The sequence below is a fragment of the Scyliorhinus torazame genome, chromosome 21, assembly GCF_047496885.1.
Source record: "Scyliorhinus torazame isolate Kashiwa2021f chromosome 21, sScyTor2.1, whole genome shotgun sequence".
NCBI classification, from domain to species: Eukaryota; Metazoa; Chordata; class Chondrichthyes; order Carcharhiniformes; family Scyliorhinidae; genus Scyliorhinus; species Scyliorhinus torazame.
Genome location: NC_092727.1, coordinates 69,664,861 through 69,809,039, shown reverse-complemented (window position 1 = coordinate 69,809,039; position 144,179 = coordinate 69,664,861). Strand labels below are relative to the sequence as shown.

General features: G+C 47.9%; 1 protein-coding gene across 2 annotated transcripts; it reads left to right on the top strand.

The window, feature by feature from the left end:
* Positions 1–50,973: 50,973 nt before the first annotated feature.
* c1ql1l2 (complement component 1, q subcomponent-like 1-like 2) lies at positions 50,974–134,987 on the top strand. 2 transcript variants are annotated; one of them, XM_072486926.1, is made up of 3 exons: positions 50,974–51,715; positions 57,634–57,842; positions 134,155–134,987. In XM_072486926.1, the coding sequence occupies exons 1-2, from the start codon at positions 51,131–51,133 to the stop codon at positions 57,811–57,813; spliced, it is 765 nt and encodes a 254-aa protein (XP_072343027.1). In that variant the 5' UTR covers positions 50,974–51,130; the 3' UTR covers positions 57,814–57,842; positions 134,155–134,987. The 2 variants fall into 2 exon arrangements, with proteins under 2 accessions (XP_072343027.1, XP_072343026.1); XM_072486925.1 differs by lacking the exon at positions 134,155–134,987 and having other exon boundaries at positions 57,634–73,890.
* Positions 134,988–144,179: the final 9,192 nt, after the last annotated feature.

Here is a 144,179-nt window from a genome sequence, read left to right as displayed (position 1 = left end):
CAGTCGCCCGTGCTTCAACAGCCACGAGTGGTCTATGTTTGCCAAGACATACCATTTCAAACTTCCAGCCCACACTATCCACAGTCCAATGGGAAGGTTGAAAAAGGGGTGCACATTGTAAAACAGCTCATCTGCAAGGCCGCGGATTCTGCTGCCTGGCATTTACCTCGCGCTGCTTGGTACAGGGTGACCCCACTGTCCACTGGCATGTCGCCGGCTCAACTCCTGATGAACAGGGACCTGCGGACGACACTTCCAGCCATACACTTGCCCAACCTGCATCACCTCCCGGTGCTGCAGAAGGTGCAGCAGCTCTGAAACCAGCAAAAGCAGGGCTATGATGCTCATGCCACCGATTTGCCTGTGTTATCCCCGGCAGACACTGTCAGGGTCAAGATACCGGATGGTGGCTGGTCTGCTCCAGCTGTCGTTGTTCGACAGGCTGCGCACCGCTCGTATGTTATACATATGGCTGATGGTTCTGATGTGCGACAAAACAGATGGGCACTGCGCAAAGTTGCCTGCCCGCAACCGCTTTCTTCTCCGTTTCTGTCCATTGTTTTACCACCTCCTGATACCTCGAACCACGAGGCCACCAGTCAGGCATCCATCCCGCCTGTCAAGGCGCCGTCGTCCCCACCACCACCTCTCCGACGGTCGACCAGGATCAGACGCAAGCCCCAGAGACTGGACTTATGAACATTTGTTTTGTTTGCTATGTTCTGTTTTCCCACATTAGACAGCTGTCTTCACATGTAAATACGTTCACATATGCCACCGCTTGTAAATATGTTAATATATGCCACCACATGTAATGACGTTCCCATGTGCCAACAAAACATTTTTTAAAAGGGGAAGAGTGTCATGATATGCAGACATGCAGATAATGATATACAGACAGGCACAGACAGGCAGCTAATGTACATAGAGAACAGGACATGACCAATGAGCAGGCAGGATACTCAGGGGTGGTATCCCACTATAAAAGGCATGAGGCACTCACACTCCACCTCTTTCCACTGATGAACATCTACAGAGTGAGTCAGGGTGTATGTACAGTATCACACCTCCTGCATGTGGCTAAGAGCTAGTCTGGTTCAGTCAGACAGAGTAACCACACTTAGGTTAGCAGAGAGTCGAACTCATAGAGAACTGTGCTAACTGTGCTACTGGTTCAATAAATCAGATTGAACTAACTTCAAGGTCTGGCGTATCTTTTGGTTAAAGCTGCATCCAGTTGCAGCCTGTGTTACCCAGAGTACATAACACATCACTGACATGACCACAAAGCAGTTAATATGGTATTGCCGAAAATGAACTGGAGCTCTCTTTAACAATTATATTGAAGTTTGGGTCCACTTCATCTGCTTAGGCTGTGGCTGAGTTGGGAGTTCAATTGTCACTTCTCCAAGGGAAGCTGTGTGAGTGATTATGTTTTTAAAGTGGCTTATATACTCTTTTGGCTCCTATTGTTTTGTGGTTTTCCAGGAACATTTTTAAAGTGGCTAAATCCGTTAACTTTTATTAACATTTTACATTCATTTTTTGGAGACTTTTCTTATAATTTGCCAGCTGGAGACTGATTCTAAATTGTCCCAATTTTCAAATTGTTGGTCTAAAAAACAATTTCCTAACTTTTTCTGAGGCTTTTTGACTATCCTGCTTTCAACAGCCAGTCTGAGCAAAGCTGCCCCTTTCCGCTATCCCAGGAGTGACTTACTGTCAATTCCTGGATTTTGACTGGATATCTGAACTCCCAAATTCAAGAAGAAAAAGGCAATAAAATGCAAAATGTTGTGTATGGTTGGGGGGGTCAGCCAGCTGATTCATGATGCAGAGCAACGCCAACAGCGTGGGATCAATTCCCGGACCAGCTGAGGTTATTCATGAAGGCCTCACCTTCTCAACCTCGCCCCTTGCTGGAGGTATAGTGACCCTCAGGTTAAATCACCACCGGTCAGCTCTCTCTCTCTTAAAGGGGAAAGCAGCCTCTGGTCTTCGGGGACGATGGCGACTTTCATTTCAGTTCATGAAGTTAAAAATGTGTTAGATTGTCTTTCACACCAGCAGGGAGACTCTCAGAGCAAATTCTATCAGGAGAGAATCACTCAGTAAGTCCTCACCTAAGGACTTTGTGTTTGCTTCACTGAAAATCACGAATGGGATTCCCGATCGGCAGGATCCTCCACTTCGTCGGCAGCGCACCCATGCCCGTGGGTTTTACAGCGACTTGAGCTGGCCACAAGGGGAAACCCCATTGGCTGGCTGCCGGAACGGAGAATCCTGCTTACGGAGGCGCTGCATCGAAAAGCGGGGCTGGCAGGACGGAGAATCCCACCCCACAACTTTCAGGAAATTACTTTAAGTAAATCATAGGTGCCCACAGGAATCAATGTTAAAGCCAGTGTTAGATTGTTAGGTCACCTGTCTCTCGCTGCCCTTTCCCACTCTGTGTCTGTCTCTCTGTCTACAGTGATTGGCCCCCTTCTTGACAGTCTGCCAGACTAAGCTCCTGTCCCATGGGTAGCCGCAGAAGGAGCCGGGACAAATGGTATGCTGAATGAGCTGGGACGGCCACACATGAAGCTAGGAGGGTCACACAAGGAGCTGGTGGGGCCATGGAATAGGCAGAGGGAGGGGAGGGGAGCAGGGAAGAAGCTGGGACCACTCCCTTCCATATGGGAAGCATGGAAGCACAGTGGTTAGTACAGTTGCTTCACAGCTCCAGGGTCCCAGGTTCAATTCCCTTCTTGGAATTGTCTGTGCGAAGCCTGCACGTTCTCCTTGTGTCTGCGTGGGTTTTCTCCGGGTGCTCCGGTTTCCTCCCACGGCCCAAAGAGGCTCAGGTTAGGTGGATTGGCCATGCTAAATTGCCCTTAGTGATCAAAAAAAGGGATTAAGTGGGGTTACTGGGGCTAGGGGTAAGGTGGAGGTGTGGGCTTAAGTAGGGTCTTTCCAAGAGCCGGTGCAGACTCGATGGGCCAAATGGCTTCCTTCTGCTCTGTAAATTCCATGATTCTATGATCATGCCCCGGGTTACTCAACGTTCATTACCCAGTCAGCAGCCTGCAGTTTCCCTGACCCGGCCTGGCCTGCTCTTGGATCTTGGGCCTTGCTCTCTCCTCACAGCCTGGGCTGTGACAGCAAAGTGCAGATGACATAAATTCAAAAATGATGATGTAAATCAATGGAAAGGTCCGAGAGAGTAAACAATGTTAAAGTGAAACATCTTAAAGTGAGGACTGTCTGCACAAGAATTTGACATTAGTTGGCAGTTAAAGTCCTCACGTCTTCATTTAAAGGGCCATGCCCCAAACCTACATCTAAATAAATAGATTGCATGTTTTCAACAATCTGAACACTAATATCTTGGTCCAAGTGGAAAGAAGGTGAGATATCTGCCTGGACTGTACGCAGAACAATACTTTTCACTGTACCTTGGTACACGTGACAATAAATCTAAAACTAAAACTAAAATCTATTAAGAAATCACAGAATCATACAGTACAGAAGAGGCATTTCAGCTCATCAAGCCTGCATCAATCAAAAACTGCTCGAAATCTACACTAATCCCACCACCCAACACTTGACCCATAACATTGAATGTTCAAGTGCTCATCCAAGTTTACGATAGTGACATTTAAGGGGCATCTTGACAAAATACATGAATAAGATGGGAATAGAGGGATGCGGACCCAGGAAGTGTAGAAGATTTTAGTTTAGATGGGCAGCATGGTCGGCACAGGCTTGGAGGGCAGAAGGGCCTGTTCCTGTGCTGTACATTTCTTTGCTCTTTGTAAGTACTTTTTAAAGATTGTGAGGTTTCCTGCCTCACCTACCATCACAAGCAATACATTCCAGATATCACCAAAAATAAGGGACCCAGCACTGATCCCTGTGGTAGCCCACTGGACACCGGCCTCCGGTCACACAAACAGCCTCCTCCTACCACCTGTCCCCTATCACGAAGCCAATTTTAGATCAGACTTGCCACATTACCCTAGAATCCATGTTCTTTTACTTTTTTTATCAGTGTCACATGACCTTGTTGAAGACTTTGCTGAAATCTATACAAACTGTATCAACTGCCCTACCCTCCTCTCTGCATCTGGTCATCTCAAAAAATTCAATCAAGTTTGTTAGGCATGACCTCCCTCAGACAAAGCCTTGCTTTGACTGACCCTGATCACACCTTGATTAATTCTCTCCTTCAGAATTTTCTCCAAAAGGTTCCCTACCACTGATCTGAGACTTACTGGCCCATAATTTCCTGGTTTATCTCTACCATCCTTCTTGAAAAGTGGAAATACATTAGCTGTCCTCTGGTCCTCTGAAACCTCCCCTGGGGCCAGAAAGGAAGTTAAAATTTGAGTCATAGCCCCTGTAATTTCATAGAACACAGAACATAGAAAAATACAGCACAGAACAGGCCCTTCGGCCCACGATGTTGTGCCGAACCGTTGTCCTAGATTAATCATAGATTATCATAGAATTTACAGTGCAGAAGTAGGCCATTCGGCCCATCGAGTCTGCACCGGCTCTTGGAAAGAGCACCCTACCCAAGGTCAACACCGCCACCCTATCCCCATAACCCAGAAACCCCACCCAACACTAAGGGCAATTTTGGACTCTAAGGGCAATTTATCATGGCCAATCCACCTAACCTGCACATCTTTGGACTGTGGGAGGAAACCGGAGCACACGGAGGAAACCCACGCACATATAGAATTAGAATTTACAGTGCAGAAGGAGGCCATTCGGCCCATCAAGTCTGCACCGGCTCTTGGAAAGAGCACCCTACCCAAGGTCCACACCTCCACCCTATCCCCATAACCCAGTGACCCCACCCTACACTAAGGGCAATTTTGGACACTATGGGCAATTTAGCATGGCCAATCCACCTAACCCGCACATCTTTGGACTGTGGGAGGAAACTACACGGGGAGGATGTGCAGACTCCGCACAGACAGTGACCCAAGCCGGAATCAAACCTGGGACCCTGGAGCTGTGAAGCAATTGTGCTATCCACAATTCTATGATCTATGATGAATGCTACCGTGCTGTCCTTAAGAACAAATTAATCTACACTATATCATTCTACCGTAATCCATGTACCTATCCAATAGCTGCTTGAAGGTCTCTAATGCTTCCGACTCAACTACTTCCACAGGCAGTGCATTCCATGCCCCCACTACTCTCTGGGTAAAGAACCTACCTCTGACATCCCCCCTATATCTTCCACCATTCACCTTAAATGTATGTCCCCTTGTAATGGTTTGTTCCACCCGGGGGAAAAGTCTATGACTGTCTACACTATCTATTCCCCTGATCATCTTATAAACCTCTATCAAGTCGCCCCTCATCCTTCTCTGTTCTAATGAGAAAAGGCCTAGCACCCTCAACCTTTCCTCATAAGACCTACTCTCCATTCCAGGCAACATCCTGGTAAATCTCCTTTGCACCTTTTCCAGAGCTTCCACATCCTTCCTAAAATGAGGCGCCCAGAACTGTACACAGTACTCCAAATGTGGCCGTACCAAGGTTTTGCACAGCTGCATCATCACCTCACGGCTTTTTAATTCAATCCCTCTGTTAATGAACACTAGCACACCATAGGCCTTCTTCACAGCTCTATCCACTTGAGTGGCAACTTTCAAAGATGTATGAACATAGACCCCAAGATCTCTCTGCTCCTCCACATTGCCAAGAACCCTACCGTTAACCCTGTATTCCGCATTCATATTTGTCCTTCCAAAATGGACAACCTCACACTTTTCAGGGTTAAACTCCATCTGCCACTTCTCAGCCCAGCTCTGCATCCTATCTATGTCTCTTTGCAGCCGACAACAGCCCTCCTCACTATCCACAACTCCACCAATCTTCGTATCGTCTGCAAATTTACTGACCCACCCTTCAACTCCCTCATCCAAGACATTAATGAAAATCACAGAAAGCAGAGGACCCAGAACTGATCCCTGAGGTACGCCACTGGTAACTGGGATCCAGGTTGAATATTTGCCACCCACCGCCACTCTCTGACTTCTATCGGTTAGCCAGTTCGTTATCCAACTGGCCAAATTTCCCACTATCCCATGCCTCCTTACTTTCTGCAGAAGCCTACCATGGGGAACCTTATCAAATGCCTTACTAAAATCCATGTACACTACATCCACTGCTTTACCTTCATCCACATGCTTGGTCACCTCCTCAAAGAATTCAATAAGACTTGTAAGGCATGACCTACCCCTCACAAATCCGTGCTGACTATCCCTAATCAAGCAGTGTCTTTCCAGATGCTCAGAAATCCTATCCCTCAGTACCCTTTCCATTACTTTGCCTACCACCAAAGTAAGACTAACTGGCCTGTAATTCCCACGGTTATCCCTATTCCCTTTTTTGAACAGGGGCACGACATTCGCCACTCGCCAATCCCCTGGTACCACCCCTGTTGACAGTGAGGACGAAAATATCATTGCCAACGGCTCTGCAATTTCATCTCCTGCTTCCCATAGAATCCTTGGATATATCCCGTCAGGCCCAGGGGACTTGTCTATCGTCAAGTTTTTAAAATGCCCAACACGTCTTCCTTCCTAACAAGTATTTCCTCGAGCTTACCAGTCTGTTTCACACTGTGCTCTCCAACAATCTGGCCCCTCTGATTTGTAAATACTGAAGAAAAGTACTCGTTCAAGACCTCTCCGATCTCTTCAGACTCAATACACAATCTCCCGCTACTGTCCTTGATCGGACCTACCCTCGCTCTAGTCATTCTCATATTTCTCACATATGTGTAAAAGGCCTTGGGGTTTTCCTTGATCTTAGCTGCCAAAGATTTTTCATGCCCTCTCTTAGCTCTCCTAATCCCTTTCTTCAGTTCCCTCCTGGCTATCTTGTATCCCTCCAGCACCCTGTCTGAACCTTGTTTCCTCAGCCTTACATAAGTCTCCGTCTTCCTCTTAACAAGACATTCAACCTCTCTTGTCAACCATGGTTCCCTCACTCGACCATCTCTTCCCTGCCTGACAGGGACATACATATCAAGGACACGTGGTGCCTGTTCCTTGAACAAGTTCCACATTTCACTTGTGTCCTTCCCTGACAGCCTATATTCCCAACCTATGCACTTCAATTCTTGTCTGACAACATCGTATTTACCCTTCCCCCAATTGTAAACCTTGCCCTGTTGCACGCACCTACCACTCTCTATTACGAAAGTGAAAGTCACAGAATTGTGGTCACTATCTCCAAAATGCACCCCCACGGACAAATCTATCAGTTTCCCTGGTTCATTACCAAGTACCAAATCCAATATGGCCTCCCCTCTGGTCGGACAATCTACATACAGTGTTAGAAAAGCTTCCTGGACACACTGCACAAACACCACCCCATCCAAACTATTTGATCTAAAGAGTTTCCACTCAATGTTTGGGAAGTTGAAGTCACCCATGACTACTACCCAGTGACTTTTGCACCTTTCCAAAATCTGTTTCCCAATCTGTTCCTCCACATCTCTGCTACTATTGAGGGGCCTATAGACAACTCTCAATAAGGTGACTGCTCCTTTCCAATTTCTGACTTCAACCCATACTACCTCTGTAGGCAGATACTCCTCGAACTGCCTTTCTGCAGCTGTTATTCTATCTCTAATTAACAATGCCACCCCCCCACCTCTTTTACCACCCTCCCTAATCTTACTGAAACATTTATAACCAGGGACCTCCAACAACCATTTCTGCCCCTCTTCTATCCAAGTTTCCGTGATGGCCACCACATCGTAGTCCCAAGTACCGATCCATGCCTTAAGTTCACCCACCTTATTCCTGATGCTTCTTGCGTTGAAGTATACACACTTCAACCCATCTCCGTGCCTGCAAGTACTCTCCTTTGTCAGTGTTCCCTTCCCCACTGCCTCACTACACGCTTTGGCGTCCTGAATATCGGCTACCTTAGTTGCTGGACTACAAATCCGGTTCCCATTCCCCTGTCAAATTAGTTTAAACCCTCCCGAAGAGTACTAGAAAACCTCCCTCCCAGGATATTGGTGCCCCTCTGGTTCAGATGCAACACGCCCTACTTGTACAGGTCCCACCTTCCCCAGAATGCGCTCCAATTATCCAAATACCTGAAGCCCTCCCTCCTGCACCATTCCTGCAGCCACGTGTTCAACTGCACTCTCTCCCTATTCCTAGCCTCGCTGTCACGTGGCACCGGTAACAAACCAGAGATGACAACTCTGTCTGTCCTGGCTTTTAACTTCCAGCCTAGCTCCCTAAACTCGTTTATTACCGCCACAGCCCTTTTCCTACCTATGTCGTTGGTACCAATGTGCACCACAACTTCTGGCTGCTCCCCCTCCCTCTTGAGGATCCTGAAGACACGATCCGAGACATCCCTGGCCCTGGCACCCGGGAGGCAACATACCTTCCGGGAGTCTCGCTCGCGACCACAGAATCTCCTATCTATTCCCCTAACCATTGAATCTCCTATTACTATTTCTTTTCTATTCTCCCCCCTTCCCTTCTGAGCCCCAGAGGCAGACTCAGTGCCAGAGAGCTGGCTGCTCGGGCCTTCAGCCGGTAGGTCATCACCCCCAACAGCATCAAAAATGGTATACTTGTTTTGAAGGGGAATTGCAAAGAGGGATCCCTGCACTGTCTGCCTGTTTGTTTTCTTTCCCCTGACTGTAACCCAGCTACTCTTGTCCTGTACCTTGGGTGTGGTTACCTCCCTGTAACTCTTCTCTATAACCCCCTCTGTCTCCCGGATGATCCGAAGTTCATCCAGCTCCAGCTCCAGTTCCCTAACACGGTCTCTGAGGAGCTGGAGTTGGGTGCACTTCCTGCAGGTATAGTCAACGGTACACCAGTGGTAGCCCTCACCACCCACATCCTACAGGAGGAGCATGCAACTGGCCTAGCCTCCATCCCCTCTTACCTTACAGAATATAGCTGCCCTGTGGACCAACTGGACATCTGCCCTCCAACTCTGCTCCCAGTCAGCTGCACTCTCTGTAAACCCCTGGCTCCCTTCTCACTCTTTGCGGAAATGTTGGAAATGAAATGAAAGGAGCACCTTACTCCCTCCTCACCTAACTCCCTCAGTCACCAAACTCTCACTATAGCACTCAAATGCACCAAATTCAGCACTCCCTCAGTCACCAAACTCTCACTATAGCACTCAAATGCACCAAATTCAGCACTCCGTCAGTCACCAAACTCTCACTATAGCACTCAAATGCACCAAATTCAGCACTCCCTCAGTCACCAAACTCTCACTATAGCACTCAAATGCACCAAATTCAGCACTCCGTCAGTCACCAAACTCTCACTTTCGCACTCAAATGCACCAAATTCAGCACTCAGTGCAAACAAAGTCTGCACTGTAGGTGGATCACTTTTATACTGTGAATCTCGCCTCTGAAAACTGGCCTAATCCAATTAACTAATTAACAAGCTCCAGCTGCAAGTACCTACAAGTAGAACCTTTGCTTAAAGCTAATTGAAAATTCGCCTTCTTCTAAACTTCCTACCCTTGTCGGTACTTCCTCCCTTGTTTCCCACAACAGCCTGGGATATAATTCATCTGGACCTGGGGATGCTCTGCACCATCCCTTGTAAGACCTACGGCATGTTGACATGAAAAGCTCTCTTGAATACATTTCAAGAAATCTGCTCCCTCTAAACCCTTTGCAAAGTAACTACCCCAATTAATGTTGGGGAAGTTGAAATGTCCTAATACTCTATTATTGTTTTTACACACCTCATTGAATTGTCTACATATCTGCTCCTCTATTGCCCATTGACTGTTTGGGGTCTATAATACACTCCCAGCAGTGTGACTTCCCCCTTTTTATACATAAGCTCTACTCACATTACCTCATTAGAAGACCATTCCAAGACATCACCCCTCCTTAATTAATAGTGCAACCCATCCCTCCCCTGTCCTGCCTGAAGATGCTATACCCCAGAATGTTGAGCTGCTAGTCCTGCCCCTCCCTCACCCACACCTCTGTGATGGCAAAAACATCACAACTCCACGTGCCAACAAACACTCTTAACTCATCTGTCTTACTTATGATAATCCTGGCATTAAAGTGGAGGCCATCCAGCCTTGCCTTACTCCCATAAAACCCAACATACTGAGTCCCTATTGCATTAACACTCTGTGCCCCTTCCCCCTGCCGAACTAGTTTAAATCCCTCCCAACAGCACTAGAAAACTGACCCACAAGGATGTTGATCCCATTCTGGTTCAGGTGCAGACTGTCCCACCTGTACACATCCCATCTTCCCCAGAAAAAAATCCCAATGATCCAGAATTCTAAACCTCTCCCTTCTGCACCAACCCTTGAGCCATGCATTCGTCTGCGCTATTCTTCTATTTCTGTACTCGTGTCACAATCTGTGGATATTGTAAGGAACATAAAGGTTTGTATAATTTTACTACTCTAGTCACTAGATGGTGCTGTAGAGCTACCATATAAATATCACATGCCTCCTTGACTTCTGGGAGAGAGTGGAAGGCAGCCAGACTGAGTAGATGTGAGATAGTTTAGCTAATAGCATAGTTTAGTACTGTTGACGTGTAGTGTATTCTTTACTTAACTAATTCCTTAGCAAATGAACAATACAAAGAATACAACATGGTACCAGGTGTAGGGTACATATACAAGATCCAAGTGGTGGATGGTCCTGCACTGCTTGTGTTTTAAATCAGGGTGCTCTGCATTCATATCTTGTAAAAACGTCGGAGGGTTTGATATTCAGGAGAAATCGTTGTGCATTGCTGAAGATGAAGCAACCTCTAATGCTGATTCAACCTCCAATTAAGCCTCAACAATTGTTCGCAAACAGCAGGTTTCCAGGACATTTGATTAAATTGAGCACTACATTATCTGACACTCAATTGATTGATACAAGTACCGATCAGAAGAAAGAGAATTCTGACTACATGAAAGTGGGATTGAGAAGATCAACGAAAACAAGAAAGAAACCTGATTGCCTCAATCTATGAACTGTAAAACACTGATTTAACTCATGTGTAACTTTAATGATGTTCATTATTGTACATTGCCCATACACTGTCTGTATGTAAATTTGAGTGTAAAATTCAAATTTTTCAAAGGAAGGGGATGTCACAATATGTGGATATTGTAAGGAACATAAAGGGTTAATGGGAAGGGGGGGGGGGGGGGTGAGCGGGAGAGCATTAGTTATTGGACACCCTATAGTTAGAGGTAGAAATAGGCGGTTCTGTGGCAACGATAGAGGCTCATGGTTGGTGTGTTGCCTCCCGAGTTCCAAGGTCCGTGACGTCTCTGATCGTGTTTTCATGATCCTTAAGGGGGAGGGGGAGCAGCCACATGGTTCACATCGGTACCAACGACATAGGTAGGAAAAGGGACGGGGATGTAAAACAGGAATTCAGGGAGCTAGGGTGGAAGCTGAGAGCCAGGACAGATCGTATTGTCATCTCTGGTTTGCTGCCAGTGCCACGTCCTAGCAAGGTGAGAAACAGGGAGAGAATGAAGTTAAACACGTGGCTACAGGGATGGTGTAGGAGGAAAGGTTTCAGTTACTTGGATATTGGAGCACATTCTGGGGAAGGTGGGACCTGTACAAACAGGACAGGTTACACCTGAACCAGAGGGGCACCAATATCCTGGGAGGGAAACTAATTTGGCAGGGGGAGGGGAAACTGATTTATAGTCCAGGAGATAGTGTTGCTGGAGTTCAGGAAGTTGAGGGTAGTGCAGTACTGAGGAAGGTACCAAGGTCACAAGAGTGGACCTGCAGGCATGAAGGTGGTTTGAAGTGTGTCTACTTCAATGCGAGGAGCATCAGGAATAAGGTTGGTGAGCTTGAAGCATGGATTGGTACCTGGGACTACGATGTTGTGGCCATTACGGAGATGTGGATAGAACATGGGCAGGAATGGTTGTTGGAGGTGCCGGGGTTTAGATGTTTCAGTAAGATTAGGGAAGGTGGTAAAAGAGGTGGAGGAGTAGCATTGTTAATCAAGGATAGTATAATGGCTGCAGAAAGGCAGTTTGAGGAGGATCTGTCTACTGAGGTAGTGTGGGCTGAAGTTAGAAATAGGAAAGGAGCGGTCACTTTGTTAGGAGTTTTTGCTAGGCCTGCAAACAGTAACAGAGATGTGGAGAAAAAGGTTGCAATGCAGATTTTGGATATGTGCGGTAGTCACAGGGTAGTCACAGGGTAGTTGCCATGGTTGACTTTAGCTTTCCAAATATTGATTGGAACCACTATAATTCAAATAGTTTGGATGGGGCTGTTTTTATCCAGTGTGTGCAGGAGGGTTTCCTCACACAATATGTGGATAGACCGACAAGAGGTGGGGCCACATTGGATTTGGAACTGGGTAATGAACCGGGTCAAGTGTTAGATTTGGTTGTGGGAGAGCACTTTGGAGATAGTGACCACAATTCAGTGACTTTTACTATAGCAATGGAAAGGGATAGGAACATATGGCAGGGCAAGGTTTACAACTGGGGGAAGGGTAATTACGATGCGATTAGGCAAGAATTGGGGAGCATAAGATGGAAACAGGAACTGTTAGGGATAGGCACAACTGAGATGTGGAGCTTGTTCAAGGAGCAAATACCGTGTCCTTGATATGTATGTCCCTGTAAGGCGAGGAGGAAATGGTCGAGTGAGGGAACCATGGTTTACAAAAGAGGTTGAATGTCTTGTCAAGAGGAAGATGGGGGCTTATGTAAGGATGAGAAAACAAGGTTCAGTTAGGGCACTTGAGGGATACAAGATAGCTAGGAAGGAGCTCAAGAAAGGGCTTAGGAGAGTTAGGAGGGGGCATGAGAAGTCCTTGACGGGTAGGATCAAGGAAAACCCCAAGACTTTTTACACTTATGTGAGGAATAAAAGAATGACCAAGGTGAAGTTAGGGCCGGTCAAGTGGGAACGTGTGCATGGAGTCTGAAGATATAGGAGAAGTCCTAAATGAATACTTTTCTTCAGTGTTCACAAAGGAGAGGGGAAATGTTGTTGAGGAGGATAGTGCGATACAGGCTGGTAGGCTGGAGGAGGTAGATATCCGGAAGGAAGATGTGTTAGACATTTTGAGACACCTGAGGATCGATAGCTCCCCTGGGCCTGATGGGATATATCCTATGATTCTTTGGGAGGTGAGGGATGAGATTGCAGAGCCTTTGGCTTTGATATTTATGTCCTCACTGTCTACAGGAATAGTGCCTGAAGACTGGAGAGAGGCGAATGTTGTCCCCTTGTTCAAGAAAGGGAATAGGTATAACCCTGGGAATTATAGGCCGGTTAGCCTCACTTCAGTCATAGGTAAATTATTGGAAAGGGTCCTGAGGGATAGGATTTATGATCATTTGGAAAGATACAGCTTAATCCAGGATTGTCAGCACGGATTTGTGAGGGGTAAGTCTTGCCTCACAAGTTTGATTGTATTCTTTGAGGAGGTAACTAAGTACATAGATGAAGGTAGAGCAGTTGATGTCGTATACATAGATTTTAGTAAGGCGTTTGATAAGGCGCCCCATGGTCGGCTCATGCAGAGAGTAAGGAGGCATGGCAGCGAGGGAAATTTAGCCGATTGGATCAGTAACTGGCTATCACATAGAAGACAGAGGGTGGTGGTAGATGGTAAATTTTCATCCTGGAGCCCAGTCACCAGCGATGTACCACAGGGATCAGTGCTAGGTCCTCTGCTATTTGTGATTTTTATCAATGACATGGATGATGGAGTTGAAGGTTGGGTTAGTAAATTTGCTGATGACACCAAGATTGGTGGAGTAGTGGATAAGTTGGAGGGCTGCAAAGAGACATTGATAGGATGCAGAGCTGGGCTGAAAAGTGGCAGATGGAGGTTAACCCTGATAAGTGTGAGGTGATTAATTTTGGTAGGACAAATTTGAATGTGGATTACAGGGTTAACGGCAGGGTTCTGAAGAATGTGGAAGAGCAGAGAGATCTCGGAGTTCATGTCCATAGATCTCTGAAAGTTGCGACCCAAGTGGATAGAGCCGTGAAGAAAGCCTATAGTGTGTTAGCATTTATTAACAGGGGGATTGAGTTTAAGAGCTGTGAGGTTATGCTCCAACTGTACAAGACCTTGGTTAGACCACATTTGGAGTATTGTGTGCAGTTCTGGTCACCTCATCATAGGAAGGATGTGGAAGCAATGGAAAGTGTGCAAAGGAGATTTACCAGGATGCTGCCTGGATTGGAGGGTAGCTCTTATGAGGGAAGGTTGAGGGAGCTAGGGCTTTTCTCATTGGAGCGAAGGAGGATGAGAGGTGACTTAATTGAGGTGTATAAGATGATGGGAGGGATAAATAGAGTGGACGTTCAGCGACTTTTTCCTCGGGTGGATGTAGCTGTTACAAGGGGGCATAACTATAAGGTTCATGGTGGAAGATATAGGAGGAATGTCAGAGGTAGGTTCTTTACTCAGAGAGTGGTTGGGGCGTGGAACGCACTCCCAGCTATGGTAGTGGAGTCGGACACTCTAGGAATTTTCAAGCGGTTATTGGATAGGCACATGGAGTGCACTAGAACGATTGGAATTAGGTTGATTTAATCTTAGTTTCAGACTTGATTGGCACAACATCGTGGGCCAAAGGGCCTGTACTGTGCTGTACAGTTCTATGTTCTATGAGTACATCCTCAATCGGGACCAAGGATTCATGTTGCATTACATTCACCCCCTACCATCTGGCCTGGGCTTTCAAAAGATACTCCCTTTAATTTAACTTTACCCTCCTTCTCTTAGTCTCTGATCTTTTACTTACTTCTGATGCTTCTTAGTTAACCTCTTAATAATCTTCCAGCATTTGGGGCCTTGGTCTGCAATTGCCCCTTCTGACTCGTCGACATAGTTAGGAAAACAAGACAACTGAAAAGAAAACAAAGAGAAAAAACTCCCTCCCCCGCTTCACCTAATTCCCACACTTACCCAACTACCAACTCCACTGGTTGCACTGAGGCCCTCTGATTTAAACTCTATCTCAGCTGTTTCAGCTGAATGACGATTGAAAAGAACCTGATGGTGGAACTAAAGTATTTTATTGGGGTGAACCGAGAATACTACTTCATGAGACATCATGCCAGTAAAGCCATAGGGGGTGGGATTAAATATATAAACACCTTAGAAGAAAAATGTGCCTTACCCAAGGGCAAATATATATTTGGTATCATCTGAATGGTAAAAGAAAGGAGTCAACAGGGTTAAGGTCATCAAGATGCATTTATATACTGCCTTTCATAACCTCAGGATATCCTAAAGCATTTTATAACCAATGTAACACTATTTTTTGAGCTGTAATAGTGGCAAAAGTTTCATTTTCATTTTTCATAATATAGAAAATCCAGGAACCAATTTGTGCACAGCAAGCCTTACGTCCTGACCCGCCCCAGAACCTGTCCGCCATCTACAAGGCATTGGTTGGTAAGTAACTGCTAATTTAAATTACTTTTTCTAAGTTGCTTTCAGAATAAAGGTAAAAAGGAGAAACTAAAAAATAGTTGGAGGTTTTTTAAAAATTCAAAACTAATTAAATAAAATAGAGATGCAGGGCCAGATGATGTGCTGCACCTGGATGATGTGGCAACTGGTAGACCCCATTGTGGTTCCCAGTGACCACATCCGTAGCAAGTGTTGGTTTCTCGAAGAACTCCGGCTCAGAGTTGATGAGCTGGAGCCAGAACTTCGGACGCTGTGGCAAATCAGGGAGGTGGAAAGTTACCTGGATACCATGTTTCAGGAGGCAGCCAAATGCCTGAGATTAATTACCTTGATTTCAGCCAGTGGTCAGGGCCAGGAGGATGTGAGTAAGGCAGTTAGAGGTATCCAGGATTGCAGGGGTTTTAACCCTTGTCCTTGTCCAACAAGTTTGAGATTTTTGCTCCCTGTGGGGATGATAGAGGGGACTGTAGGGAGGAGCAAACTGACCATAGAAGCATGGTTCAGGGAACCATACAAGTGGGGGGAGAGAAGAGAAATGTAGTCATAATCGGGGAGAGTATAGTTAGAGGTATAGACACTATTCTCTGTGTCCGGAATCGAGAGTCTCAAAGACTGTAGTGCCTGCCTGGTGCTCGGGTTCAGGATATCTCACCTGGGCTGCAGAGGAATTTGGAGGGTAAAGATCTAATAGTCGTGATCCAGTTAGGCACCAGCAACATAGGTAGAACAAGGATAGAGATTCTGCTGAGGAATATTTTTTTAATTCATTTACAGGATGTAGACGTTGCTGGTTAGACCAGCATTTATTGCCCATCACCAGTTGCCCTTCAGAAGGTGGTAGTGAGTTCCTTCTTGAACGGCTGCAGTCCCTGAGTGTAGGTACACCCAATGTGCTGTTAGGAAGGGAGTTCCAGGATTTTTACCCAGCAACAGTGAAGGAATGGTGATATATTTCCAAGTCAGAGTGGTGAGTGACTTGGAGGAGAACCCATGTATCTGCTGCTCTTGTCCTTCTAGATGGTAGTGGTCATGGGTTTGGAAGGTCCTACCGAAGGAACCTTGGCGAGTTACTGTAGTTCATCTCATAGATGGTACACACTGCTGCCACTGTTCTTTGGTGGTGAAGGGATTGAATGCTTGTGGAAGGGGTAATAATCAAGCGGGCTGCTTTGTCCTGGATATGAACAGCTCAGTGCAAAATTAAAAACCAGAACCAAAAAGGGAATAATTTCTGGGTTACTACCTGAGCCATGAGCTAATTGGCACAGGGTAAGTAAGATTAAAGAGGTAAATGTGTGGCTTCGAGGTTGCTGTGGGAGAAATGGGTTTGAATTCCTGGGACAATGGCACCAGTACTGGGGAAGGAAGGAGTTGTTTCGATGGGATGGTCTTCACCTGGGAGTCCTGGCAAATAACATAATTAGGGCTGTAGATAGGGCTTTAAACTAAATAGTGGGGGGGAGAGTTCAGTTGTATGGAAAATTAGAAAATCAAAGTTAAAGGAGAAGGTGGAATGCAGGTTAATGATGAGGTGAAGTGTTACCAGAAAATAAAAGGAAGAGACAGAATGTGTGAAAGAATGCACCAAGGAATCAGACAAAAATGAGGAAATTTGAGCATCGAAGAAACTAAAAGGCTTTGTGTGTGAATGCATAAGGCATTCAGAGCTAAGTTAATGAGTTAAAAGCTCAAATAAGAGAGACAAATAAACAGAGACAAAAGGATATGATATGGTGGTGATTATTGAGACATGGTTACAAGGAGACCAGGTCTGGGAATTCAATATCCAAGGATATTCAGTATTTTGGAAGGATGAATGGAATGGAAAAGGAGGTGCTATAGCTTTGCTGGAAAAGGAAGGGATCAGTGTCATAGTGAGAAATGATATACGCACCGGAGACCAAGATGTAGAATTAGTCTGGGTAGAAATAAGAAATAACAAAGGAAAGAAGTCACTGCTGGGAGTAATCTAGAGATAACATAGCAGTTGTTCTGCATAAAGTATGACAATAATTATGGGTCATTTTAATATGCATATAGATTGGATTAATAAAATTGACAAGGGTAACATCGAGGGAGAGTTCAATGAATGTGTCAGAGATTGTTTCTTGGAGCAATATGTTGTGGAACCAACCAGGAATTAGGTTATCCCGGATTTGGTATTGCGAAACGAGGAGAGGTTAAATAATGACTTCATAATTAAGGATACTCTAGGGAAGAGTGAACATAGCATGATAGAATTTCAAATTCAGTTTGAGGTCAAGAAATTGCACACTGGCATTCTGGAGTTTAACAAAGGTGATTATGTCAGCATGAGGACAGATTTGGTCCTGGTGGACTGGGCAGGAAGACTAAAAGGTCGGACAGTTGATGAGCAGCGGCAGTTACTTAAGGAGATAATCAATTTCTCAAGGCTTAAATATATTCCAGAGAGGAAGAAAGGTTATAAGAGGGGGAAAAAACATCCAAGGAAGTTAAAGAAAACATAAAGACAAAAACTTAAACGCACAATATCGCAAAGGCCAGTGGCAGGCTGGAAGATTTGGATTTTAAAGATTAACGAAGGGTTACAAAAAGAACAATAAAAAGAGCAATGGTAAATTATGAAAGAAAACTAGGAAAAAGGATAGCAAAACAGTCTACGAGTATATAGAAGGGAAGAGCGTAGCTCAAGTAAATATTGGTCCCTTGGCGGATGAGACCGGGGAGTTAATAGTGGTGAATGCAGAAATGGCGGAGTTGCCAAATCAAATTTTTCCTCAGTTTTCATGGTGGAGGACACTAGTACCATCCCAATAGTAACAGGTAATAGGCAGGAAGGAACTTAGAACAATCATCATCAATGGGGAAGAAGTACTCTACAAACTATTGGGAATGAAGGTGGACATGTCCCCAGGGCCTCGTGGCCTACATCCTAGGGTCTTAAAGGAAATGGTAGTAGAGATAATAGATCCATTGGTCATAATATTCCAAAGCTCCTGGATGAGGAATATTTTCAGTGGATTGGAAAAATGTGAATGTAACGTCCTTATTCAAAGGGGGAGGGAGGCAGAAAATAGGAAATTACAGGCCAGTTAGTGTAACATCGATCATTGGTAAATTGGTAGACTCCATTAATAAGGAGGTAATAACATGCCATTTAGAAAGTAAAAACATAATCCATCAGAGTCAGCGTGGTTTATGAAGGGTAAACCATGTTTGGTTAATTTGCTGGAGTTCTTCAAAGATGTAACAAGTCAAGGAGATAATGGGGATCCTGTAGATGTAGTGTATTTAGACTCCCAGAAGGCATTTGATAAGGTGCTGCATAAAAGGTTATTACACAAGGTAAAATCACGTGGGATTAGGGGCACTTTATTAGCTTGGATGGAAGACTGGTTAATCGACAAATGGCAAAAAAGTCAGGATAAATGGGTCTTTTTCTGGTTAGCAAGATGTAACTAGTGGGGTTCCACAGGGTTCGATCCTCAGGCTCAAACGATTTGCAATATATATCAATGACTTGAATACAGGGATAAAATATACTATAGCCAGATCTGCAGGTGACACTAAAACAGGTGGGATAGTAATGAGGAAATAAGAAATTTATAAATAGGTTAGGTGAATAGGCCAAAATTTGGTAGATGGAGTTTAACGTGGATAAGTTTAAGGTTATCCATTTTGGTCAGAAAATGGAAAGTCAACTTATTATTTAAATGGAAAGAAACTTCAGAGAGCTTCAGTACAGAGGAATCTGGGTGTCCTCATGCATCACTCACAGAAAACTAGTATGCAGTTACACCAGGTAATAAGGTAGGCAAATCAAATTTTGGCCTTTATGGATAAAAGAATTTTGGCCATTATAACGAAAGAAATAGCGTATGAAAATAAGGAAGTGTTACTGCAACTGTACAAGGAATTGGTGAGACCTCACCTGGAGTATTGTGTACAGTTTTGATCCCCTTACCTGAGGAGGAATTAGAGGCAGTTCAGAGGAGGTTCACTAGATTGATTCCAGAGACGATGAGTTTGTCTTATGAAGCAAGATTGAGAAGATTAGGCCTATACTCACTCGAGTTTAGAAGAATGAAAGGAGAACTAATGAGGTAGAAAGATGATAAAAGGTATTGACAAAGTAGATATAGAGCGGATGCTTCCTCTTGTGCGACGATCTAGAACAAGAGGTCATAACTTTAGGATAATGATTAGCAGATTTAAAACAAGATGAGAAGAAATTACTTCTCTCAAAGAGTCGGGCATCTGTGGAATTCACTACCCCAGAGTGGGGTGGATGCCGGGATATTGAGCAAATTTAAGGTGGAGGTGGACAGATTTTTAAATTTTCAATGGGTTGTGTCATCTGAATGTCCCTTTAAGAAAGGTTTAGTCTCTTATCACATGGTTTAAGTGATGTCATCTTTGTGCATGGAGTTGGGTTGTGGCTGTGACGTGAGTGGGGATTTCAGTTTCAGTTTAACTGTTTTGGACCACAGAAGGAGAAAGAAGTGTTTTTTCCCTGTCTTTCTATGTTTTAATTTTAAAAGCTGCTACAGTAAAAAAAACATTTGGTTGTGGCTGACTGCCTTGGTAACTGTAAAGATACAGTTTGCTTTCCAGAAGGTGTTTGAATCTACTGGTTGAGACTGTATCAGAATTTCAGGAAAAGGACCAATCCTAGTCAAGTGAGAATGCAGAGTGCTGGGCCACTCCCTTGAAAAGGGATTTGGTTTATTGGATTTTGCTATTGAATTGGAACAGTTAAGGTGGAATTCATGAAGTGTTATATACACAGATCATTGTAGCTGTGTGGTGTATTTATGTTTGTAATTGACAAAAAATTGTTGCTGTGTTTATAGATATATATGTGTTAACTACATTCTTAGACTAAACCTTGTTTTGATTAAATTGTCTAGGAAGTCTGATGAATCACACCTGCAGCGAAGGCTTTTGTGCTCATCCTAGCCAAATTCAACATAAATGTTGTAGGACAGGTGAACTTCATAATACACTTTGGTGTTTCCAAGCCCTGGCATATAATAGTTGAATGGTTATGAAGAATAGGCAGGAAAGTGGAGTTGAGGCCGAGGGAGGTCAGCCGTAATTGTATTGAATGGCGGAGCGGGCTTGAAGGGCTGAATTGTCTAATCCTGCTTCTGGTTCTTCCGGGGCATTGAGTATAAGAATTGGCAAGTCATGTTGCAGCTGTATAGAACCTTAGTTAGGCCACACTTGGAGTATAGTGTTCAATTCTGGTCGCCACACTACCAGAAGGATGTGGAGGCTTTAGAGAGGGTGCAGAAGAGATTTACCAGGGTGTTGCCTGGTATGGAGGGCATTAGCTATGAGGAGCGGTTGAATAAACTCGGTTTGTTCTCACTGGAACAACGGAGGTTGAGGGGCGACCTGATAGAGGTCTACAAAATTATGAGGGGCATAGACAGAGTGGATAGACAGAGGCTTTTCCCCAGAGTAGAGGGGTCAATTACTGGGGGGCATAGGTTTAATGTGCGAGGGGCAAGGTTTAGAGGAGATGTACGAGGCAAGTTTTTTACACAGAGGGTAGTAGGTACCTGGAACTCGCTGCCGGAGGAGGTGGTGGAAGCAGGAACGATAGTGACATTTAAGGGGCATCTTGACAAATACATGAATAGGATGGGAATAGGGGGATACGGACCCAGGAAGTGTAGAAGATTTTAATTTAGTCGGGCAGCATGGTCGGCATAGGATTGGAGGGCCGAAGGGCCTGTTCCTGTGCTGTACTTTTCTTTGTTCTTTGTTCTTGGTTCTTATGTAAGGCACAATTCAAGAGTGATGGAATACTCTCCATTTGCCTCTTAAATAAATTAAGAACCCATGGTGTAAGGGTAAGATCCTGGCATGGATAGAGGATTGGCTGACTGGCAGAAGGCAGAGAGTGGAGATAAAGGGGTCTTTTTCAGGATGGCAGCAGGTGACTAGTGGTGTGCCTCAGGGGTCGGTGCTGTCATATATACATCTATGTATACAATGGAGTGCAGACAGGCAGTGACTGACACACAGAATGACCAGTAAGCACACAGAACAGAGCAGCCAATCACCAGACAGGACACGGCCACTATAAAGTCAGAGGGCACAAGTTTTCCCGCTCTCATGGGACCCAGCTTCTGAGACAGTCAGAGTTAGTGAGCTGGCCAATGCAAACACCATGTGGTAGCTAGTAAGTCTGGTTAGGCTAGTATCAGGCCTCCAGTCAAGTCAGCATAGTGTCAACCCACAGTTGAACATGTATAATAGTTTAGATGTTAAATAAAATCGTGTTGCATCTTATTAAGTGTTGGAGGTCTGTCTCTCGCTGCACTGCATCAAGTGCAGTCCACATCGACCCCGCTTACCCAACACATCAGGTGCTGGGTCCACAACTTTTCATAGTATAAGTTAATGATCTGGAAGAAGGAACTAAAGGCACTGTTGCTAAATTTGCAGATGATTCAAAGATCTGTAGAGGGACAGGTTGTATTGAGGAAGCAGGGGAGCTGCAGAAGGTTTTGGACAGGCAAGGAGAGTGGGCAATGAAGCGGGAGATAGAATACAATGTGGAAAAATATGAGGTTGTGCACTTTGGAAAGAGGAATGGAGGCATAGACTATTTTCTAAATGGGGAAATGTTTAGGAAATCAGAAGCACAAAGAGACTTTGGAGTCCTTGTTCACAATTCTCTTAAGGTTAACGTATAGGTTCAGTCGGCAGTGAGGGAGGCAAATGCAATGTTAGCATTATTATGGGCCAGGGTTTAGAGAACACCAAAGTATATCATGGAGTTCACCTGACCCACAACTTTTAATAGATTTTGGTTCTAGGGAGCACAAGGGCCCACTTTATAGGTGTGATGCAACAGAGAACTAAAAGTATTTTTAAACAAAAACAATGTTTATTCTATGAATCCAGTCAACATTTTATCAACACGCAGTAAACATCTTACCAACTACCAACACTGATAATCCCCCAAAAGATACAGTACTCTATAGATAACCTTTAATAACTTTCCAAAAAACATCCATGGGCGAAATTCTCCCCCAACGGCGGGATGCCCGCCGACTGGCGCCAAAGCCGGCGCCAATCAGACGGGCATCGCGCCGGCCCAAAGGTGCGGAAGGCTCCGCATCTTTGGCGGCCTAGCCCCAACATTGAGGGGCTAGGCCGACGCCGGAGGGATTTCCGCCCCGCCAGCTGGCGGAAATGGCGTTTGTTGCCCCGCCAGCTGGCGCGGAAATGCGGCGCATGCGCGGGAGCGTCAGCGGCCGCTGTCAGTTTCCCAGCGCATGCGCGGGAGCGTCAGCGGCCGCTGTCAGTTTCCCGCGCATGCGCAGTGGGGAGAGTCTCTTCCGCCTCCGCCATGGTGGAGGCCGTGGCGGAGGCGGAAGGGAAAGAGTGCCCCCACGGCACAGGCCCGCCCGCGGATCGGTGGGCCCCAATCGTGGGCCAGGCCACCGTGGGGGCACCCCCCGGGGTCAGATCGCCCCGTGCCCCCCCCCCAGGACCCCGGGGCCCGCCCACGCCGCCTGGTCCCGCCGGTAAATACCAGGTTTGATTTACGTCGGCGGGACAGGCAATTCCTGGGTGGGACTTCGGCCCATCCGGGCCGGAGAATCCAGCGGGGGGTCCCGCCAACCGGCGCGGCCGGATTCCCGCCCCCGCCCAATCTCCGGGAGCGGAGACTTCGGCGGGGGCGGGGGCGGGATTCACGGCGGCCAACGGCCATTCTCCGACCCGGCGGGGGGTCGGAGAATGACGCCCCATAAGTCAAAAAGCCCTTTCAACAAAGACAGAAACAGGTATTACTTTGAAATCACCAAGTAATCTGGAGATATTCTTTAGGTTGCAGAGAGAGAGATCAATATACATCTGCTTGGTTTGAATGCAGCTCTCCAACTGAAAGCAAAACTAAACACAGAGCCAAAACAGTTTTAAGCACAAAAAAGTAAAAAGCAGAGCCCAGCTCCACGCACACACTGACATCACTGCAGCCATTTGATAAAGCACACTTTTCTTAAAGGGACATTCACATGACAGCATTCATGTCAAGAGGGCTAGAATACAAGACCAGTGATAGTAGCCTTGTGGATAGCACAATTGCTTCACAGCTCCAGGGTCCCAGGTTCGATTCCGGCTTGGGTCACTGTCTGTGTGGAGTCTGCACATCCTCCCCGTGTGTGCGTGGGTTTCCTCCGGGTGCTCCGGTTTCCTCCCACAGTCCAAAGATGTGCAAGTTAGGTGGATTGGCCATGATAAATTGCCCTTAGTGTCCAAAATTGCCCTTAGTGTTGGGTGGGGTTACTGGGTTGTGGGGATGGGGTGGCGGTGTTGACCTTGGGTAGGGTGCTCTTTCCAAGAGCTGGTGCGGACTCGATGGGCCGAATGGCCTCCTTCTGCACTGTAAATTCTATGATAATCTATGATATATGTCTGAGGCTGTATAAGGCTCAGGTCAGACCCCATTTAGAGTATTGTGAGCAGGTTTGGACCCCGTATCTAAGGAAGGATGTGCTGGCCTTGGAAAGGGTCCAGAGGAGGTTCACAAGAATGATCCCTGGAATGAAGAGTTTGTTGTATGAGGATTGGTTGAGAACTCTGGGTCTGTACTCATTGGAGTTTAGAAGTTTTTGAAACTTACAGGATACTGCGAGGCCTGGATGTGGAGAGGATGTTTCCACTTGTCGGAAAAACTATAACCAGAGGACACAATCTCAGTCTAAAGGGACGATCCTTTAAAACAGAGATGAGGGGGAATTTCTTCAGCCAGAGGGTGATGAACCTGTGGAATACTTTGCCGCAGAAGGCTGTGGAGGCCAAATCACTGAGTGGCATTAAGACAGAGATAGTTGATTAATAAGGGGATCAGGGGTTATGGGGAGGAGGCAGGAGAATGGGGATGGGAAAAATATCAGCCATGATTGAATAGCGGAGCAGACTCGATGGGCCAAGTGGCCTAATTCTGTTCCTATGTCTTATTGTCTTATGGTCTTATGGATGACTGCAGCTCCAACAACACTCAAGAAACTTGACAACTTCCAGGACAAAGCAGCCTGCTTGGTTAGCATCCCTTCCATAAACATCCAATCCCTCCACAACCGACACACAGTGGCAGCCGTGTGTACCATTGCCAAAATGCACTACAACTCATCAAGATGCCTTAGGCAGCACCTTCCAGACCCATGGCCACCACCATCTAGAAGGACAAGAGCAGCAGATACCTGGGAACATCACCACCAGGAGGTTTCTCTCCAAGTCACTCACCATCCTGATTTGGAAATATATCGCCGTTCCTTCACTGTCGCTGGGTCAAAATCTTGGCACTCTCACTCTAACAGCACTGTGGGCGACCCCGCACCTCGGGGACTGCAGCAGTTCAAGAAGGCAGCTCACCACCACCTTCTGAAGGGCAACTAGGGATGGGTAATATACTGGTCTAGCCAGTGACACCCACAACTCGTCAATGAATTAACACTTTTTATTCAATTTGATAATAACAAGATTGACTAACTTTTAGTGCTGTTGGTTGAGAGTGAATTTTGGTCAGAATATCGGAACAACTCCCTTGTTCGTCTTTGTAATGGCACCAATGAATGTTTTACATTCACCTGCAACATTTAACATCTGACCCAAAAGTCAACACCTCCGACACTGCAGCACTCGCTTAATACTGCACCAGTATGGCGTTAATTTGTACTTTATATGCTTCAGCATTCACATCTGCCCAGCCTGGTGCCAAAAGAACCCTGATACTATTCGAGTCCCTCCTTTTATCTGTACTGGCCATTTTGTCCGAATACAAATCTTCATCTCTGCCGCCAAGGAACATTCACAACAAGCTTTCCTTGTACATTAGACCTCGCAGAAATTAAACAAGTTGCCAGAGATGTCAATTATTTCAAGTCATGTTAACAAGATGTTAACAAACTATTAAAAAGCCTGGAAGTACAGTGCGCTTGGAATCTTTCTTTATTCCATAGGTTAAATTTCAGCTTCCCTCAGCCGCAGCTCACATTTCTCATTGAAGGACCAGTCCAGCAAAAATCATTTTTGTGTTGCAATAAAGGTCTGAGTGCATGACTTTAAAACGGAGATGGGACTGCAATTGCACACCAAGGCCCAATTATCCCCTTCCCTTCAATCTTACTTCACCAGAGCTCTACCTCGGTTTTGACTTCTCATGTACAGCACTTTGGGAGATTTGTTAATAAAATATTAAATGACGAAGATAAGGTATGCCCAGGAGAAATAAAATTACTGCAAAGTGAATTCAAACAGATAATTTGTATTTTAGTATCTTCACCATGTTTTCGTAATGATAGAGCTGTGCCATTGCCGAAGGAGGCCACTCGGTCCATCAAGTCCATGCCAGTCCTCTGTAGAGCAATCCAGTCACATTTCCCAGCTCGCTGCAGATCCCTGTCTTCATCCCTGGAATCATTCTGTTAAATCTTCTCTGCACAGCGTCAAGGTCTTCACACATTTCTTAAAGTGTGGTTGCTGGAACTCGATGCAATATTCTTGAAACAGTAATCCTGGCGTTGACCCGTGGGGAACACCATTGCCTACCAACCTCCAGCCTGAAAAACAATCATTCAGCAGATTCCTGTTTCTGTCCTTAGCCAATTTTCCTTTTTATTCATTCTGATACTGACCCGCCTCTCCCATGAGTATAAAATATTGTTTTTTCCCCCTTTTCTTTTAAATCTCAGTTACCCAATTCTTTTTTTCCAATTAAGAGACAATCTAGGGTGACCAATCCACCTACCCTGCACATCATTTTGGGGAGTGGGAGTGAGACTCACGTAGACACAGGGACAATGTGCAAACTCCACATGGACAGTGACATGGGGCCAGGGTCGAACCCGGGTCCTCGGAGCCGTGAGGCAGCAGTGCTAACCACTGCACCACCATACCGCCCAAGTCTCAAATATTGTTAACAAGCCTTTTATGTAGTACTTTGTCAAAAGTTTTCTTACAATCTGCAAACAACATCCACTGTATTTCCTTCTTCACCTATCTGTTATTTCACCTAAACATTCAATTAAATTCGTCAAGCATGACCTAATCTGTGCGGGCTCTCCTTTATTAACTCGAACCTCACCAGTGTCTTAATTATTTTCCCTGATTATTGTCTCTGAAAACCTTATTCATGACCAATGTTAAACTAACCACTTGTATTTACTCATAGAAACATAGAACCATAGAAAATGGAAGCAGGAGGAGGCCATTCGACCCTTCGAGTCTGCTCCACCATTCATTGTGATCATGGTTGATCATCAAGTTCAATACCCTGATCCCGCCTTCCCCCCATATCCCTTGATCCCTTTAGCCCAAGAGCTATATCTAATTCCTTCTTGAAATTACAAGTTTCTTCCTCAACTACTTTCTGTTGTAGCAAATTCCACAGATTCACCACTCTCTGGGTGAAGACATTTCTCCTCACCTCAGTTCTAAAAGGTTTACCCCTTTTGTGAGGGCCACGAAGAATCCAGCACGTGTTGTAGAATAGAAAGAAATAGCATTTATTTACAATAACATACATATATACACAACAGTCGCAGTAATCCTTTGCTGCTCACTCCTCTCTAGCTGGTTCCATACTGACCAGCTATATTTATGCAGGGAATCTGCTAATGATTTCTCCGCCCCCCTCATTGTGGAAGCTCATACTCCCTAAGGATTGTGGGATTGCCATTAGTCCCCAGCCAGTGGTAAGCAGGCAGGTTATAACAACCCCTTATTCTCAAACTAAGACCCCTAGTTCTGGACACCATCGGGAACATTCTTTCTGATTTTACCCTGTCTAATCCTGTTTAGAATTTTAGAAGTTTCTATGAGATCTCTCACTCTTCGAAACTCCAATTAATGTAATCCTAACCGATTTAGTCTCTCCTCATATGACAGTCCCGCCATTCAAGGAATCTGTCTGGTAAACCTTCGCTGCACTCCCTCCACAGCAAGAACATCCTTCCTCAGATAAGGACACCGGAACTCCACACAATACTCCAGATGTGACCTCACCAATGTCCTATATACTCGGACTGTCCTGACATCCTTTCTTTTTTTTCATAAATTTAGAGTACCCAATTCATTTTTTTCCAATTAAGGTCAATTTAGCACGGCCAATCCACCTGGCTTGCACATTTTTGGGTTGTGGGGGTGAAACCCACGCAAACACGGGGAGACTGTGCAAACTCCACACGGACAGTGATCTAGAGCCGGGATCAAACTTGGGACCTTGGCGCCATGAGGCCGCAGTGCTAACCCACTGCGCCACCATGCTGCTCTTTTACATCCTTTCTTGAATAACTCCAATATTCTGGCATCTTTCCCATACCTAGGGAAGTTTAGAAGATTCCAGTCAGCCCTTTAACTGTCCCCATTTCCCACTTCTTTTGGCAACTTGGGATGCAATCCAGCCGGACCAGGCAACTTACCTAACCTTTCCAGTAAGTCCTGTCTACCAATTTTCACCCCGTCCTTCACCATCGCTGCTTCTGCTGATATTTTGTCAGCACCCTCTTCCTTTGTAAGAACCAATACAAACTACGCATTGAACATTCTAGTCTTCCCCTGTACGCCTCAGCATGCATCACCGGCTTTGTCCACGGTAGCATAATGAGCAGTGTTATGGGCCAGGGATTAGAGAACCCCAAAGTGTATCAAGAAGTTCACCTGCCCCACAACTTTTAATAGATTGTGGTATGGGGAGCACACGGCCCACTCTACAGGTGTGGTACTGCAGAAATGGAAAGTAATTTTTAAAGCAAAACAATGTTTATTCTATGAACTCAAGTTAACCTTTTTAAAACATACAGTGAACATCTTAGCAACCATTAATTCAAATACAACCCCCAAAGAGTACAGCACAAAGTAAACCTTTAAGCTTTCCTTTTAACATCCATACGACATAAAAACAAAACCTTTAACAGAAGCACATCAGGTTAAAGTCACTACTGAAAACATTTATAATTCTGAATTCACTAAATGATCAAGAGATAGTCTTTTGATGGCAGAGAGAACAGCAGTACACCTGCTTGGTCTGGCTTCAGCTCCAACACTAAAAACGAAACTAAAACACACCCTGCAGCAAACAGCCGAAAAGAAAAGTAAAAAGATGACAGACAGCCCAGCTCCAGCCACAGTCTGACATCGATACAGTAATATGAGCAGTCAAACATTTCTTAAAGCGACATTCTCATGACACCTCCCCCCAAGAAAAAAAATAAACCATCAACTTCAAGATGGTTTCATTTTTCACGTTTTCACTATCCTTTAAGAAATGCCCACAGTAAATATACTTTTTTGTTTCAAAAAGCAACACACGCAAACAGGTATAATAATATAGTCCATTTATTTTCTTCTTCCTCCAACTGAAATCCTTCTCGATTGACAGTCTCTTTGAACAAGAAGGTCTCTGCACGATCCATCCATTTCTCTACGCCTCGGCATTTCTCTTTAAAGTCAGATACTTTAGTTCAATCTGATCGCAGAGTCCCTTGTAATTCTCCAACACATGAGCATTGGTTATCACAGCTTTCAGGCAGTGAAATGCCTGTTGAAAGTCCGGTGTCCACTGAAATTTTTGACGTTTCTTCAGCAAGTCCATCAGTGGAGCAATAACGCTACAAAACTTTTGCACAAATGTTCAATCAAATCCACTCAAGCCAAGAAATTACATTATTTCCTTTCGTCTTTAGGGTATTGAAAAGTCATCAATAACTGTTGGTTTCACATCCCATGTGACCATTCGACCCTGTCCGATTGTATGGCCAAGGAAAGTGACTTAGGGTTTCCCAAACTCACTTTTGGCAAGGTTTATCACCAGACGCGCCTCCTGAAGTTGATCAAAAAACTCCATCAGATGTTTCAAATGTTCTGTCCATGTTTGGCTGAAAATTAACAGATCGTTGATGTATACCGCACAATTGGGTAATCCTGAAACAACTTTGTTAGTTAAGCGTTGAAATGTGGCTGGTGCATTTTTCATGCCAAATGGCATAACTCTGAATTGGTATATACCATCTGGAGTCACAAAAACTGAAATTGCCTTCATCCTTTCGGATAAATTCACCTGCCAGTAACCTTTAAGTAAATCCTGTTTGGAAATAAAAGCCGATTGTCCCACTTTCTCAATGCAATCCTCCAAACGTGGGATAGGATAAGAGTCCGTTCTTGTAACTGCATTAACCTTTCTGTAGTCCAGTTACAACCATTGGATACCGTCTGGCTTTGGTGCCATCACTATGGGTGAGCTCCATTGGCTGCAAACCACTTCTATTATGCCATTTTCAAGCATTCTTTGTTAACCTGTGCCAATTTTAAAGGGTTAAGTCTATATGGATGTTGTTTGATTGGACCAGCATTTACCACATCTACATCATGTATAGCCATTTTGGTACTCCCCAATTTATCTCTACAAACTTGCCCACTTGATATCAATAACTCTTTCAGGTCAGTTTGTTTTTTCTCTGGAATGTAACTCAACAATTTATCCCAATTTTTAAGAACATCCTCGTTTTCCAATTTAATTTGAGGTATGTCAAATTCCAAGTCACCCGGATTTGGTTCGTCACTTTGAGTTAGAATCATAAAAACCTCCTCCTTTATCTCTCCTTCCCTTTCAAAGTACCTTTTAAGCATATTCACATGACACACTCGGTGAGTTTTCCTTCTATCAGGTGTTTTTACCACATAATTCACCTCACTTAATTTCCTTTCAATCTGATAAGGTCCACAAAACCTAGCTTTTAAAGGTTCACCTACCCATGGTAACAACACTAAAACTTTATCTCCATAGGCAAAACTAGAAACTTTGGATTTCTTGACCTCTACCCGTTTCATCACATTTTGTGCAACTTTTAAATATTGTCTAGCCAATTCACCTGCTTTATTTAATCGTTCCCTAAAATTTGACACGTAATCCAATAATGTAATTTCCGATTTCTCACTCACCAATTTTTTCTTAATCACTTTAAGTTGTCCTCTTACCGCATGACCAAAAATTAGTTCAAAAGGACTGAATTTAGTTGACTCATTCGGTGCATCCCTAATTTCAAACAGTACGAATGGAATTCCTTTATCACAATCCTCTGGATAATCGTGACAATAAGTCCTCAACATTGTCTTTAATGTCTGATGCCACCTTTCTAACGCTCCCTGCGATTCTGGATGGTACGCAGTTGATTTAAATTGTTTCATTCCTAAGCTATCCACAACTTCTTTGAATAACCTTGAGGTAAAATTTGATCCTTGATCCGATTGTATTTCTGTAGGTAGTCCATATCTAGTAAAGAATTTAAGTAACTCCTCCACAATCGTTTTAGTTGTAATATTACGTACTGGAATGACCTCTGGAAACCTAGTAGACACATCCATTATCATCAAAAGATATTGATTCCCACTTTTTTGTTTTCGGAAGCGGTCCTACGCAATCAATTAGGATCCTTGTAAAAGGTTTCTCAAATGCTGGAATGGGTATTAAGGGCGCTGGTTTTATCACTGCTTGAGGTTTCCCTATCACTTGACATGTGTGACATGATTGACAAAATGTAACTACATCTTTATGTAGTCCAGGCCAATACAAATGTTTCTGAATTTTAGCTTGTGTTTTCCTTACTCCCAAATGATCTCCCACTGGTACCTCATGTGCAACTCGCAACACCTCCTTTCTATACTACCGGCAGTACTACTTGATGAACTTCTTCCAACTTTTAATCCGCCTGCATATGTAAAGGTCTCCATTTTCTCATCAAGACATCACTTTTACGGTAATAACACTCAGGTATACACGCAGATTCCTTTTCCGTGTATGCTTTCTGATACATCCGATTTATTTCTACATCTTTCTATTGTAACTCCGCCAATTTTTCTGAACTAGAAATATCCGCCTCATCCTCCACCTGTTCTTGTTCTTTTTCAACCATCTGATCAAAAATCGTTTCTGATAATTGCACTTCAACTTCATCTTCACTCTTTGATTTCTCCTCTTGTCTTAACCTGTGACTTTGCGACCTTGTTACTACACAATCCGGAAAAATCCCAGGATATTCGTCCTTCAACACTTCAGTTGTCTGATTTTCCATTGGCTTATCAACCACAGTAGGCATCACTCCCACCTACGATCCAGCTATATCATTACCCAAGATAAACTGTATTCCTGGACAAGATAGTTTCTCTAATACTCCTACTACCACTCTTTACTGGACTTCCCAACCTTACCTTATATAATTGAACACTACTCCTCTCACCTTGAATTCCACATATTACCACCTTTTCTGGCAACATTCTTTCCAAACTACATAACTCCTCATCTCTTACCATTAAAGATTGACTCACTCCCGTATCTTTTAAAATTGTGACTTCTTTACCTGCTCCTCCTGATACACATGAGTAAACTTTACCCACACACGTAAATTCTTTAAAGACATCTGGCACCTTCTTATCAATCACCTCTTGATCAGGTTGTACAATCTTTTGCACCTCCTTCACTTCACTTGGGCTTTCCTTTGTCACTCTAACAAATCCCACTGTCTTATCCTGTTTTGCCACATCAGCCTTCCCAGTGCTTTTCTTCAACCACCAACACTGTGACTTTACATGGCCTAGTTTATTACAGTGAAAACATTTGAAACTTTTCATTTCTTTTCCACCCTTCTGGATTTATTTTTTAATCTGAGGTACACGCGCCATATTATGTCCCATCAGATCACCATTACCTTTACCACTTGAGTATTTCTCATGTCCCCAGTTTCTATCCCTCACCGGCTGAAACTGATGTCGGAAACCAAGCTTTGATTTATGAACTAATTCATAATCATCTACCATTTCTGCTGCTAACCTCTCAGTTTTAACCCTCTGTTCTTCCACATGAGTTCTCACTACATCAGGAATTGAATTTTTAAACACCTCCAAAAGTATAATTTTTCTGAGACCTTCAAACGTTTCAAAGCCCTTATCCACCTATCAAAATTACTGTGATTGAGCCTTTCAAGTGAATTTGTAAGTGAATTTTTGCCATTTCCAATGAGTCAAACTGTATCTCAGGCATTTTTAAATGCTTAGCCACCGCCATAATTACTTAATCTTTTCTCATTTTGTCAGGTAATGTTAACTGCAATGTTTTTGCCAAATCTGACAGTCTGCTTTTAGTCTCTGTCCGTAAGGTACTGTGTGTGACTGTCTCCATCCCCAAACACTTCAGAGCCTCTGAAAGAGCCATTGTCCATAACACTCTCCCCAGTTAAACTAGAATACTACACCCGAAAAGCAACCACAATATGCACACCCCTCACTGTCTTTAAGTTCATTAAGCCAATCCAATAGATAGACTTTAATCCCGGACGAGCCCCCAATTTGTTATGGGCCAGGGTTTAGAGAACCCCAAAGTGTATCATGGAGTTCACCTGACCCACAACTTTTAATAGATTGCGGTATGGGGAGCACACGGCCCACTCTACAGGTGTGGTACAGCAGAAATGGAAAATAAATTTTTAAAGCAAAACAATGTTTATTTATGAACTCAAGTTAACCTTTTTAAAACATACAGTGAACATCTTAGCAACCATCAATTCAAATACAACCCCCAAAGACTACAACACAAAGTAATCCTTTAAGCTTTCCTTTTAACATCCATACGACTTAAAAACAAAACCTTCAACAGAAGCACATCAGGTTAAAGTCACTACTGAGAACATTTATAATTCTGAATTCACCAAATGATCAAGAGATAGTCTTTTGGTGGCAGAGAGAAGAGCAGTACACCTGCTTGGTCTGGCTTCAGCTCCAACACTGAAAACGAAACTAAAACACACCCTGCAGCAAACAGCCTAAAACGAAAATAAAAAGCTGCCAGACAGCCCAGCTCAACACACTCTGACATCACTGCAGTAATATGAGCAGCCAAACATTTCTTAAAGCGACATTCTCATGACAGTAGCACTATGGCTTCACAGCTCCAGGATCCCAGGTTCGATTCCTGGTTTGGTCATTGTCTCTGTGGAGTCTGCACGTTCTCCCTGTGTCTGCATGGGTTTCCTCCCACAAGTCCCGGAAGACGTGCTATTAGGCAATTTGGACATTCTAAATTCTCTCCGTGTACCCGAACAGGTGCCGGAATGTGGCGACAAGGGACTTTTCACAGTAACTTCATTTCAGTGTTAATGTAAGCCTAATTGTGACAATAAAGATTAATTTTTAAAATAATAGATCACACCCCACCTCTCACTGCCCATCTACTATTTACATCCTGGTAGAGGACTAAGAGATTCCTTCTTTATGCTAACATTCTATTCTCATATTCTCTCTTTGAACCAATTTCTTGAGCTAATTAACTGTCGAAAGCCAGAGAACATTTGGATGCATAATCCGGCTTCACACTTTCCATTGTAGCAATGTGTTACGTTTGTTAATTACCATTCGTATGCAGATCAATTACCAACACTAAAAGCTACAAATGGCTTACAAATGTTTTAATTATTCAGTAAATAATTAAAACATTTGGGCAGTGGATGTTGTCTACATGGACTTCAGTAAGGCCTTTGACAAGGTCCCTCATGGTAGACTAGTACAAAAGGTGAAGTCACACGGGATCAGGGGTGAGCTGGCAAGGTGGATTCAGAACTGGCTAGGCCATAGAAGGCAGAGGGTAGCAATGGAGGGATGCTTTTCTAATTGGAGGGCTGTGACCAGTGGTGTTCCACAGGGATCAGTGCTGGGACCTTTGCTGTTTGTAGTATATATAAATGATTTGGAGGAAAATGTAACTGGTCTGATTAGTAAGTTTGCAGACGACACAAAGGTTGGTGGAATTGCGGATAGCGATGAGGACTGTCTGAGGATACAGCAGGATTTAGATTGTCTGGAGACTTGGGCGGAGAGATGGCAGATGGAGTTTAATCCGGACAAATGTGAGGTAATGCATTTTGGAAGGGCTAATGCAGGTAGGGAATATACAGTAAATGGTAGAACCCTCAAGAGTATTGAAAGTCAAAGAGATCTAGGAGTACAGGTCCACAGGTCATTGAAAGGGGCAACACAGGTGGAGAAGGTAGTCAAGAAGGCATACGGCATGCTTGCCTTCATTGGACGGGGCATTGAGTATAAGAATTGGCAAGTCATGTTGCAGCTGTATAGAACCTTAGTTAGGCCACACTTGGAGTATAGTGTTCAATTCTGGTCGCCACACTACCAGAAGGATGTGGAGGCTTTAGAGAGGGTGCAGAAGAGATTTACCAGAATGTTGCCTGGTATGGAGGGCATAAGCTATGAGGAGCGATTGAATAAACTCGGTTTGTTCTCTCTGGAACGAAGGAGGTTGAGGGGCGACCTGATAGAGGTCTACAAAATTATGAGGGGCATAGACAGAGTGGATAGTCAGAGGCTTTTCCCCAGGGTAGAGGGGTCAATTACTAGGGGGCATAGGTTTAAGGTGAGAGGGGCAAGGTTTAGAGTAGATGTACGAGGCAAGTTTTTTACGCAGAGGGTAGTGGGTGCCTGGAACTCGCTACCGGAGGAGGTAGTGGAAGCAGGGACGATAGGGACATTTAAGGGGCATCTTGACAAATATATGAATAGGATGGGAATAGAAGGATACGGACCCAGGAAGTGTAGAAGATTGTAGTTTAGTCGGGCAGTATGGTCGGCGCGGGCTTGGAGGGCCGAAGGGCCTGTTCCTGTGCTGTACATTTCTTTGTTCTTTGTTCTTTGTTCTAAATAGAAAAGACAGAAATGTGGTTAGCACAGTGGTCAGCACTGCTGCCTCACAGCTCCAGAGACCTGGATTCAATTCCGGCCTTGGGTGGGTGTCTGTGTGGACTTCTCATTCACGTACTCCCCATGCCTGCGTGGGTTTCCCACGGATGAACCGGTTTCCTCCCACAGTGCAAAGATGTGCAGGTTAGATGGATTGGCCATGATAAATTTCCCTTTAGTGTAGGGTGTTGTTTCAAGAGGTCAGTGCAGACTCAATTGGCCGAATGGCCTCCTTCTGGACTGTAGGGGTTCTATGCTTCTATGTTGCCAAAGCCTTTTACTATGATTTTCATCAGCACTCATCAGGACTAAATGCAAGAATTCCAAATTTCAAACAATTTATACTAATGGGGAAAAGGCTGTGATTGGTTGGCAAGTTGACTCTGATTGGCTAATTGTCACGGAGAAAGCAATGTGAAATGTCGCCTCCCCAAGCTCCTGGGTAATTCAAAAATTAAATGGCAAAATTTGGCACTTTTTGTCTTGGTGGGCACAATACGAAGAGCTTTGACAACGCGTCTCTCTCTTCAGTAAGATTGGAGTCTGCACTATACCGAGCAACTCGTTATTCAGCCGATTTCCCTATTCTTCTGAACAACAGTCATGTTGCAACATTAAATATTCTGCTGTAATCTGAATAAAGGTGACTGTTCGATTTCAGTCAGGACACTGGCAGTATTGGCTGCCATGCTCAGGATTAAGAATGGAAACATCAGGCTGTGCATCTGCTCCAGGTCACCACCAGTGACCCCCTACTGGAATATCTCTGCATGAGTGAGAACAGAATGATGGTGAAGAAGATCTCCACTAGGGATGGGCACCGGAGACTGACAGTGTCTTCAGCAGGGTGGCATGGTGGCACGGCTGCCTCACAGTGCCAGGGACCCAGGTTCAATTCCGGCCTTGGGTGACCGTCTGTGTGGAGTTTGCGTTTTCTCCTCGTGTCTGCGTGGGTTTCCTCCGGGTGCTCCGGTTTCTTCCCATAGTCCAAAGATATGCAGGTTAGGTGGATTGACCGTGCTAAAATTGCCCTTTAGTGTGCAGAGATGTGTAGGCTAGGTGGGTTTACGGGGATAGGGTGGGGGATTGGGCCTGGGTGGCATGCTCTTTTGGAGGGTTGGTGCAGATTCAATGGGCCAAATGGCCTCCTTCTGCAGTGTAGGGATTCTATGATCCTAGAAAAGGGAGGGCAAAGTAAATCGAACAAATTTAATGAACAGGATTGCTTGGGGGAGGCGGGGGGGGGGGGAGCGTAGATTGAGTGAGATCAGTTTTCAGGGACAGAATGTTGGCCAATGGAATATTAACAAGAAAATTACAGTTACCCTGGGAATGTTTGGAAAACAAAGTTAAACCAAAAAAGCGAAAGACAGAGGAGGAATTTGATAGGTGGGGAATGAGGCAATGATAATGAAAACAGATCATTAATGGTTTGATCATGTGGACTGAAACAGCCAGGGAATTCATCACATCTCAATCTAAACAAGGTCTTGTGTTCAGACTTCAGGATGTATTAGTATGCAGCATGTTGACAGTGTTTAATCTCCATCACAAGCCCTGATCTGTCTCTGGTCACTTTACAGCAATAAATAATATGAAAATCAATCGGGAAAGGATGGGCTAAAAGATGTTGATAAATGGACAAAAGGATTGGCCTTGTGCTGAGCTGATCCCCAAGAGACTGGACACTCTGAAATGGTATGAACGAGACAGACAGAAAAAGAAAGCAGGCGGGCGATGGGTACAAGTGACAATTATAAATGACCAGGGGATTTCATACAGACACCTTCCCTACTACAGTAAAACTGTATCATATTCCTTGGTGCATTACAGGTAGTTTTAAACAGTTGCCTGCCATACATTGGGAAATGGGACATAACCATTCCTCCTGAGTTTAAAAGTCATGTTAACATTAAGAGGTTAACCCTTAAGGTCTTTGTCTAACCCTTAAGGAGTGCTTGTGGAAATTTGCTGTGCACTAATTGGCTGCCACATTTCTTGCTTTACAACAACGACTACATTTCAAAAGTAATTAATTAGTGCGCAGTATTTTGCGATGTCCTGAGGCTCTGAAAGGCACCATATAGTGAGTCACATAAATTCTGGTCTCTTGTGCATCCCCAAGTTTCATTAATCCACCGTTGTGGCCTTCAGCTACCTAGGCCCGAATCTCTGAAGTGTCATCCTGAAACCACTCCATCTCTCTTTCCTCCTGTAGGGCATTCCTTCAAACCGACCTCTTTAAACAATAAGATGCTAAAAGCAAATTACTGCGGATGCTGGAATCTGAAACAAGAACAGAAAATACGGGACCTTCTCAGCCGGTCTATCATAGAATTTACAGTGCAGAAGGAGGCCATTCGGCCCATCGAGTCTGCATCGGCTCTTGGAATGAGCACCCTACCCAAGGTCCACACCTCCACCCTATCCCCATAACCCAGTAACCCCACCCTACACTAAGGGCAATTTTGGACACTATGGGCAATTTATCATGGCCAATCCACCTAACCCGCACATCTTTGGACTGTGGGAGGAAACCGGAGCACCCGGAGGAAACCCACGCACACACGGGGAGGATGTGTAGACTCCGCACAGACAGTGACCCAAGCCGGAATTGAACCTGGGACCGTGGAGCTGTGAAGCATTTGTGCTATCCACAATGCTACCGTGCTGCCCGTGCTGTCTAACAGCATCTGTGGAAAGAGAAGGGAGCTAATGTTTCGAGTCTGGGTGACTCTTTTCTCAAAGCTGGAGAGAACTGAAAATAGAGAGCGCGACAAGGCCGCCAGATCGGGGGAGTGACCGAAAATAAGAACCGCCGCTGCGCACCGATCGGTTTATCATCTAACCGGCCCGCTCCTGTTGGCGAATTCAGCAACCCGCCATAGAGTGGTGAGAATCCAATAATCACCACTTAAGGCCAATCTCCATTCAATTAACAGGAGTGACCCCCTATCTAATGGCCGCCCGTGATCTAACTGCCTTCCGAGTAAGTGGTCACGTGGCGCCGAACCTTTTTAAAAAGAAGCTGGCGGGAGGGTTGCTGTGAGGACCTGAGGAGGTGAGTAGCCATCTTTGCTCCCGGGCAATGAACCCAGTTGCTGCCCCGGTGCTCGGAGGGGGTGGGGGGGATGCAAGCCCCCAGGGAGCCGGCCTTAGTCGGTGTATCCTGCCATCGATAGTGGGGCATGTATGAAGCTGGGGGGCTGCCCATCCATGGCCTCAGGTGGGGAGATGGGTGTATGAGCATGCCACCCCCTGGATAGTGCGCCCCATTCCAGGGACAACCAGAGCCCCTGCCTGTCTACCCCACCGACCACCCATAACTCCCACTGACCGCGGACGCCTCTGGTCATGAAGGCTAATTGGGAATTGGCAATTCTGGTTAAGTGAGCACTTCACGGCTCCCTCGTGGATCTCCGTGGGTAGGCATGCCATGTAGAATGTGGGAGATATTGCCCAGGATCCCAATCAGACTGTGATACCTGAAAACTGCGGGAGGCAGCCAATATTAGAACACTCAGGGGCTGGGCCCCTGCACCAGGGACATTTCGGCAACCAGGGGGTGGCTGTGCGCACCGGGGATGGGACGTGCGGGTGTCTGGGGTACAGTGTCTTGAGTCCGTTGAGCGGGAAGCCCCGCTGAGATGGGGTGCGTGGCAAGGTGTCTCACATGGTGGGGGAGGGAGGGGGGGAGAGCAATGGGGGAATGGAGGGACCCGGGGTGGAAGACATCGCTGGTTGTCAGTCTCGCACCCTCTCCAATTCCTCACAGATATTCACATGGGATGGATGCTATCTTGGACCCTGCGGAAGCCGCCCTCGTGGTGCTGTTGGCAGGTCTGACGCCAGAGAAGGATGCGGCAGCAGCGTCGACAGAGACTCAAGGCGGTGACCCCATCCCACTCCCTGAGGACTGAGTCACCAATTAGGCCAGGGAGGGACCCAGAGGGGGAGGCCGGCGTTGGACCAAGGTGTACAGGCATCGCTGGTCTTTAGAACAAATGACGGACAGCATATGCTGCAGCAGGCGCCACCTCAACAAGGGAACAGTGTGCCACCTGTGCCATGTCCATGCGGCCTTGGCACCATGTGGAGGAGGAGGATACCAACTTCTGGTGGCTATCAAGGTCACTCCAATCCTGAACTTTTACGTCGCAGCATCATTCCAGGGCTAGAATGGGGACTTGTGTGGCAACTCACAAGCTACAGTCCACAAGTGTATCCGTGAGGTCATGGATGCCCGGTTTGCCTGAGCAGTGAACTATAGACACTTGACATGGATCAGGCCCAGCCTGTCCAGGTAGCAGAAATCTCACCATCTCCGGGATGCCCCAGGTCCAAGGGTTAGTGGATGCTAATCATGTCGTCTTGCAGTCACCGGGCCATCTGGGAGGACCCTACTTTAGCAGGAAGGGGTTTGACACTCTACATCCAGCTTGTGTGCGAGAACCCATGAAGAACGTGCACATGTGTGCTGCTTCCCAGGGAGTACGTACAACAGTGACATCCTTGTGCAGTCAGACACCCCAGCCTCTTTGTCGACCATCCCAAGATGGCTGGGTGGCTCTTGGGGGATGAGGGATGCTCGCTGAGGACCTGGCTAATGGTGCTAGTCCGGAGGCCGGTGACCAATGCGGAGTCCCGGTACAACGAGGTCCATGTTGACACTCGGATGGTCATTGAATGATGCCTTGCACAACCTGGAACAGCAGCAGGGCGACGTGCTGGTGGTGGGAGAGGAGGAACATGTAGCCACTTCTGAAGAGGAGAGGAACGAGGAGGTGCCAGACAAGGAGGGGCGGGAGGCCGAGCCCGGAGAGGGCCCGCAGGACCAGCCGGAGGCTGGCGGACAAGTGGAAGCAGCAAGGCCCTCATCCTTGCTCACGTGAAATAGGACATGGCCTCGTCTGTCATCCAGCCCCTCCACCTCCCTTCCCAACTCCCCCCTCATTCTTCAACTGTCATGTGAGAGTACCTTTAAGAAATGGGTGCTTAAGAAATGTACTTTTAATAAATGGGTGTTTATCAATGATTTCGGAGTGTGGGTGGAGCTGGGCTGTCTGTCAGCTTTTTACTTTTGTTTCAGGCTGTTTGCTGCAGGGTGTGTTTTAGTTTTGTTTTCAGTGTTGGAGCTGAAGCCAGACAGAGCAGGTGTACTGTTGTCCTCTCTGCCATCAAAAGACTATCTCTTGATCATTTGGTGAATTCAGAATTATAAATGTTCTCAATAGTGAATGTCAACCTAATATGCTTCTGGTAAAAGGTGTTTTAAGTCTTATGGATGTTAAAAGGAAAGCTTAAAGGATTACTTAGTGTTGTAGTCTTTGAGGGTTATATTTGAATTGATGGTTGCTAAGATGTTCATTGTATGTTTTAAAAAGGTTAACTTGAGTTCATAGAATAAACATTGTTTTGCTTTAAAAAAAATACTTTTCCATTTCTGCTGTGCCACATCTGTAGGGTGGGCCATGTGCTCCCCATATCACAATCTATTAAAAGTTGTGGGTCAGGTGAACTCCATGATACACTTTGGGGTTCTCTAAACCCTGGCCCATAACAAATTGGGGGCTCGTCCGGGATAAAAGTCTATCGATTGGATTGGCTTAGCGAACTTAAAGACAGTGAGGGGTGAGCATATTATTGTTGCTTTTCAGGTGTGGTATTTTAGTTTAAGTAGGGAGTGTGTTGTGGACAATGGTTTTTTCAGAGGCTCTGAAGTTTTTGGGGGTGGAGATGGACACATGCAGTACCTTACAAACCGAGACTAAAAGCAGACTGTTAGATTTGGCAAAAAACATTGCAGTTAACATTACCTGACAAAATGCGAAAAGGTGAGGTAATTATGGTGGTGGCTAAGCATTTAAAGTTCCTGAGATACAGTTTGACTCATTGGAAATGGCAAAAATTCAGTTACAACTTAAACAAATGGAACATGAGAAAGAATTAAAGCAGCTTGAATATAAAATAGATAGAGAGGAAAAATAAAAAGAAAGGGAGATACAGATCAGGGAAAAAGATAAAGAGAGAGAGTTTGAACTTCAGAAAATGGCCATGAAACATGACAATCAGTTAAAATTGGCAGGCGTACAGTTGGATGATAGTGATGAAGATAATGAGAAAGAGCGTCAAAGTGGAAGGCTTGGTGGGAATCTATTTAAATATGTCCAAGCATTGCCAAGGTTTAATGAGAAGGAGGTAGAAGCCTTTTTCATTTCATTTGATAAGGGAGCTAAACAAATGAAATGGCCATAGGACAAGTGGGTATTACTGATTCAAACAAAGCTGGTAGGTAGGGCTAGTGAAGTGTTTGCATCACTATCAGAAGAGGTATCTGAGTCATATGAGGAGGTGAAAAGATCAATCTTAGGTGCATATGAACTAGTGCCTGAAGCCTACAGACAAAGGTTTAGAAATTAAAGGAAATAACCTGGTCAAACAGACATGGAATTTTGATAGGTGGATAAGAGCTTTGAAAATAGACCAAGTGTATGAAACTCTCAGAGAAATTATACTTTTGGAGGATTTTAAAAGTTCAATTCCTGATGCAGTGAGAACTCATGTGGAAGAGCAGAGGTTTAAAACTGCGAGATTTGCAGCGGAAATGGCAGATGATATGAATTAGTTCAAAATTCAAAGCTTGGTTTCCGACATCAGTTTCAGCCGGTGAGGGATAGAAACTGGGGACATGAGAAATACTCACGTGGTACAGGCAAAGGTGATCTGATGAGAGATAATAAGGAGAGGTTACCTCAGATTAGAAAATAAATCCAGGAGGGTGGGAAAAAAATGAAAAATTCCAAATGTTTTCACTGTAATAAACCAGGCCATGTAAAGTCACAGTGTTGGTGGTTGAAGAAAAGCACTGGGATGGCTGATGTGGTAAAACAGGATAAGACAGTGGGGTTTGTTAAAGTGGTAAAGGAAAGCCCAAGTGAAGCGAAGGAGGTGCAAAAGATTGAACGGCCTGATCAAGAGGTGATTGATCAGAAGGTGCCAGATCTTTTTAAAGAATTTACTTGTGTGGGTAAAGTTTACTCATGTGCATAAGGAGTAGGTAAAGAAGTCACAATTTTAAGAGATACAGGAGCTAGTCAATCTTTAATGGTAAGAGATGAGGAGTTATGTAGTTTGGGAAGAATGTTGCCAGAAAAGATGGTAATATGTGGAATTCAGGGTGAGAGAAGTGTTCAATTATATAAGGTAAGGTTGGAAAGTCCAGTGAAGAGTGGTGTAGTGGTAGTAGGAGTAATAGAGAAACTATCTTGTCCAGGAATACAGTTTATCTTGGGTGGCAGTGATGCCTACTGTGGTCGATAAGCCAATGGAAAATCAGACAACTGAAGTGTTGAAGGACAAATATCCTGGGATTTTTCCAGATTGTGTAGTAACAAGGTCGCAAAGTCACAGGTTAAGACAAGAGGAGAAATCAAAGAGTGAAGATGAAGTTGAAGTGCAATTATCAGAAATTATTTTTGATCAGCTGGTTGAAAAAGAACAAGAACAGGTGGAGGATGAGGCGGATATTTTTAGTTCAGGAAAATTGGCGGAGTTACAACAGAAAGATATAGAAATAAATCGGATGTATCAGAACGCATACACGGAAGAGGAATCTGAGTGTATACCAGAGTGTTATTACCTTAAAAGTGATGTCTTGATGAGAAAATGGAGACCTTTACATATGCAGGTGGAGATAAAGTGGGCAGAAGTTCATCAAGTAGTATTGCCGGTAAGGTATAGAAAGGAGCTGTTGTGTGTTGCACATGAGGTACCAGTGGGAGGTCATTTGGAAATACAGAAAACTCAAGCCAAAATCCAAAAACATTTTTATTGGCCTTGATTCCATAAAGATGTAGTTACATTTTGTCAATCATATCACACATGTCAAGTGATAGGGAAACCTCAAGCAGTGATAAAACCAGCACACTTAATACCCATTCCAGCATTTGTGGAACCTTTTACAACGGTCCTAATTGATTGCGTAGGACCGCTTCCTAAAACAAAAAGTGGGAATCAATATGTTTTGACTATAATGGATGTGTCTACTAGGTTTCCAAAGGCGATTCCAGTACGTAATATTACAGCTAAAAAGATTGTGGAGGAGTTACTTAAATTCTTTACTAGATATGGACTACCCACAGAAATACAATCGGATCAAGGATCAAATTTTACCTCAAGGTTATTCAAAGACGTTATGGATAGCTTCGGAATAAAACAGTTTAAATGAAATGAAAAAATGAAAATCGCTTATTGTCACAAGTAGGCTTCAAATGAAGTTACTGTGAAAAGCCTGTAGTCGCCACATTCCGGCGCCTGTTCAGGGAGGCTGGTACAGGAATTTAACCATGCTGCTGGCCTGCCTTGGTCTGCTTTAATAGCCAGCTATTTAGCCCAGTGTGCTAAACCAGTCCCTACAACTGCGTACCATCCAGAATAGCAGGGAGCGTTAGAAAGGTGGCATCAGACATTAAAGACAATGTTGAGGGCTTATTGTCACGATTATCCAGAGGATTGGGATAAAGGAATTCCATTCGTACTGTTTGAAATTAGGGATGCACCTAATGAGTCAACCAAATTCAATCCTTTTGAACTAATTTTTAGTCATGCGGTAAATTGATTAAGGAAAAATTGGTGGGTGAGAAATCGGAAATTACATTATTGGATTACGTGTCAAATTTTAGGGAACGATTAAATAGAGCAGGTGAATTGGCTAGACAACATTTGAAAATTGCACAAAATGTGATGAAACGGGTTGTGGACAAGAAATCCAAAGTTCGTAGTTTTGCCAGTGGAGATAAAGTTTTAGTGTTGTTACCAGTGGTAAGTGAGCCTTTAAAAGCTAGGTTTTGTGGACATTATCAGATTGAAAGGAAATTAAGTGAGGTGAATTATGTGGTAAAAACACCAGATAGAAGGAAGACTCATCGAGTGTGTCATGTGAATATGCTTAAAAGGTACTTTGAAACTGAAGGAGAGACAAAGGAGATTTTAATGATTCTAACTCAAAGTGACGAACCAAATCCAGATGACTGTGAATGTGACATACCTCAAATTAAATTGGAAAACGAGGATATTCTTAAAAATTGGGATAAATTATTGAGTTACCTTCCGGAGGAAAAACGAACTGACTTGAAAGAGCTATTGATATCACAGGGGCATATTTGTGGAGATAAATTGGGAAGTACTAAAATGGCGAGACATGATGTAGATGTGGGAAATGCTGTTCCAGTCAAACAACATCCATATAGACTTAACCCTTTAAAATTGGCACAGGTTAACAAAGAGATTGTGAGTATGCTTAAAAATGGCATAATTGAAGTTGGTTGCAGCCAATGGAGCTCACCCGTAATGCTGGTACCTAACCCAGACGATTGTGTGTAGACTATAGAAAGGTCAATGCAGTTACAAGAACGGACTCTTATCCTATCCTACGTTTGGAGGATTGCATTGAGAAAGTGGGACAATCAGCATTTATTTCCAAACTGGATTCACTTAAAGGTTACTGGATTTACTTAAAGGTTACCTTTATCCAAAAGGGCAAAGGAGATTTCACCTTTTGTGACTCCAGATGGTACATACCAATTCAAAATGATGCCTTTTGGCATGCAAAACGCCCCAGCCACATTTCAACGGTTAACTAACAAAGTTGTTTCAGGATTACCCAATTGTGCGATATACATCGATGAACTGGTAATTTTCAGCCAGACATGGAAAGAACATTTAAAACATCTGATGGAGTTATTTGATCGACTTCAGGAGGCGGGTTTGATGATAAACCTAGCCAAAGTGTATTTTGAAAAGCCCAAGTCACTTTCCTTGGCCATACAATCAGACAGGGTCAAATGGTCACACGGGAAAACCAACAGTTATTGAGGAGTTTTCAATACCCTCAAGACGAAGGGAAATAATGCGATTTCTTGGCATGAGTGGATTTGATCGAACATTTGTGCAAATGTTTTGTAGCGTGATTGCTCCACTGATGGACTTGCTGAAGAAACATCAAAAATTTCAATGGGCAGCAGAGTTTCAACAAGCATTTGACAGCCTGAAAGCTGTGATAATCAATGCTCCTGTGTTGGAGAATTACAAGGGACTCTGTGATCAGATTGATCAAGTATCTGACTTTAAAGAGAAATGCCGAGGTGTAGAGAAATGGATGGATCGCGCAGCGACCTTCTTGTTCCAAGAGACTGTCAATCGAGAAGGATTTCAGTTGGAGGAAGAAGAGAAAAAAAATGGACTATATTATTATACCTGTCTGCGTGTGTTGTGTTTTGAAACGAAAAAGTATATTTACTGTGTGCATTTCTTAAAGGATAGTGAAAATGTAACAAATGAATCCATTTTGAAGTTGATGGTTTATTTTTTTTCTTGGTGGTAGGTGTCATGTGAGAGTACCTTTAAGAAATGGGTCCTTACGAAATGTACCTTTAAGAAATGGGTGTTTATCAGTGATGTCAGAGTGTGGGTGGAGCTGGGCTGTCTGGCAGCTTTTTACTTTCGATTTAGGCTGTTTGCTGCAGGGTGTGTTTTAGTTTTGTTTTCAGTGTTGGAGCTGACGCCAGACAGAGCAGGTGTACTGTTGTCCTTTCTGCCATCAAAAGACTATCGCTTGATCATTTGGTGAATTTAGAATGATATATGTTCTCAGTAGTGAATGTAAACCTAATGTGCTTCTGGTAAAAGGTGTTTTCAGTCTTATGGATGTTAAAAGGAAAGCTTAAAGGATTACTTAGTGTTTTAGTCTTTGGGGGTTGTATTTGAATTGATGGTTGCGAAGATGTTCACTGTATGTTTTAAAAAGGTTAACCTGAGTTCATAGAATAAACATTGTTTTGCTTTAAAAAGAATACTTTTCCATTTCTGCTGTACCACACCTGTAGAGTGAGACGTGTGCTCCCCATACCACAATCTATTAAACTTTGTGGGTGAGGTGAACTCCATGATACACTTTGGGGTTCTCTAAACCCTGGCCCATAACATCAACCTTCCCTGTTCGCCTCCCTCTCCCCCGCTTCCCCCCTACCTCTCCCTTTCCCCTCCGCTTCACCCCTCCGCTTCACCCCTCCGTCCCCCCTTCCCAAACCCCCTCCCGCCATCCCTCTTCCTTCCCCTCCCCTTCCCCCCCCACCCTGTTCCACCCTCCCAGGGTCTGTGTAATTGCACTCCAGGGTGATGGGACTGTGTTGGCACTGTCAGCGGGTCACTGTCGAGGCAGGAAGGTGATGATAACCCACTGAGAACTGAGTTCTGCTGCTCCTCAATCTGTGCCATAGTCTGACTCCTGCCTGTCTGCTGAGGGTCACACCCATCACCTGCACGTGATGTGCCGGGGTGGGAGGAAGAAGGCCTTCATGCCAGGGAGCTGGGGCAGGGGATTGGTGCTCAGCCTGCCTTGCAGAGGAAAGTGCCAGAGGCATCATCGGGTGGCTCCAGGTTGGCACCCAGTGCCCCCACCTCCCAGTTGGTGCCCATACGGTCCATGGGTTCACCTCGGGACGCAGGGGCAGCTGGATCAAGCCCCGGCTGCCCCTGGGTCATCTGGCTCTGCCAGCCCTGGCAGGTCCCCAATGCCTGCAGCATGGTGTGGTCGCCCTTGGCGATGCTCAGTAACTGGGACATGCTCTGGAGCTCCCCGACAATACCCACCTGTGACTAGGACATAGAATCATAGAATTTACAGTGCAGAAGGTGGCCATTCAGCCCATCAAGTCTGCACTGGCCCTTGGAAAGAGCACCCTATCTAAGCCCACGCCGCCACCCGATCTCCATAACCCAGTAACCCCACCTAACGTTTCTGGACACTAAGGCAATTTAGTATGGTCAATCCACCTAACCTGCACACCTTTGGACTGTGGGAGGAAACCGGAGCACCCGGAGGAAACCCACGCAGACACGGGCAGAATGTGCAGACGCCGCACAGACATTGACCCAAGCTGGGAATCAAACCTGGGACCCTGGAGCTGTGCTTATGCTACCGTGTTGCCCTAACCACGACCCTGGGATGCTCTGGAGTGCCCCAGCAATGCCCACCTGGGGCTGGGATGTGCTCCGCAGTGCCTCGGCTATGCACACCTGAGATAGGGACGCCACATCAAGGTCAACCTGGGACACGTCCCCAGTGACTGGGACATGCTATCGAGATGCTCAGCCATAGCCGTCATTGACTGAGCCATGCCTTGCACACCTCCACTCATGCTGCCGACGTCATGTATCAGGCTCTCCACTGCAGTCGCCACACTTCTGTAAGACATTTTCCAGTCTTGGCCTGTGTGCAATGCATTACTGGCACCATGTCCTGTGCCCATAGTCTCTGAAAATCCTCCAATCAACTATGGATCTGCTGGAATGTCGCGACATCCCTCTCTGAATATCACGGCTGCATCCTAGCGTCTGCATCAGCTCTGGGTAAACCTGGTCCAGAGATTCAGCATCTGACTGGGACCCAGCTGGTTCCTGAGATCCAGCAGTCCTCGGACTGCTGTCTCACCTGGTCATTCCTGCCTCTCCTGAGGTGCATCAGCAACGGTGTGGTGCTCATCAGAATGTGCCCCCGAAACCTGTCCACTTCTGTCGCCCGCCAAGTGTGTGTCTCTGCGCTGGTGGAGGGTGGGGATGACAGCTGTGCCGCGAATACGGTGGTCTCCTCAGAGCTCCTCTCCGAGGTGTTCTCATGAGAGGCTAGGGGGATGAGCCAGCACCGTCGGATGAGGATCCTGCAGGAGAATGGACATGTGGTCAGTGGGAGGGATAGGTCATTCTGCATAGCATTAACAACGCACGTGTGACAGGTCGTCTGTGTGGGGACCAGCGGAACATCACCTCTCCGCCGTATCCCGACCTCTACATTGGTGACAGATATGCCCTCGGCCACCCGACGACCTCCGGGGCCCGTTCCTCGTATGGGGTGAGGACTCTGATGTCCAGAACTCCACTGCCCGTCAGGGCCCTCTCCCATCTGTAGTGGGCCAATTTCTCTTGTGGTGCCACAGAGGGGGCATCGTGAGCTGCACACGTTCATCACGGAGGTTTTGGTGGGGGGAATGGTGAGTATGGGGGGGAAGGAGAGTATGAGGATGGGCAGTTTGAGGGTGATGGGGAGTACGGAGGGGGTTGGGGTGTTTGGGGGTGGGGCTGGCATGGGCGGCACTGCTGGAAATGGGTGGGCCAGGGCACAGAACAATGTTGGGCAGTGTCGGTGCCAGGGCATGCTCGGGGGGGGTTCATGGGTGGGGGTGGGGCTGGTGCCAGGGGGGCCGATGCCAACACACTCATGCCCAGTGGAGGACACCACTAGATGCTGGTCCTCCTGTGCATGCTCACTGAGCCGACCAGCTGCTGCTACTTCCTCCGAGATGGCACGGGCTGCCCTGTGGCTGACCCTCGGAGACCTTCAGGGGACAAGTCATCCCATCTGATGTTGACCGCGTCCAACTGCCTGGCTAGATCGGCAACCCCGAATCATCAGGCTGGTCTCCTTGGTGGCATGGCTGTGGGTGGTGTGGGGTTGACTATACAGGAGAGGTTTAAGAGCTGCTGCCCTCCCTTGTTAGCGGGCGGCTGGCGAGTAGGCTCCCGGCGGATCAGCCGCCATGAAGCACGTGGGGTCTCGTTAAGTGGATGAATTAATGTTTTATCGCGGTGACGACCTCGCTGGGCAGAGCTTCAGGAAGCTTGTAGCAGTTCTTGCTCGCTACCACACTTGGAAACATTTCCCATTAAATCGCACTCAGGGCAACTCTCGCAGACTGGGTGACCACTTTGCAGAATACCTTCAGTCCGTCCACAATCAGGACGCAGACCTTCCTGTCGCTTGGCATTTTAACTCACCGTCCTGCTCTCACGTCCACACGGCCGTTCTTGGCCTGCTGCAATGTTCCAGTGAAACCCAGCGCAAACTGGAGGAACAGCACCTCATCTTCCGATTAGGCACGTTACAGCCTTCCGGACGTAACATTGAGTTCAACAACTTCAGACTGTGAATTCTTTCCTCCACTTTCACCCCATTTTTATTTCTATCAATTTATTTTTATTTCTTCCACTAATCTGTCTTTCCTTCACCATTGTTCCCTCTCCCCCCACCCCACTTGGAACATTTGTCCTCTGTTCCTAGTTGCCCTTTTACACTGCTCACTTTTGTTCTGCCATTCACACATTCTAATCTCTTTATGTGCCACAATCAGAAGCCTTCTTGCCCTTAATCACTTCATTTACATTCCTTTAGTCTTTGTCCATGACATCTTTGTCAATCTCCACCTAAAACTGCCCCCTTATCCAGCCCCACGCACTCACCCACAACAGTATAAATCTAACCCTGTTTCCAGTTCTCTCCAGCTTTGACAAAGAGTCACCCAGGTTCGAAATGTTAGCTCCCTTCTCTTTCCACAGATTGTGGTGAACCACTGTAATAGGAGATGTAAGGCAGGACCTGCACTACAGGTTCGCCGGTAGCTCCTGCCGGCTGGCTCCGCCCAGGGAGAACTGTATAAATATGTATGACCTCCAGTGCCCTGCCATTTCGCCAGCTGCAGCAGGAGGCCACGCATCTGACTGTAATAAAGCCACTGTTGTTCCCAACTTTAGCCTTTGTGCAATTGATCGTGCATCACAGATGCTGTCAGACCTTCTGAGATTGTCCAGTATTTTCTGTTTTTGTCTCTTTGAATACCTCCTGGACGTCAAACATTGTCTGTAAAGTCCTGTGAATTATCCTTGGGGTTCTTTGTTATGTTAAAGACACTAGATAAATTCTGTTGTTGTGTTCTTAGAAACACACATAGCAAATAGGAGCAGGACGAGGCCATTCGGCCCTTCAAGCCTGCTCCACCATTTATTATGGGCATGGCTGATCATCCTGTTTGGCATTCTCTCTCCATTATTTTAACAAAATTGTTAACCCGGTAAAATCACAAGAATATTATACAAACACATTTATCAAGGTGAGGTGCGAGTGACTGCCCTTGACATCATGGCAGCATTGGAGCAAATGCGATATCAAAGACCCCTAGCTAAACCTCAGCTCAGTCCTGGAGCATCACTGCAGGAGTTCCTCAGGGTTGTGTCCTGGGCCCCACCATCTTCAGCTGCTTCATCAGTGACCTTTCCTCCAAGGTAAGCTCAGAAGTGATGATTGCGCGATGTTCAGCACCATTCGCAGCGACTCCTCAGAGAATGAGGCAGCCCGTGCCTGCTAAAAGCAGCACCTGGATAACATTGGGGCTTGAGCTGACGGGCTCAAGAAGGCAGCTCACCACCACCTTCTCGAGGGCAGTTAGGAATGGACAGTAATTGCTGGCCAAGCCAGCGATCCCCATAGCCTGAAAACAAAACTGAAACAACTTTTATTTTAAAAAAACTAAACAAATACAGCCCACTCATCAAAACCCAAACAAGTGTCTAATTTCCAAATATTACCCTCAGTGGGTTTCCAATATCCTGAATCCTATTTGTTGATCCTCCTGTCAAGTGAGGCTGCACATTCGGGGGTAGGCTGCTGTCTCCTCTCTCTATTCATCGTGTTTATATTTTGTTTCTGCTGATCTGGGGCTGGTGGCTGCAGATTGACATTGAGATGCGGGATGTTTTTCAGTAATCAGTGCTGGAGGCAGACTGTACAAACAGTATGAGAGCCCAGGGGATGGGCAAGTTTTCTTTTTTGTTGCAAACATTCATTTGCAATCCTGGTCAGCTTGGGGGCACTCCAGGGTCTGCTATATAAGGAGGGCTCGGCGTCAACTTGCACTCAAAAGCCTGCCTGCCTGCCTCTGACACTCTCTGTCCTCCCTCTCCCGGTTTGAGTGGGAGCTGTGTTTTCCACCACAGCCAGCAAGATTGCACCCAGCAGGAGGACGGCGGAGCGGCCACACTCCAGGTTCAACATCAGCCGCAAGTCCCTGATCGCGGCGGCAGTCGGGGTGGCGATGCTGTTAACCCTGGTGATTGTGATCCCGGTCCTGGTCAACTCCCTGGGCACCGCTGCCCACTACGAGATGCTGGGCACCTGCAGGATGGTGTGTGAGCCTTACCTGTCCAGCCAGCCCAGTGCCAGCCCGGGGTCCGAGGCACTGGCCGAGCACGGAATGGCCCCGCCGCCCTCCACCCTGCTGCAGGGTCCCCAGGGCAAGCCGGGGCGTCCGGGCAAGCCGGGTGCCCCCGGGCCGCCGGGGGAGAGGGGGGCCCCAGGGCCAGTGGGGCCGGCGGGGGAGAAGGGGGAGGCGGGCAGACCCGGGCTGCCTGGCAGCCCCGGCTCCGGGACAGGGGCCATCAGCGCTGCCACCTACAACACCGTGCCCAGGGTGGCATTTTACGCCGGGCTCAAGAACCCGCACGAGGGCTACGAGATCCTCAAGTTTGACGACGTGGTGACCAACCTGGGAAATCACTATGACGGCGCCAGTGGCAAGTTCACCTGCTCCATCCCAGGCACCTACTTCTTCACCTACCATGTCCTGATGCGGGGCGGAGATGGCACCAGCATGTGGGCAGATCTCTGCAAGAATGGCCAGGTAAGCTGGGCAGGAGGGAGGGAGGGAGGGGAGGCTGGTTAACCCCCCGGGGCTGGGGGGACAGGAGGTCTCACCAACCCCCCCAACCCCAGGGAAACCTCCCAAAGCCACATACTGTAGCAGGTACCCCTATCAGTGCACATTGAGTCTGGGCTTGCCATGTGAGAGGGTGAAGGAAAGAGGGAGGGGGCAAGGGGGAGAGAGAGTGGGAGATAGAGAGTGGGGAAGGAAGGGGTGGGGAGAGAGAGTGTGTGAGGGAGAGGCCGGGGGGAAGAGTGGGTGAGAGGAAGAGAGAGTGGGTGATGGAGAGAGAGTGGCTGAGGGAGAGAGTGGCTGAGGGAGAGAGAGTGGCTGAGGGAGAGAATGGTTGAGGGAGAGAGTGGATGAGGGAGAGAGAGTGGCTGAGGGAGAGAGAGTGGCTGAGGGAGAGAATGGTTGAGGGAGAGAGTGGATGAGGGAGAGAGAGTGGCTGAGGGAGAGAGAATGGCTGAGGGAGAGAGGGAGAGGGAGTGGCTGAGAGAGGGAGGGAGAGTGGCCGAGGGAGAGAGGGAGGGAGAGAGAGTGGCTGAGGGAGAGAGTGGATGAGGGAGAGAGAGTGGCTGAGAGAGGGAGGGAGAGTGGCTGAGGGAGAGTGGGAGGGAGAGAGAGTGGCTGAGGGAGAGAGTGGATGAGGGAGAGAGGGGTGATGGAGAGAGTGGTGAAGGGGTGAGGGAGAGAGAGTGGGAGAGGGGAGACAGGAGGGGGGAATGAGAGGCTGAGGATTGCTAGAGAGGAGGGAAGAGGAGAGAGGGTTTGTAGGCGTTGCTTTCCTCAGTCTCCCCCACCCCGCCTTTGCCCTCTTTCCCTCTCTCTCTTTCCCTCTCTCACTTTCCCTCTCTCACTTTCCCTCTCACTCTTTCCCTCTCTCACTCTCCCTCTCTCTCTTTCCATTTCTCACTTTCCCTCTCTCTCTTTCTCTCGCTCTCTTTCCCTCTCTCGTGTCTATTGTTCACTCTCCTGCTCCGAGTCTGTCTCTGACTTTAACCTGGTGAAGGGTGCATTGCTGACTGTGTAGTGTGAGTGTGCAGGCTGGGGGCAGCCGGGCCCTCTCTATGCTGGGTTCTGAACTCTCTCACACCCAGTCCAGGGTACCGCTGTGGGGCAGTGTGACAGAGACTCCGGGAGAACAGCACCCGCTGCTCTAACCGGCATAACCCGCCGGGTTGGCGGTCTCCGCATTTCCTCTGTCTCTCAAACACTTTCAGGAATCATTTGTGAAGCTCCCTCTGTCTCCAATCTCCCCCACACAGGGTTTACTGCCCAGCACAGGAGGAATTCCTCAGCCCTCTCTCTCTCAGTCCCTCTTTATCCCTGTGTACCTCTCCCTCTATCTACTCTTTTTTTGCTCTTTTGGTTATGAGGGGCGAGAGGAGGTTCTGGCGCTATATAAACGCCTCTATTGTTTAATCCTTATCTCACTTGTCCTCTCTATTTTTCTCTCTTCCCCTCTCTGACTCTCTCCATCATTCTTTATCGCTATCGACCATTATTACCCCTTCCTTTCCATGATTATCAAAGATCATACACCTCTATTTGTCTCATTCTCTACCTCTCTTCCTCAAGCGCACTCTCCATTTCACTGTTCCTGTCATTCTCTCTGCCGTCTCGCTCTCTCTCCGCTTCTCATTTGCTCTCTCTCTCTCTCTCTCACACACAGACTCGGCCACTCTGTCCCTTTCATTCGAGCTCTCTGTTTTCTCATCCTTTGTATGGCTGCCTCTCCCTCTGTGTGTGTGTCGTCTCCTTTTCTCAGTGTCTCGCCGTCTTTTCTTGTCCATTCTGTCTGTTCGTCACATTCTCGCCCACTCTCTGATTCCTTCTTTCTGACACCTCTCTGTCCATTTTCTCTTCCTCTATCACCCTCTCTCTTTGTCCATCTTTCTCTTACACACTCAATGTCTGGTCTGCCTAGTTTTCCCTCTGATGTCTCTCTCACACACACAGTCCATCTCTTCCCTGCTCTCTTTCTCTGTCTCTATCTTGTCTCCCATTCACATTTGCTAAGTTTTCACCTTCCTTCTGCCATTCTCCCTCCTTCACTCTCTCCTCCCCTTACTATCTTTCTCAGTGTCTCAATTTCCCTCATTCTCACTATGTCCTCGCCCTCTTTCTCCAGCTGTAGCACTTGCTGTGTTTGTCTCTCTGGCCCTCTATCTGTACTCTCTTTTTGCCTCTTTATCTCCACTCTCTCTATCTCCATTCTCTCTCTTTTTTGCCTCTCTCTATCTCCACTTACTCTTTGCCTCTCTCTATCTCCACTCTCTCCCTCTCCAACTAATCTCTCTCCCTCTCTATCTCCACTCTCGCTCCCTCTCCAACTCATCTCCCTCTCTATCTCCACTCTCTCTCTGTCTGTCTCTACCTCCATTCTCTCTCTCTTTCTGCCTCTTTCTATCTCCACTCTCTCTGCCTTTATCTCCACTCTCTCCCTTTCCACCTCATCTCTTTCCCTCTCTCTCTCTCCACTCTCTCTGCCTCTCTCTCTATCTCCACTCGCTCTGCCTCTATTTCCACTCTTGCCCTTTCCACCTCATCTCTCTCCCTCTCTATCTCCACTCTCTGTCTCCCTCGTTATCTCCACTCGCTCCCAAAGCTATTTTCAGTCTCTCTCTCTTTCTATCTCCACTCTCTCTATTTCCTCTCTCTCTGTCCCCCCTCTCTCGCTCTCTGACTCTCTCTACCCCCACTTTCTCTCTCCCGCTCTCATCTCAACAATCTCTCTCTCTGCCTTCATCTCTCTACCTCCACTCTCTCCCTCGCTCTATCTTCACTCTCTCCATTTCCACTGTCTCTCCTATCTCCATTCTCTATCTGCCTCTATTGCCACTCCCTCTCTCTCTGCCTCTCTATCTCCACTCTCTTTCTCTCCACTCTCTCCACTCTCTCTCCCACCCTCTCTGCCTTTCTCTATTTCATGATGTGGAGAATCGCCGAACAGAAACTTATAGCCAAGTTCCGCACACATGGATACATGGATTTTAGTAAGGCCTTTGATAAGGTGCCCCATGGTCGGCTCATGCAGAAAGTAAGGAGGCATGGCATAGAGGGAAATTTGGCCGATTGGATCAGTAACTGGCTATCACATAGAAGACCATGGTGGTAAATTTTCATCCTGGAGCCCAGTCACCAGCTGTGTACCACAGGGATCAGTGCTGGGTCCTGTGCTATTTGTGATTTTTATCAATGACTTGGAGGAGGGGGCTGATGGTTGGGTTAGCAAATTTGCTGATGACACCAAGATTGGTGGAGTAGTGGCTAATGTGGAGGGCTGTTGTAGGCTGCAAAGAGACATTGATATGATGCAGAGCTGGGCTGAAAAGTGGCAGATGGAGTTTAACCCTGATAAATGTGAGGTGATTCATTTTGGTAGGACAAATTTGAATGCGGATTACAGGGTTAACAGCAGGGTTCTGAAGAATGGGGAGGAGCAGAGAGATCTCGGAGTTCATGTCCATAAATCTCTGAAAGTTGCCACCCAAGTGGATAGAGCCGTGAAGAAAGCCTATAGTGTGTTAACATTTATTAACAGGGGGATTGAGTTTAAGAGCCGTGAGGTTATGCTCCAACTGTACAAGACCTTGGTTAGACCACATTTGGAGTATTGTGTGCAGTTCTGGTCACCTCATCATAGGAAGGATGTGGAAGCATTGGAAAGGGTGCAAAGGAGATTTACCAGGATGCTGCCTGGACTGGAGGGTAGGTCTTATGAGGAAAGGTTGAGGGAGCTAAGGCTTTTCTCATTGGAGCGAAGGAGGATGAGAGGTGACTTAATTGAGATGTATAAGATGATGAGAGGGATAGATAGAGTGGACGTTCAGCGACTTTTTCCTCGGGTGGATGTAGCTGTTACAAGTGGCATAACTATAAGGTTCATGGTGGAAGATATAGGAGGGATGTCCGAGGTAGGTTCTTTACTCAGAGAGTGGTTGGGGCGTGGAACGCACTTCCAGCTACGGTAGTGGAGTCGGACACTCTCGGAACTTTCAAGCGGTTATTGGATAGGCATATGGGGTGCACTAGAATGATTGGGAGTAGGTTGATTTAATCTTAGTTTCAGACTTGAACACCGTGGGCCAAAGGGCCTGTACTGTGTTGTACAGTTCTATGTTCTATGAGTACGGCCTCAATCGGGACCTAGGATTCATGTTGCATTACATTCACACCCCACTATCTGGCCTGGGCTTGCAAAATCCTACCAACTGTCCTGGCTTGAGACAATTCACACATCTTTAACCTGGGATTACCCCTCTCTCTGGATCTGTAGAGACTTAATTACCTGCAAATGCTCGCATTCAAAGTATCGTCTTGCATCTTTGACTTTGTCTATATATATGTTTCTGGAACCTACCTCTTCATTCACCTGAGGAAGGAGCAGTGTTCCGAAAGCTAGTGATTTGAAACAACCTGTTGGACGTTAACCTGGTGTTGTAAGACTTCTTACTGTTTCTCTATTTCGATCTCTCTCCCTTTCTCTCTTCCTCTCTATTTCTCCACTCTATCTCCCTCTCCCTTTTGCCCCCTCTCTCTCCGTCTCTCTGCCTCTCTCTATCTCTACTATTCCCCCTCTCTCTACATCCTTCTCTCTCTACCTCTCTTCCTCTCTCGCTGTGCCTCTCTTTACCTCCACTCTCTCTTCCTCTCTCCATCTTCATTCTCTCTATCTCCAATCTCTCTCTTCTGGGTGGCACGATTGCACAGTGATTAGCACTGTTGCTTCATAGCGCCAGGGTCCCAGGTTCAATTCCCGCTTGGGTCAATGTCTGTGCGGAGTCTGCACGTTCTCCCCGTGTCTGTGTGGGTTTCCTCCGGCTGCTCCAGTTTCATCCTACAAGTCCCGAAAAACGTGCTGTTAGGTGAATTGGACATTCTGAATTCTCACTCTATGTACCTGAACAGGCCCCAGAATGTGGTGGATAGGGGTGATGTGTTATGTACTCTGGGATAACACAGGCTGCAACTCGATACAGCTTTGACCAAAAGATACTACAGACTTTGAAGTAAGTTCAATGTGATTTATTGAACCATTAGCACAGTTCTCTATGAGTTCGACTCTCCTGCTAATCTTGCTATAGTAACTCAGTCTAACTAACCCGTCTGCTCTAAGCCATGTGGTGGGTGTGATGCTTCTGATCTGCCCTTGTCCTCTCTAAGTGTCGCCTGTGGAAAGAGAAAGAGCATGTGTGCCCTGTCCTTTTATATATGGGTTTTGTAATGCCCCCTTGTGGTAGTGTCACCTCTGGGTGTCTTGACTGCCTATTGGTTGTGTCCTATTCTATGTGTTCATTAGCTGTATGTCTGCATGTCATGATATCTCCAGTGCTCCCTCTAGTGTTTACTTAGTTGTAGTGTATTTACATTAACCCCTTGTGTATATACAGTGATGCATATCACCACAAGGGGATTTTCACAGTAACTTCATTGTAGTGTTAGTGTAAACCTACAATAATAAAGATTTTATATATATATCTCCACTATCTCTATATCCATTCTCTTTGTCTCCTCTTTCTCTCTCTGCCTTTCTCTATCCTAATCCCTCTCCTTCTCTCTCTTCCTCTCTATATCTCCACTCTATCTCCCTCTTTCTCTTCCCTTCTCCTATCTCTTTCTCTCTCTCTCTCTCTCCCTCTCGTTATCTCCACTATCTCCTCTCTATCTCCACTCTCTCTCTCTCTCTTGATCTCTCTCTCCCTCTCTCTATTCCACTATCTCCTCTCTATCTCCACTCTATCTCCCTCTCTCTCGATCTCTCTCCCTCTCTCTCTCCCTCTCTCTGTCTCTACTATCTCCTTTTCTCTATCTTCCCTTTATCTCCACTCTCTCTCTCTCCCTCTCCCTCTCTTTGTGTCCTGACTCTAACTGGGTCCCTATTGTTCCCTTAGGTCCGCTCCAGTTCCATTGCCCAGGACGCTGATCAGAACTATGACTACGCCAGTAACAGTGTTATTCTGCACTTGGACGCAGGAGATGAGGTTTACATCAAGCTGGATGGTGGGAAGGCTCATGGAGGAAACTACAACAAGTACAGCACCTTCTCGGGATTTATAATTTACACCGACTGAGGGAGCATCAGGATTCATTCCGGTTCAAGGTGCCGTTTGGCTCGAATCAGTGCAGTCGCTGGAATGGGGCCAGCGGTTCTCAGACATTGGGAAAGGCTGGGGAGGGGTCTGACCTCACTAACTCTTAGTCTGTTAAGAATATTTATCTGATCAATTGATTCCTTTTTGAGGCTTGGGTTGCCGGTGTTGCTGCACCCGGCTGGTTTTTATTGGAGAGTTTCCGGTAGTGATGTTGGATTTGGATGATGCTCAATCAGCTCTGGTACCTATTGCGATTAAAACTCTGTAATGCGACAGAAATCTACCAGGGCCCCATTTCTAAAGCAAGTTAAATTAATATCACCATCACTATCTCTCCTGATAAAAATGGGAGTCGAACCCAAGGTAGTTTATCTCTCAGGATAGACAGGCCAGCCAGGATAGACCAGGGAGAGTCCTGACCATTTCTGTTGTATTTTATTGTGTTCAGATTTTTTTGGTTTTGATATCTGAAGATTAGTATCAGCCTTTCGATCCATTGCACCTAATTTTAGAGTAAGAGTGGATGTGAGCTATTCCCATTTGCCCTTAATGTCTTGATGAGCTGCACAAGAAAATTGGTTCAATCCCCCAGGGTTTCTAGATGCATCTATTGTGGGTCTCATGTGGGATCAAAATTGGATTAATTCAAGATGATTACATAGAATCCAAGATGATCCCATTTTCTGCCTATATAATTGTAGGAACAGAAATCCTGAGCATTGGATCCTGTCTTGCAATGACATTTACAAATGGAGCCATTGTGATAGGTTGAAGCTATCTGGCCATATTTAATTTTATATTCCCTCTGCTGCCTTTCGGATTCTCAGCAGCCTTTGACCCTTTGGTTGTGCAGCTGGAATCCTGATGAACATCCACACTGAGGTTACGCATGAGATACTGCTCCATCCTAGCTTTATGGAGCAGGAACGGGTCTAGGCGTGTCCTGTCCCACTGCATGTCATTGAGGAGAATTCACACAACTTTATGGCCAGGAATGTCCCGATGGCAACTTGCAGCACTCTCAAAAGCTGACAGACTGCTCACAAGTCATCTCAGGTCCTGAAACATTCGGCTAATTCCTGTACACTTTAACCAAGTTCCTTCAAACATAATGTCAGTTCCAACATACAAGTTTCCAGGTAGAAACACCTTAATCCAGTAATTTATGTATTGGTCCAGTACCACACACTTCCCCTCCATCCCACTTCAGTCCAATATCATCCCGCATTATTTCAGTTCCATCATACATTTGTCCCATTCTTTCAATATTAGTCCATTGTCTTTACAATTCAGTCCACCTTCCTCACAGTCAGTCAAATTCCTCAAGCGTTTGTTCAGTTCCTTCACACGCCAGTCCAGCTGTATTACGCAACAGTCCAGTTCCTCACACGAAACATCCAATTCTTCAAATCTTAGTCCAGATTCTTAAACATGAGTCCAATTCCTCACACTTTAGCCCCAATCCAATATTTCTCACATTGGTCCAATGCCTTCATACTTTAGTCCAGTTCTTTTTACTTCAGCCCAATTTTTTTTTCATAATTTAGTCAGGGTTCCTCACATATTAAATGAGCTCTTCACATTTTAGTCCAGTTGTGCATGCTTTTCATCCAGATCATCGCAAATGAGTAATGTACATCAAATATTAATCCAGTTCTTCAAAAATTAGCCATATATTCCTCAAATTAATCCAATGTTTTCATACCTTCGTCCAGTTCTCCTTACTTTATCCCAGCTTTTGACAATATCATCCCATTCCTGACATATTAAACAAACACTTCACACTTTAGTCCATTTCTTCACAAATTACTAAAATTCAACAAGCAGGAGTACACTTTTCTCAAACACTAGTCAGATCTTTTCAAATTAGGCACAGTCAGAGAGTCATTATGGTGCTATGGTGGCACAGCGGTTAGTACTGCTGCCTCACAATGCCAGGGACCTAGTTTTGATTCCAGCCTGGGGTCTGTGTGTGTGACGTTTGCATGTTCTCCCTGTGTCTATGTGAGTTTTCACCGGGTGCTCCGGATTCCTCCCACAGTCCATAGACGTGCAGGTTCGGTGGATTGGCTAAGTTAAATTGCCCCTTAGCTTGTCTGTGTGTGTGTGTGTGTGTGTGTGAGTGTGGCTTTGCTTAATGTGGTGTTATACCCTTCAAGCTATAACCCCGTGGCAACAGACTGGCGACCTGTTCCAGAAATAATTAGCTACAGAAACAGACAAAAAGTCTGACCTATGAACCATGAGGGTACGGAAAGGTGGAGAGAGAGAGTCATTACACTGCAGAAGTAGGGCCTTTAGCTCCTCTAGATCCTGTCAGGTCTCTGTTGAGCAAATCAGTCACTCAGATTCTCCCACTCTATCGCCAGGATATTATAAGTTTATTTCCAATTTAGAAGTTGTACTTTAGGTTATTTCTTGCTCTTCTCCATTATGATGATCATTTTCCCCAAGTGCTCTCCCCCATCACTGGACCCATATGGTCCCATTCATTCCCAGCAGTAGATTCAGAAACATCTTCAATATTTCATAGAATTTACAGGGCAGAAGGAGGCCATTCGGCCCATCGAGTCTGCACGGCTCTTGGAAAGAGCACCCTACCCAAGCCCACCCCTCCACTCGATCCCCATAACCCAGTAACCCCACCCAACACGAAGGGCAATTTTGGACATTAAAGGCAATTTAACAGGGCCAATCCACCTAACCTACACATCTTTGGACTGTGGGAGGAAACCGGAGCACCCGGAGGAAACCCATGCACACACGGGGAGAACGTGCAGACTCCGCACAGGCAGTGACCCAAGCCGGGAATCGAACCTGGGACTCTGGAGCTGTGAAGCAGTTGTGCTAACCACTATGCTACCGTGCTGACCCAATTTGAATGAGAAAATATTGGTCAAATATGTTCTCCTTAGCACATTTCAGAAATTCCTCCCCTTTCTTATACTTTACCCTTACCACAATTGATATTTGGGTAATTAAAACTCTACGAAATCACCACTCTATATAGTTCTTGCACACCTGTGTAATTGTGAATTCTACAATATCACCACTCTATCATAGTTCTTGCACACCTGTATAATTGTGAATTCTACAATATCACCACTCTATATAGTTTTTGCACACCTGTGTAATTGTCACTTTAGCTCCCTCAGACTGTTTGGAGGCCGAAAGAATAGAACCCAGAAACATAGAAAATAGGATCCTGCTCTGCCATTCATTATGATCATCCAATTGAATATCCTGTTCCCGCCTTCCGCCAATATAATTTGATCCCTTTAGTGGCAAGTGCTATATCTAATTGTTTTTTGAAAACATACAATGTTTTAGAACATAGAACATTACAGCGCAGTACAGGCCCTTCGGCCCTCGATGTTGCGCCGACCTGTGAAACCACTCTAAAGCCCATCTACACTATTCCCTTATTGTCCATATGTCTATCCAATGACCATTTGAATGTCCTTAGTGTTGGCGAGTCCACTACTGTTGCAGGCAGGGCATTCCACGCCCTTACTACTCTCTGAGTAAAGAACCTACCTCTGACATCTGTCTTATATCTACCTCCCCTCAATTTAAAGGTATGTCCCCTCGTGCTAGACATCACCATTTGAGGAAAAAGGCTCTCACTGTCCACCCTATCCAATCCTCTGATCATCTTGTATGCCTCAATTAAGTCACCTCTTAACCTTCTTCTCTCTAACGAAAACAGCCTCAAGTCCCTCAGGCTTTCCTCAGAAGATCTTCCCTCCTTACCTGGCAACATTCTAGTAAATCTCCTCTGCACCCTTTCCAATGCTTCCACATCCTTCCTATAATGCGGCGACCAGAATTGCATGCAATACTCCAAATGCGGCCGCACCAGAGTGTTGTATAGCTGCAACATGACCTCATGGCTCCTAAACTCAATCCCTCTACCAATAAAAGCTAACACACCGTACGCCTTCTTAACAACCCTCTCAACCTGGGTGGCAACTTTCAGGGATCTATGTACATGGACACTGAGATCTCTCTGCTCATCCACACTGCCAAGAATCTTACCATTAGTCCAGTACTCAGTCTTCCTGTTATTCCTTCCAAAATGAATCACCTCACACTTTTCTGCATTAAACTCCATTTGCCACCTCTCAGCCCAGCACTGCAGCTTATCTATGTCCCTCTGTAACTTGGCCTCAACTACTTTCTGTGATAGCGAATTCCACAGGCTGACTACTCTCTGGGTGAAGACATTTCTCTTCATTTCAGTCCTAACTGGTCTACCCTGTATCCTCAGACTGTGACCCCTGTTCTGGACCCCCCCCCCCCCTTCCCCAACGTTGGGAACATCCTTCCTGCATTTACCCTGTCTAATCCTGTTATAATTTTATAGGTTTCTATGAGATCCCCCCTCATTTTTCAGAACTCCAGTGAATATAATCTTAACCGACTCAATCTCTCCTCAGATGTCAGTTCGGCCATCCCAGAAATCATTCTGATAAACCTTCTCTGTACTCCCTCTATGACAAGAACATCCTTCCTCAGACAGGCAGATCAAAACTACACACAATTCTCCAGGAGTAGACTCATCAAGGCAGTCTGTATAACTGCAGCAAGACATCCCTGCTCCTGTACTTGAATCCTCTCGCTATGAAGGCTAATATACCATTTGCCTTCTAATAATAATAACCTTTTATTGTCACAAGTATGAAGTTACTGTGAAAAGCCCCTAGTCGCCACATTCCGCCGCCTGTTCGAGTAAGCTGGTACGGGAATTGAACCCGCGCTGCTGGCCTTGTTCTGCACCACAAACCAGCTGTCTAGCCCACTGAGCTAAACCAGCCCTTACCGCCCACTGTACCTGCATGCTTACCATCAGTGACTGGTGTATGAGGACACCCAGGTCTCATTCCCCACTCTCAATTTATAATCATTCAGATAATAATCTGCCTTCCTGTTTTTGCTACCAAAGTGGATAACCTCACATTTATCCACATTAAACTGCATCTGCCATACATTCACCCACTCATTCATCTTCTCCAAATCACACTGATGCATTTCTGCATCCTCCTCACAGCTCACCAGCCCACCCAGCTTTGTGTCATCTGCAAATTTTGAGATATTACATTTAGTTCCCTCATCTAAATCATTAATATACATTGTGAATAGCTAGGGTCCTAGCACTGATCCTTGCGATACCCCACTAGTCACTGCCTGCCATTCAGAAAAGTACCCGCTTATTCCTACTTTTTGTTTCCTGTCTGCCAATCAGATTCTATCCATCTCAATACACTACTCCAATCCCATGCGCTTTAATTTTACACGCGAATCTCTTATGTGTGTCTTTGTTGAAAGCCTTCCGAAAGTGCAAATAAAACCATGTCCACCGGCTCCCCTCATCAACTCTGCTAGTTACATCCTTGAAGAATTTTATTGGATTTGTCCAGCATGATTTCCCTTCTGTAAATCCATGCCGACTCTGTCCAATCCTGCCATTGTTTTCTAAGTGCTCTGCTATAAAATCTATGATAACGGACTCCCAAATTTTTGCCACTCCGATGTCAGGCTGTCTGGTCTATAATTCCTTTTTTTTCTCTCTACCTCCCTTTATAGATAGAGAGGTTACATTAGCTATCCTCCAATCTGTAGGAATTTTATTATTTTTTGAAGCAGGCAATTGTAGAATTTGATTAATGCCCTGAATCAATTTGTTTCAAGATTACTACTACATGTTTGATCAGCTTGTACATTTTAAGTAGGACCTAAGCTGCATACTATTAAAATAAAATAAACTGCATTATATAACCCACAACAAAATACACTGAATTGAGACTCCAAATTCAAAAGAGCCAAGACATTTACTTTAAAGGATTTGGGGTTTCACTTCCACACTCCCTGCAAAATAAATTCTGTTCCCTGGAATTACAAATATTCTTATTCCCCGAATAAAGACAGTTCTGTTGTATCTGGTCATCATTCTACTCGAGTTTTAAAGTCAAGAATACGCCCAGGAGCATGATTACTCCTTTTTGCTTATCCGCTTTAACTAAGTGACTTCTGTTCCTACTCCCTCAAGGACACTCTGTTTTCAGCTGATCAACTCTGTGACCCCCACCTCCTTTATTCACTTCCCTATCTTTTGGTATGACTCTCTGATTGTGCCTAATTTGGGAAGATCTGGGTAATGTTTGAAAAATTGTACAACTGCTTGTTGAACTTTAGTAATTTGAGAAGAACTGGACTAAAGTGCTTAATATGTACGGAACAGGATGATATAGAACCACAGAGTCCCAACAGTACAGAAGAGGGTAATTCGGCCTATCGAGTATGCGCTGACCCTCTGAAAGAGCACCCTACCTATGCCCACTCCCCTGCCCTACCCCAATAACCCCATCTAATGCACATCTTTGGATGAAATCGGAGCATGGAGAGGAAACCCATGCATACATGGGGAGAAAGTGCCAACTCCACACAGCACCCAAGGCCGGAATTGAACCCGGGTCCCTGGCGCTGTGAGGCGGCTGTGCTAGCCACTGTGCCACCGTATGGTATGCCTTAGTAACATAAAGACAAAAACTAAGGCATGCCATATGGCAAAGATCTGTGGCAGGCTGCAAGATTGGAAAACTTTTAATGAACAACAAAGGGTTACTAAAAAATAATATAAAAAACAAAGGTAAATTACAAAAGAAAACTCGCACAAAACATAAAAAAGGACAACAAAAGCTTCTGTAAGTATATAAAAGGGAAAGTGAATATTGGTCCCTTGGAGGATGAGACTGGGGAGTTGATAGTGGAAACACGGAAATGGCAGAGACACTAAATCAATATTTTGCCTCAGTTTTCATGGTGGAGGACATTAGTACCATCCCAATTGTAACAGGTAAAGCAGAGGGAATAGAAAGGGAGGAACTTAGGACAATCATCATCAATAGAGAAAAAGTACTAAACAAACTGTTGAGATTGAAGGCAGACACGTCCCCAGGCCCAAAAGCCTACACCCTAGGGTCTTAAAGGAAGAGGCAGGATTGTTTCTAATATTCCTAAATTCCCTGGATGAGGGAAATGTTCCAGTGGATTGGAGAAATGCTAATGTAACACCCTTATTCAAAAAGGGAGGGAGGTGGAAATTAGGAAACCATAAACCAGTTATCTTAACATCTATCACTGGGAAATTGTTGGAAACCATTATTAAGAGAGAAATAACAGGATATTTGGAAAGTCAAAATGCAATCCATTAGAGTCAGCATAGTTTTATGACGGGTAAATCGTGTTTGACTAATTTACTAGAGTTCTTCAAAGATGTAACCAGCCCAGTGGATAATGGGGATCCTGTAGATGTAGTACATCTGGACTTCCAGAAGGCATTTTATAATGTGCCGCATAAAAGGTTAATACACAAGGTAAGATTACATGCGGTTAGGGGTAATTTATTAGCTTGGATAGAGGACTGGTTAACCAAGAAAAAGCAGAGAGTTGGGATAAATGGGTCTTTTTCTGGATGGCAAGATGTAACTAGTGGGGTGCCACAGGGTTCGGTCCTCAGGCCCCAGCTGTTTACAATCTATATTAATGACTTGGATACAGGGATAGAAGGTTCTGTAGCCAGATTTGCAGATGACACAAAAATAGGTGGGATAGTAAGTTGCAAGGTGAGATCAGCCATGATTATATTGAATGGCGGAGCGGACTCGAGGGGCTGAATTACCTCATCTTACTCCTAGTTCTTTTGTTCTTTTCTGAACACTTTGTATCTTTGAATATTAAGCACTCAGTCCTCACCATTTTTAAGCCACGGTCCTATTATTCCCGAATGCCATTTTGCACGTGCAGCTCATAAAAGGTCTTCACCACACTTGGTGCATTTACCTACATAAATTCTAAACCTGCCTTCATATTTCTCATAGTCCTTCTTAGTGTCATCCTGCTAATATAATTCTACTTCCTTGTCTGATACTGTCCAACACTCTCACTTCTTTTATATACCTTATTCCTCTTTCTACTTGATATGGCAATGTGTTTGAACCCTCCCTCATCACATTAGTGAACTTCATAAGGGCATTTGTCCCAATCCTGTTGAGCTGCCGAGGTTCCTTCCTGGTTGAACAAAGTCTGAGCATTGGACCTCAATACCTGTCTTCTCTCTGTCATTGGTACCAATGTACATCACAGCCTCTGGCACAGTCTTTTTCTCTGGTGGAATATTCTGTACCTTCCCCATGTTATCCTTCACCCTGGCACAGGGAGGCAACACACCATGTGGCACTCATAAATGATGATAACAGAACTGCCTGTCTCTCCCCCTAATTATGGAATAATTTATAACAACTGCATTTCTACACTTTGCTATTTCCCACCAATTGTTGACCCGGGTGGGATCGCACCTTTGCAAGGTGTTGTCATTCCCAACAGCCTTGAATACTGGGTACTGGTTTGAGAGTGGCAAACACCCCAAAGGCCCTTCCTATTCTTCCTGCTGACCATCCATCCATCTACTATTCTGACTTCTCACTGCCTCTGGGGTGGCCACAACCTGGAATATACAATCCAGGAAACTCTCATCCTCCCTGAAGCTCCACAGTGACTCCAGCTGCTCTACAAGCTCAGAAATCCTGGGATCAAGCAGCTGGAGACATCTCCGACACCCGTGGTCTCCCAAGACATGCAAAGTGTCCCGAGGGTCCCACAATATGATGAAATTGCAGGCAATAGGTCCCAGCTGCCATTCATGATCCAAAAAGTTAGTCCAATTCTTCACTCATTCAACGACCACTTCTACACATTTTGTCCAGTTCCTTCAAGAGATTAGCTCAGGTCCTTCACACATTCGTCCATTTTTCCGCAAATTAGACCAGTTCATTCACAATTTTGGCCCCTTTCTCACACAAATCCAATTCCTCAGATGTTGGTCCTATTCCTTACCACTTTACTACAGTGTAACCACATTTTAGTCCAGTTCCATCACACTTTTCTCTTGTTGTTTACAGGTTAGTTGAGCACTGTCACACCTTAGACCAGCTCCTTCACAACTTGTCCAGTTTCCTCACAAACTAGTCCAGTTCCTAGCATATTAGTGCAGTTCTTCATCAACGATAAGACCATAGACATAGGAGCAGAATTAGGCCACTCGGCCCATCGAGTCTTCTCCGCCATTCAAGCATGGCTGATATTTTTCTCATCCCCATTCTCTGCCTCTCCCCATAACCCCTGATCTCCTTATTAATCAAGAACCTATCTATCTCTGTCTTAAAGACACTCAGTGATTTGGACTCCACAGCCTTCCGGCAAAGTGTTCCACAGATTCACCACCCTCTGGCTGAAGAAATTCCTCTTCATCTCTGTTTTAAAGGATCGTCCCTTTAGTCTGAGATGGTGTCCTCTGGTTCTAGTTTTTCCTACAAGTGGAAACATCCTCTCCACATCCACTCTATCCAGGCCTCACAGTATCCTGTAAGTTTCAATAAGATCCTCCTTCATCCTTCTAAACGTCAACGAGTACTGATCCAGAGTCCTCAACCGTTCCTCATACGACAAGCTTTTCATTCCAGGGATCATTCTTGTGAACCTCCTCTGGACTCTTTCCAAGGCCAGCACATCCTTCCTTAGATACGGGGCCTAAAACTTCTCACAATACTCTAAATGGCATCTGACCAGAGCCTTATACAGCCTCAGAAGTACATCCCTGGTCTTGTATTCTAGCCCTCTTGACATGAATGCTAACTTTGCATTTGCCTTCTTAACTGCCGACTGAACCTGCATGTTAACCTTAAGAGAATCATGAACAAGGACTCCCAAGTTCTTTGTGCTTCTGCTTTCCGAAGCATTTTCCCATTTAGAAAATAGTCTATGCCTAAATTCCTCCTTCCAAAGTGCATAACCTCACACTTTTCCACATTGTATTTCATTTGTCACTTCATTGCCCACTCTCCTAGCCTGTCCAAATCCTTCTGCAGCCCTCTTGCTTCCTCAATACTACCTGTCCCTCTACAGATTGTTGTATCATCTGCAAACTTAGCAGCAGTGCCTTCAGTTCCTTCTTCCAAGTTATTAATGTATATCGTGAAATGTTTTGGTCCCAGCACAGACCCCATGAGGCACACCACTAGTCACCGGCTGCCATCCTGAAAAATACTCCTTTATCCCCACTCTCTGCCTTCTGCCAGTCAGCCATCCTCTATCCATGCCAGCATCTTACCTTTAACACCATCCAATTTCATACACAGTTTTTCAGAAATTGGTTCAATTCCTCACTCAATTGGATCAGTTCTACATAGATTATTCTAGTTTTTAAAATATTTATTCATTGACGGGACTTGGGCTTCACTGGCTCCGCCAGCATTTATTGCCCATCGCGAGTTGCCCTTGAGAAGGTGGTGGTGAACTGCTGCAGTCCCTGAGATGTAGATGTCCCCACAGTGCTGTTAGATAGGTGGTTTCAAAATTTTGACCCAGCGACAGTGAAGGAACGGTGATATCTTTCCAAGTGAGGATTGGCTATGAGGGGGACTTGCAAATGGTGATAACCCCATGTGTCTGCTGCCCTTGTCCTTCTAGATTATAGAGGTCACGGATTTGGAAGATCCTGTCTAAGGAACCTTGGTGAGTTCCTGCAATGCATCTTGTAGCCTCACGGTTGCACACTTTCGTCCAGCTCTTCACGCATTGCTCCCGTTCCATAAATCTTTGCCCTTTTCCTTCACACACTTATTTAGTTCTTCACACATCATTCCAGTTCCTTTGCAAATTTGTCTAGTTTACTTTCAAATTCACCTGTTAGCTCAGTTCCTTCAAAAATCATTCCAGCTCCTTCACCCTGCAATTCAGTTCTTCAAACATTAGCTGGGTTAGAGTCATAATGTCAAAGTGTCATTACAGCAGAAATGCCCCTCAAGTGCATGCCGGCTCTCTATAGAGCAATCAAATCCTGTTCCCCCACTCCACCCAAAGCCCTGCAAGTCTCTCCCTTTCAAGTACCCCAAGGATTTGTTCCTTCAGAATTACCTCTTTGCCTTTTGTTCCATTACATCTTCATCATTTAACCTCCCTTAGTCTCTAACCTATCCCTGACCTTCCCTGTTGCTCAAACTGACCCTCCCCATCACATTTCTGCCTCTCTTCAGTTCCATAAGAGTCATATCGGACTCAAAACATGAACTCTCTTTCTGTCTCCACAGATGCTGCCAGGTCTGCTGAGTTTTTCAGCACTTGCTGTTTTTATTTCAGATCTCATCCGTTTGCTTCAGATTCTATTGCAGTTCTTTACCATATTGGTCAATGTCGAACAATGTCGAACAGTTCATTCACACATTGATGGACTACCAACACATATTCGTCCAATTATTCACATTGAATTCAATTCCTCACACTTTAGTCCAGTTCCCATTTGGAAATGAAAATTCACAACAAAACAGTTGAACAAATGTGGAATAATTAATATTGGTTAAAGGTAAGTTGTGTTTATCTAATTCAGGCTTGTCCAACCTTTTCACACGGTGGCGGGGAATATTTACACTTTTTTCTCACACAAAGGGTCGATAAGCAAAGTTTGGGACGATAAGGTTCAGCACATCAAATGTAAATATTTTTAAAAGCTGAATTATGAAAATAAACAACTTACTGAACAAAACAACGTCAAAGCAATAAATTGTTAATAAATAATAGTGATTATTGAACTGAAAGGGTGAGAGTTTCTGTGTCCAGCTCACTCTACATCTTGGGTATTCACTGACTTTCACTGAAAATGTGTGTTAGGTATGTCAGGATGAAGGTGAATGAGAACCCTAAGACTGTAAGTGAGCCGAACACTCACTCACCCCTCACAAACACACACACACTCAGCTCTCACACACACACACACATTCACCCCTCACACACACGCATTTACCCCTCACACACACACATTCACCCCACACACACACACACATTCACCCCTAACACACTCACCCCTCACACTTGCACCTCACACACCCACCCCCCTCACACCCACGCCTCACACACTCACCCCTCACACACTCACCCCTCACCCCTCTCACACTCACCCCTCTCCCCTCTCACACACATTCACACACCCCTCACACACATACCCCGCTCGCACACACTCACCCTGTGGTGATATGCATCACTGTATATACACAAGGGGTTAATGTAAATACACTACAAGTAAGTAACCACTAGAGGGAGCACCAGAGACGTCATGACATGCAGACGTACAGCTAATGAACACATAGAATAAGACACAACCAATGGGCAGTCAAGGCACCCAGAGGTGACACTACCACAAGGGGGCATTACACAACCCATATAAAGGACAGGGCACACATGCTCTGTCTCTTTCCACAGGCGACACTTAGAGAGTAGGACAGGGGCAGATCAGAAGCATCACACCCACCACGTGGCTTAGAGCAGACTGGTTAGTTAGACTGAGTTACTATGGCAAGATTAGCAGGAGAATCGAACTCATAGAGAACTGTGCTAATGGTTCAATAAATCACATTGAACTTACTTCAAAGTCTGGAGTATCTGTTGGTCAAAGCTGCATCGAGTTGCAACCTGTATTATCCCAGAGTACATAACACATCGCACCCCTCAGAAACACACACACTCAGCTCTCACACTCTCTCCTCTCACACACACATACACACATGCACCACTCTCTCTCTTTCTCACACATACACACACACTCCTCTCTCACACACACAAACCTCACTCACACACACTCACCCCTCACAAACACACACCACACAAACACACACACACTCACCCTCTCACATATACACTCACCTCTTACATTCACCTCTCACACTCTCCCCTCTCACACACACACGTGCCCCTATTTCTCTCTCTCTCTCACACACACACTCCAGCTCACTCCACATCTTGGGTGTTCACTGACTCTCACTGAGAATGTGTGCTAGGTATGGTCAGGATGAAGGTGAATGAGAACCCTAAGACTGTAAGTGAGCCGACCACTCACTCACCCCTCACAAACGCACACACGCTCCTCTCTCACACACACTGTGTGAGGGGTGAGTGGGAGGGGAGAGTGTGTGTTTGGCTCACTCGCAGTCTTAGGGTTCTCATTCACACACAGACCCCTCACACACACAGATCCCTCCCATACCCACACGCTGACCTCTTACACACACACACTCTCCCCTCACACATACACTCACCTCTCACTGTGTTTTTTTCTTTTTGTCTATTTTTTTTCTCTCTCTCTCTCACACACACACACACACAAAGAGACTTTGTGGGCTGCTGGTTGGACAAGCCAGATCTAATCTGATTGATTTTTTTGATGAGATAACAGAGAGGGTTGATGAGGGTCTAGTGTTTGATGTGATGTACATGGACCATAGGGGACCTTGAGCTGCTCTGGCTGGGTTCAATTAGGTGATTTTCCAACATGTATTTGATTTCTGCCTTCACATCAACCTATTTCTCTGAACCCAAGCGGTAAGGATGTTGTTTTATAGAAGAGGATTCTCCAAAATCCGCATTGAGTATGGCTAAGATTGCACATCCGGGTTTGCCCCAACAAGCTCTTTTGGATGTTGTGAGATGACTTGTTAGGTTTTTTGTTGTCTAAATATGAAAACATGGTATCCAAACACCCTAATAGTTCAGTGTTAGCTAATTGGATAATAGGAGGTTCAATTTGAGAATTGCCTGGGCTTCTTTCTGCCTTACCCTCGCTATCTCCTTCATCCTCCAGTGTCCTGACATATCTGTTTTTGCTCACCCTCATCCTAGTGTTGCTATTGCTTCAACACAACCAAGTCTTTTCCTGCAATCTGGGGTGCTAATCATAGAACTAGTTGGACCAATCATTGTGATTAGTTCTCTGGACCACTGAACTGTACTTGTAGTTTCTCACCCTGTAAGGGCAGTAATACTAACACGTCATCCCCTGGTTGAAAGGTTCAGGTCTTGGCATGCTTGTTTGCCCTTTTGGTTTTGGTTATTTATGTGGTTATATGGATATTGTAGATCTACCCTAGACAATCTTGGACTCATCTTTGCATTTGCTGTTTCACCTTGCCACCTTGCAGGCTCTTCTGAGCTGCTCCTTGAACTCAGATACATCATCTACTGTGGAATGTTGATTCCTCTGTTCTGAAAACTTTTTTGTTATTAGTTTCTGAGGACCTCTCACCTTATGCCCATAAACTAACCTCAAAGGACTAGAGCTGGTAGACTCATTAGATGCACCACTAGTGGCAAACAAAAGTAATTCTCACCCCTTGTCCCAATCACGCGGATGGTCTTGACAGTCTACCCAAATCGGTTTGAGGGCCTGGTGGTATCGTTCAAAAGTTCCTTGAGTTTGTGGGTGGTATGCTGCAGACTGCAACTGGTTTACCTCCAGACTACTCATAACCTCCAGAAAAATGTTAGATGTGAAATTGGAACCTTGATCCATCTGGACCTTCGTGGATTATCCATATCAAGTAAAGAATTGGGTTAATTTCTCTAACTTTACCATGGCAGAAATTGTCCTCAAGGGAATGGTTCCTTGGAACTGAGTAGTCAGATCCAATATAGTGATTGTATATTGTTGTCCCACTTTTGCTTTTGGTTAAGGGTCCACACAGTCCACCAGCGCCCTACCAAATGGTTCTCAAAATACTGACATAAGAATTAGTGGTGCCAGGGTGATTGCAGGTTGTGGTTTTCTCACAATCTGGCATGTATGACACGTTTTACAAAACCTTATCACATCCTTGTGAAGCCTTGGCCGGTAAAAATGCTGATTTGTAGTGCGTGGGTCTTTCAGATCCCTACATGTCCTGCCACGGGAATTTCAGAAGCTATCCTTAATATTTTCTGATGACATGTGGGCGGTGCCACTACCTGATCAACTACTGTCCACTCTTTGTCAGCAGGTCTGTGAGGAGATCTCCACTTCCTCATCAGAATCAACATTGTTGAATCAACATCTGAACTCTTTTTGCTTCAGCTTTGAGCTGATTGGCTGTTTGTGCTACTTTATACTGAACTCTGAATCCACTTGCTGAGTCTCAATCAGAGAAGACTTACTGAACATTTCCATAGAACCATGGAATTTCTGCAGCGCAGAAGGAAGCCATTCGGCCCATCGAATCTGCACCGACCCTCCGAAAGAGCACCCTACCCACTCCCTGCCCTATCCCTGTACGCCCACCTAACTTACACATTCTTGGACTCTGAGGGAGAATTTAGCATGTCCAATCCACCTAACCTGCACATCTTTGGACTGTGGGAGAAAACCGGAGCACCCGGAGGAAACACACGCAGACACAGAAAGAAAATGCAAATTCCACACAGACCAGAATTGAAGCCAGGTCCCTGGCACTGTGAGGCAGAAGTACAAACTACTGTGCCACCGTGCTGTCCCAAATTCCCAAAGTAAGCTTCAGATAGTAAAATATCTGTTTATGGTGTCATTCTACCTCTGACAATGGAACCTATTTAGCCATTGCTTGGGTTACTACACAAGAAGTTAAAAATCCTGGAACCTTTTCCTGCAACTAATTTGTCTCCTTCATCTCACTTCGTCTCCCTGTAACTACTGGCAAAGCTACGACTTTCACTCTGAACAGACTTCTCGAGGAGTAAGTCAACTCCGTCTACAGACAAGCTATAAGTAACTCTTAATGTGACCATTCCAGACATTAGATCACACTCCGGGTGAATCCGATACAATCCCCACCAATATCATTCACTAAAACGTTAGCATTTAGTGAACTCGTTGGTGGAAAGGTCATACCTTGCCCCAAGTTTGAGTAGCCCCTGTATCCTTCAGTATAACTATAGATATATTTGCTTCACTTGAGGGATGAGGAGTTACTTTTCCTTTTGACAAGAATTCCCTGTAACTTTCAGGAATCTTGGGCGTCATTCTCCGACCCCCCAGCGGGTCGGAAAATGGCCGTTGGCTGCCGTGAATCCCGCCCCCGCCGGTTGCCGAAGCCTCCGGTACCGGATATTCGGCGGGGGCGGAAATCGGGCCGCGCCGGTTGGCGGGCCCCCCCACTGGATTCTCCGGCCCACATGGGCCGAAGTCCCGCCGATAAATTGCCTGTCCCGCCGGCGTAAATTAGAGCACCTATTTACCGGCAGGACAAGGCGGCGTGGGCGGGCTCAGGGGTCCTGGGGGGGGCGTGGGCCGATCTGACCCCGGGGGGTGCCCCCACGGTGGCCTGGCCCGCGATCGGGGCCCACCGATCCGCGGGCGGGCCTGTGCCGTGGGGGCACTCTTTCCCTTCCACCTCCGCAACGGTCTCCACCATGGCGGAGGCGGAAGAGACTCTCCCCACTGCGCATGCGCGGGAAAGTGTCAGCGGCCGCTGACGCTCCCGCGCATGCGCCGCCCCGACATGTCATTTCTGCGCCAGCTGGCGGGGCAACAAACGCCGTTTCCGCCAGCTGGCGGGGCGGAAATCCCTCCGGCGCCGGCCTAGCCCCTCAATGTTGGGGCTCGGCCCCCAAAGATGCGGAGCATTCCGCACCTTTGGGGCAGCGCGATGCCCGTCTGATTGGCGCCGTTTTGGGCGCCAGTCGGCGGACATCGCGCTGTTTGGGGAGAATTTTGCCCCTTGTTTCCCTCCCCCACACTCATGGCAGTGTTAGTACATAGCTTTACAGCTGCAGCAGAGATTCTGCTTGATCTGTAGTACTTTGGTTTGGCTGCTCCGGTTTCCTCCCACAGTCCAAAGATTGCAGGTTAGGTGGATTGGCCATGATAAATTGCTCATAACGTCCATAGGGTAGGTGGGGTTACAGGGATGGGGTGGGGGAGTAGGCCTGGGTAGGGTGTTCTTTCAGAGGGCTGGTGTAGACTCGATGGGCCAAATTGCCTCCTTCTGCACTGTAGGGATTCTATGATTTTATTCTATTCTATGATTCTGAAATTTCTGCCTGAATGCTTCAGGGATCAACTCCGAATCAGTGAGAGTAGCCTTTTTTGCCACCTCCTAATCTGCAGAAAACTCTTCAGAAAGCAAGGCATAAACATCTTGAGCTTCCAGTCAATCTGCCTAGCAGAAAAGCAATGCCCAGTTTTCTTTCTGCCATCCCATCTGCTTAGTTATCTATTAAAAGAAACAAAAAATGCCTCTACATTCCTTTCCTCAAACTTCAGCAGAACTTGCACAAATGTAAACAACACCCCACTGGGTCTTCGGTTAGAGTCAGTATCCCCCCCCCGGCCCCCATCAACATTTCCCGTTGAGTCAAGACCAGTCTTTTGTTTTAATTCCAGCATTTGAAGCTAGCATTCCCTTTCTCACACCTTTTCTTTCTCATGCTATACTGTTCAATCTCATTGAAACACTCTCTTTTCCTGTTCCTTTTCCCAAAAATTTAGGACCAACTTCTTCTGTTCTAACTGAAAATGTGTCCCTTTTTGTAAGGGGCAGAAAGAGTCAGTCCTGAGTTGGTCAAAAATAAAATCTTATTTTATTTTACAATTACTATTATATACAGCACCAGTAGTTCCTGGCCGACTCTAGGTATAGAAAGTGAACATTGTTAAAGGTGCCCAATCCTCCTATCGGGGGAGCTTGTATTCTGCAAGATTTACGGGGTAGTTAATCATTCTACCCCGTAAGACCCAGGTGGATTATAATTCGTCTCCTTCTGATTCTATATCTTCCTCCTGCTACTATCACTTCCATATTCAGTTTTTTACCCACTAGTTTTTAAAGCTCTTCTTTTTCAGCTCTTGCTCTGACTTCTATCTGTAATGGTTCTGCCATACTCGCCAACCATTAAAGAATCACAATTTAACCCAGGATGCTCGAACTGGCATTAAAAGAAGCCACCCCACCAAAATAAACAGAAGAAACCCTTTTTATCCTTTCCCAATTACATTATTTCATCTCAAGCCCGATATTATGTGTTACGACCGGGATGGGAGGAGTGCACTGTTTGTGTCTAGTCCCAATACTCCATGGGTCAAAACATATATTTAAATGATTTCTCCAGCTAGCTGTACAGCCAAATATGCTTTACCTCTTAATCTCAGAATGAACATTTAATAACCTGGCTTCCATACACAACAAAATTATTAATTTATCATAAAACTCGACTTGTCGAGTAGAAAGGCAAGCTTATTAGTAATACAGTGTGAAATATGAAAGTATGATAATAATTTTTTCTAATGACCCCACCACACTCTGGTTGTACGGTTGATCTCTCAGCACCGGTCTGTGAAGCAATCAATGACTCGTGAATTGCTTTTCAGCCAGCCCCAAGGAACATTTGCAGATATTCAATTCCAGCACATCGAGCAATTTAGGAGCAGCTTCTTGTCATTTCTTGCTGTGGACTGCAGAGAGTTGTGGTCTTCTTTGCCCAAGCAGTTGATTCACCTTCTCCCCTCTAAAGCAAAAACCAAATTCCGCTTTTAAAGACAGTTTTCCAGGCATGTTTTCTTTTCAAAGCCATAACCACCATGTGACCCTTCTGTAAACAGGCCACCAAGGTCAAAAGGTTTCCAGCTCCTTTAAAACTGCTTAATTACCTTTTCTTGTCAAATGCCGTCTTTTCCAGGAACAGCACAACTAGTCATAGAATCATAGAATTTCTACTATGCAGAAGGAGGCCATTCAGCCCATTGAGTCTGCACTGACCCTCCAAAAGAGCACCCCACCCAGAGCCACTCCCATCTCCGTAACCCCACCTAACCTACACATCTTTGGACACTAAGGGGCAATTTAACATGGCCATCTAACCTTTAGATTCATAAAATTTACAGTGCAGAAGGAGGCCATTCGGCTCATTGAGTTGGCTACTGCCGTTGGAAAGCGCACCCGACCCAAGCCCACACCTCCAACCATGTAACCCAGTAACCCCACCCAACCTTTTTGGACACTAAGGGCAATTTAGCTTGGCCAATCCACCTAACCTGCACATTCCCGTACCAGCCTCCCCGAACAGGCGCCGGAATGTGGTGACTAGGGGCTTTTCACAGTAACTTCATTTGAAGCCTACTTGTAACAATAAGCGATTTTCATTTCATTTAATTTTTCATTTCATCTTCGGACTGTGGGAGGAAACCAGAGCACCCGGAGTCATGGGGAGAAAATGCAAACTCCATACAAACAGTTACCCAAGGCCAAAATTGAATCCGGGTCTGTGAGGCAATAGTGCTAACCATTGAGCCAACGTGCTGACCAAGTCCTTGCATTAACCCTTTAGGGGACAGTGTGTCTTAAAAAACACAAATTCTTCGCGAATGTTCTTAGTCCTTGACGATGAACCATTATTTCTGATTAAAGTGTTTATGACAGCATATAACGACATTTCTCAGGGACTGGTACTAGTACCATTACATTTTATAGTTTATGTGATGTGTACACGGCATAATTTCAAAATTTGCAGATGACATAAAACTTTGAAGTATGAGGATGATAGTGATAAACTTCAGGACAGTAATATAGGCAAGCTGGTGGAGTGTGCGGGTAAGCGGCTGATGAAATTTAATGTAGGGAAGTGTGAAGTGATACATTTTGGAAGCATGAGGAGAGGCACCATATAATAAAGGCTACAATCCTACGGGGAGTTCAGGAGCAGAAGGACCCAGGAGTATATGTGCACTAAACATTGAAGGTGCTTAAGGCAGTTTGAGTGGTTAGTAAGGCATTTGGGATCCAGGTTTTATAAAGAGAGACAGAGAGTACCAAAGCAAGGAAAATACAGCAAATCTTTATAAAACACTGGCTCAACCTCAACTGATGTCCAATTTTGGGCGCCGCACTTTAGCAAGGACACAAAGGTGCAGAAGTATTTGACAAGAATGGGCCTGGGGATGAAGGTCTTCATTCACGTGGATAGATTTGAGAAGTTTACACTGTTCTCTTCAATTAAGTGGAAGTTGAGAGGAGATTGAATAGAGATGTTCAAAATCGGGAGATGTCTGGACCAGACAGATGAACTGTTCCCATTGCTGGAAGGATTGAGTACCAGAGCTCACTGACCTAATGTTAAATGGCAAATGAAACAAAGGCAATACGGGGAAAATTGTTATAACACAGTAAATGGCTAGCATCTGCAATGCAAGGCCTGAAAGTATGGTGGTGGCAGATTCATAGAATCTTAGAATTTACAGTGCAGAAGGAGACCATTTGGCCGATTGTATCTGCACTGGTCCTTGAAAAGAGCACCTTACTTAAGCCCACGTCTCCACCCTATCCCAGTAACCCATTAACCAGACCTAACCTTTTGGACACTAAGGGGCAATTTAGCATGGCCAATCCACCTAACTTGCACATCTTTGGGCTGTGGGAAGAAACCGGAGCACCCAGAGGAACCCCACGCAGACACGGGGAATGTGCAAACTCTACACAGACAGTCACCTGAGGCAGGAATTGAACCCGGGTCCAGGGAGCTAGAAGGCAACAGTGCTATCCACTGTGCCACCACGCCGCCCCTGATTTCAAAATGCAATTGGAATAGCAACTACACAACCAGTGGGACTAAATGAGTTGCTCATGAATGGAGCTGACATGGTCACAAGGGACTGAATGGCCTCTTTCTGTGCTGTAATCATTCTATGATTCAATGGCTGGAATTTTACCCTTCTTCATCCCCACAGATGGAGGAGTGGATGGGGAGTAAAATTGGGTAGGATGAGGCGGTGCTCTGTGCCAATCACCGTCCTGCCACCATTGGTATTTTTGCAGTAATGTGGAAAGGTAGTGGATTATCCACCAGCCCTGAGGCCAATTGAGGGCCTGATGTGTCAATTAGTGGGCCTCTTTCTGCTGCCGCTGGTATTTTACCACTGGCAAGGTGTAGGTTGAGCACTATTCCACCTGGGGGGGGAAGGCACTGAGTAAAACCTGACAACCTCTTTGCCAGCTCGGTGTGGGGGGAGCTTATAATGCAATTTCTCTCAGAGGTCTCCACCAGTGACAAGGGCTGGCGTCATTGAAACACCCCCTGGCCCTGCGCCCATGCCTGATTGACTCCCGCGATTATAGGCATCACCTACTTGACCTCCAGGCCTCTGTGATGGTCACTCTGATTGGCCAGTAGCCCTTGGACATTCTCCATCAGAAGGGTGAAAGCAACTCCAGGGAACCAATTGTTGGAATAAATTAAAATAGAGTCCTGGCTTTCAGAGTTGATGAAGACAGGTTCACCCCTTACTTTCTGGATGAGCAGAGCCATGGCAACTGTGTGAAATCCTGGCCTATGATTTTAATCCAGTCCTTTACATTACTCCAGTTCCTCCACAAATATGATCAGCCTCTTCACATTTTGATCCAGTTCCGTCACACTTGATATTAATGCAGTTCTTTCACAAATTTCAACACATTCACACTTTACCAGGGATCTATCGCCCATTTAGACCAATTTATCTTACATTCATCCAATTCTTTACATCTTACACTAATTCCGAACACATTGGATCAGTTCTTCTCAAACTGGGCCTGTTACTCGCACTTTAATCCAGTTCTTCGCAAATTGGTTCAGTTCTCCACACATTAGTCCAGTTGCTCACACGTTGATGCCATTCCTCACAGTTTAGTCCAGTTTCTGCACACGTTCGTTCGACCTGTCACACTTTATTCCACAGGACCAGATGGGAAGCAACCAAGGAAACTGAGGAACTGAAGGGTGAAATTGTGAAGGCACTGGTCATAGTCATCCAGCCCTCCTTCAAATCAGAGGTGGTATCAGCGGACTGAAAATTGCAAATGTTACATCCTGTTCAAAAAAAGAGTGTAAGGATAATTCCAGCACCACAGAAAGGTTTAACCTCGGTGGTGGGAAAGCTAATACAAATGAGTTGTACAAAGTCACTTAGACAATTGTGAATAATTAAGGAAAGCGTGGATTTGTTAAAGGCAAATTACATTTAACTAACCTGATTGTGCTTTAATTTTTAATACAGTAATAGAGAAGGTTGATGATGGGAATGAGGTCGATGTCATATATATGGGGGGCGATTCTCCGAGCCCCACGCCGGGCCGGAGAATCCCCGCAACCGCGCCACGATGCCCCGACGCCGGCGCGCGATTCTCCGAGGTGCGGAGAATCGGCGCCATTTGCACCGGCACGTCTGACACGCCGCGGGCCGCTGGAATCAGCGGGGTCGGCGATTCTCCAGCCCGGATGGGCTGAGCAGCCGCGCGGATACGACAGAGTCCCGGCGGCGCCGTTCACCCCTGGTCGCTGCCGGCGGGAACTCTGCACGAACGGCCGGGGTGCGGCCTGTGGGGCGGGGAAAAGCGATCCTTCACCGGGAGGGGCCCCCAATGGGGTCTGGCCCGCGATTGGGCCCACCGATCGGCGGGCCGGCCTCTCCCCCCCCGGGCCTACTTTCCTGCACGGCCGGTCCCTGAACACCGACGCCATGTTGAGTCAGGGCTGTGCGCTGAAGAAGTCTCCCACGCATGCGCAGGTTGGCGCGGCCCAACTGCGCATGCACGGGTTGGCGCGGTGCCCATTTGGCGCCAGGAAGGGAGGCTGGAGCAGCGTGAACCGCTCCAGCGCCATTCTGGCCCCCTGTGGGGGACAGAATCGGTCGTCCCCTTGCCCGTTTCGCACCGTCGTGAAACACGATGGCGTTCACGATGGCGCAAGCACTTCGTCTCCATTTTGGAGAATGGCCCCCATGGGCTTCCAAAAGGTTTTTAATAAAGTGCCTAGAAAAGGTGAAGCCCATGGTTAAAAGGGACAGTGACAGCAGGGATATGTGATGTTGGCTAAGTGATAGGAAACAGAGATTAGTAGTGAATGGCTGTTTTTCAAACTAGAAGAAGAAAGTGGGCGGGATTCTCTGACCCCACGCCAGGTCGGCGAATCGCCGGGGGCTGGCGTGAATCCCGCCCCCACTGTGTCCCGAAGCCAGAGATTCGGCAGGGGCGGGAATCGCGCCGCGCCGGTTGGCGGGCCCACCCCCGCCAATTCTCCGGCCCACGATGGGCCGAAGTTCCGCTGCTGGAATGCCTGTCCCGCCGGCGAGGATCAAACCACCTTTTAAACGGCGGGACAAGGCGGGGTCCGGGGGGGGCGTGCGGGGCGATCTGGCCCCGGTGGGTGCCCCCACGGTGGCCTGGCCCGCGATCGGGGCCCACCGATCCGCGGGTGGGCCTGTGCCGTGGGGGCACTCTTTTTCTTCCGCCTTCGCCATGGTCTTCACTATGGCAGAGGCGGAAGAGACCCCCTCCCCTGCGCATGCGCGGGGATGACGTCAGCAGCCGCTGACGCTCCCGCGCATGCGTCGCCCGGCGAAGACCTTTCGGCCCCGGCTGGTGTGGCACCAAAGGCCTTTCCCGCTAGCCGGCGGAGCGCAAACCACTCCAACGCGGGCCTTGCCCCTCAAGGTGAGGGCTTGGCCCCTAAAGGTGCGGAGACTTCCCCACCTTTGGGGCGGCCCGACACCAGAGAAGTTCCCGCCATTCCATTATGCCGGAATCCCCCGCTCCGCCGGGTAGTGGAGAATCCCGCCCAGTGATCCCCATGGCGTCCCCTGGTACTCGGAGCACTGCTTTTTTTGATACATACTAATAACCTGGACTTGGGTGTAAAGGGCATAATTTGAAAATTAGCAGATGACACAAATCTCTATTGCGCACTATGAGGAAGATAGTGATAGACCTCAAGAGGAAATAGACAGTTTGATGAAATAGACAACACGTGGGGGATAACTATTACTGTAGAGGAGTAGGAAGAATGGTTGGAAGATTGAGGAGAGACAAATATATTAACGGATATAATTCTAAAGGGGCTGCAGGAACATAGGGGCCTGAGGATAGATTTGGAAAAATAATTGAACGTATAATTTTGTGGAGGCTAACTCACCTCCTGCCTCCTCAAAGTCTGTCTACAAGGCACAAGTCAGGAGTGTGATGGAATATTCTCCGCTTGCCTGGATGAGTGCAGATCCAAATACACTCAAGATGTTCAATACCTCACAGGACAAAGCAGCCTGTTTTATTGGCCACCCCATCCATCACCTTCAACATCCACTCCCTCCAGTAATGCACAGTGGCAGCCGTGTGTGTCATCAACAAGGTGGACTGCAACAATTCAGCAAGGCTCCTTCAACAGCAACTCCTAAACCCACAACAACGAGGGCAGCACTTACCTGGGAACATCACCACCTGGAAGTTTTCCAAATCACTCACCATCCTGGCTTGGAAATATATCACTGTTCTCACACTGTCACTTTGTCAAAATCTTAAAACTCCCTCCCTAACAGCACTGTAGGTGTACCTACACCTCATGAACTGCAGCGATTCAAGAAGGCAGCTCCCCACTACCTTCTCAGGGGCAATTAGGGATGGGCAATAAAACTCTTGATCTAGCTAGCAATATCCACATTCCATGAAATAATTTTAAAAATGGAGAGCAAAATGCACAGTCCTCCTGGTGTAGTCTCGCCAAGGCCTTGTGCAATAGTATAAAAACTTCCTTATTCTTGTACTCCAATACGCTGCAATAAAGACGAAAGTTTCCATTTTCCTTCTGAATTTCCTGCTGTACCTGCATGCTAACGTTCAGTAGGAATGCATCCTGAGTTTCTTGATGTGGAGATGCCGGTGTTGGACTGGGGTGAGCACAGTAAGAAGTCTTACAACACCAGGTTAAAGTCCAACATGTTTGTTTCAAACACTAGCGTTCGGAGCACTGCTCCTTCCTCAGGTGAATGAAGCACTGCTCCTTCCTCAGGTGAATGAAGAGGTATGTTCCAGAAACATATATATAGACAAATTCAAAGATGCAAGACAATGCTTAGAATGCGAGCATTTGCAGGTGATTAAATCTTTACACATCCAGAGATGGGGTAACTCCAGGTTAGGTCAACTTGAGTGGGTTTGTGATCTGTAGCCCTTTCGGGATCTTTTCTGCTTTCTTGCATCTTTGTAGAAACTTAATGTCAGTGTCTATATGCGCGTTCTTCCTGGAGATCCTCTCCACTTTGAGCCGGCAGTTTGCGGTGTCGATGGTAGCCATGATGTGGAGATGCCGGCGTGGGACTGGGGTGAGCACAGTAAGAAGTCTGACAACACCAGGTTAAAATCCAACAGGTTTGTTTCAAACACTAGCTTTCGGAGCACTGCTCCGAAAGCTAGTGTTTGAATTCTAATTGTACCAAATTAAATGACATCACACCTCATTTAACTTAGTCCCTCAGACATCAGGAAAGTTTGTTACAAATTAGTCCAATTCCTCACACTTTAATTACTGAGCCAAAATCCAGAAGCTGTTTCCCTAACAGCACTGTGCATGTACCTACACCATACAGGTCAAAAACATGGTTCATCATCATCTTATCAAGGGCAATTAGGGACAATAATGATGAATTTGTCAGCTCATATCCTCCACAGATGAAAAAATAAGTCCTTGACACATTAATCCAGATCGTCAGTAATTCAGTTCCTTCGCAAATTAGAACATAGAACATAGAACAATACAGCGCAGTACAGGCCCTTCGGCCCACGATGTTGCACCGAAACAAAAGCCATCTAACCTACACTATGCCATTATCATCCATATGTTTATCCAATAAACTTTTAAATGCCCTCAATGTTGGCGAGTTCACTACTATAGATCACTACTATAAATTAATCCACTTCCTCACAGATTATTCCGGTTCTTCAGACATTAGCCTAGTTCTTCCCACGTTAGGTCAGTTCTTCAAATATTATACAAAAGCAAATTACTGCGGATGCTGGAATCTGAAACCAAAGAGAAAATGCTAGAAAATCTCAGCCATCTGGACTTGAAACATTAGCGCTTTCCTCTCCCTACAGATGCTGCCAGACCTGCTGAGATTTTCCAGCATTTTCTCTTTGGTTTCTTAAAATATTAGCCTGGTTCCTCACACTTTTGTTCAATTCCTTCATACATTGGCACATTCCCTTACAAATTGGTCCCATTTCTCGCAAACTGCTGCAGCCTTTCTCACTTTAGTCCAGTTCTCTGCACGTTAGTCCAGTTCATCAAATACTAGCCTGGTTTTTAACATATTAGTTCAGTTCCTCATAAATTAATCAATTTTTACATAGTTTAGTTGAATTTCTGACGCATTAGTCAAGTTCCTTTATATATTAGCCCATTTATTTCGCACCTCTAGAATCACAGAATTATAGAATGGTTACAAGGACAGCAAAATGCCATTGGCCTATTGAGTCTGTGCCAGCTCTCTGCACAAGAATTAGAGCTCGTTCTACTTTCTCTGTAACCCTGAAATTCTTTTCCCTTCAAGCTTACCCAATTCCTATTTAAAATCCATATTTGAGTCTGCCTCCATGTCTCAGGGAGTACATTCCAGATTGCAACCACCCGCCGTGCGAAAAGGATTTTCCTCATGTTCCCTTTGGGTTTTTTTGCCAATCACCCTATATGGGCGTCCTTTGGTTCCTGCCGCTTTTGCCCATGGGAACTGTTTCTCCTTATCTATTCCAGTCAACCCCTAATTATCTTGAACAACTCATTTCAAATCTCCCCTCAACCTTCTCTTCCCTAAGGAGCACAGCCCCAGCTTCTCCAATCTATACCCATCTTACCGAGACCTCTCAACCATGAAACTATTCTGATAATTCTTGTCTGCATTCTCTCTGAAGCCTTTCCCCCTTTCCTCAGTGTGGTGACCAGAATGGGATACAATACTGCAGTTGAGGCTGATACAATACAGCAGTTGAGGCTGATACAATACAGCAGTTGAGGCTGATACAATACTGCAGTTGAGGCTGATACAATACTGCAGTTGAGGCTGATATAATACTGCAGTTGAGGCTGATACAATACTGCAGTTGAGGCTGATACAATACTGCAGTTGAGGCTGATACAATACTGCAGTTGAGGCTGATACAATACTGCAGTCGAGGCTGATACAATACAGCAGTTGAGGCTGATACAATACTGCAGTTGAGGCTGATACAATACTGCAGTTGAGGCTGATACAATACTGCAGTTGAGGCTGATACAATACTGCAGTTGAGGCTGATACAATACTGCAGTTGAGGCTGATACAATACTGCAGTTGAGGCTGATACAATACAGCAGTTGAGGCTGATACAATACTGCAGTTGAGGCTGATCCAATACTGCAGTTGAGGCTGATAAAATACTGCAGTTGAGGCTGATACAATACTGCAGTTGAGGCTGATACAATACTGCAGTTGAGGCTGATATAATACTGCAGTTGAGGCTGATACAATACTGCAGTTGAGGCTGATACAATACTGCAGTTGAGGCTGATACAATACTGCAGTTGAGGCTGATATAATACTGCAGTTGAGGCTGATACAATACTGCAGTTGAGGCTCATACAATACAGCAGTTGAGGCTGATACAATACTGCAGTTGAGGCTGATACAATACTGCAGTTGAGGCTGATACAATACTGCAGTTGAGGCTGATACAATACTGCAGTTGAGGCTGATACAATACAGCAGTTGAGGCTGATACAATACTGCAGTTGAGGCTGATACAATACTGCAGTTGAGGCTGATACAACGCTGCAGTTGAGGCTGATACAATACTGCAGTTGAGGCTGATACAATACTGCAGTTGAGGCTGATACAATACTGCAGTTGAGGCTGATACAATACTGCAGTTGAGGCTGATACAATACTGCAGTTGAGGCTGATACAATACTGCAGTTGAGGCTGATACAATACTGCAGTTGAGGCTGATACAATACAGCAGTTGAGGCTGATACAATACTGCAGTTGAGGCTGATACAATACTGCAGTTGAGGCTGATACAATACTGCAGTTGAGGCTGATACAACGCTGCAGTTGAGGCTGATACAATACTGCAGTTGAGGCTGATACAATACTGCAGTTGAGGCTGATACAATACTGCAGTTGAGGCTGATACAATACTGCAGTTGAGGCTGATACAATACTGCAGTTGAGGCTGATACAATACTGCAGTTGAGGCTGATACAATACTGCAGTTGAGGCTGATACAATACAGCAGTTGAGGCTGATACAATACTGCAGTTGAGGCTGATACAATACTGCAGTTGAGGCTGATACAATACAGCAGTTGAGGCTGATACAATACTGCAGTTGAGGCTGATACAATACTGCAGTTGAGGCTGATACAATACTGCAGTTGAGGCTGATACAATACTGCAGTTGAGGCTGATACAATACTGCAGTTGAGGCTGATACAATACTGCAGTTGAGGCTGATACAATACTGCAGTTGAGGCTGAACCAGTTTCACTGATAAAGGTTCAGCATAACTTCCTTTTATACTCGATGGGGGCGATTTAACCAAAAGGCTTCCAAGTGTGGTAGCAAGTGGGAATTACTGCAAGCTTCCTGATTCTGAGCGAGGCCGTCACTGCTATAAAACGTTAATTAGTCCACTTAACGAGGCCCCACGGGATTCTCATCACAAATCATGATCCCGCTGAATAATTCGCAGGACTAGCAAGCCCCCTGCCAACAAGGGAAGAGCAGCACTTAACACGATCCTGCACAGTCAGCCCCACTCAGCTCACAACCATGCTGCCGAGATGATCAGCCCCATGATTCGGCGATGCCGACCCAGGCAGACTACTGGAAGAGGCCAGACAGGATATACTGTTCCCTTGATAGTCACAGAGGATCAGCCACAGGGCAGCCACGGCCGCCTGGGAGGAAGGGGCAGCAGCAGTTAGCTCAGGGAGCGTGACCAGAAGGACCAGCACGCGGTGCCGCAAGAAGGTCAACGACCCCCACCGTGCTGCTTGAGTGAGTTTGGACCAGATCTCCCCCATCACATGTTCTCCTCCCCATACTCACTCTCCCCCCCATACTCCCCATCCCTCCATATTCCCCACCTCCCCGTACTCCCCACTTCCCCCTTACTCCCCATATATCCCCTCCCAAACCCCGAGTAGACCCCCCCCCCCCCCCCCCGTGAGTAACCACGCGTGCAACTAATGAGGCTGCCTCTGCGTCCTGGCAGGATAACTTGGCCCACATCCAACAGGAGAGGCCCCAGATGAGCGGCAGGATGCTGGACATCAGAATCCTCACCTCCTATGAGGAACAGGCCCTGGAGGTTGCGGGGCTGGACGAGGACCAAGCAGTGACCACCGTAGAGTTAGGCGCATGGCGCAGAGGTGAGGATTCACCAGCACCCACCAGATGAACTGTCAAACGTGAGTTGTTAATACCATACCCACTGACTACATGTCCATTCTCCTGTAGGACCTATGCCAGCCCTTTTGGGGAGCTCCCCCACCCCTCCCAAGAGAACACCTTGGAGGGGAGCTCTGAAGATGCCACCGTATTCACGGCACTGCTGTCATCTACCCTCCACCAGCGCAGAGACGCACACCTCAGTGGGCAACAGTAGTGGACAGGCTTCTGGGGCACATTATGGTAAGCACCACACAGTCAGTAATGCACATCAGGTGGAAGTAGGAACCCCAGGTGAGACAGCAGTCGGAGGTCTCAGGAAGCCAGGACCCAACTGGGTCCCAGTCAGATGCTGAGCCTCTGGAACAGGTTTACACAGAGCTGATGCAGTCGATAGACTGCGGCCGTGAGATTCAGAGAGGGATGTCAGCGACATTCCATAGCCGGTTGGAGGAGTCCCAGAGGCTACGGGCACAGGATATTGCACTGGCAATGCGTGGCACCGAGGCCAAAACTGCTAGGGTGGCGACTGCAGTGGAGAGCCTGGTGCACAACGTCGGCAGCATGAGTGGAGGTGCCTAAGGCATGGCTGAGTTGGGGACGGCCATGGCTGAGCACCTTGACATCATTACTAGGTGGACCTTGGTGAGGCACTGTAGAGCATGTCCCGGTTGCTGGTGGACGTATCCCAGTCTCAGGTGGGCATTGCCAGGGTGCTCCAAGGCACTGGGTTATGGGGATAGGGTGGCGGTGTTGACCTTGGGTAAGGTGCTCTTTCCAAGAGCCGGTGCAGACTCGATGGGCCGAATGGCCTCCTTCTGCACTGTAAATTCTATGAAGAAGGGTGGAGTGAGTGGGGCGGCACAGTCAGGAGAGTGGGGCAGTTGGGGCACTCATGTAAATTATCAAGATCTGTTGACCTCGACCAATATGATGCCTCTGGCACTTTCTTCCGCAATGCTGGCTGAGCACCAATCCCATGCCCCATCTCCCCGATCATGGAGGTCCTGGGCTCCCCCCACCGCAACCTTCCCCCCCCAAACCCCACCACACCACGTGCAGTGAGTGAGCACATAGCAGACAGGCAGGGATCAGCAGACCACCACAAAGCGGGCGACCCTCTGGAGGGGCTGGGGGGGGGGGGTACTGCAGTGCACCACCAGAGCGGTCGAGGCATCAGAACCGCATTTTGAGGAGTCAGATGCACCGATTAATGACAGACCACATGGGCCTCATTGCTTTGGGTCTTCAGCGGGAACCCCTTATGCCCCAAGAGCCAACCGACCATCCTGGGAAGGTCCTCGAAGAGGCCGGGGATGTCCGACTGCCCTAGAATGTAGCTGGTGTGCTCACTCCCTGGGAAACTGGCAAACATGTGCAGGTGGTTCTTCAGGTGATCTTCAGGTGGTGGTCGCGCATGAGCTGGATGTTCAGGGAGTGGAACCCCTCCTGTCGGGCACTCCCAGATGGCCCAGTGCGCACAAGGCGACATGCATGCCATCGATTACACCCTGGTTTAGGGCATCCCGGCAATGGCAGAGAATCCTGCGGCACTGGCACCTTGTTGGGCCTGATCCATGTCAAAGTTTATACAGTTAGCTGCTTGGGCAAACAGGGCATCCATGACTTCACGGATGCACCTGTGAGCTGTAGCTTGTGAGTCACCACACAAGTCCTCGCTTGAGCCCTGGAATGATCCTGAGGCGTAAAGGTTCAGGGCTGCGGTGACCTTGACGGCCACCGGGAACGGGTATCCTCATCCTGCAGGTGGTGCATGTAACAAAACCTGGACAGGGTGCTGGTCTTCTCTCTGGTGCACACACCATCCTCTGGTGGCGGAGATGTCCCTGGTGCCGGGTCCAGCCTCTTGGTGTTGGGATGTTGGCCGCTGCATCCTAGGTGTTACCTCCCACAGGGTCCAGGCATCCCAGTCTCTTTGGGATGCTGGGCAATACTCCCACTTGCTACATGGCATGCCTACCTACAGGGATTTACTTGAGATGTGTGAAGTGCTCACTTAACTACAACTGCCAATTATCAAGTAGCAATAGCCTTCAGCCGTATGGCCAGAGGCCTCACGCCAGAGGCGGTCAGTGAGGGTTATGGGTGGTCGGTGGGGCAGGCGGGCAGTGCTGAGATTGCTCCCGGAATGGGACCACATGTTCCAAGGGGCCTGTTTGACCTGTGAGCGCAAAGGCACTCATCTCTGCACCCCCCCCCCCCCCCCCAACCAAGCCTACCCCAGATAGGCGGCTAGCCCCCCCCTGCTCCACAACCCCCCACTCCTCCCCGAAGGCGGCCCACCCTACCGATGCTGCCCCGGTGGCTCTCTGACCCCCTCCGAGCACCGGAGCAGCAACCCCAGTGCCTCCAGGCTCCTTGCCTGTTAGAGAAGATGGCTAATCACCTCCTCAGGCCCCTGCAGCTTCACATTTTTAAAAAGGAGTACAATCAGCACCCACGTGACCACTTCTTGGGAAGGTGGTTAGATCACGGGAGGCCATTAGTTAGGGGGTCGCTCTCGTTAATTGTATGGTGGTTGAGTTTAAGTGGTGACCATTGGTTTCTCGCCACATTACAGCAGGATTGGGATTTTACCAACGGGAGCGGGCTGGTTAGATTGCAAACAGATCAAAGCCCGGCGAGGTTCGCGTTTTTGGCCTCTCACGTGATTTAACGGCCTCGTCGCACTCTTGTTTAAGCACAACTCAACCATTAAATCATGCCCACTCTGTCTTCTTATAAACCACAGGATTCTCTGTGTCTTTTTAATCAATTCCCAAATTCTCTCGATTCCAGCAGGTTGGAAATTAGGAAATGTAACCCTACTGTTTACAAAGGGAGGGAAAGAGTAAACAGAGAACTCCAGACCTGTTAATGTGATGTCAGCAGTAAGGAAATGTTAGAGTTTATTATAAAGGATGTGATGGCGCGATACTTGGAAAATAATATGATTGGGCAGAATCAAACTTGTATGTAGATTGTCCAACCAGAGGAGGGGCAATATTGGATTTAGTACTGGGTAATGAACCAGGGCAAGTAATAGATTTGTTAGTGGGGGAGCATTTTGGAGATAGTGACCACAATTCTGTGACTTTCACTTTAGTAATGGAGAGGGATAGGTACGTGCAACAGGGCAAGGTTTACAATTGGGGGAAGGGTAAATACGATGTTGTCAGACAAGAATTGAAGTGCATAAGTTGGGAACATAGGCTGGCAGGGAAGGACACAAGTGAAATGTGGAACTTGTTCAAGGAACAGGTGCTACGTGTCCTTGATATGTATGTCCCTGTCAGGCAGGGAAGAGATGGTCGAGTGAGGGAACCATGGTTGACAAGAGAGGTTGAATGTCTTGTTAAGAGGAAAAAGGTGACTTATGTAAGGCTGAGGAAACAAGGTTCAGACAGGGCATTGGAGGGATACAAGATAGCCAGGAGGGAACTGAAGAAAGGGATTAGGAGAGCTAAGAGAGGGCATGAACAATCTTTGGCGGGTAGGATCAAGGAAAACCCCAAGGCCTTTTACACATATGTGAGAAATATGAGAATGACTAGAGCGAGGGTAGGTCCGATCAAGGACAGTAGCGGGAGATTGTGTATTGAGTCTGAAGAGATAGGCGAGGTCTTGAATGAGTACTTTTCTTCTGTATTTACAAATGAGAGGGGCGATATTGTTGGAGAGGACAGTGTGAAACAGATTGGTAAGCTCGAGGAAATACTTGTTAGGAAGGAAGATGTGTTGGGCATTTTGAAAAACTTGAGGATAGACAAGTCCCCCGGGCCTGACGGGATATATCCAAGGATTCTATGGGAAGCAAGAGATGAAATTGCAGAGCCGTTGGCAATGATCTTTTCGTCCTCACTGTCAACAGGGGTGGTACCAGGGGATTGGAGAGTGGCGAATGTCGTGCCCCTGTTCAAAAAAGGAACTAGGGATAACCCTGGGAATTACAGGCCAGTTAGTCTTACTTCGGTGGTAGGCAAAGTAATGGAAAGGGTACTGAAGAATAGGATTTCTGAGCATCTGGAAAGACACTGCTTGATTCGGGATAGTCAGCACGGATTTGTGAGGGGTAGGTCTTGCCTTACAAATCTTATTGAATTCTTTGAGGAGGTGACCAAGCATGTGGATGAAGGTAAAGCAGTGGATGTAGTGTACATGGATTTTAGTAAGGCATTTGATAAAGTTCCCCATGGTAGGCTTCTGCACAAAGTAAGGAGGCATGGGATAGTGGGAAATTTGGCCAGTTGGATAACGAACTGGCTAACCGATAGAAGTCAGAGAGTGGTGGTGGATGGCAAATATTCAGCCTGGATCCCAGTTACCAGTGGTGTACCGCAGGGATCAGTTCTGGGTCCTCTGCTGTTTGTGATTTTCATTAATGACTTGGATGAGGGAGTTGAAGGGTGGGTCAGTAAATTTGCAGATGATACGAAGATTGGTGGAGTTGTGGATAGTAAGGAGGGCTATTGTCGGCTGCAAAGAGACATAGATAGGATGCAGAGCTGGGCTGAGAAGTGGCAGATGGAGTTTAACCCTGAAAAGTGTGAGGTTGTCCATTTTGGAAGGACAAATATGAATGCGGAATACAGGGTTAACGGTAGAGTTCTTGGCAATGTGGAGGAGCAGAGAGATCTTGGGGTCTATGTTCATACATCTTTGAAAGTTGCCACTCAAGTGGATAGAGCTGTGAAGAAGGCCTATGGTGTGCTCGCGTTCATTAACAGAGGGATTGAATTTAAGAGCCGTGAGGTGATGATGCAGCTGTACAAAACTTTGGTAAGGCCACATTTGGAGTACTGTGTACAGTTCTGGTCGCCTCATTTTAGGAAGGATGTGGAAGCTCTGGAAAAGGTGCAAAGAAGATTTACCAGGATGTTGCCTGGAATGGAGAGTAGGTCTTACGAGGAAAGGTTGAGGGTGCTAGGCCTTTTCTCATTAGAGCGGAGAAGGATGAGGGGCGACTTGATAGAGGTTTATAAGATGATCAGGGGAATAGATAGAGTAGACAGTCAGAGACTTTTTCCCCAGGTGGAACACACCATTACAAGGGGACATAAATTTAAGGTGAAAGGTGGAAGATATAGGAGGGATATCAGAGGTAGGTTCTTTACCCAGAGAGTAGTGGGGGCATGGAATGCACTGCCTGTGGAAGTAGTTGAGTCGGAAACATTAGTGACCTTCAAGCAGCTGTTGGATAGGTACATGGATTACGGGAAAATGATATAGTGTAGATTTATTTGTTCTTAAGGGCAGCACGGTAGCATTGTGGATAGCACAATTGCTTCACAGATCCATGGTCCCAGGTTCGATTCCGGCTTGGGTCATTGTCTGTGTGGAGTCTGCACGTCCTCCCCGTGTCTGCGTGGGTTTCCTCCGGGTGCTCCGGTTTCCTCCCACAGTCCAAAGATGTGCGGGTTCGGTGAATTGGCCAATGATAAATTGCCCTTAATGTCCAAATTGCCCTTGGTGTTGGGTGGAGGTGTTGAGTTTGGGTAGGGTGCTCTTTCCAAGAGCTGGTGCAGACTCAGGGGGCCGAAAGGCCTCCTTCTGCACTGTAGATTCAATGATAATCTATGATTAATCTAGGACAAAGGTTCGGCACAACATCGTGGGCCGAAGGGCCTGTTCTGTGCTGTATTTTCTATGTTGTTTATGTTATGACAGGGCAGTCATTATTTGGAGTTGGAGCTTTTTGATCATGTTACCTGTAGCGTAGATAAAGGGGAGCCAGTGGATGTGGTGCATTTGGATTTTCAGGAAGCTTTTGGTCAGGTCCCACACACGAACATAGAACATTACAGTGCAGTACAGGCCCTTCGGCCCTCGATGTTGCACCAACCTGTGAAACCACTCTAAAGCCCATCTACACTATTCCCTTATCATCCATTTGTCTATCCAATGACCATTTGAATGCCCTTAGTGTTGGCGAGTCCACTACTGTTATAGAACATAGTTATAGAACAGGAGGTTAGTAAACAAAATTAGAGCACACGGTACTGGGGTAATTTATTGTTATGGATTGAGAGTTGATCAACTGACAGAAATCAAAAAGTATGAATAAATGGTGGGGTCACAGCTCTTCATGATCTATACAAATGATTTGGATGAGGGGACCAATTGTAATATTTCAAAAATTGCTGATAGCACAGAACCGGGTGGGAATGTTATTTGTGAAAAGGGCGCAAGGAAGCTTCAAGGGGACTTAAACCAACTAAGTGATTGGGCAAGAGCATGGCAGGTTGAATATAATGAAGTGAAGCTATCCACTTGGTAGAAATCAGAGTATTTCTGAGAGATTGGGACCTGGATGTTCTTGTTCATGAGTCATTAAAAGCTAACATGGATCTGCAGTTAGCAATTAGGAGGGCATGTGACATGTTGGACTCTATTGCAAGGGCATTTGAGTACAGCAATAAATAGATCTTACGAATGTATAGAGCTTGGGTGAAACCACGTATGGAATGTTTAGTTTTGATCTCTTTCGGTGGGATTCTCCGACCACCCGGCGGGTCGGAGAATCGCCGGGGGGTGGCACGAATCCCGCCCCCGCCAGCTGCTGAATTCTCCGGCGCCGGGGATTTGGCAGGGACGGGAATCGCGCGCGCCAGTCGGCGGCCGCTGGCAGCGGACCCCCGGCAATTCCCCGGCCCGCGATGGGCCGAGTGGCCACCCGTTTTCGGCTTGTCCTGCCGGCGTAAATCACAACAGGCTGCGCGGGCGGCCTCCGGGGTCCTCGGGGGGGAGCGGGGGGTTCTGGCACCGGGAGGTGCCCCCACGGTGGCCTGGCCCAGAATCGGAGCCCACCGATCCGCGGGCGGGCCTGTGCCGAGGGGGCACTCTATTCCTCTGCGTCGGCCGCTGTAACAGTCCCCGATGGCCAACACAGAGATGAACCCCCCCGCGCATGCGCTGGGATGACGCCAGCACACGCTGGCGCTCCTGCGCATGCGCCATCTCGCGCTGGCCGGCAGAGGCCCTTCGGCGCCAGTTGGCGTGGCGCCAATCTCCTTCCGTGCCAGCCGGCGCGGCTCAAACCACTCCGCCGCTGACCTAGCCCCTGAAGGTGAGGAGGATTCCGCACCTTCAGGGCGGCCCGACGCCGGAGTGGTTCACGCCACTCCTTCGCGCCAGAGTTGTCCACCCCGCTGGTTTTCGCAGAATCCCGCCCTTAATTTAAGTAAGTATATACTTCCCATGGAGGAAGTATAACGGAGGTTCGCCAGGCTATTCCCTGGGATGGTGGGATTGTCTTGTATCAGGGAATTGAGAAAACTGGGCCTGTATTCCCTTCAGTTTCGAAGAATGCGAGGTGATCTTATTCATATTTACAATATTCTTACAGGGTGTGATGGGCAGCATGGTAGCACAGTGGTTAGCACTGTTGCTTCACAGCGCCAGCATCCCGGGTTCGATTCCCACTGGGTCGCTGTCTGTGCAGAGTCTGCATGTTCTCCCCGTGTCTGTGTGGGTTTCCGCCGGGTGCTCTGGTTTCACCCACAAGTCTCAAAAGACGATCTTGTTAGGTAAATTGAACATTCCGAATTCTCCCTCTGTGTATCCGAACAGGCGCCGTTGTGTGGCGACTAAGGGGTTCAAACAGTAACTTCATTGCCGTGTTAATGTAAGCCTACTTGTGACACTAATAAAGGTTATTACTATTCAGGGTAAATAGAGACACAATGGCCGGGATTGTCCGATATCTCGGCCAACTGTTGACGCCGGCGTCAAAATCGGCACAAGCGACGCCGGAGTCAACGGTCCTCTAGGCCCAGTAAATCTCCTGTTCTTCGGGGGCTAGAACGGCACCGGAGTGCTGTGTGCCGCTCCGCCGCCGAAAGTCGGCCCTGCATGGCCAGCGAGGGACCACGCATGCGCACAACGGTTGGCGTGGGTCCGCGCATGCGCCTGACGGCCATCTCCGCACCGGCGCATGCGCGTGCTTGTCGTCTCAGCACCGGCGTGGAGCAACATGTCGGCAACCGAACAGTGGGCCCGCGCGGAAGGAGGTAGGTCTCTTCTAGATCGCAGCCGCCCGCTAATTGGAAGCCCCCGATCGCGGGCATGGACCCTGTGGAGACCCCCCCCGGAGTCTGATACCCCACCCCTCCACCAGAACATCAGCATCAGCCGCGGGTCTGGGCTCCCGCTGGGTGGTACCAGGTTTGAACCACGCTGGGGGAACTCGGCGGGAGTTCAGCCGTCGCCCGAGGAGAATCAGCCTATTTCAGCGGGCTCCGACCGGCGCCATGGTGACCGTGTGGGGCAATTGCCACCGATTCTCCGTTTGCCGGAGAATCGGCAGCCTGGCATCGGCGTGGCGGGTTCTTGCGCCCCCCCCCCCCCCCCCCCCCAGGCGATTCTCCGACCCACCGCGAGCTTGGAGAATCCCTGCCCATGTGTCTCCTGGCCGGTGAGTCGAGAACCATCGGGTACAGTCTCAGAATAAGGGAAAGACCATTTGGGACTGAGATTAGGAGGTATGTCTTCACTTAGAGGGTGGTGAATCTTTGGAAGCCTCTACCCTCGAGGCCTGCAGAGGCTCAAACACTGAACAAGTTCAAGGCAAATATTTATAAATTACTGGATACAGATGACATCGAGGGATATGGGGATAGTGCAGGAAAGTGGCATTGGGGTAGATGGCAAACCATGATCCCACTAAATGGTGGAGCATTCAATGGCCTGTAGGAGCATTTTAAGAGATTAAGCATTAAGCTGTCTTTCATGTGAGGCATTTCCCTTCTTAATTTCGGCTCAACTAACACTAAGACTCACGGAGACAGCAACTCTGGTTAAACGCGGTCTTTACTTTCAAAGCTTGGCCAATATACATGGGAGTGTGATCTGAGACAGTTCCAGAACAACTCTAAATTTACATCAATCTTAGTTCAGTAATTATACAATTTTCAAAAGGTTGGTAGCCCACCTCGGCTGGACACAATCCAATCATTGCGGCTATAGATTACATACACTGACTAATTAAATTTGCTTTTATGGTACATTGGACCGTGTGACCAGCACGTGGACCTTTAGGGTCTTACTCATCATCTCCTGATGTTTTTCAGACCCCTCATTCATTGTCCTTGGTCCTTTATATATAAAATCCTCCTTATCTTAGCCTGGTTCCTGACTGGAACCATTGTCTATATTTGCGAGGGCTGCCTGGGGCTGCTGATAAGAAATATTTTCTGCTGGACAGGCTGCATTCTGTGTGACTCCTCTTTTCTAAAGAATGGGGCTAAGTTTAGTTGGATAAGTCCCATTATGCCTTGCGAACATTTCACTGTTAACAAGAATTTATATGCTTTATTAACATGGAAAATACAGCACAGAACAGGCCCTTCGGCCCACGATGCTGTGCCGAACCTTTGTCATAGATTATCATTGAATTTACAGTGCAGAAGGAGGCCATTCGGCCCTTTGAGTCTGCACCGGCTCTTGGAATGAGCACCCTACCCAAACTCAACACCTCCACCCAACACCAAGGGCAATTTTGGACACTAAGGGCAATTTAGCATGGCCAATCCACCTAACCGGCACATCTTTGGACTGTGGGAGGAAACCGGAGCACCCGGAGGAAACCCACGCAGACATGGGGAGGATGTGCAGACTCCGCACAGAAAGTGATCCAAGCCGGAATCGAACCTGGTACCCTGGAGCTGTGAAGCAATTGTGCTATCCACAATGCTACCGTGCTGCCCTAAATTATTACTATTATGCTTTAAGAATACACGATTAGTGGAGCACGGTGGCACAGTGGTTAGCAATGCTGCCTCACGGCGCCAGGGTCCCAGGTTCGATCCCGGCTCTGGGTCACTCCCCGTGTTTGTGTGGTTTCGCCCCCACAATCCAAAGATGTGCAGGGCAGGTCGATTGGCCACGCTAAATTGCCACTTATTTGGAAAGAAAGAATTGGGTGCTCTAAATTTATTTTTAAAAATACATATTTAATTGTTAATAATTGCTACAGGTGTCTCTGCCCAGGGAATACATTTTCTACTATTTGTTGTATCGCTTTGTCTAGTAAATTAACCTAAGTATGTGGCAAGTTACTTAATGCTATCATATTCATCTATATTTTTAAGTCTTACTCTTTGCCCTAGTTACCTTGATCTGTTGCTAGCGTTTGGTTGGCTCTTAAATGTTGCCTGTCGTATCTTTACTTAATTTGCTCTGTTTCTATAACCTTTGCTCTAGAGTCGCCAGGTAACTTTATGATACCGCCACGAGGTTCAAATTCAAGTACTGATCAATAACTCGACACACCAATTAGTAAGATTCAAATCCAAACACATTTATTATACACAGTCAAACACTACTCATGCATAAAACTCTACTTACTAGGTTATCTCTATCACTAAAAGGCCTATATTTAGCTTGGAACTGGCCCACCAGGTCAGGGGAACAAATGGCCTTTCGTTCAGGTTCTGAATCTGCAGGCTTCAAAGCTGGTATGGACTGGTAGCTCGGAGCACCTATCTCGTAGCGTGCGTTGACTGGAGACTTACTTAGTTGATGCGGCAGCGTAGGAAGTTCACTGTCAAGGGTTGGTTCGCTGCTGAGTGACCCTGACAAGAAGGACGAATTGAACTTGGGGACTCTATTTTATAGTCCCCAGGGCTTCCCGCACCTTTGGGCGGACCCCGTACCTGGTTCCAAGTGATCTGATCACTTGGATCAGTTTCTCCAATACTGGAGCTGTTCCCTGATCGCTGGGCGGTCCCTGAGTGTCCGTTGGCTTTCCTTTGTCTTGGCTCCTGCTGGCGCTGAGGAGTCTGGCTTGGCCTTATTCACCTTAAATGTTTCTATTGTTCCCGGGGATCGCTCATTAATATGCAGATGGCTGTGAATTTCAGTGCTGTCTGGGTTTCTGCAAGTTCTAATACACAGGAGACTTTGCATTTGCTAGTTTTTCCTGGCTTGGCTGAATTTCCCTGCAGTCTTTGCGGATCTCCATTTTAAGTCGGGAAGTGGCCAACCCAGGTGGCTGCACTCCCTCCTTGTGATCCCTAACGCGAAGCGTGAAGGATCACATAACTGCATTGTCTTCACTTCCTGACCCAGCGAGCACTCTTCCATGGCCTCCACACTGACCATAACTATGTGTGACAATTTTTAACTGACAATTCTAAGTGGCGCTATGTCACAACAGGGACATGCATTACAACATTAAAAAAACAGTACCTCTACCTATCCTCAATAAACTATCCTCACTCAAACAATCAAAAATAATCTACAACACTTTAAATGTACAAATAGCAGCAACACAAGTTTGTCTGGCTTGGCAGTCAAGCACAGAGGTTTACATTTCTTTATTGAACAAAACACCCGTAAAGAAAAGCGGATGCACTTTAATTCACTCGAGGGGTTGGGGGGTTTGATGAAGTCCGAAAATAGGGGACCTAAACATGTATACCGGGGTGCGAGAGCGGTAGACTCTCCTTCGCCATTTTCTGAGTCTAAGTGTCTGCACGACACTGCAGAGTATCGCCAGTACTAAGAGTGATTCTACAATGTACGATAGTGAGTACCAGGTTAGAAACTTGTCACACCAGGTTGGGGTGTCGGTAACTATCTCGGGGTTAACTATTTCAGGGTGTAGTGTATGGTAGGGTTGGGAATCATTCACGACCTGTGTGGTAGGGGTCAGGGGGGTAGCATCCGCGTGCAACTGAGGGATCCTGCTAAGATCCAGGTGAACATGAAGGTTGTCTTTTCCGCCTTTCTGTCTTCTTTTTCTCCCTCTGGAGTTCCTGAGGTTCCGGAGTTCTATGGACACAAACGTAATATCTGTTACTATCTTGTGTAATATCTTGAATGTTAGCATGTCTGTCTTTTAGTGCCAATTCCCCTTTATAATGTGTCACCATGTGTGACTCCCTCATTTTTTTTTTAAACCGAAAATTTGGACGAGACATCTAAGAAAATACTGCCGTACTGCGAGCCGTCTCGCAGCCTGTGTGATTTACCATCCTAGTGTTTGAGGATGTAAATAGCAGAGGGAAGCACCATAGCTTGCCAAAACCAAACAAAAGAATTTTGAACATAATGAGCCAAAAATGAGGTGCGTATGGGCCGCGATTTGGATGGAATCCCCGGGTCGGACGGTGATCAATGCCATATGTGCTCTACCCGAGCGTAGCTGACCAGAGGGGGGTCCTCAGGCAGGGCTGGGACCAATGCTGTTTCTCCACTGCCTGACCAACCTGCAAGAAAGGGTTAGAATGTGGTCGTCGTGGGGTCTGCCTCTCGTGATTACCTTTGAATCAGGAGAGCAGTTATGATTGTTGTCTGCCGACAGACTAGTTCCTCTGAACTATTGTCTGGGACAAATTGTTCCTTTAACAGCCGGGGGGCGTTAAAGGAGTGGTGACGTGGGGTTGTGATAACTTTCAAGTTTACACACAACACTTAACGATAACATTAACGAACAAACATTGAACAAACATGCTGCAGTTTTCATCAGAAAGGACATCGTAAATCACATTTGGACTGAGGTGTAACTAGCATATGGAGGCAGTGTAGTGTGGCCGAAGAAGAGAGGAAGGAGGAGTGAAACAAAAATGATGTGGCCTTGCTGAGGTGTCCCTGCCAGGAGAAGTGGTGGGTAAGCACTCACAGTTTGCATGGGGCAGCTGGGACCTTGTAGCTGCTGTGGGTGGTGTTCTCTTTCATATCTGGGGGCTAGTCTAGCTGGTGGGGGTCTCCTGCAATCTCGGCGCAGTGTCCTGACTGCCCACAGTTGTAACATGATCCCTGGGGCACGTAAGGTGGAGCAGGCTCTCTGGGGTACTGCTCCCTTGGATATGGTTCCCTGGGTGGGGGGTTGGGGCTGTTGGTGTCGTCGTTAGTTCGGGGGGCATTTGTGGGCTGATTCCGTTGCTGTTTCAGGGGGGCTTGACATTCTCGTGTGTAATGTCCTAATTGGCCGTAATTGTAACATTCTTGAGCTTTGGGCTGGGGTTGGCTGTTCCTGCCCTCATTTACCCATGCGGGGTTCTGGTGTGCTTTAACTGGGTTCATTTCTACCTGCTCTTCATCGGGTGCTATAAATGCGGTTTTGCCTGCAATTGATTGCTCCCAAGCGCGGGACAATCTCTTCACAACCCATTTTTCATTGTGAGTCTCATCTGAGGGGTCGTAATTGGTGCAAGCTTTTTGTCCTGCCTCTGTGGCATGGGAGATAAGGGTGCGGGTCCATTTTGCCATGTTGTCTGGGGACAAATGGGCGCGGTCTACGTTTCCGAAAACGGCTGTAAAATGAATCCACAGGCATCCAGCAAACGCGGAGGGGTGTTCTGTCTTCTTCTGCCTGCACCTATTCAGGCCTTCTACTGGGTCACCTCTGTTGTAACCGGTCGCGTCTAGGGTCGCCGTGTGCATCTCTACAAGGGTGCCTCCTCCTACATTCTGTGGGTCGGGAAGGGCTGTTACAACTGAAGGGTCTAAACTCAAAACTGTGAACTTCACTTGCTCACGCTCATCCAGGCCGTACATGGTCGCCTGCTGCTTTACTCTAGCAAAGAAGTGGTGGGGGTCTGAGGTGGGGAGGAACGGTGTGATCTTTTTGCATGCGTCCTGTAATTGGGTCAAGGTTAAGGGGGTGGTGGAAAGAAATTCTGCGTCTCGTTCCGATGTGACTGTGCGGTGGGTGGTTACTGGATTCATGGGTGCCTGATTTATCTGCTGGGTGGGGGTTGGGGCTGTTGGTGTCGTCGCTGGTTGGGGGGGGCAGTTGTGGGCTGATTCCATTGCTGTTTCAGGGAGGCTTGACATTCTCGTGCATAATGTCCTAATTGGCCGCAATTGTGACATTCTTGTGCTTTGGGCTGGGGTTGGCTGTTCCTGCCGTCATTTACCCATGTGGGGTTCTGGTGTGCTTTAACTGGGTTAATTTTCTGCTCTTCATCGGGTGCTATAAATGCGGTTTTGCCTGCAATTGATTGCTCCCAAGCGCGGGACAACCTCTTCAAAACTCATTTTTCATTGTGGGTCCCACCAGAGTCGCCAGTAAATGTTGCTAACTTTTGGTTGGCTCTTAAATGTCGCCCGTTGTATCTTTACTTAATTTGCTCTGTTTCTATAACCTTTGCTCTAGAGTCGCCAGGTATCTTTATGATACCGCCACGAGGTTCAAGTTCAAGTAGTGATCAATAACTCGACACACCAATTAGTAAGATTCAAATCAAAACACATTTATTATACACAGTCAATCACTACTCATGCATAAAACTCTACTTACTAGGCTATCTCTATCACTAAAAGGCCTATACTTAGCTTGGAACTGGCCCACCAGGTCAGGGGAACAAATGGCCTTTCGTTCGGGTTCTGAATCTGCAGGCTTCAAAGCTGGTATGGACTGGTAGCTAGGAGCGCCTATCTCGTAGCGAGCGTTGACTGGAGACTTACTTGGTTGATACGGCAGCTTGGGCAGTTCACTGTCAAGGGTTGGTTCGCTGCTGAGTGACCCTGCCAAGAAGGACAAATTGAACTTGGGGACACCAATTTATAGTCCCCAGGGGCTTCCCGCCCCTTTGGGCGGACCCCGTACCTGGTTCCAAGTGATTGGACAGAGTTCTGATCACTTGGATCGATTTCTCCAATACTGGAGCCGTTCCCTGATCGCTGGGCGGTCCCTGAGTGTCAGTTGGCTTTCCTTTGTCTTGGCTCCTGCTGGCGCCGAGGAGTCTGGCTTGGCCTTATTCACCTTAAATGTTTCAATAGTTCCCGTGGATCACTCATTAATATGCAGATGGCTGTGAGTTTCAGTGCTGTCTGGGCTTCTGCAAGTTCTAATACACAGGAGACTTTGCACTTGCTAGTTTTTCCTGGCTTGGCTGAATTTCCCTGCAGTCTTTGCGGATCTCCATTTTAAGTTGGGAAGTGGCCAACCCAGGTGGCTACAGATCGAACGGTGTTTCGCCCTGAGCCCCTTTCAGGCCGAAAGTTTACTGCTACCCATATGTTCCCATGTTCTCAACCTGCCCTGCCTTCCACAATGATTTGTGCACATACACCCCTTTTATAATTGTATCTTTAGTTTATATTGACTCTTCTTAGTCTCCCTGCCTTGCACATCACTGTGTTAAATTTATCTACTTTTAACCACTATTCCTCTATGTTTCATAGAATTTACAGTGCAGAAGGAGGCCATTCGGCCCATCGAGTCTGCACCGGCTCTTGGAAAGAGCATCCTACCCAAGGTCAACACCGCCACCCTATCCCCATAACCCAGTAACCCCACCCAACACTAAGGGCAATTTTGGACACTAAGGGCAATTTATCATAGCCAATCCATCTAACCTGCACATCTTTGGACTGTGGGAGGAAACTGGAGCACCGGAGGAAACCCACGCACACACGGGGAGGATGTGCAGACTCCGCGCAGACAGTGACCCAAGCCGGAATCGAACCTGGGACCCTGGAGCTGTGAAGCAATTGTGCTATCCACAAGGCTACCGTGCTGCCCCATGTTCTGTTGAAGTTTATCATTGTCGCCCTCATGGTTCAATATACTTCGAAGCTTTGTGTTATTAGCAAAATTTGAAATCTAGGCCATTAATATAGACCAATAAATGCAGTGATCCCTGCATTCCTTCTTCCAGATCCAGTTTGAAACACAACTCTTCATGCTCACATCCTTTTTCCTGTTCTTCAGCCAACTTTGTATCCATGTCGCCACTGTCCCTTTTATTCCAACTTTGCTGGAAAGCCGGTAGACATAGACATAGACATAGAATTTACAGTGCTGAAGGAGACCATTCGGCTCATCGAGTCTGCACCAGCCCTTGGAAAGAGCACCCCACTTAAGCCCACACCTCCGCCCCATAACCATAACGCAGCAACCTCACCCAACCGCTTTGGACACTAAGGGCAATTTATCATGGCCAATCCACCTAACCTGCACGTCTTTGGACTGTGGGAGAAAACCGGAGCTCCCAGAAGAAACCCACGCAGGTACGAGGAGAACGTGCAGACTCCGCACAGACAGTGACCCTGCGGGGAATCGATCCTGGGACCCTGAAACTGTGAAGCGACAGTGCTAACCACTGTGCTACCGTGCTGCCCTATATTGGGACACTTCATAAAATGTTACTTGGAAGTCTATGTCCACCACATCAACCACATTATCCCCATTGACCCTCATTGTCACCTCAAAATTCGTTCGACACAATTTGTTTTTTTCAAATCCATACTGGCTTTCCTTAGTTTATCCACAGTTTTACAATCAACTTTTAAGTTTGATTGGACTGTCATTTCAGAAAGTGCTCTCACCACCACAGTTCATCTGACTGGCATGTGGTTACTGGGTATATCTTTATACCCTTTTTTTGAAAAGGGTTTAACAGTTGCAATTCTTTCACACTTCAGTCCACATCTTCATACTTTAGTACAGTTCCTCACAAATTAGTCCAGTTCTAAATTCGTCCTGTTCTTCAATCTTCAGCTCTTCTCTCGTTCGTCCAATTTCTTCACGGTTCAGTCAAATTGGGGAATGGCGGGACTGTCATATGAGGAGAGAGACAAAGTCAGTTCGGATTATATTAATTGGAGTTTAGGAGAGTGAGGGGGGATCTCATAGAAGCTTACAAAATGTTAACAGGATTAGACAGGTTAGATTCAGAAAGAATGTTCCCGATAGTGGGAGAGTCCAGAACTAGGGGTCATAGTTTGAGGATAAGGGGTAAACCATTTAGGACTGAGGTGAGGATAAATTTCTTCACCCAGAGAATCTGTGAACTCTCTGCCACAAAAAGTAGCTGATGTGAAACCATTGTGTAATTTCACAAAGGAATTAGATATAGCTCTTGGGATTAAAGTGATCATAGGATATGGGGGGGAAGACAGAATAAGGGTATTGAACTTGATGATCAGCCATAAGCATGATAAATGGTGGAGCAGGCTCGAAGGGCCTATTGGTAAGGCCATCTATTTTCTGTGTTTCTATGTAAATTCTTCATACCTTGGATCAATTACTCATACTTACGTCAAGGTTCAGTGCACATTAATCCATTCTTTGCACATTAGTCCAATGTGTCACATAATATTCCAGTTCTTCAGTGCTCTTCAAGTTTTTCACACCTTAGTCTAGTTCCTCAGTTTTGTCCAGCTCTGCGTATATTGGTCCAGCTATTTTATAGTTTGGTCCACTCCAGTTCAAATGAGTCAATTTCCTTCACACTTTAGTTCAGTCCCTTCACATATAAACTAGTTCGTGCCATATTCACCCGGCTCCTTCACAATTTAGCCCATTTGTCCCATTTCAATCCAGTTCCTTCACAATATCATCTAGTTTCTCAATTTAGCCCAGTTCCTCACGCATTAGCACATTCTTCACACATTAGTACAGTTCCTTATGTTTCCGGACCATCCTCCCTACATTAGTCCAGTTCTTTAAACATTAGAGCAGTTTGTTACAAATTAGTTCAGCCCCTTCAGGCTTTAGATACTGGGTCAAAATCCTGGAATTCCATCCCTAATAGCACTGTGTACCTTACCTATATGGACTGCAATGATTCAAGAAGACAGCTACCATCACCTTCTCAAATGCAATTGGGAGTGGACAATAAATTCACACATTAATCCAGATCTTCAAGCATTATTCCTCTTCCCCTGTATTATGACTGCAGTTACTTCATAAATCAATTCACTTTCTCATACATTTATTCTCACATTAGTCCAGTTCTTCAAATATTAGTCTGGTTCCCCACACTTCTGTTCCTTCACACATTTGGTACATTTCCTCACAAAGTAGTCCAGCTTTTCACACTTTGGTCCAGTTCTTCAAACATTAATCCAGCATCTCAAACACCTGCCTGGTTTTCGACACATTCGTTCAGTTCCTCACAAAATAGCCCTTCATACTTTCACCCAATTCTCTCCACATTAGCTGAGTTGTATACATATTAGTCTAGTTTTGCACAAATTATTCCAGTTCTTGATGTTATTAATTCCTGTTTCTCACGTATTAATTTGGTTCCTTCACACTTCAGCCCATTTCATTCGCACTTCCAGAATCACAGATATTTAGAAAGGCTGCAACATAACAGGTGCCATTCGGTCCATCTCTGTGAAAGAGCGGTCCAACTATTTGCACCGCCCCCACTGCCACCACCACCGCCGAGCTTCCCTGAAGCCCTGTCTATGTTTTCCTTTCAGGTGCTTATCCAATTCTCGTTTAAAAACTATGATTGAATCTACCTCCACCAAACTCTCTGAATTGTGTTCTAGATCATTACTATTAGCTGTGAAGAAACACATTTCCGCATGTTCTTTTGTCATTGACTCTAAATTGATGTCCTTGAGTTCTTGATGTTTCCGCCAATGGGACTGATTACTCTCTGTCTAATCTATCCATGATTTTGAACAGCCCTATCAAATCTCCTCTCAACCCTCTTCTCTCCAACCATAGCTTCTCCACTCTATCCTCATAACAAATTCCTCACCCATGGAACCATACTGCTAACTTTTCTGCAACTTCGCTAAGACTACCACATCCTTCCTAAAGCATGGTGCCCAGCATTCAACATAATACTTCAGCTGAGCCTGTCTTTTATAAAGGTCCATTGTACCTTCCTTGCGTTTGAACTCTATGCCTCTGTTTAATAAGCTCAGGATCATGTATACTTTTTCAACCACTTTCTCAACCTGCCCTACCACTTTCCGTGCATGTATGCACCCAGTTCTCTGCACCCCCTTTAGAATTGTACCGTTTACTTTATATGCCTCTCCAACCAAAATAAATCACTTTGCTATCATTGTGCTGGATTTCATCTGCCCCATGTAATTTCACCAGCTGAAGTCCTCTTACTAGCTATCACCATCCTCTTCACAGTCCATAATATTTTCATATTTTGCATCATAGAATCCCTCATAGAACCCCTACATTGCAGAAGGAGGCCATTCAGCCCATCGAGGCTGCACCAAATTAGAAAGAACACCCTACCTATGCCCACTCTCCTACCTCATCCCCGCAAACCTAGCAACCTTTTGGACACTAATGGGCAATTTAGCATGGCCAATCCACCTAACCGGCACATCTTTGAACATTAAGGGGCAATTTAGCATGGCCAATCCCCCTAACCTGCACATCTTTGGAATTTGGGAGGAAACCGGAGGAAACCTCCACAGACACGGGGAAAAAGTGCAAACTTCCAAGGCTGGAATTGAACTTGGGTCCCTGGCGTTGTGAGGCAGCAGTGCTAACCACTGTGCCACTGTGCCTCATGAACCGTCTCTGGTACCTCATCAAAATTCTCCATCAAGTTAATTAAGCACGCATTGCCTTTAACAAATCCTTGCAGGCTTTCGTTCATTAATCCATCTCTGTCTAAATAACTGTTAATTTGTTCGCAGATTATTATTCCTAAAAGCTTCCCTATCACTGTGGGTGATACTGGCTATATTGAAAGATACTGTACTGACTTGCGTGTAGCTGCTGGGTTTATCCTTACAACGTGTTTTGATCAACGGTGCAACTTTTGCAATTCCTTCACAGGCTAGTCCTGTTTCTGGCACATTAGTCTAGTTACTTCACATTTAACATAATTTCTTTCATTTTTTCTAGAATCTCAGAATCAGAGAATGGCAGGAGGCAATTTTGCCCACTGAGCCGATGCCAGCTCTCTGTGTGAGAAACTCAGCCATCACCTTCCCGCCTTTACCGCCATATCCTTCCCACATAGCCCTAGAATTTTTACCCTTCAGGCGCTTTTCCAAATCTCTTTTGAAAACCATGATTGAATCTTTCTCCACCATACCCTCAAGCAGAGTTTTCCACATCCTAACTGTGAGCTACCAAAAACATTTTTTCTACAAGTCAATTTTGGTTCTTTTGCCAAACATCTTAAATTGGTGCCTCCGAGTCCTCGACTCTTCTACCAATAGAGTTTCTCTCCATTGACTCTGTCTAGTCCCCTTATGATTTTGGACACTTCCATCAAATCTCTTCTCGACGTTCTTTTTGAGGAGAACAATCCCGACTTCTCTAATCTAGCCATGTCCATGAAATCCCTTGACCCCGCAAACATTCTGGTAAAATCTCGTTCAGGCCTTCTCATCCTTCCGAAAGTATAATGTCCAAAACTGGACATGATTCTCCAGGTTGAGGCTAAACCACGGTCTTTTATAGAGGTTCATGATAACTTGGTAATACAAAAGCAAAATAATGCAGATGTTAGAAGTTTGGAATAAAAACAGAAATGTTGGAAATACTCAGCAGACCTGGCAGCATCAGTGCAGAGAAAAACAGTGGTCACAATCTCGATATCACGCTCATATCTATGGGATCGGCAGCGAGGGTGGAAAATCTCGCAAGAATCGTAAAGTGCGATTCTAGCCGGCGAAATTGCGTTTCCCCATTTTCCCTGCACTTGCTGACCCATAAAGGACATGAACATCATTTGAATAAAGTTCACTTAATTTAAATGTCATTAGTGCTCCTCCCCCACCTCATGATGCCGCCTCGCGCGATCTTGAAACCTCACTGACGTGACGTGACGTCAGTGACGTTTACAACAGGTTAGGACTGGCACTGCCCTCTGGCACAGGTTGGCACTTACCAGGAAGCAGTGCTGGGGTGGGCCCTAATAGGGGATCCACTGGGAGAGGGTTTGTATCTATGTCTGGTGGGGCGTTGTTGGGGGGATCTGTGCGGAGCCGATTCCCAGCTCTAAGAGTCTTCGCCCCGCCAGAGTGACGCGTAAACCACTCACTTTCACTTAGCAAAGTGGCTCAAGATCTGGAGAGAAACCGGAGACTTCCATGCTTGGTTTCAGTCAGATACTGACACATTGGCAAATTTTGGTAAAGTTCCCTCCAGAGTTCGCGTTTCAGACTATTGACCTTCTATCAAATAGCTGCTACTGTCTCTTTCATTCTTTAGGCTTCTCCTTTGCTGGAAGGTCTACTAAGTAGCAATATCAAAAATATTTTGGAAGCCCACATACACCGCTTCAACCCTCTCTGTTACCTCATCAAAATGTTCAACCAAGTTCATTAACCACAAGTTGCCCTTAACAAATCCATGCAAATTCTCCTCAATTGATCCACACCTATCAAACCAACTTTTAACTCTGTCCATGGATTATCATTTCTAAAAGCTTTCTCAACACTGAATTTAAACTGACTGGCCTGTCGGTGCTGTGTTTATTCGTTTGCCCTTACATTTTTGAACAAAGCTACCAGTTGCAATTCCTCAAGGTTTAATCTGCTTTTTCACACTTTAGCCTAGTTCATCATACATTGTCAGTTTATTTACAGTATAGTCCAGTCGTCCAGTTCCTCACACATTTAGCCAGTTCTTTCAGACTTTGGTCCAGTTTTTCATGAATTTGTTCAGTTCTCTTCTCCTTAGCCCAGTTCCTCCGACAATAAATTCCCCGAATATTAGTCACGTGCCATATGTTCGTCATTTATCTCACATATTAATAATAATAGTGATCTTTATTAGTGTCGCAATTAGGCTTACATTAACACTGCAGTGAAAAACTGTGAGAATCCTCTAGACGCCACACTCTGGCAGCTGTTCGGGCACACGGAGAGAGAATTCAGAATGTCCAATTCACGTAACAAGCACGTCTTTCAGGACTTGTGGGAGGAAACCGGAGCACCCGGAGGAAACCCACAGAGACACAGGGAGAACGTGCAGGCTCCGAACAGAGAGTGACCTAAGCGGGAATCAAACCTGGGTCCCTGGTGGTGTGAAGCAACAGTGCTAACCACTGTGTTAACCTTCCGTCCATTGCTACCGTGCCGCCCATTGCATCAGTTGCAATCACCCAGTTGCATCCAAGTTCTCATCAGTCCAGTTCTATCACAGATTATTCTAGTTCCTAACAAATCTTCTCACTTTGTTATCTTTCGGTCCCATTGTTCACACTTTAGTTCAGATATTTCACATGTTAGTACAGTTCCTCATAAATTAGTCCATTTCCTTCACATGTTAGTCTAATCCCTGATAAATTATTCTACTTCCTCACAAATCAGTTCAATTCTTTACATTTTTGTCATTACTAGTTATTATACTAGTTATTATGTTATTAGTTATGTTGCTTGTTAGGGTACCTACCGATACGATACAAACCGCAAACACTTTTTTACATTTTTATAACTGTGAGGAAAGGATTCTTCACTCCAGCAGTGATTCCATTGACCAATAGGTACCTTTTATATTAAAACACACTTTATTCTTAACATATTAAAATCACAGAAAATAGTTTATAATTAACAATTAAACAATTCTTAACAATAAAAGGTAACACTTTAACTTCTTGATTTTCAATTAAGCAAAGCCCATCACAGGTCAAAAGCCAGTTATAAATAAAGTTAGCAATCACAGGCATACTTGCACCCTCCGGATGGAGATTTCTTTGAGAGGACTGCTTGAAGAGAGAGTGAAACACTTCAGACACCAGCTGTGACTCTTGCTGTCTTTTGGCGACTACTGCTTAACCTGAAGTCTTTGGCAAAAGCTGCTGCTCAGCTTCAAGCTCCTAGCAAAACTTAAAGCTAAACTGCCTGCTACAAACCTGGCTCCTCCCATTAATTGCGTCATTTCTATTCCGCTAACTGGGTGTCACTGAGTCACTGAGCTGGAGTGAGAGTTAGAGACACTCAGCCATTTAAGGGCAGGGGAAGCAGTCCCTGGACTGCTGGAGGGTTGCCACACCCTCCTTTCACTGTCGATGTTTGGCTTTTGCTTGCTCTTGGCGATGAAACTCAAGATGTCCAGCTCCTTCCCGGATGCTTTTCCTCCACATCAGGCTTCAGACTTATCCCATCGATAGCTGCAAGTTCAGACCGGGGTTGGTGTAACTGAATGTGTGTCGGATTAGGGAAACCTTGGTAAGGTAGAGAATGGGGCACCACAGGAACTAATCCTATCCAACAGGTACCATATACTTTCTCCCTGCCAGGAAAAGGATAACTTTCAGAAATGGAGTCAGAATGTGAACCATGACACTTTGGAGCAGGGGGCTGTCCAAAGAGGGGGGGAGGGGAAGTGTAATGTGATGGTTAGAAGGAAATAATTCTCTCTCTTAGACAGTCCCTCAGGGTCGAGGATGATTTACTTCCACATTAAAAATGAGTTCTCAGGTGACTGAGGAATTCAATGTCCTACAGCCTCAGTGACCGGTGGAACAGACAGTGGTTGGGGGAGCAGGAGGGTGGGGCGCCAGGGTTGCCACACCCTCCTTTCACTGTCGATGTTTGGCTTTTGCTTGCTCTTGGCAATGAAACTCAAGATGTTCAGCTCCTTCCCGGATGCTTTTCCTCCATTTCAGGCGGTCTTGGGCAAGAAGTTCCCAGGTAACGGTGGAGATGTTGCACTTTTTCATGGGAGATTTTGAGGGTATCTTTGAAGCGCTTCCTCTGCCCTCCTAGGGTTTGTTTGCCACATCGAAGCTCCAACTAGAGCACTTGATTCGGGGATCTTGTATCAGGCATGTGGACCATGTGGCCCACCCTGCAGAAATGACCGAGCATGGACAATGCTTTGATGCCAGGGAATGTTGGCCTGAGTGCGGACACTGATGTTGGTGCACCTATCCTGCTAACAGATTTGCAAGAGCTTGCCGAAGCAGCACTGGTGGTACTTCTCCAGAATTTTGAGGTGCCTGCTGTACATAGTCCATGGGCGGGATTCTCCCATAAACGGCGCGATCGCCAGAACCCGGCGCCAAAAACGGCGCAGATCACTCCGGCGTCGGGCCCCCCCAAACGGCGCAAAGTCTCTGGCCCGGAATTGGCTAGTAGCAGCGTGACCCCATTCGCAATGGCGTCACAGCACAAACGACGTGCCCCCCCCCCACGGAGAGCCGTCAAGATGGCCGCCCACCGCGCAGCTCCGAGGTTCCAGGAGCGGGACATTGAGGCGCTCCTGGACGCAGTAGAGCAGAGGAGGGAGGCCCTGTATCCCGGACACGGCCGCATGGTCGCCTCACGCCTCAGCCGGCGCCTGTGGAGGGAGGTGGCAGAGGCCGTCAGCGCTGTGGCTGTAACACCAAGGACAGGCACCCAGTGCCACAAGAAGGTGAATGACCTTGTCACGGCAGCCAGGGTGAGTACCCCCCCCCTCCCCGATGTGCGGCACACCCCGCGGTGCAACTAACCCTAACCCTAACCCTAATGTGCTGCGCACCTCTGCCAATATACGCACAACCGCTGGCCTGCATGTATATCCCTGCCTATCACTGTTGCCCTTTATCCCTGCCACCCGCCCGCCCCCCACAGGAGAAGCGCGCACACAACACCAGGGAGCGTGAGAGGACTGGAAGGGGCCCAGCTGATGAGAGACAACTCGCCGTTCATGAGGAGAGGGCCCTGGAACTGGCACGCGGATCAGAGGACCGGGAGGTTGCCGATGCAGAGGTCGGGGGCGCACCACCAATTTGAGACCCCCCACGGCCCGTCCCCCATATCCCCCCTCCCCCATATCCCCCTCCCCCATATCCCCCATATCCCCCCTCCCCCATATCCCCCATATCCCCCCTCCCCATATGCCCCCTCCCCCATATCCCCCGAGCACTGCCAGCGTGTCTAACCATGCATGCTGTATTGAGTATTGCAGGACCAAACGTCAAGACACCCATCCCCGCGGATGCCGACTGCCCCCAGGACGATCCAGGGCGGCCACGAGACAGGGAGAGACCCGGCCCCCCCGGCATGCAATGCCCCCAGGACGCCCCAGGGCGGCCACGAGCCAGGGACAGGCCCGGAGCAACAGGGAGACGACGCCCCCCGTCTCGTGCGAGTGCGGCGACGCAGGCGTTTGACACCCAGCGACATTGGCCCCTGTCGCAGCCGAGCCAGGACACCCCTACCCAGGACACCACTACCCAGGACACCCCTACCCAGGACACCACTACCCAGGATATGCCTACCCAGGACGCCCCTACCCAGGATACCACTACCCAGGACAGCCCTACGCAGGGCACCCCTAACCGGGACACCGACACACATGACACCGACACACACGACACTGACACACGTGGGACGTGTGGACAGGAACCCTGGGTCGGACGATGAGCACGACACAACGCCACTGCTGTCTCCAACACCCTCCACCATCGCAGAGACACTCACCTCGGTTGGGCACTTTAGTGATGAGGCTTCTGGTACACTCACTGGTGCGCACAACACAGCCGTCCCGGTACAGCAGGTGGAGGTAGGAGCAGCCGAGCCGCCGGGAGGTCGGAGGGCATCCTGGCACAGGCAACCATCTGCCGCCCAGACGGGTCCCGGGTTCCTGGAGTTACCACACCCACCCATAGACCCGATGCAGTCACTGAACCAGGGATGAGCAAAGGGGGTGACGGCCGGCTTGCGGCGGCTGCAGACGCAGGTGGAGGAGTCCACCCGCATTCAGGAGCTGGGAGTGGTGCCGGTCATGCGTGCCACCCAGGCCGAGACCGCATGGGTGGCGTCCGCGGTGGAGGCAATGGGGGTGACGGTGTCAGACATGGGGAGCAGTATGCAAGGCCTGGGGCTTTCCGTGCAGCCGGCGTCTGTGGCCCAGGACATGGCTGCCCTCTCACAGGAAGCCATGCGCCAGAGCCAGCGGCAGATGGCAGAGGCGCTCAACGCCGTGGCCCTGTCTCAGCAGGCAATGGCCCAGTCTCTGCAGGCAGTGGCCCAGTCTCAGCAGTCCATCGCTGAGGGCATCGACACCATTGCCCAGGGATGGCCAACTCTCTGAGCTCCATGGCTGCAAACTTGCAGACCCTTGTCGATACCAAGGCGGGCCTCCAAGACTGGCAGCGGCAGGTGTCCGGGGGGAGGGGGGGGGGGGGGCGTCTGATGGCCGGTCCGTTCGCACCCCCGATCCATGTAGAGGCCCGGGGGCCATCGGGCACCCCAAGGGTGCTGGGGCCCGTTCCAGGTCCCCCTGTAGGGGAGGTCCCGGATTACCGCGGCACCTCGGACTCCCCCCTTCCGTCCCAGGTGCATCTGGTGGGCAACGGGCAGGACAGGCTGGCAGCTCGCTATCCCAGTCGCCCGAGCCGCAGCGTGGCCCATCTAGGCCGGGCTGCCCCAGGAAATGGCTGCCAAAGGGATCCCGAGTCACAGGGCAGAAATCACAGGAGTCCACCTCCAGTTCTGCTGTACCATCTGGGGAACCACCTAGACGTAGTCAAAGGGCCCGTAAGGCCAAACAATTAGACACTGAGTAAGTTGGCACGGGTGCAGGGCACAGACGAGTTATAGGGGCTAGGGCACCTGTATGGACTGTTTGTTATTAAAATCACTTTCACACCTACAGAAGCTGCCTCTGTGCTCTGTCCAATGCGGGTGTGTGGTGTGAGGTAAGCGCCAGTGTGTGCATGAGGGGTGGTATTACGTCGGCCTCAGGTGAGTGTGCCCCCCCCCTCCCCCCGGGTCGCCCCCGCCATCCCCCCCGGGCAGAGGACGGGACCGTGCGCTGCAGTGTTATAGCCGCGCATGCAGGGATGGTCAGGGTGGAGGATGGTACTGTGGCCATGGGTCAGACATTGTCCAACGATGTAGAGCCCAGAGCTCATCGCAGGGCGAGTTGTCATCATCCTCCATGGCCTGCAATAGACACGCTCCCACCGTCGACCGTGTGAGCCCGGCCCATTGTGCCGTGTGGTAATACCAGGTATTGCGGTACCAGAGAGAGGAATAACCATTGGCTAGACTGTGGGGTCTACCATTGGGCAATGTACATAGCCCCGCCCTGAGAGGCGGGGTATACGAACCAGTGCCGTCCCCAGCAGCCTTCACTTCTGTAACTTCGCTGCTGGGTACAGTTCTATCTGATTAAAGCTGAATCGATATGACTCCTCGTGGTCTCAAGAGTATTGATTGTGCATCATGCCGCAGGTGGATGTGCAATGGAGGGGTGGTGTACATGGGGGGGGGGGGTGAGTGTGGTTGGTGGTGGGTGGGTGGGGGGGGGTGAGTGTGGTTGGTGGTGGGTGGGTGGGGGGGGTGAGTGTGGTTGGTGGTGGGTGGGTGGGGGGGTGAGTGTGGTTGGTGGTGGGTGGGTGGGGGGGTGAGTGTGGTTGGTGGGTGGGTGGGGGGGTGAGTGTGGTTGGTGGTGGGTGGGGGGGTGAGTGTGGTTGGTGGTGGGTGGGTGGGGGGGGTGAGTGTGGTTGGTGGTGGGTGGGTGGGTGGTCGGCTGGTGCTGCGGTGTGCAGTCTGTGCCCATACTCGCCGATTCCCATGCCCCCTAGTCAGTGAACCGGGTGGCTATCAACCTGCCCCGTGCCCGCTGGCCCAGCCGGTAACGGTGGCCAGACTCCCACCCATGTCCAGCCCATCTGCCCTGACCATTGCCCCCATCCTCCTCATCTGGGGAGGTCTGCACCTCATCTTGCTGCTCCTCCACTTCCCCCTCCTCTGCCTGCAGCACATCGCCCCTCTGCTGGGCTATGTTGTGCAGGACGCAGCAGATCACGACGATCTGACGGGTACTGGAGGGCCCCTCCAGAGCGGTCCAGGCACCTGAAGCGCATTTTTAGCAGCCCAAAGCAGCTCGCTATCACATCCTTGGTTGCTGCATGGGCATCGTTGTAGCCGTTCTCCGTGTCAGTCTGTGGCCTCCGTAAAGGCGTCATCAGCCACGACCGCAACGGGTAACCCCTGTCGCCCAGCAACCGGACCCTCAGCCGGGGGCGGGTGTCCCTCGAACATGGTGGGGATGTAAGACTGCGCCAATACAAATGAGTCCTGTACACTGCCCGGGTACCGGGCACAGACGTGCAGGATCATCATGCGGTGGTCGCAGACCACCTGAATGTTCATGGAATAGGTCCCCTTCCTATTGTTGAATAGGGCCCTGTTACCTGCAGGTGGCCGCATGGCGACATGCATCCCATCGATCGCGCCCTGGACCATGGGAAACCCAGCCACGGCAGCGAAGCCCGCTGCCCGGGCATCCTGACTGGCCCGGTCCACAGGGGACAGGATGTAGCAGTCTGCAATGGCATGTCGGGCATCTTTCACTGCCCGGATGCACCGGTGCATCGATGTCTGCGAGATGCCGGACAGGTCCCCACTCGTCGCCTGCACTGACCCCGTGGCATAAAAGTTCAGGGCCACCATAACCTTGACGGCCACGGGGAGAGGGTGTCCTCCACCAGTGCCCCGCGGTGCCATGTGTGCCATCAGGTGGCAGATCTGTGCCACGGTTCCACGGCTCATCCGGAGTCTCCTCCAGCATGCCCGGTCCGTGAGGTCCTGGTACGACCAGCAGGGCCGGTACACACGGGGCCTCCTCGGGCGTATCTGTCGCCGTGGCGCCACCAACTCCTCCTCCTCCCCTTCCTCCTCCTCCTCCTCCTCGTGCTCCACCTCCTCCTCGTCCTGTCGTGCGGGCGGCCCTCCAGCCTGGGCGGCTGCCACCTGCCTCCCTGCAGCACGCTCCTCTGCGGCAGCCTCCGCCGTCTCCCTGGCACGCTCCTGCTCCTGCTCCCCCAGGGCAACAGATAGAAGTGCGGCTCCCGCCACGGCAGCCAACATCGCTGGGTGATCACCAACCATAACGGCCTGCAGGGGGTGGGGTGGGGGGGGGGGGGGGGGGGAGAACGACGACATGTCAGCTTTGCCCATACCCCCACAACCAGGTGCCATGGAGGCTGTTGGAGGCAGGCGGACGACCTCGCTCGCCTGCTCCCTCCTCCCCAGCACCCGCCCACTCCCCCCCATCCCCGCCCCCCCCCGGCACTCGCCCTCTCCCCCATCCCCGGCACTCGCCCTCTCCCCTCACCCCGGCACTCGCCCTCGCCCCCCTCCCCGGCCTTCGCCCTCTTGCCCCTCCCTGCAACTCGCCCCCTCACGCCAGCACTCGCCCTCTCCCCTCACCCCGGCACTCGCCCTCTCCCCCTCCCCGGCCTTCGCCCTCTTGCCCCTCCCTGCAACTCGCCCCCTCACGCCAGCACTCGCCCTCTCCCCCCTCCCCGGCAATCGCCCTCTCGCACCTCCCTGCAACTCGCCCCCTCACCCCGACACTCGCCCTCTCCCCCCTCCCCGGCAATCGCCCTCTCGCCCCGCCCTGCAACTCGCCCCCTCACCTCGGCACTCGCCCTCTCCCCCTCCCCGACACGCACCCTTTCCCCCCTCCCCGGCACTCGCCCTCTCCTCCCTCCCCGCAACTCGCCCCTTCACCCCGGCACTCACCCTCTCCCCCCTCCCCGCAACTCACACCCTCACCCCGGCACTCGCCCTCTCCCCCCTCCCCGGCACTCGCCCTGTCCCCCCTCCCAGGCACTCGACCTCTCCCCCTCCCCGGCACTCGCCCTCTCCCCCCTACCCGGCACTCGCCCTCTCCCCCCTCCCTGGCACTCGCCCTCTCCCCTCACCCAGGCACTCGCCCTCTCCTCCCTCCTCGACACTCGCCCTCTCCCCCCTCCTCGACACTCGCCCTCTCCTCCCTCCTCGACACTCGCCCTCTCCCCTCACCCAGGCACTCGACCTCTCCCCCTCCCCGGCACTCGCCCTCTCCTCCCTCCTCGACACTCGCCCTCTCCCCTCACCCAGGCACTCGACCTCTCCCCCTCCCCGGCACTCGCCCTCTCCTCCCTCCTCGGCATTCGCCCTCTCCCCCTCATCGGCACTCGCCCTCTCCCCCCTCCCCGGCACTCGCACTCTCTCCCCTCCCCGGCACTCGACCTCTCCCTCCTCCCCACAACTCACCCCCTCACCCCGGCACTCGCCATCTCCCCCTCCCCGGCACTCGCCCTCTCCCCCCTCCACGCAACTTGCCCCCTCACCCGGGCACTCACCCTCTCCCCCCCTCCCCGCAAATCGCGCCCTCACCCCGGCACTCGCCCTCTCCCCCCTCCCCGGCACTCGCCCTCTCCCCCCTCCCCGGCACTCGCCCTGTCCCCCCTCCCCGGCAATCACCCTCTCCCCCCTCCACAGCACTCGCCCTCTCCCCCTCCCCGACACGCGCCCTTTCCCCCCTCCCCGGCACTTGCCCTCTCCCCCCTCCCCACAACTCGCCCCCTCATCCCGGCACTCGCCCTCTCCCCCCTCCCCGGCACTCGCCCTGTCCCCCCTCCCTGGCACTCGCCCTCTCCCCCCTCCCCGGCACTCGCCCTCTCCCCTCACCCCGGCACTTGCCCTCTCCCCCCTCCCCGGCACTCGCCCTCTCCCCCCTACTTGGCACTCGCCCTCTCCCCCCCTCCCCTGCACTCGCCCTGTCCCCCCTCCCTGGCACTCGCCCTCTCCCCCCTCCCCGGCACTCGCCCTCTCCCCTCACCCCGGTACTCGCCCTCTCCTCCCTCCTCGACACTCGCCCTCTCTCCTCACCCCGGTACTCGCCCTCTCCCCCTCCCCGGCACTCGCCCTCTCCCCCCCTCCCCGGCACTCGCCCTCTCCTCCCTCCTCGGCACTCGCCCTCTCCCCCCTCCCCACAACTCGCCCCCTCATCCCAGCACTCGCCCTCTCCCCCCTCCCCGGCACTCGCCCTGTCCCCCCTCCCTGGCACTCGCCCTCTCCCCCCTCCCCGGCACTCGCCCTCTCCCCTCACCCCGGCACTTGCCCTCTCCCCCCTCCCCGGCACTCGCCCTCTCCCCCCTACTCGGCACTCGCCCTCTCCCCCCTCCCCGGCACTCGCCCTGTCCCCCCTCCCTGGCACTCGCCCTCTCCCCCCTCCCCGGCACTCGCCCTCACCCCTCACCCCGGTACTCGCCCTCTCCTCCCTCCTCGACACTCGCCCTCTCTCCTCACCCCGGTACTCGCCCTCTCCCCCTCCCCGGCACTCGCCCTCTCCCCCCCTCCCCGGCACTCGCCCTCTCCTCCCTCCTCGGCACTCGCCCTCTCCCCCCTCCCCACAACTCGCCCCCTCATCCAGCACTCGCCCTCTCCCCCCTCCCCGGCACTCGCCCTGTCCCCCCTCCCTGGCACTCGCCCTCTCCCCTCACCCAGGCACTCGCCCTCTCCTCCCTCCTCGACACTCGCCCTCTCCCCCCTCCTCGACACTCGCCCTCTCCTCCCTCCTCGACACTCGCCCTCTCCCCTCACCCAGGCACTCGACCTCTCCCCCTCCCCGGCACTCGCCCTCTCCTCCCTCCTCGACACTCGCCCTCTCCCCTCACCCAGGCACTCGACCTCTCCCCCTCCCCGGCACTCGCCCTCTCCTCCCTCCTCGGCATTCGCCCTCTCCCCCTCATCGGCACTCGCCCTCTCCCCCCTCCCCGGCACTCGCACTCTCTCCCCTCCCCGGCACTCGACCTCTCCCTCCTCCCCACAACTCACCCCCTCACCCCGGCACTCGCCATCTCCCCCTCCCCGGCACTCGCCCTCTCCCCCCTCCACGCAACTTGCCCCCTCACCCGGGCACTCACCCTCTCCCCCCCTCCCCGCAAATCGCGCCCTCACCCCGGCACTCGCCCTCTCCCCCCTCCCCGGCACTCGCCCTCTCCCCCCTCCCCGGCACTCGCCCTGTCCCCCCTCCCCGGCAATCACCCTCTCCCCCCTCCACAGCACTCGCCCTCTCCCCCTCCCCGACACGCGCCCTTTCCCCCCTCCCCGGCACTTGCCCTCTCCCCCCTCCCCACAACTCGCCCCCTCATCCCGGCACTCGCCCTCTCCCCCCTCCCCGGCACTCGCCCTGTCCCCCCTCCCTGGCACTCGCCCTCTCCCCCCTCCCCGGCACTCGCCCTCTCCCCTCACCCCGGCACTTGCCCTCTCCCCCCTCCCCGGCACTCGCCCTCTCCCCCCTACTTGGCACTCGCCCTCTCCCCCCTCCCCTGCACTCGCCCTGTCCCCCCTCCCTGGCACTCGCCCTCTCCCCCCTCCCCGGCACTCGCCCTCTCCCCTCACCCCGGTACTCGCCCTCTCCTCCCTCCTCGACACTCGCCCTCTCTCCTCACCCCGGTACTCGCCCTCTCCCCCTCCCCGGCACTCGCCCTCTCCCCCCCTCCCCGGCACTCGCCCTCTCCTCCCTCCTCGGCACTCGCCCTCTCCCCCCTCCCCACAACTCGCCCCCTCATCCCAGCACTCGCCCTCTCCCCCCTCCCCGGCACTCGCCCTGTCCCCCCTCCCTGGCACTCGCCCTCTCCCCCCTCCCCGGCACTCGCCCTCTCCCCTCACCCCGGCACTTGCCCTCTCCCCCCTCCCCGGCACTCGCCCTCTCCCCCCTACTCGGCACTCGCCCTCTCCCCCCTCCCCGGCACTCGCCCTGTCCCCCCTCCCTGGCACTCGCCCTCTCCCCCCTCCCCGGCACTCGCCCTCACCCCTCACCCCGGTACTCGCCCTCTCCTCCCTCCTCGACACTCGCCCTCTCCCCTCACCCCGGTACTCGCCCTCTCCCCCTCCCCGGCACTCGCCCTCTCCCCCCCTCCCCGGCACTCGCCCTCTCCTCCCTCCTCGGCACTCGCCCTCTCCCCCTCCCCGGCACCCGCCCTGTCCCCCACCCCGGCACTCGCCCTCTCCCCCTCCCCGGCACTCGCCCTCTCCCCTCACCCCGGCACTCGCCCTCTCCCCTCACCCCGGCACTCGCCCTCTCCCCCTCCCCTGCACTCGCCCTCTCTTCCCTCCTCGACACTCGCCCTCTCCCCTCACCCCGGTACTCGCCCTCTCCCCGGCACTCGCCCTCTCCCCCCTCCCCGGCACTCGCCCTCTCCTCCCTCCTCGGCACTCGCCCTCTCCCCCTCCCCGGCACCCGCCCTGTCCCCCACCCCGGCACTCGCCCTCTCCCCCCTCCCCGGCACTCGCCCTCTCCCCCCTCCCTGGCACTCGCCCTCTCCCCCCTCCCCGGCACTCGCCCTCTCCTCCCTCCTCGGCACACGCCCTCTCCCCCCTCCACACAACTCGCCCCCTCACCCCGGCACTCGCCCTCTCCCCCTCCCCGGCACTCGCCCTTTCCCCCCTCCCCGGCACTCGCCCTCTCCCCCCTCCACGCAACTTGCCCCCTCACCCGTGCACTCACCCTCTCCCCCCTCCCCGCAAATCGCGCCCGCACCCCGGCACTCGCCCTGTCCCCCCTCCCCGGCAATCACCCTCTCCCCCCTCCCCAGCACTCGCCCTCTCCCCTCACCCCGGCACTCGCCCTCTCCCCCCTCCCCGGCAATCACCCTCTCCCCCCTCCCCACAACTCGCCCCTCACCCCGGCACTCGCCATCTCCCCCTCCCCGGCACCCGTCCTCTCCCTTCACCCCGGCACTCGCCCTCTCCCCCCTCCCCGCAACTCGCCCCCTCACCCTGGCACTTGCCCTCTCCCCCCTCCCCAGCAATCGCCCTGTCCCCCCTACCTGGCATTCGCCTTCTCCCCCCTCCCCGGCACTTGCCCTCTCCCCCCTCCTCGGCAATCGCCTTCTCCGCCCTCCCCGGAAATCGCCCTCTCCCCTCACCCCGCCACTCGCCCTCTCCCCTCACCCGGCACTCGCCCTCTCCCTCCTCGCCGCGACTCGCCCCCTCACCCCGGCACTCGCCCTCTCCTCCCTCCCCGTCACTCGCCCTCTCCCCCCTCCCCTGCACTCGCCCTCTTCCCCCTCCCCGTCATTCGATCTCTCCCCCCTCCCTGGAACTCGCCCTCTCCCCTCACCCTGGCACTCGCCCTCTCACCCTCCCCGGCACTCGCCCTCTCCCCTCACCCCGGCACTCGCCCTCTCCCCCCTCCCCACAACTCGCCCCCTCACCCTGGCACTCGCCCTCTCCTCCCTGGCACTCGCCCTCCCCTCGCCGGCACTCGCCCTCCCTGGCACTCGCCCTCCCCTACCCACCTCTCCAAGCCCCCCCACACCCCCCTCACACCCCCACTCCCCCCTCCCCCCCCCACACTCACCCCCCTCACACTCCCCCTCATCCCCCTCACACCACCCCCGTCACACACACACACCCTCCATACACACCCCCTCACCCCCCCCCCCCCAAACACCCCCCCCCGTCACAAACACCCCTCCCTCCACACCGGCTGCCGCCGCGCCGTCACTTCTCCTGCGGCCACCCCACGCCGTGACCTATCTCCGCGCTGTTCGCGGTCAACCATCGGCACTGGTTGACGCTGTTATATAGGTGGTTCAATTTACGCCAGCGTGACCCGTGGTCACGTCGCCGGGACTTCGGCGGCCCATCCGGCCGGGAGAATCCGGGCAGCCCCGGGGCCCATAGCATTGCGCCGGTCCCCGCCATTCTCCGATGCGGGCGGCGCGATTCACGCGGGGCAAAGTTTTGGTGGGTCGGACAATTCGGAGGACGGCGGGGGCGGGATTCGCGCTGCCCCCCGGCGATTGTCCGACCCGTCAGGGGGTTGGAGAATCCTGCCTCTGAGGCATATAGCAGGGCTGGTATCATTACTGCTCTGTAGATCATGAGCTTGGTGCCTGGCCCGAGGTCCTGGTCTTCAAACACTCTCTTCCTCAGGCGACTGAAGGCTGCTCTGGCTCATTGAAAGCAGTGTTGAACCTCATCACTATATTCCTTGCTGACAATAGGCTCTGAAGGTATCGAAAATAGTCCACATTGTCCAAAGCCATGTCATGGATTTTGATCACTGGTGAGGTGGGAGGGAGGGAACAGTGTATGGCAGGGGCATGTTGGGGCGGGTAATTTGTCTGATGGATGTTTAGTGTAAGACCATGCTCTTGTATGCCTTGATGAAGGTGTGGGTGATGTCTTTGAGTTCAGCCTCCGAGTGGCACAGGCACAAGCATTGTTTGCATTCCGTAGTTTAATGACAGTGGATAGGACGACCTTGGACCTTGGCCTGTAGGCGGCAGTGGTTGAACAGGTTCCTGTTTGTTCTGTAGTTTAGCTCCACTCCATTGGGGAGCTTGCTGAGAGTGAGATGGAGCATTGCAGCAAGGAAGATCGAGAAGAGCGTCCGTGCGATGACACTTCCCTGCTTGACCCCAGTCCATACACAAATTGGGTCTGTGGTGAATATGTTGGTCAGGATAATGGCTTGTATTTCATTAGTGGAATAGATAGCAGCCTTTGTGGCATGATCGAGAGTTTCAAATAGATTTGCCTACCTGCTTTCAGTGTGACAAACATCTTGAAACAGCTTGAAATAATATTGGAGAGCGAGCGAGAAGATTCAGTCATTGTGATCCATGTTACGGGTGAGGAAAAAGTGTCAAGTGCTCCAATTTGGAGAGTGGCAGCAACTAAGAGGTAAATCTTGAGGGTTAGAATTTCTGAATTATTAACTGAACCATGTACAAATTAGCAGAGAGACAAATAGACTAGGGAGTTCAACATACAGCAGAAGAATGGTGGGAGAAACGTTCAATCCCACAGGACACTGGATCCAGTTTTGGGACAGGAAGGAAGTACACCTTTGGGACAGGTGCCTCCTGAACTGGACTGGAACCAGCATTCTGGTAGAAAAGCTAAATAGGACGGTTACTTTTCAATGATGAAATGGTGGGGGTGGTTAGATCCAGGTGGAGAATTTTATACTACTAATAATTCAAAAACCAAGGAAAGGGAAGAGAGCGGGGCATAGATACTGCTTCAGGCAATAAAGTAAAGTCACCATAATCCCAGATGACCATAGGCAGCTGCTGTCCTCTTTGAGGGGGAGAGCTGACTGGAGGTGATTTAACCTGAGGGTCACCTCGCCTCAGGTGAAGGGCAACATTGAGAAGGCGGAGGCATCATAAATAACCTCAGCCGGTACGGGAATTGAACCCTCGTTGTTGGCACTCTCTGCATCACAATCCAGCTGTCCAGCCAACTGAGCGGAATCAAGAAGGATTATTAGAATTCATAATGAAATAGGTTTAATTATTGTATGTGACCGGTACCAATTAAAAATCACTATACGAGTGAACTCACTGTGCTGTTCAAAAGGAAGAAACTGGAAAAGGCTGATTGTTATCAGGTGGGTGGGGACTCCCCCATTGGGATCATAAGAGGGCCCAAGGTCAAACCTGCTGGCACCAGAACTCACTCAGCAATTTTAAAATGGGCAGTTTCCTGTGGGCCTGCCATCGAATGAAGTACTCAATATTGGAGGCCAGCCACAGTGCCAGCCACTCTGGGCAGCATCACCAGGAGGGATGGGTGCTGTTGAGGATTGTGGGAGAGCTCAAAGGTTCACAGGACTGGGGGCTGGAGGAGAAGCCTCTCGGGAGAGGTTGTTGGAGTCACAGGTGTTGCCTTCCCTGTCCATGGCCTCTTCTTTGGCCCATGAGGCCTTCTCATCAGACTACCACTGTGGGGCGCTTTCCATTTAGAAGTCACCCCACCATTGACAAAATGCCAATGGCATATTAAAATATCTTAGTCACAGAGTCGTAGGGTTTTACTGGACAAAAAGAGACCTTTTGGCACTTTGTGTCTGCGTCGGCCATCAAGCATCTATTCTAATCCTATTTTCCAGCCCTCGGACAAAAGCCTTGTGTGCTATGGCATTTCTAGTGCTCATCTAAATACTTCTTAAATGTTGTGAGGGTTCCCACCTCTACCACCCTTTCAGGCAGTGAGTTCCAGATTCTCACCACCCTCTGGGTGAAAAAGCTTTTCCTCAAATCCCTCTAAATCTCCTGCCCCTTACCTTAAATCTACCCCGTAGGTTTTGACCCCTCTACTAAGGGGAAACGTTTCTTCCTATCTACTCTATCTATATCCCTCATAATAATGTGCATCTCAATCAGGTCCCCCCTAAGCATTCTCTGCTATAAAGAAAACAACCCCAGCCTAATCAGCCTCTCTTCATAGCTGAGACTCTCCAGCTCAGGCAACATCCTAGTGAATGTTCTCTGCACCCCCTCTAGTGCAAACATTGCCTTCCTATAGCGTGGTGACCACAGGCGGCATAGTGGTACAGTGGTTGGCACTGTTGCTTCACTGTTGGGACAATGGTTGATGACCCATACAGCTCCCTGGGCTTTACTAACCAGGGACATAGAATACAAAAGTAAGGAACTTATATTAAACTTGTACAAAACACTGGTTTGGCCTCAACTGGAGAATTGGGTCCAGTTTTGGATAAAGTCACACTTTAGGAAGGATGTGAATGCATTAGAGGGCAGCAAAGATTCCCAAACAATGTTCCAGAGATGAACAACTTTAGTTATGAGGATAGATTGCATAGATAAGCTGCAGAGCTGGGCTGAGAGGCAGCAAATGGAGTTTAATGTAGAGAAGTGTGAGGTGATTCACTTTGGAAGGAATAACAGGAATGCGGAATATTTGGCGAATGGTAAAGTTCTTGGAAGTGTGGATGAACAGAGGGATCTAGGTGTCCATGTACATAGATCCCTGAAAGTTGCCACCCAGGTTGATAGGGTTGTGAAGAAGGCCTATGGAGTGTTGGCCTTTATTGGTAGAGGGATTGAGTTCCGGAGTCATGAGGTCATGTTGCAGCTGTACAAAACTCTGGTACGGCCGCATTTGGAGTATTGCGTACAGTTCTGGTCACCACATTATAGGAAGGACGTGGAAGCTTTGGAACGGGTGCAGAGGAGATTTACCAGAATGTTGCCTGGTATGGAGGGAAAATCTTATGAGGAAAGGCTGATGGACTTGAGGTTGTTTTTGTTGGAGAGAAGAAGGTTAAGAGGAGACTTAATAGAGGCATACAAAATGATCAGGGGGTTGGATAGGGTGGACAGTGAGAGCCTTCTCCCGCGGATGGAAATGGCTGGCACGAGGGGACATAGCTTTAAACTGAGGGGTAATAGATATAGGACAGAGGTCAGAGGTAGATTCTTTACGCAAAGAGTGGTGAGGCCGTGGAATGCCCTACCGGCAACAGTAGTGAACTCGCCAACATTGAGGGCATTTAAAAGTTTACTGGATAAACATATGGATGATAATGGCATAGTGTAGGTTAGATGGCTTTTGTTTCGGTGCAACATCGTGGGCCGAAGGGCCTGTACTGCGCTGTATCGTTCTATGTTCTATGTTCTTAAGGTGGAATTGTTTTCCTTGGAAATGTTATAGTGCCACAGGAGTGATGCCTCTGATCAATAGGCATCTTTTATCTTAAAACAAACTTTAATTTAAACACAGAATCAATCATATTAACAACAAAATAATAGCTTTCCAATTAACAGTTAAAACAGTTCTTAAATCAAAAGAAAATCTTGACGACACCTGCCACTATACTACACGTGTAGTGTCTCCCACCCGCCCTCCTCCTCTAATCTAATAATAAAACTCATTGGTGCGAGGTAAGTGCCATATTATATTATTTTTATTTATTTATTTATTTATTTATTAACCAGAACTTGGTTGGAAGTTGGAGGGATGGCAGGGAAGGGAGTGCAATGTTCCTCCTGCAGGATGTTTGAGGTGAGGGATGCCGTTAGTGTCCCTGCTGATTTTATCTGCAGGAAGTGCAGCCATCTCCAGCTCCTCCAAGACCGAGTTAGGGAACTGGAGCTGGAGTTGGATGAACTTCGGATCATTCGGGAGGCAGAGGGGGTCATAGATAGCAGCTTCAGGGAATTAGTTACACCAAAGATTGGAGATAGATGGGTAACTGTAAGAGGGACTGGGAAGAAGCAGTCAGTGCAGGGATCCCCTGTGGTCGTTCCCCTGAGTAACAAGTATACCGCTTTGGATACTTGTGGGGGGGGGGACTTACCAGGAGTAAGCCATGGGGTACGGGCCTCTGGCACGGAGTCTGTCCCTGTTGCTCAGAAGGGAAGGGGGGAGAGGAGCAGAGCATTAGTAATTGGGGACTCGATAGTCAGGGGCACAGATAGGAGAATTTGTGGGAGCGAGAGAGACTCACATTTGGTATGTTGCCTCCCAGGTGCAAGGGTACGTGATGTCTCGGATCGTGTTTTCCGGGTCCTTAAGGGGGAGGGGGAGCAGCCCTAAGTCATGGTCCACATTGGCACTAATGACATCGGTAGGAAAGGGGACAAGGATGTCAGGCAGGCTTTCAGGGGGCTAGGATGGAAGCTCAGAACGAGAACAAACAGAGTTGTTATCTCTGGGTTGTTGCCCGTGCCACGTGATAATGAGATGAGTAATAGGGAGAGAGAGCAATTAAACACGTGGCTACAGGGATGGTGCAGGCGGGAGGGATTCAGATTTATGGATAACTGGGGCTCTTTCTGGGGAAGGTGGGACCTCGACAGACAGGATGGTCTACATCTGAACCTGAGGGGCACAAATATCCTGGGGGAGAGATTTGTTAGTGCTCTTTGGGGGGGTTTAAACTAATGCAGCAGGGGCATGGGAACCTGGATTGTAGTTTTAGGGTACGGGAGATTGAGAGTATAGAGGTCAGGAGCACAGATTTGACTTCGCAGGAGGGGGCCAGTGTTCAGATAGGTGGTTTGAAGTGTGTCTACTTCAATGCCAGGAGTATACGAAATAAGGTAGGGGAACTGGCAGCATGGGTTGGTACCTGGGACTTCGATGTTGTGGCCATTTCGGAGACATGGATAGAGCAGGGACAGGAATGGTTGTTGCAGGTTCCGGGGTTTAGGTGTTTTAGTTAGCTCAGAGAAGGAGGCAAAAGAGGGGGAGGTGTGGCGCGGCTAGTCAAGAACAGTATTACGGTGGCGGAGAGGATGCTAGATGGGGACTCTTCTTCCGAGGTAGTATTGGCTGAGGTTAGAAACAAGAAAGGAGCGGTCACCCTGTTGGGAGTTTTCTATAGGCCTCCTAATAGTTCTAGGGATGTAGAGGAAAGGATGGCGAAGATGATTCTGGATAAGAGCGAAAGTAACAGGGTAGTTATTATGGGAGTCTTTAACTTTCCAAATATTGACTGGAAAAGATATAGTTCGAGTACATTAGATGGGTCGTTTTTTGTACAATGTGTGCAGGAGGGTTTCCTGACACAATATGTTGACAGGCCAACAAGAGGCGAGGCCACATTGGATTTGGTTTTGGATAATGAACCAGGCCAGGTGTTAGATTTGGAGGTAGGTGAGCACTTTGGGGTCAGTGACCACAATTCGGTGACGTTTACGTTAGTGATGGAAAGGGATAAGTATACCCAGCAGGGCAAGAGTTATAGCTGGGGTAAGGGCAATTATGATGCCATTGACATGACTTGGGAGGGGTAGGTTGGAGAAGTAGGCTGCAAGTGTTGGGCACACTGATATGTGGAGCTTGTTCAAGGAACAGCTACTGCGTGTTCTTGATAAGTAAGTCGGCCGGGAGGAAGGCGTCGAGCGAGGGAACCGTGGTTTACCAAAGAAGTGGAATCTCTTGTTAAGAGGAAGAAGGAGGCCTCAGTGAAGATGAGGTGTGAAGTTTCAGTTGGGGTGCTTGATAGTTATAAGGTAGCGAGGAAGGATCTAAAGAGAGAGCTAAGATGAGCAAGGAGGGGACATGAGAAGTATTTGGCAGGTAGGATCAAGGAAAACCCAAAAGCTTTCTAGGTATGTCAGGAATAAAAGAATGACTAGGGTAAGAGTAGGGCCAGTCAAGAACAGGGATGGGAAGTTGTGTGTGGAGTCTGAAGAGATAGGCGAGATACTAAATGAATATTTTTCGTCAGTATTCACTCAGGAAAAAGAGAATGTTGTGGAGGAGAATGCTGAGACCCAGGCTATTAGAATAGATGGCATTGAGGTACGTAGGGAAGAGGTGTTGGCAATTCTGGACAGGCTGAAAATAGATAAGTCCCCGGGGCCTGATGGGATTTATCCTAGGATTCTCTGGGAAGCCAGGGAAGAGATTGCTGTGCCTTTGGCTTTGATTTTTATGTCATCATTGGCTACAGGAATAGTGCCAGAGGACTGGAGGATAGCAAATGTGGTCCCTTTGTTCAAGAAGGGGAGTAGAGACAACCCCGGCAACTATAGACCGGTGGGCCTCACGTCTGTTGTGGGTAAAGTCTTGGAGGGGATTATAAGAGACAAGATTTATAATCATCTAGATCGGAATAATATGATTAGGGATAGTCAGCATGGCTTTGTGAAGGGTAGGCCATGCCTCACAAACCTTATCGAGTTCTTTGAGAAGGTGACTGAACAGGTAGACGAGGGTAGAGCAGTTGATGTGGTGTATATGGATTTCAGTAAAGCGTTTGATAAGGTTCCCCACGGTAGGCTATTGCAGAAAATACGGAGGCTAGGGATTGAGGGTGATTTAGAGATGTGGATCAGAAATTGGCTAGCTGAAAGAAGACAGAGGGTGGTGGTTGATGGGAAATGTTAAGAATGGAGTTCAGTTACAAGTGGCGTACCACAAGGATCTGTTCTGGGGCCGTTGCTGTTTGTCATTTTTATAAATGACCTAGAGGAGGGCGCAGAAGGGTGGGTGAGTAAATTTGCAGTCGGTGGTGTTGTCGACAGTGCGGAAGGATGTTGCAGGTTACAGAGGGACATAGATAAGCTGCAGAGCTGGGCTGAGAGGTGGCAAATGGAGTTTAATGTAGAGAATTGTGAGGTGATTCACTTTGGAAGGAATAACAGGAGTGAGGAATATTTGGCTAATGGTAAAATTCTTGGAAGTGTGGATGAGCAGAGGGATCTCGGTGTCCATGCACATAGATCCCTGAAAGTTGCCACCCAGGTTGATAGGGTTGTGAAGAAGGCCTATGGAGTGTTGGCCTTTATTGGTAGAGGGGTTGAGTTCCGGAGTCATGAGGTCATGTTGCAGCTGTACAAAACTCTGGTACGGCCGCATTTGGAGTATTGCGTACAGTTCTGGTCACCTCATTATAGGAAGGACGTGGAAGCTTTGGAACGGGTGCAGAGGAGATTTACCAGGATGTTGCCTGGTATGGAGGGAAAATCTTATGAGGAAAGGCTGATGGACTTGAGGTTGTTTTCGTTAGAGAGAAGAAGGTTAAGAGGAGACTTAATAGAGGCATACAAAATGATCAGGGGGTTAGATAGGGTGGACAGTCAGAGCCTTCTCCCGCGGATGGAAATGGCTAGCACGAGGGGACATAGCCTTAAAATGAGGGGTAATAGATATGGGACAGAGGTCAGAGGTAGGTTCTTTACGCAAAGAGTGGTGAGGCCGTGGAATGCCCTACCTGCAACAGTAGTGAACTCGCCAACATTGAGGGCATTTAAAAGTTTATTGGATAAGCATATGGATGATAATGGCATAGTGTAGGTTAGATGGCTTTTGTTTTTTGACTTCCCATGTCGGTGCAACATCGTGGGCCGAAGGGCCTGTACTGCGCTGTATCATTCTATGTTCTTTGTTCTATATGTGTTCAAATTCGGCAAACCAATATAGTTCAAAGACCATTTATAATTAATGTTAACAATCAGGTTTAGAACATAGAGCATAAGACCATGAGACCATAAGATATAGGAGCAGAATTAGGCCACTCGGCCCATCGAGTCTGCTCTGCCACTCAATCATGGCTGATATTTTTCATAACACCATTCTCCTGCCTCCTCCCCATAACCCCTGATCCCCTTATTGATCAAGAACCTATCTATCTCTGTCTTAAAGACACTCAGTGATTGGGCCTCCACAGCCTTCTGCGGCAAAGTGTTCCACAGATTCACCACCCTCTGGCTGAAGAAATTCTTTCTCATCATTCACAGAGGGATTGAATTTAAGAGCCGTGAGGTGATGATGCAGCTGTACAAAATGTGTAAGGCCACATTTGGAGTACTGTGTACAGTTCTGGTCGCCTCATTTTAGGAAGCATGTGGAAGCTTTGGAAAAGGTGCAAAGGAGATTTACCAGGATGTTGCCTGGAATGGAGAGTAGGCCTTACGAGGAAAGGTTGAGGGTGCTAGGCCTTTTCTCATTAGAACGGAGAAGGTTGAGGGGCGACTTGATAGAGGTTTATAAGATGATCAGGGGAATAGATAGAGTAGACAGTCAGAGACTTTTTCCCAGGGTGGAACAAACCATTACAAGGGGACATAAATTTAAGGTAAATGGTGGAAGCTATAGGGGGGATGTTAGAGGTAGGTTCTTTACCCATAGAGTAGTGGGGGCATGGAATGCGCTGTCTGTGGAAGTAGTTGAGTCGGAAACATTAGGGACCTTCAAGCAGCTATTGGATAGGTACATGGATTACGGTAGCATGATATAGTGTAGATTACTTTGTTCTTAAGGGCAGCACGGTAGCATTGTGGATAGCACAATTGCTTCACAGCTCCAGGGTCCCAGGTTCGATTATCACGGATATCATAATGTGCAGGTTAGGTGGATTGGCCATGATAAATTGCCCTTAGTGTCCAAAATTGCCCTTAGTGTTGGGTGGAGGTGTTGACCTTGGGTATTAGTTTTTCCATCAAGTGGAAACATCCTCTCCACGTCCGCTCTATCCAGGCCTCGCAGTATCCTGTAAGTTTCAATAAGATCCCTCCTCATCCTTCTAAATTCCAATGAGTACAGACCCAGAGTCCTCAAACGACAAGCTCTTCATTCCAGGGATCATTCTTGTGAACCTCCTCTGGACCTTTTTCAAGTCCAGCACATCCTTCCTTAGATACGGGGCCCTAAACTGCTCACAATACTCCAAATGGGGTCTGACCAGAGCCTTATACAGCCTCAGGAGTACATCCCTGGTCTTGTATTCTTGCCCTCTTGACATGAATGCTAACATTGCATTTGCCTTCTTAACTGCCGACTGAACCTGCACGTTAACCTTAAGAGAATCGTGAACAGGAACTCCCAAGTCCCTTTGTGCTTCTGATATCCTAAGCATTTCCCCATTTAGAAAATAGTCTATGCCTAAATTCCCCCTTCCAAAGTGCATAATCTCACATTTTTCCACTCTTGTGGAGAGGATCTAGAACTAGAGGCCTCTGTTTAAGAATAAGGGGTTGCCCATTTAAAATGGAGGTGAGGAAAACAAAATTCTCTCTGAAGGCTGTCTTTGGAACCATCTTCTCAATGGTGGCAGAAGCAGAATCTGAATATTTTTAAGGCATAATCTTATTAAATGGTGGAACAGGGTCACGAGCTGAATGGCCTACTCCTGCTCCTTGTTTGTTTGTTTCATATGATCATGGGTGAGAAAGTTGTATATTGCTGGAAAATATCAGGACTGGTCAGGTGGACAGAAACATGACAAATGGTGTTCAAGCCAAAGAATTGTGAAGTAATGCATTTGGGGAGGTCAAACAGGGCACGAGAGAATACCGTAAATTGTAGAATTTGACGAGGAACAGAGAGCATCTTACCACATGCTACCTGAAAGCAATAGGTCAGGTAAACGGGTACAGGTAGAAGGCATATGCAAATTTATGAGCAGGGAGGTTAGGCTGGAGCTGTGCAAAACATTACCACAGCTGCATTTAGTTCCAATGACTGCATTATGGGAATTATATTATTGCATGTGACGGTGTAGAGGGGAGATCCTGGGGGTTACCATTGATCAGAACCTGAACTCGATTAGCCATATTGTACTGTGGCTACCAGAGTAGGTCAAAGGCTAGGAATCCTACGAAAAGTAACTCACCTCCTGACCCCCCAAAGTGTGTCCGCCATTACAAGTACACAAGTCAGGCGTGTAATGGAATACACTCCACTTACTAAGATGAGTGCACCTCCAACAACACTGAAGAAGCTCAACGTCATCCAGGACAAAGCAGCCCATTTGATTGTTCCCCCTTCCACAAATATTCAATCCTTCCACCACAGGCGAGCAGTGGTAACCATGTGTACCATCTATAAGATGCACTGCAGGAACTTGCCAAAGTTCCTGAGACAGCACTTCCAAACCCACGATCACTATCATCTACAAGGACAAGAGCAGCAGATACCTGGGAACACCACCACCTGGAAGTTACCGTATAAGTCACTCACCATCCCGACTTGGAAATATATCGCCGTTCCTTCACTGTTGCTGGGTCAAAATCCTGGAACTCTCTCCCTAACATTATGGGTGTACCTACACCTTAGGAGCCACAGTGGTTCGATAAGCAGCTCACCACCACCTTCTGAGGAGCAACTAGGGATGGGTAGTAACTGCTGACCTAACCAGCGACGGCCACATGAATTTTTCAAAAAATTTCTGGATGTTGCCAGGAATGAAGAATTTTAGCTATGGGGGAAGATTGGATAAGGTGGGGTTGTTTACTTTGAAATGGAGGATGCCTAAGGCAGATTTACTAAGGTGCATAAAATTATGAGATTCCTGAGTAGAGTGGACCTATTTCCACTCGCAGAGTGGTCAATAAGCAGGAGGCATAGAATTAAAATCATTGATAGAACGATTAGAGGAGATATGAAGTGAAATATTTTCACCCAGAGGGTGGTGGGGGTCTGGTACCTCATTGCCTGAAAAGAACAGGCAGAAACTCGTCAGATTTTAAAAAGTACTTGCATATGCACTTGAAGTGACTTGCTGAGCAGACTGACCTCCTTCTGTAAAGATCCATGTTTCTATAAGTCTGCTTCTCCTCGATAAGAGCAGTTCCTCACACAATAATTTAATTTACTACAGAGTATTCCCAATTATCACTCATTACTCAAGGAACAGTTCAAATTAGCCTGGTTCTTTACACATTCATCATTATCGACAAACAGTAAACCAGTTCTTTACCCAACCCTTCACAGAATAATACAGTTTAAGCTGATTGCTAACAAATCAGGACAATTCATCACACATAAATCCTGTTCCTCGTGGCATTAATTCAGTTCCTAACAAATTCTTCCAGTTCTTTGCACCTTAATCCAGGATAACCTGGGATGTACGGCAGAGAATTAAGTTATACAGCCCAGCAAGTCCATCCTGTTGTAATTCTCCACTTGAGCCTCCTCTCATCTTTATTCATCTAAGTCAACCATCCCCCCAATGGTGACCCGTGATTCTCTCTCAAATGCTTGTTAGCTTCCCCTTAAGCGCATCGATATATCTCAGTGACATATTCCTGCTCAGTGACACTCACAGCCTTATGATTTCACTCAGCAAAGCGGGTTATCTAAAATGGGAAAGCAATGTTAATTGCACAATTATTTGTAACTTGTAATTATTAAGGACTTTTTAAAATTTATGTTTTATTGTTCTTCGCTCTCCCTGTCTTCTCTTACTCCTGTTCAGTTGTTTATTCACTTGCTCTAATAACCATTTTTTAACAATTAAATCAGTTCATGTTCATGCACATTATTTCTGCATTTTTGTTCCTTTTATGTTTCATCACTGAATCTGTGGCTGGGATCCAAATCACCCAAAGTTGGCTTCTGATTGTTTCCAGAGCTTTCTCTGCCGAACCTATGGGCATGAATGTACCTGTGAAGCTCCCAAGCCAATCTATGTACAGATTGTGTACACTGGACTTCCAGTAACCATTGGTTACTTAGCCCTGCAATGAGTTAACTTGTTTACTAGCCAGAAGTAATGCTGATGAAATTGGATTATATCTTATATTTCTCTCCAATCCGTTGGATAAAAGTAGGCCTGCTAGTGAGATATCCTCTTTAAATGAGATTCTGATAGATGATTATTTGTTTAATAGGTGTATTGATAGCGAGACTGTCCTATTGTAAGAATATCTATTTACAGGAGACTATGATGGAAGAAATCCTTGCTTCAAAGGAATTCTGGTTGTGGGATTCTCTTTTTAAAAGGGGTCCTGGTGGTGTAAGTCTGTGGCTGTCTTTCTGCACCTTTTATTTGACATTTTTGATAAAACCATACAAGTCTTGCAGACGTTAAAATTAACTGTGGCCCCAGCTGCAGAAGGGAAATACCGAACATCTTTGGGTACAAGTGGGGGTTGGAGTTAAAGGAGGGCCTTTCGCACATAGGTTACCTCTAGCCATCCACCACATACATGTTGGCCCCAACCTGCTTGCCATTGGGAAGATCCCAGTGGTGTCGCCAATTTGACCCCATGTTGGACTTAATTGTCACTAATTGGTTATCTGCAACTATCCAGCCGGTAGCTGGTGCCAGTCATAACCCACCTCTGCCAAGCAACTCAGTGGCAGGAACATATTGGATAGATGACCTGACACACATCTTTCTGAAATTTCCTGCCTTCCTGCATCTAAAGCTGCCTCTGTATGGCTGATTAGATTCAGCCCAATGTGACTATAACTGTGCAGTAGCAAATGTAGCACAGCCATATTTTCAGTGTCAGGAATTGTTTCAGCGTAGCCAGTTCCAATCACACCAGCACTAGTAACCAGCAGTAATATATTTTTTTTTTAAATGTCAGCAGAAACATACTAAAGCAGTTGGGTATTAATGTTAATGTTACATTTTGTGTGTGCTTTGAAAATATATTTTTGAAGCCACTCTTTGTTTCACTCTCAATTGTTCTGAGGATTGTTTTTTTTTTACATTACCAAAGTCAGTCCCGGTAGCTAATCTTTGGTTCACCTCTAGTTATCTTTGGTAATTCTTCATTTTCTGAGTGTAAATTAGTCATTGCTTTGTTAATCTCACTGTGATCTCCCCCTCGCCATGTTAAGCTGAGGTGATTTCTTCCACCCAACCAGATTTTGGCATCTCTTCAACCCATAAAGGCACTGACGTCTTCTGGGCACCGTTCTACCTCCAATGTCGTGGCCAACTCATTGTTCTTCATCTGTGGGCCAAAAGAGGAAGTTATCGTATCCACTGGAAAATCTACAGTAAATTTCAACCCTATTCTCACACAGATATCACTTGATAGTAATCAGGGTGAAGAGCCCATGCATGTCCTCTACCCTGCTAAACTCACAGGCACTGAAATCTCAGCACCAAAGCACCCAGGAACGATGCAGCGACGAAGAGTTCAATGTGAACTCCAAACCTCAACTCTGATAAAACTCTCAGAACATGGACTGTGTACATCACGGCAAGAAAGCAAAGTGTTAGAATAGGGAAGGGAGAACCTGACCATGTGAATATAAGAAGTGGTCTCAGTCAGCTCTCCCCCGCTGAACCAGCATAAGGACTAATTTCTACCCAGACACAGCAATGGAGGAACTATTGCTCACTGATCACCTGTGTTTATATGAACTAAACTTTCACAAACTGAGAATGAGTTTAATGGATGCAAGTGGATGAGGATAAGTTATTGCCTTGTCACTTTTGGAGTTTTCTCTCAATAGCCCAAAAGCTACCTGTCCTGTACCTGTCTGTCCAATAGTTATCTGTCCAGTATCTGTCTGTCCAGTATCTGTCTGCCCAATAGCTATCTGTTCAGTAGTAATCAATGTAATCAATTCCTATTTTATACATTAATAATCTTCAGCTATGGAAGTGTTATAGTTAATAATTAGGTCAACTCTATGGCCTATAAATGTAACATGAAATCAGAATGCGGTCTTCAGTATAACCAAATAATGCTAACAAATTGTTCTTGAATTTGAATTTTAAATGTCTCAAAATGATTTTATCATTAAAAAATAATTTATAGTCTTTATGCTTGACATTTATTGCAGGATTTTCATATATTTTTATTTGATCAATGTAAAAGTAAAACCAATCACACAGGAATTATATAAAAACAGCAGAAATGTTGACAAAAGACAATGATCCCAAGGAAGTTCACAGAGGATTTTATTTTTAATTCATTCATGGGATGTGAATATCACTGGCAAGGATGGAATTTGTACCCATCCCTAATTGCCATTCAGATGGTGGTGAAGAACTGCTTTCTTGAATCGCTGCAGTCCATACATTGAAAGGAATAATAGAATCATGTAATCACCACAATGCAGAAGGAGACCATTCAGCCTATTGGGTCTGCAACAACCCTTTTAAAGGAATACTTTACCTAGACCTATGCCCAACCATCCCCCTAACCCCACCGAAAACTTTGGGCTAGGGGGCAATTTATCATGGCCAATCCACCTGACCCGCACATCTTTGGACTATGGGAGGAAACAGTAGCTTTCGGAGGAAACTCACGCAGACACGGGGAGGAAGTGCAAACTCTTCAGAGACAGTCACTCAAGGTCGGAATCGAACCCGGGTCCCTGCGCTGTGAGGCAGCAGTGCTAACCACTGTGCTAGCATGCTGCCCCATTTTTTTTGCTTAGTATACATTTTTTCTTTTCCGTTCTCAAATTAAATGCATTTCTTTTTTATGAACTCTTCCATAAGATTTGTGCAGTGATCACCGGGAAAACCAACATTTGGTACCCATTCTGAATTACCCTCTAGAAGGTGGTGGTGATGTAGGGAGCTCTAGAATTTTGATCCAGTGCCAGTGGTAATGTAATTTCAAATCAGGATGGTTCAGAGGGGAATTTACAGGTTATGGCATTCCCATGCGTCTGCTGTCCTTGAAATCTAGTGGGTAGGAGTCACACGTTTAGAAGATACTGTCAAAGAGACAATGGTGAGTTGCTGCAATGCATCTTGTAGATGCAGACACCACTGCCACTGTGCGTTGCTAGTGGAGTCAGGGAATGTTTATGTTTATGAAAGGTTGGGGAATAATTTCCAAAACTCTCCACTTTACTGACTAAACATCCAACCGAGAGACTAGAACGAGTGGCAGAAGATTTGGTCAAAAAGGTCATTTTGAAGGAGGGTCTGTAAGGAAGGCAGTGAAGTTGAGAGGTGGAGTTATTCAGGGAAATAATTCCAGAGGTGGAGCCTAGGCAGATGAAGGCAAGGATATAAATTGTGGGGTGGTGGTCAGGTTGTGGGGGGATCACTGAAGGCAGAGCAACAGAGGTTTCCGAGAGGTTTGTCAAGCTGCAGGACACTACAGGGAAATGCCCTTCACAGAGGAATTTATGATTCAGGGTAACAATTTTTGCTTTGGTCCAGGATGGGAGTGATGGGTAAGCAGGACTTAGTAAAGAACAGGATGTCCATGAACGGGAGCTAATGGAGACGTCAACAGTAGATATGAGGTCAGCCAGAAGTCATAATTGTCTGGAGGTGGAAATAGATGTTGAAAAGGATATTGAGTCAAAAGCTTGAACACAACCCCAGGGCCATGAAAGGTCTGAGAATGACATTTGGATAAAGAAGGGGAGCAGAGTAAATGGAAGGGAAGTGTAATTAGTGCTGGGACTGATGGCAATGGTTTCAGCCTTCCCCATGCACCCAATTGAATGCAGGAGTTGGGACATCTTGCTGAAGTTTATTAGTAAATATTAGTATGGCCACACTTGGAATACTGTGTACAGTCCTCGTCACCCTATTATAGAAAGGAGCTTATTAAACTAGAGAGAGTGCAGAAAAGATTTACAAGGAAGCTACCAGGACTTGATGGTTTGAGTTATAAGGAGAGGCTGGATAGACTGGGACTTTTCCCCTGGAGCATAGGAGGCTTAGGGCTGATCTTATAGAGATCTATAAAATAATGAGGGGCATAGATAAGGTCAACATATTTTCCCAAAGGTAGAGGTGTTGTTGCTCTTATTAGCCTTAGTTTTATTAGTTCTAATTCTGTCACCTTTGCTCACGAGTCGCCAGGTATCTTTCTGATACCGCCACGTGGTTCAAGTTCAAGTTATGATTAATAATGCAGCACACCGCTTAGTAAGAATTAAATCAACGGTCATTTATTATATACAGCAATTAATACTTATACAATAATGCTTCTTCTCGACTAATACCTACAACTAACAGGCCAATACTTAACTTTAGGAATGGCCCACCAGGTCAGGGAAACGAATGGTCTTTCGAATTGGTCCTGAGCCCGCGGGATTCAAAGGCTGATAAAGGTCGATGGTTAGGAGTGTCTATCGGGTAGCGATCGCTGGAGTCAAACTTACAGTTTCTTTGTCGAAGGTTCTTGTGAAGGTTGCGAGCAGGAAGAGAAGGGTCGATCGGAACTTGGCCCCTATTTTTATAGTTCCGAGGGGCTTCCCGCCTCTCGGGGCGGACCTTGACCCTGGTTCCAAGTGATTGGACTTGGTCCCAATCACTCGGTTCGATATGCTCCAATAATGGGGCGATTCCTTGATCGGGGGGTGGTCGCCCACCTTTCTTTGTGTTAGCCTCTCTTGGTGCCGAGAGGTCTGGAGTAGCTTTACAAATGTTAATGTATAGCAATTGTTCCCGTGGATGGCTGTTTACTATGCAGATGGCTGGATTGTTGTGATGTTAATGGCTGCATGATTTGATCTGCCTGGCTTCCCCCAGAGGCGAATACACTGTTTTACCTGCAGCTGTCCGTTTGAGTCCTGTTGGCTGATTTTCCCATCAGCTTCTGCTGTTTGCCATTTTGGATCGGGGTTTGACCAATTTAATCGGGAAGCAGCCATTTTACATGGCTACATACCCTCCTTGTGATCCTAACGCGAAGCGTGAAGAATCACATAAATTTGTTTCTTCCATTCCCTGACCGGGGGGACACCTCCTACATGGCCACTGCTCTGACCCTAGCTATGCACAAAATTTTACCTAAAATTTCTAAGGGCGCTATGTCAGGCAGGGACATGCATTAAAATTTAAACTAGGAACCTCTAATTTTACCTTAATACACTATACTCACTAAACATTGCATTATCCGATCTTCCTAAAACATACAACAACGATCACAACATTTAATATACTCGTTCCTGGCTTGGCAGTCAAGCTCAGGATCATACATTTTTTTTTTGTTCATAAAAAGTTTTGTACATCTCTTTATTTACAGTAATAACGCAAGTGAATGCTCTTTATTATTTAGTTATCAATCGCGGGGGTCTGGGGTCTGGTCATAACCGAATATAGGGGATCTGATCTGATATACCGGGGTTCGAGCGCGGTATGCTCTCCTTCGCCATTTTCAGAGGCACATAGTCTGCACTATACAGCAGAGTATCGCCAACGCTAACAGTGCTTCAATTACGTAGGACAGGGAGTACCAGGTTATGAACTTGGCACACCAGGATAATGCAGCGTGGCTGGTGACTGGGCCCTCGATACTGCGGGGCAGTGAAACATTAACGGCTGGGGGGTTTGAAATCATGGGGTTCGCGTTCACGCGCAACCAAATGTCCACAAAAGAAATGTAAATGTTGAGCACGATGAAAAGAGTCCTCATGGCTGTCCTGGCTGTCTTTCTTTTTCTTTCTTTGTGTTCTCTGTTTTCTCCAGTCCTGGAGCTTCTGGAGTTCTGTAAAACAAGCATAGTACCTGTAACTCCCTTGGTTTAATATCCGGTATGTTAGTGTGTCTGTCCTTTGGGGTCAATTATTCCCTTATAATTAGTCACTATGTGTGACTCCCTCATTTTTTTTTTCAAACCAAATTTTAGGACACGGCACACTTCCCAATCATGAACCAGTGCTGAGTTAGCGTCCAAATGTTCCTGGATGTAAATAGTATATGGCAGCGACCCAAAGGTTGCCTAAATAAATAAAACTGTTTTGAAAGGAAAAGGTCGAATGAGGTGCGTATGGGCCGCGACGGGTAAGATTTGGATGGAGTCCCCGGGTAGGACGGCTACCAATACCGTATCACCCCTAACCGAGCGTGTTTGACCAACGGGGGGGGGTCCCCAGACAGGGCGGGTCTCACGCCGTTTCTCCACTGCCTGAGCAACCAAAGAACGGGCAAAAATGTATTCATCGTGGTGGGGTTGGTGCTGTGCTTCTACCCTCAAATCAGAACGGGCGTCTGGTACCCGACCGGGTATCAGCTAAAGTGTCTGTAGACAAGCTAGTTCCACTGAACAGGCGTTTGGTGCTCTGCTTCTACCCTCGAATCAGAACGGGCGTCTGGTACCCGAACAGGTATCAGCTAAAGTGTCTGCAGACAAGCTAGTTCCACTGAACAGGCGTCTGGTCTGTTGACCAGGTATCTGTGGACAAGTTGGTACCGCTGAACAAGCGTCTGGCTCTGTTGACCAGGTATCTGTGGACAAGTTGGTACCGCTGAACAAGCGTCTGGTCTGTTGACCAGGTATCTGTGGACAAGTTGGTACCGCTGAACAAGCGTCTGGCTCTGTTGACCAGGTATCTGTGGACAAGTTGGTACCGCTGAACAAGCGTCTGGTCTGTTGACCAGGTATCTGCGGACAAGTTGGTACCGCTGAACAAGCGTCTGGCTCTGTTGGGAAGAGCTCAAAAGTTTCAGGTGAATGGGTGTGTGACAGTGAGAAAAATTCTCCTGTCGGACGAACAACACAAAACAAACGTACAAACAACATAAAACATCCTGCAGGTTCCATCAGAATACGGGACATTGTAAATCACATTTGGGCTGGGGTGTAATTAGCATATGGAGGGAGTGCAGCGTGACCGAAGAAGAAAGGAAGGAGGAGTGAAACAAAAATGAAGAGGCCTTGCTGAGGTAATGCTGCCATGAGAAGTGGTGGGTAAGCGCTCACAGTTTGCATGGGGCAGCTGGGACCTTGTAGCTGCTGTGGGTGGTGTTCTCTTCCATATCTGAGGGCTAGTCTAGCTGGTGTGGGTCTCCTGCAATCTCGGGCGAAGTGTCCTGGCTGCCCACAGTTGTAACATGACCCCTGGGGCACATAAGGTGGAGCAGGCTCTCTGGTGCATTGTTCCCTTGGGTGTGGTTCCCTGGATGGGGGGTCGGGGCTGTTGGTGTCTTTGCTGGTTTTGGGGGCATTTGTGGGCTGGTTCCGTTGCAGTTTCAGGGTGGCTTGACATTCTCGTGTGAATGTCCTAATTGTCCACAATTATAACATTCCGGTGGTTTCTGGGGGGAGGCTGTTGCTTCCTTTGTTTACCCATGCGGGGTTCTGGTGCGTTTTAACTGGATGCATGTCTGCCTGCTCTTCCTCGGGTTCCCTAACTGCGGGTTTGTCTGCTTCTGCCTGCTGTTCTTTTATTATATACAGCAATTAATACTTATACAATAATGCTACTTCTAGACTAATACCTACAACTAACAGGCCAATACTTAACTTTAGGAATGGCCCACCAGGTCAGGGAAATAAATGGTCTTTCGAATTGGTCCTGAGCCCGCGGGATTCAAAGGCTGATAAAGGTCGATGGTTAGGAGTGTCTATCGGGTAGCGATCGCTGGAGTCAAACTTACAGTTTCTTTGTCGAAGGTTCTTGCGAAGGTTGCGAGCAGGAATAGAACTTGGCCCCTATTTTTATAGTTCCTAGGGGCTTCCCGCCTCTCGGGGCGGACCTTGACCCTGGTTCCAAGTGATTGGACTTGGTCCCAATCACTCGGTTCGATATGCTCCAATAATGGGGTGATTCCTTGATCGGGGGGTGGTTGCCCACCTTTCTTTGCGTTAGCCTCTCTTGGTGCCGAGAGGTCTGGAGTAGCTTTACAAATGTTAATGTATAGCAATTGTTCCCGTGGATGGCTGTTTACTAAGCAGATGGCTGGATTGTTGTGATGTTAATGGCTGCATGATTTGATCTGCCTGGCTTCCCCCAGTGGCGAATACACTGTTTTACCTGCAGCTGTCCGTTTGAGTCCTGTTGGCTGATTTTCCCATCAGCCTCTGCCGTTCGCCATTTTGGATCGGGGTTTGACCAATTTAATCGGGAAGCAGCCATTTTACGTGGCTACAGTGTAAAACTAGAGGGCATAGGTTTCAGGTAAGAGGGTAGAGATATGAAAGGGTCCAGAGGGACAATTGTTTCACACAGAGGGTGATGAGTGTCTGGAACGAACAGTAGTAGAGGCGGGTACAATTTTGTCTTTTAAAAAGCATTGAGACAGTTATATGGGTGAGATGGGTATAGAGCAGTGTTCTTCAAACTTTTTTTCCGGGGACCCATTTTTACCAACTGGCCAACCTTCGGGACCCAACCCGGCCGAGCTTCGCGACCCATGCCGGTCGACCTGCGCGACACACTCTTTTCTCTTACCTTGTTTGCTGCTGACAAAAATTGAGGAAATGGTTTTGGGTCCCTTTGACCCTCATACACGCTCCTCCAATGGAACCTGAAATGAAATGAAAATCGCTTATTATCACAAGTAGGCTTCAAATGAAGTTACTGTGAAAAGCCCCTAGTCGCCACATTCCGGCGCCTGTTCGGGGAGGCTGGCACGGGAATTGAACCGTGCTGCTGGCCTGCCTTGGTCTGCTTTAAAAGCCAGCGATATAGCCCTGTGCTAAACCAGCCCCTGTTGGATGAAGGTGAAACCGTCTGCTGTCGGAAAGTATGGAGTCTCCATCTGACCAATGTTCTGCACTTTTTCCTGTATAATTTTATCAAATAAACCCCCCCCGAACTTGTAAAAAATAAAATAAAAAGAATAAAATAAATGAGAAAATAAAAATTAAATGAATAAAATGAATAAACCCCCCCTGAACTTATAAAACAAGTAAAACAAAAAGCTGTGACCATTTAAAATAAAAGCTGTCACACTGCGCATGCGTGTCTGATCATCCGCGCGCATGCACAAAACTATGTGCATGCGCGCCGATGATCTGGCACGCATGCGCAGTGCGGCCGCATTTTTTTGTTCGTGGCCATTTTGCAGCTGTCATTATTAACAGCCAGCTGAGTGCTGCGACGGACGGCTCCGCGACCCTCCCGACACCCGCCCGCAGCCCACCCGCGGGTCGTGCCTCCGAGTTTGACAATGCCTGGCATAGAGGGTTATGGGCCAATTGCGGTCAATTGGGACTAGCTTAGTGGTAAAACCTGGGCGGCATGGACAAGCTGGGAAGAAGGGCCTGTTTTCATGATATAAGCCTCTATGACTCTATGCTCAGTGGAGAAAGTAAACACTGAATATCAGACAAACACAAAGGATGCGGATGTACCAGGAGAGGGTTTGGGAGGATAGAGCTGGGTGTTGTCATCTTCTGTCTGGAAGGTGTCCCTATGGGATGCTAACCAGGCGTAGAATGAAGGACAGAATTCTCCCATCTGGGGACTAACTCCCCTGGCGGGACCAGCAAACGGGAATGTTTCCCGTTGTGGACGCCGGCCCTATCTTCTGACCCCGACTTCATTAATTATGGAACCAGGTGAGCTGCGCCATATTCTGTGGTGGGGCAACCCTGATGGCAGGTAGTCCACCATTGTATTCAGGCGCCATATTGAAAAGGTGACCAACATCACTGACCCACCATTGAAGAAAGAAGATGGACCTCCTGAAAATGAAGATGGATCACCAGGAGCTGAGACTGGAAGATAGACTTCCTCCAGGACACTGAATCTGTGATATCCATCTGTAGGTGCTCCTCCCATCCACTGCTGTGTTTGAACCATAGAATTCCTACAGTGTAGAGGGAGGTTATTCTGCCCAACAAATCTGCACTGATCCTCTGAATGAGCAGTTTACCCAGGCCCACTCTCCTGCCCTATCCCCGTATCCCCAACTAACCTGCACATCTTTGGGCTGTGTGAGGAAACCAGAGCATCCACCCATGGGACAATTCCACCCACAGAAGAGGAACTGGAGGGAACCAAAGATAGATTCATTGGGAAACTGCAGTGGTGAAGGTGTGGGAGAAAGATGAGAAACCATTGCTGGAGATACTTTGAACATAATTGGATAGGTGGACCCAAGAAGGGTGGACAGGGTAGTTTTTATGGGCGATTTTAACTTTCCAAATATTGACTGGAAACGCTATAGTTCGAGTACTTTAGATGGGTCTGTTTTTGTCCAATGTGTGCAGGCGGGTTTCCTGACACAGTATGTAGATAGGCCAACGAGAGGCGAGGCCATTTTGGATTTGGTACTGGGTAATGAACCAGGACAGGTGTTAGATTTGGAGGTAGGTGAGCACTTTGGTGATAGTGACCACAATTCGATTACGTTTACTTTAGTGATGGAAAGGGATAGGTATATACCGCAGGGCAAGCGGTATATCTGGGGGAAAGGCAATTATGATGCGATGAGGCAAGACTTAGGATGCATCGGATGGAGAGGAAAACTGCAGTGGATGGGCACAATGGAAATGTGGAGCTTGTTCAAGGAACAGCTACTGCATGTCCTTGATAAGTATGTACCTGTCAGGCATGGAGGAAGTGGTCAAGCGAGGGAACCGTGGTTTACGAAAGCAGTCAAAACACTTGGCAAGAGGAAGAAGGAGGCTTATGTAAAGATGAGACATGAAGTTTCAGTTAGGGCACTCAAGAGTTACAAGTTAGCTAGGAAGGACCTAAATAGAGAGCTAAGAAGAGCCAGGAGGGGACATGAGAAGTCTTTGGCAGGTAGGATAAAGGACAACCCTAAAGCTTTCTATAGATATGTCAGGAATAAACGAATGACTAGGGTAAGAGTAGGGCCAGTCAAGGACAGTAGTGGGAAGTTGTGCTTGGAGTCCGAGGAGATAGGAGAGGTGCTAAATGAATATTTTTCATCAGTATTCACACAGGAAACAGACAATGTAATACTGAGATTCAGGCTACTAGACTAGAAGGGCTTGATGTTCATAAGGAGGAGGTGTTAGCAATTCTGGAAAGTGTGAAAATAGATAAGTCCTCTGGGCCGGATGGGATTTATCCTTGGATTCTCTGGGAAGCTAGGGAGGAGATTGCTGAGCCTTTGGCTTTGATCTTTAAGTCATCTTTGTCTACAGGAATAGTGCCAGAAGACTGGAGGATAGCAAATGGTGTCCACTTGTTCAAGAAGGGGAGTAGAGACAACCCAGGTAACTATAGACCAGTGAGCCTTACTTCTGTTTTGGGCAAAA

Excerpts from the sequence above, each read along its gene's own strand:
- c1ql1l2 (XM_072486926.1), top strand. The coding sequence starts at position 51,131 with ATGCTGTTAACCCTGGTGATTGTGATCCCGGTCCTGGTCAACTCCCTG. Across the intron at positions 51,716-57,633 it reads ATCTCTGCAAGAATGGCCAG|GTCCGCTCCAGTTCCATTGC; the intron begins GTAAGCTGGGCA and ends TTGTTCCCTTAG.